The 141453-nt window shown below is 48.2% G+C and overlaps 4 protein-coding genes across 4 annotated transcripts; 1 reads left to right on the top strand and 3 right to left on the bottom strand.

Moving 5' to 3' along the window:
• Positions 1-2613: 2613 nt before the first annotated feature.
• GEM (GTP binding protein overexpressed in skeletal muscle) lies at positions 2614-13660 on the bottom strand. The gene is made up of 4 exons (XM_054385484.1): positions 13327-13660; positions 8650-8726; positions 7967-8171; positions 2614-2891 (listed from the first exon to the last, which is right to left on the bottom strand). The coding sequence occupies exons 1-4, from the start codon at positions 13658-13660 to the stop codon at positions 2614-2616; spliced, it is 894 nt and encodes a 297-aa protein (XP_054241459.1).
• A 42763-nt stretch (positions 13661-56423) lies between these two features.
• On the bottom strand, positions 56424-120504 carry RAD54B (RAD54 homolog B). The gene is made up of 14 exons (XM_054385268.1): positions 120367-120504; positions 118792-118966; positions 84567-84767; positions 79761-80048; positions 78302-78464; positions 75906-76131; positions 69754-69961; positions 68567-68706; positions 66929-67219; positions 63957-64132; positions 60349-60610; positions 58851-58917; positions 58073-58273; positions 56424-56644 (listed from the first exon to the last, which is right to left on the bottom strand). The coding sequence occupies exons 1-14, from the start codon at positions 120502-120504 to the stop codon at positions 56424-56426; spliced, it is 2757 nt and encodes a 918-aa protein (XP_054241243.1).
• FSBP (fibrinogen silencer binding protein) lies at positions 100610-105978 on the bottom strand. Its single transcript, XM_054385440.1, has 2 exons — positions 105608-105978; positions 100610-101135 (listed from the first exon to the last, which is right to left on the bottom strand). The coding sequence occupies exons 1-2, from the start codon at positions 105976-105978 to the stop codon at positions 100610-100612; spliced, it is 897 nt and encodes a 298-aa protein (XP_054241415.1).
• Positions 120505-124444: 3940 nt separating the features above from the next.
• LOC128970411 (RING finger protein 151-like) lies at positions 124445-139417 on the top strand. Its single transcript, XM_054385586.1, has 6 exons — positions 124445-124479; positions 127268-127493; positions 130005-130144; positions 131432-131594; positions 134289-134409; positions 139181-139417. Exons 2-6 carry the CDS (start codon positions 127288-127290, stop codon positions 139415-139417), a joined length of 867 nt encoding a protein of 288 aa, XP_054241561.1. The 5' UTR covers positions 124445-124479; positions 127268-127287.
• Positions 139418-141453: the final 2036 nt, after the last annotated feature.

The following is a 141453-nucleotide window of genomic DNA, read 5'->3' as shown; positions in this document are numbered from 1 at the left end:
TTTGGTCCAGAGCTTGACAGCTACAGAGCAGACTAAGGAAATGTGATTGCTGTGTTCAACTATACTTTCAGTTCTTGAAGCTAATCCTTAAAATTCATTTAATTTGCACCATTTTCTTTCCATTCTAGAGTGGGGGAAAGGTTCTGAGAGCTCAAAAGTTCTGATAGCTGATATTGGAGTGTGATATTCTAGACTGCTCTGCACCAGCCTTGAAATGCTGAAAACTGGAAGGCATTCATTCAACATCTTGCTTGTTCAAAACCTTGCTCTCTCTTCCTGCCAGCAGTTTGTTCTAGATCAGGAATTTCCTTCCAGGGAGATCTGATTACCACACACGTGGGGAGTCACCCTCCAACATGGTGTTTAACCCCTAAAGAACTGCTTAAAGCCACCCCCTCAGCAGAGGCTCAGCAAGCTCCCTCCTTTCCAGAGCATTTGGTGGATGGGAAGTGTGCAGCCTATGATGGGGAACCCAATTCTCCTTACTGCTGTGGCATTTTGTCGTCTTCACAATCAAGGAAGAGGAGCTGCCAGGCTGAAGACTTGGCTTTGCTGAGCCATCTATGGCCAAAATCCAGGGGCTGTAACTTCTACCTTGAGCTCTGCAGTGTGCCCACAAAAAAACAGCATAGCCAGGAGTCAAATAACACAGTTATGGTCAAGAGGAACTGAGGATTAGGACACACCATGCATTCTGTTTCTGAATGCAGCATTTCACTTCTCCAAAACTGGGGTCAGAGCACTCACAGACATTTCTAAAGTGTTTCCCAGCTGGTGGCCAAATACTCTTTTAAAGAATGGTTTCTTTTTATCTCTGCCACCACAGCTCCATTTTCACCCAGGAGATACCCTGCACATAGCTTTGAGGTCGTGGGTAATTGTGGCTTTGTGATCCTAGCTTGCCAAGTAGCTTGTGGTCAGGGATGTAAGGACATGGAACTGCTGGAGTGAGTCCAGAGGAGGGCCATAAAGGTGACCAGAGGGTGGAGACCCCCCTCTGTGGGCACAGGCTGAGAGAGTTGGGGCTGTTCAGCCTGGAGAAGAGAAGGCTCTAGGGAGACATTAGAGAAGCATTCCAGAGCCTGAAGGGGGCTACAAGAAAGCCTGGAAGGGACTTTTGGCAAGGATGAGAGGGAATGGATTGAAGCTTGAGGGGGGCAGATTTAGACTGGAGATTAGGAAGAAATTCTTTCCAGTGAGGGTGGGGAGACACTGGAACAGGTTGCCCAGGGTGGCTGTGGATGTCCCCTCCCTGGAGGTGTTCAAGGTCAGGTTGGATGAGGCCTTGAGCATCCTGGGCTGGTGGAAGGTGTCCCTGCCCATGGCAGGGAGATTGGAACTGGATGATCTTTAAGGTCGCTCCCAACCTACACCATCCTCTGACTCTATGAATTTATGTTATGTAGAAATCTTGCCCAGCATGCAAAATATTTTCTCAACTTCAAAAAACTTCTTAGGGATTTCCCAGTTAGGCGTAAAGGCAGTCATAGATTTTATTTATTTTATTACAATTCATGTAAGTAAAAACTTGCATATCTGAAAAACAACAACAACAACAACAAAAGATGTCAGATAGAAAACAGTAATAAAATTAACATTGTTCTGTTAAGAAACTTGGTAATAAATACATTTCCCCTCCACACTAAAATGCTTGTTAGTTATTTTGCACAACAATAAATACAGCAGAGCTCTGGCACAGAGAAAGGCCAAGGCTGGATACAAGGAGTCCATGTGGTTCCTTAAAAAAGCTCAGGTGATTTATAAAGGTTTGGCAGCCTGCACTTGATCGACTTCGATACAACTTGCACTTTAATTTTCATTTCACTGTGATTTTTCAGCAGTCCCACAAGAGGAAAATGAGTGGAAAACTTGCCTGATTATAGGATTTTTCCTCTGAATGCTTTCAGAGCTGTGTAAACTCGTGAAACCCAGTCCTTGACCTGAAAATAAAAGTGGTTTGGTGCCTACAAAATGCAGAGGTTTTTTTTTCCAGCTGTGGGTACTCAAGCCTGAGCAGCCAACTGGCAAAGGCCTAATCTCCACGTAGTTCAGCAATCCTTTACACAGGTTTGGGGGTTTTAAAATGAATTATAATAACAAGAAGAAAGAGGAAAGGTGGACTTCCCAAGTCATGACTGGTGTGAGGTTCTTGTGCTATGGTCTGATCATAACAAGAAGAGCAAAGGTGGACTTCCCAAGTCATGACTGGTGTGAGGTTCTTACACTATGTTCTGATCATAGCAAGAAGAAAGAGCAAAGGTGGACTCCCCAAGTCATGACTGGCTTGAGGTTCTTACACTGTGGTCTGAAGGTGACAGGAGAAACAAACAAAAAGCTATATTCCAGAACACTTCCCACCATAACTTTGGGTCATTCTGGCGTGGACTTTTAAAACTACCAACGAAACAAAACAAATTAATAAAATAAAAGAAACAAAGAGAGATATTTCCATGCACCGTGCTGTTCTTAATGCCAGCACTTCCCATCACAATCACAGCTGTGACCCTGAGTCACTTGGATAGCCCAATCTAATATAGATTGATTGATTGTCCCACCACACAGTTCGGCAATGTCCACGGAACGCCACCAGCCCCCACCGCAGTCCAGCGTCCCTCACAGCACAGATAAGTCATGACAAGACTTGGACTTGAGTTTGAAGGCCATGTTCTTGTTGTTCTTGGCCACGATCTTGCCCCAGAACCTCCTGGCTTTCTTGGGGATGCTCTCCCTCCGCTTCTGGTAGGCCAGGCGCTTCTCGTTCTTCTCCTTGCTGTCCCTGCGCAGCCGCAGCTGCCGCACGATGCCCTCGAAGAGCTCGCGGACGTTGTGCTGCACGGCCGCCGAGGTCTCGATCAGCTTGCAGTCGAACACCACGGCGCAGGCTCGGCCCTCTGCGGGGGCAACGGGGAGCTGTTAGCGGGAGGCACCGGCAGGGCTGCCGTGGGTTGGGCTCAGGTGGAGTTCACAGGCTCACAGGGTGTTAGGGCTTGGAAGGGACCCAAGGAGTTCATCGAGTCCAACCCCCCTGCCAGAGCAGGACCAGAGAATCCAGCACAGGTCACACAGGAACACATCCAGATGGGGCTGGAAAGGCTCCAGAGAAGGAGACTCCACAACCTCTCTGGGCAGCTTGTTCCAGTGCTCTGTGACCCTCACAGTGAAGAAGTTCCTCCTCACGTTGAGGTGGAACCTCCTGTGCTGGAGTTTCTATCCATTGCCCCTTGTCCTATCCCCGGGTGCAAGTGAGCAGAGCCTGTCCCTGTCCCCTCCCTCGTGACCCCCAGCCCGCAGACATTTAGAGACATTGATTAAATCCCCTCTCAGTCTTCTCCTCTCTAGACTAAACAGCCCCAGGTTTCTCAGCCTTTCCTCATAGGGCATGGTCCAGTCATAGAATCATAGAATCGTAGAATCAACAAGGTTGGAAAAGACCTCAAGGATCATCAAGTCCAATCTATCACCCAGCACCTCATGACTAATTAAACCATGGCTTCAAGTGCCACAGCCAAACTTGTTTTGAACATCTCCAGGGATGGTGACTCCACCACCTCCCTGGGCAGCACATTCCAATGGCCAATTACTCTTTCTGGGAAGAACTTTCTCCTCACCTCCAGCCTAAACTTTCCCTGGCACAGCTTGAGACTGTGTCCTCTTGTTCTGGTGCTGGCTGCCTGGGAGAAGAGACCAAACCCCACCTGGCTACAACCTCCCTTCAGGTAGTTGTAGACAGCAATGAGGTCTGCCCTGAGCCTCCTCTTCTCCAGGCTAAACACCCCCAGCTCCCTCAGCCTCTCCTCACAGGGCTGTGCTCCAGACCCCTCCCCAGCCTTGCTGCCCTTCTCTGGACACCTTCCAGTATCTCAATGTCCTTCTTGAATTGAGGAGCCCAGAACTGGACACAGCACTCAAGGTGTGGCCTGACCAGAGCTGAGCACAGGGCAGAATAACCTCCCTTGTCCTGCTGGCCACACTACTGCTGATCCAGGCCAGGATGCCATTGGTCTTCTTGGCCACCTGGGCACACTGCTGGCTCCTGTTCAGCTGCTGTCACCCAGCACCCCCAGGTCCCTTTCTGCCTGGCTTCTCTCCAGCCATTCTGACCCCAGCCTGTAGCTCTGCATGGGGTTGTTGTGGCCAAAGTGCAGCACCCAGCACTTGGACTTGTTGAATGCCATCCTGTTGGACTCTGCCCATCTGTCCAGTCTGTCAAGGCCTCTGCAGAGCCCTCCAACCCTCCAATCTGCTCCCAGTTGGTGTCATCTGCAGATTTACTGCTGATGGACTCAATCCCCTCATCCAGATCATCAATAAAGATATTGAACAGGATGGGGCCCAGCACTGATCCCTGGGGGACACCACTAGTGACTGGCTTCCAGCTGGCAGTGGCACCATTCAGCACCACTCTCTGGGTCCTGCCCTCCAGCCAGTTCCTAACCCAGCACAGAGTGCTGCTGTCCAAGCCACAGGCTGACAGCTTGGCCAGGAGTTTGCTGTGGGGGATGGTGTCAAAGGCGTTCAGCATCCTCATAGTCCTCTGCTGGACTCTCTCCAGCAGATCCCTGCCCATGGCAGGGGAGTTGGAACTAGATGATCCTTGTGGTCCCTTCCAACCCTGACTGATTCTATGGTTCTATGATCCCTGTCCCTCTTGAACTGGGGAGCCCAGAACTGGATGCAGTATTCCAGGTGAGATCTCAGCAGGACAGAGTAGAGGGGGAGGAGACCCTCCCTGGATCTGCTGGACACACTCCTCTGAATGCACCCCAGGATTAGTTCTCTTCAAAGCACCCTTCTAGTGCTGTGTTTTGCAGCAGAAGTTGATAACACAGCAGTGTTTTGGCTACTGTTGAATAAGTATCCAGGCTGTGTTCTTCCAACATTTCCCTGCCCCAAGAGTATGCTGAGGGGTGGGCAAGATCTTGGGATGGGACATGGCTGAGCCAGCTGACCCAGACTGACCAAAGGGTATTCTATGCCATATGACTTCAGCTCAGATATAAGAATGAATCAAAGAATCATAGAATTGTTAGGGTTGGAAGGAACCTAAAGGGTCAGCCAATTCCAACCCCCCTGCCATGGCCAGGGACACCTCACACTACAGCAGGTTGCTCACAGCCACATCCAGCCTGGCTGCAAAAACCTCCAGGGATGAGGCTTCCACCACCTCCCTGGGCAACCTGTGCCAGTGTCTCACCACCCTCCACTCTGAATCTACTCACTTCTAGTTTTGTTCCATTAAAGTGAAGGAAGTGAAAGAAGGAAGTGGGGGGATTGGTCCATGGCATCTGTCCTCCTAAGGAACCACCCAGCTCAGAGAGCCCTGAGACCAGCCTTGTCCTGCTGGGGGGCAGCAGACACTAACATCTCTCTCTCTGCTTTTGCTTCCATGCTGTCTATTGCCTTTGCCTATTATTGTTACTAAATTGCTTCTAGCCTTTTGGGATATTTTTCCCCTCTCCTCTGTCCATTTAAGAAGGGGAGTGATAGAGTGGCTTTGGTGGGCATCTGGCCCCTAGGCCAGGGCCAAACCACCACAAGGGGGTAGGCAGAGCAGCCAGGGCGCCGCCACGTGCAGCAGAGCTGGGGCCACCCAGGGAATTCCTCAAGCCTGATATAGACAGGGATAAGTCTTTAATCACCCAGGGCTGCCTGCTGAGCCCATGATTCATCTGCTCTGTGTCAGCAAGGGGGGGTGAATCCCCTCTTAGAAAAGCTCAGTCCTCACGTCAGCAGTGAGGGCTGCTGGGTGGGGCTGGCTGACTCGCACCAAGGCACCAAGAGCTGAGGTCAGCCATGACTCAAAACCCACTTGGTGGGGTGGGCAGACTCCCTCAAGTCAGGACTGATGGGTGATGATAGTGTGCCCCAGCAGATTCCCCCTCTGCTCTGCCCTGCTGAGACCTCACCTGGAATACTGCATCCAGTTCTGGGCTCCCCAGTTCAAGAGGGACAGGGATCTGCTGGAGAGAATCCAGCAGAGGACTATGAGGATGCTGAAGGGACTGGACTCTGCCCTATGAGGAGAGGCTGAGAGTCCTGGGGCTGTTTAGTCTGGAGAGGAGGGGACTGAGAGGGGATTTAATCAATATCTCTAAATATCTGAGGTCTGGGGGTCAAGAGGGGACAGGGACAGGCTCTGCTCACTTGCACCCTGGGACAAGGGGCAATGGATAGAAACTCCAGCACAGGAGGTTCCACCTCAACATGAGGAGGAATTTCTTCACTGTGAGGGTCACAGAGCACTGGAACAGGCTGCCCAGAGAGGTTGTGGAGTCTCCTTCTCTGGAGCCTTTCAAGCCCCATCTGGATGTGTTCCTGTGTGACCTGTGCTGGATTCTCTGGTCCTGCTCTGGCAGGGGGGTTGGACTCGATGATCTTTGGAGGTCCCTTCCAACCCCTAACATCCTATGACAGCACCCTCCACACACAGAGGCACAGCACAGGAGGCAGGGTCCAGTCATGAGTGTCCCAAGCAAGGTCTTGGGACAGAAGCATCTTTGATGTGAATAGGCACATGTACAAACCCTTAAATGAAGGCAAAACTATGCCTATGGCTTAAGAGGCACATCTGAAATCATAGTTCTTATCCTTAATTACAGGAGCCTAAACTAAACCTGACAGCAGTCTGAGTCAAGCCAGTATCTTCTGTCTCACTGTGAATTCATCAGGATGACTAAAGTGACCTGAATGAGCCTGCCATCTTTCTAAAAGGCTTTTCAAGTGGGGCAGAGAGGAATCTGAAGGCAAAGAGGCATCCCTGGTGATGCCATCCTGATGATCTGCTTTGATTCAAACTCTTCACTCGGGGCAGTTGTGACATGGGCCAGAGGAACCAAAGGGAAAAATAAATCAAATCTGGATTATTGGGAAATAGGAGAATGGAACAGCTACAGAGAGGAGAAAATGCTGAGCAGAGGAAGCTCTGTTTGTGATGAGATCATCTAATGCATTGTGGTGTGTTATGTTGTGGCACCTAAGCCTCAGGGAAGACTCTCCAAGAGAGATTTTACTGACTGCAGACCTTGAAAGCCAGCAGAAGCTTGCCCAGCAGATCTCTCTATCTGTTGGGACCATTTGTGTGCAGCAGAGGAAGGGCTGTTTCAGCATCCCAAAGCAGGGCTGCAAGGAGACCTCCCCTGAAAGGCTGCATGGTGCCTGCCCAGGCTAGCAAAACAAAGGGTGAGAGGGAATTTCCATCCATCAGGGAGGACAGAGAACTGGTTATAAACCAGAGAGAATCTTTTACAGCAGAATAAAAGGGGCTAAACTTGTTTGCATAAACATGTATTGGAAATCCAAAGGGTTTCCAGCAAGCGGAGAAATCACCTACTGCTGTAGTCTCACACTAGGAGCTAGAAGGGAAGAAATTCAAGCTGCTTTTATGATGGTACTTAATAAATCTAAGAAAAGAATTATCTGACACATAACACATAACACTATTACCAAGGGAGTGTTAAGGGTCTGGCAGACCCCTCCCAGTCCTCTGCCTTCTGTTTCAGTCCTCTCTTGTTCTGTTGCTCTTTCATTGCCCAGTCCTGCTCACAGCAAGCTCCCTCAGCCAGAGCTCTGCATTTCTTATACCTGGAGGGGACCTACAGGAAGCCTGGAGAGGGATTGTGTTTAGAGGGGCTTGGAGTGATAGGACAAGGGGCAATGGTTTGAAACTGGAGCAGGGCAGATGTAGGTTGGACATCAGGAGGAAGTTCTGCACAGTGAGAGTGGTGAAATACTGAACAGGCTGCCCAGGGAGGTGGTTGAGGCCCTGTCCCTTGAGACATTCAAGATCAGACTGGATGTGGCCCTGTGCAGCTTGATCTAGATGGAGGTAACCCTGCTGAGCGCAGGGGGTTGGACAAGATGCCCTTTGGGTGTCCCTTCCAACCCAATGCACTCTATGAATGTCTTTCACAAGCTGGTAGGTAGCTCTTCAGATTGACATGAGCTTGATCCTCATCATTTTCCTTACCTGCCACGGAAACTTCCCGGCACCTGACCAGGTCACTTTTGTTGCCAACCAGAACGATGGGGATGTCTTCCTTCTGGCGTGCCCTGCGGAGTTGTATTCTGAGCTCAGAGGCCTTCTCAAAGCTTGCTCTGTCTGTGATGGAGTAAACAATCAGGTATGCATCTCCCACTTGCATGCAGTGGTCTCGAATCCATTCTCCCTCACGCTGTTCAAAAGAAATGGTCAGACCTTGTTAAGCTCAGAGCAGGTTTTCCTTGGAAAGCATAACACTAGGGAAATCCAAATACATTCCTGCTGCAACTGTAATGGGGACAGCTTGAATCAGAGTGACACTGAAAGCAATTCCAATGCAGTGATGCTATGAATACTTCACCACAAAGGAGGGCAAAGCTTGCCCCAGATCATTCATTGCACAGGCTTTAGGCTGGAATGAAAGTGGTCTGGAAAGTGGCTTGAATGTTTTGGTTTATTGTTAAGAAAAATAAAAAAACAAAGAAGGCTTGAGCTTCTCAGGCTCACCCTGCAGAGCCCTGAGGCAGGCTTGGCTTGGCAGTAAATCTTTTCTCTGATGATGAAGTACGGAAAGCACCTACTTAGCTTTCCAAAATATATCTGAATTTTGATATTAATAATCACTCACATGCACTTTGCTTTTGGTGCTCAGCTAGAACAAGTGAAAGTACCTTGTTATCCCACATGTCGAGCAGTATAACGGTTGCACCTTCCCCATCCACCATCAGGGTCCTTTCATATGTGTCTTCTGGAAAGCAAAGAAGAAAGCTTGGTAAAATACTGCCCTGAGAAGCCTGATCTACTTGGAGGTGTCCCTGCTGACTGCAGGGGGCTTGGGCAAGATGACCTTTCAGGGTCCCTTCCAACCCTATGCAATCCATGACTATTATTTTGTGGCATCACGTACACTACAAAAGCCAAAGTAGTTGAATATGGATCATTTGTTCATAGTTTCTTGAGCCTAGTTTCATGCTGGCTCACATTCAGTTCTTTCCTCATGTCCATCAGCACTGAACCTGCCCTCTCTTCATTACTGCTTGTCTTACTTTCCATGGTAAATGAGGAGGCTGAAAGATCAGGAAACAAAACCTTCATTATTTTGGCTGATATTTACTTCATCTTTATGTGGAAGAGGGAAGGGAAGGGAAGGGAAGGGAAGGGAAGGGAAGGGAAGGGAAGGGAAGGGAAGGGAAGGGAAGGGAAGGGAAGGGAAGGGAAGGGAAGGGAAGGGAAGGGAAGGGAAGGGAAGGGAAGGGAAGGGAAGGGAAGGGAAGGGAAGGGAAGGGAAGGGAAGGGAAGGGAAGGGAAGGGAAGGGAAGGGAAGGGAAGGGAAGGGAAGGAAGGGAAGGGAAGGGAAGGGAAGGGAAGGGAAGGGAAGGAAGGGAAGGGAAGGGAAGGGAAGGGAAGGGAAGGGAAGGGAAGGGAAGGGAAGGGAAGGGAAGGGAAGGGAAGGGAAGGGAAGGGAAGGGAAGGGAAGGGAAGGAAGGGAAGGGAAGGGAAGGGAAGGGAAGGGAAGGAAGGGAAGGGAAGGGAAGGAAGGAAGGGAAGGGAAGGGAAGGGAAGGGAAGGAAGGAAGGGAAGGGAAGGGAAGAGAAGAGAAGAGAAGAGAAGAGAGAGAAGAGAAGAGAAGAGAAGAGAAGAGAAGAGAAGAGAAGAGAAGAGAAGAGAAGAGAAGAGAAGAGAGAAGAGAAGAGAAGAGAAGAGAAGAGAAGAGAAGAGAAGAGAAGAGAAGAGAAGAGAAGAGAAGAGAAGAGAAGAGAAGAGACGAGAGAAAAGAGAAAAGAGAAAAGAGAAAAGAGAAAAGAGAAAAGAGAAAAGAGAAAAGAGAAAAGAGAAAAGAGAAAAGAGAAAAGAGAAAAGAGAAAAGAGAAAAGAGAAAAGAGAAAAGAGAAAAGAGAAAAGAGAAAAGAGAAAAGAGAAAAGAGAAAAGAGAAAAGAGAAAAGAGAAAAGAGAAAAGAGAAAAGAGAAAAGAGAAAAGAGAAAAGAGAAAAGAGAAAAAAAACAAACTAGAAGCAGTGGAAGAAATAACCAAAGGCTGAACATTTGCCCCATGGGAGCAGCAGAGTCCAGCAAGGCTGAGTAATGGAAAATATTTGCTTTCGCTTTAGCAGGGACAGTTCACGGGTGAGCAGTCACTGCTGCTGAGAGCAACGCAGCCACCAGCCTGCTGAGCAACGAGGACAGACAAGAGCTGCTGACTTTTAGGCAGCCCGAGACTCTGCTGTGTCCTAGTTCTCCCCCATTGCATGGTTTCCCGTACTACCTTTGATGTCAAAAAGCAAAAGGAATCAATCAAACCGCAAGAGTTCGCTTATTTTGTGCTGAGGCCACTGAAAAAAAATCCATCATCATACCTAGGTCATAAAGAGCCTGTGACAAGGCTCTGCTCAGATCTGAGGTGGCTGTGCCCACTCATCTTTTCAGTCAACCCTTGCTGTGAATTCTCAGCCTGGATCTGGTTCAAATGCTTATCATCCTTTTTTTCCCCCTCAAACCTGGGGACATTTGGATCAGTGATAAAGGGTTTGGACCCATCCCCAGTCTTGCATGGCTGGTCAGAGAAAAAGGCCAGCCTTAGGGCTTCTGATTCATAGATTGGAAGGGACCTTGAAGATCATCTAGTCCCAATCCCTGGCCATGGGCAGAGACACCTTCCAATAGACCAGGTTGCCCAACACCTGGTCTACAATCCTACCTCCTCTCTCACTGCAATCTTCAGTGGGTCTGTCCCAGCCACCCTTTAAGGTAGGGCTGTGCCTTAACCATTGCACCATAAAACTTCTGCTAGGCATTGACAGAGTGAACTTTCCCCTAAATTGTAATTAGAGCCTTTCCTTGGAGCCAGGAATCTACATCCATGTGAAAGAATGAGCCCAAAATAGTACACATTTAAAATAAAATCAGAAGGAGCCCAGGCTTGAGGTAACCTCAAACGCTGAGATTTAAAAAAACAGATCTAATCCATAGGAGAGGTTTTCCTTGCAGACCCCATAGCATGACCTTTGTGTTCATGATCTTGAGCTTACAGGCAGTAGCAAAGCCTGTCCAAAGAAGCAGCTGTCTTCCCTCTGTGAGCTGGCTACCCTGAAACCATCCTGTCATATAATAAAACTGCATGTTGGCAAAGCTAAACTTTGGAGAAGAGTTTCTTCAACCAGCCAAGCATGTGTGGGAACAAGCTCCACAAACAGCAGAGGACAACATCCAGAGGACTCCTTCTCTGAAAAGGGACTTTACATAAGGGTGTCTAGAGACAGGAAAAAGGGGAAATGGTTTGAAGCTGAGGGAGAGTAGGGTTAGATTGGAGCTTAGGAAGAAGTTCTTGCATACAAGGGTGGTGAGATTCTGGAACAGGCTGCCCAGGGAGGTTGTGGAAGCCTCCTCCCTGGAGGTGTTCAAGGCCAGATTGGATAAGGCCTTGGGTAACCAAGTCTAGTTGAGAGGTGTCCCTGCCTGTGGCAGGGGGTTGGAGTATATGATCTCTGAGGTCCCTTCCAGCCTGAGCCATTCCATGATTCTCTACTCAGTTACAAATATGCCATCACACTCCTTGAGAATACCATGCCCAAATGCTCACGTTGAGCACTGATCTGCACCTTGGTCAACTTTAAGGAACTTCCATGGGCTATAGGTCACACTGAAAGTGAGCAATTAGTTAATCTCATGCTCATTTCAAAGCTGACACTAAAAAAAGAGGGATAATAACAGCAAGTTTTCCAATATCTCATCAGAACTGGCCCTGAAAAATCTGTTTCTGCTTTGCTCAAAGCAATATCCCAGCGAGAGCCAAGGAAAGAGGAAAGAAAAGCAGCAAACTGTCTGACAGGGGCTTGCAAAGCAAATCAGCTGCATTTTCTGACTGCTTGCCCAAGGATCCTCCTCTAGTTCCCTCATGTAGCACTAGGAAAACTTTCACCAGATATTCAGTCTGAGGAGCTGGTGGGATTATGGGGAAAGTCTGTGGTAGAAGCTGAAGGCAAAGGACACCTTTGCTTTGCTTGCTAGCTCAGAGTGACTTCAGCATGGGGAACTTTAGATCCCTCAAAGGCACAAGTGTCTGTGCTTCCAGTCTGTGACAGCAGGCAAGGAAAATATGGGTCCAAGCTTCTGGATGCTGGGCTATATTAAACCCTAGGGGAGACCTCTCCTAACCAGAGAGCTAGCGACATCAAAAGCAGTCTCCCCTGTGCTCCACTGAAAGCTGGAAGAGAAGCCCAGTAACAGTCTGTGCTGACACTGACACCATTGCACTGAGGGAGTAGAGGCAGGAGAGGGAAGGGATGTGTGGGGAGATGGGGGAATTCCTGCAGAGTGATGAGCAAAAGAGCCCAGCAAGGTGTGCATGCTCCAGAGGTGACAGCCGCTGTGTCCCTCGAGCCACGAAAGGTTTTTGGTGTAGTACAACCTGTAACCCTTCCACAGCAATATCTTGCAGCTCATGAACTGGTGCCACACCTTCACCTTCTGCCTGATCTGATCTTTGGGATTAAAGAACACTTTGCAATCCTAAAGAAAGCAGAGGACGATAGCAAAGGGGAAGCATCAAAGAAAATCCTGCACTTTGTGCCTGTTTTTACCCCTGTTTCAGCAACAGGAATTTTCCTGCACTGCTGAAGGACCTTGACCAGGTTTTCCCTTGGAAGAATCCATGCTATGCAAAGCAACATGAAATGAGGAGGAGATCTATTTTACTCAAACTCCCAAAGGTCTATGCTGAGACAACAGGACGGCTGAGATGACTTCTGATGGCAACTATTTTGGAGGTGACTGAAGGACTCAGTAGCACTTTTTCTATTTTTCTTTATATTTTATTTCAAAGCATTTCATTCTTGTATGAGGATCTTCAGTTGTTTTCTCTACCCTCCAGAATGATGGAGCCAGTCATGAGGACCTTCATTTGTTTTGTCTCCCCTCCAGAATGATGGAGCCAGCCTCTTGGAGCCACTGGTGTCTCCAGTGTGGGACTAGCCTGAAAGCTGAAGCAGCCTCTTGTGTAGCATCATGGCAGCCAGCAATGAGGCAGCTCCCATCAGGTATTTTGGGATTAAAAACATGGGAATCTGAAATTTTTCTCTTTCAGAGGCTTCCACTCATTGATGGCAAGTACCTTACTCATCTTTTTTTTGCTTTCTTGTTTTCCTAAGAGAGATCATAGAATGGCTTAGCTTGGAATGGACCTTGGAGATTACCTACTCCAACCGCCCCACCATGGGCAGCTGTGAAAACTGAACCAGTTTGGGCTGATCAGACCCAAAGGTTTCTTTCCGATCGAATATCCTCTCTGTTTCTCTGGCAGAGCTGATCTGCAAGCAGACACAGACACCCCACAGAGGACAGGAGGCCCTACCTCCTAACACCTCGCAGTCGCTGTCGATGCTGTCGTGCACCCCTGCAAAGATGTTGGCCAGCGAGGACTTGCCCACGCCCTGCTCCCCGATCAGCACCACCCGGTAGCAACTGCTGCCAGACTCTGAGGAGATGACGGAGTCAGAAGACTCAGAGGACCAGCTCTTCCTGTAGTAGTCATCAGGACTGATGGTGTATCTCTTCTGTGGGTTGTACTCGTTGGAGTCCTTCTGGACCAGCAGGTTCTTTCCGTCAGCAGGGATGCTCCAGCGCTGCTGCTGGTGCTGCTGCAGGCTGTTGTGGGTGCGGCGCATGGTGACGTTGTTGAGGGTCATTGTTCTTCACCCCTGCTCAGAAGGGAGCAAAGTGCAAAGTGGGTATCGTTAAGAAATGAGTGGACACTCTTACGGTAGTTTCACCATATGACCAAAAAAGTTTCCACAGATCGTGAACAGAAAGTGATAGAACGTAAATAAATCACCTTTGGGTGTGAAAAGGAAAAGAATAAGTTCTAAACAATCCCATGGAGCAGATAACAGACATAAAATTTAGAGTTGTAAGCTGATCCTGGGCTGCGGCCAGCAGGTCAAGGGAGGGGATTCTCCCCCTCTGCTCAGCTCTGGTGAGACCCCACCTGGAGTACTGCATCCAGTTCTGGAGCCTCTGTTACAAGAGGGATATGGACATGCTGGAAGGTGTCCAGAGAAGGGACACCAGGATGAGCAGAGGGCTGGAGCTGCTCTGCTATGAGGAGAGACTAAAAGAGTTGGGGCTGTTCAGTCTGGAGAAGAGAAGGCTCTGAGGTAACCTTCTTGTGGCCTTTCAATATCTGAAGGGGGGTCCAAGAAAGCTGGGGAGGGACTTTTTAGGTTATCAGATAGTGATAGGACTAGGGGGAATGGAATAAAGCTGGAAGTGGGGAGATTCAGGCTGGAAGTGAGGAAGAAGTTCTTCCCCATGAGAGTGGTGAGAGCCTGGAATGGGTTGTCCAGGGAGGTGGTTGAGGTCCCATCCCTGGAGGTGTTTAAGGCCAGGCTGAATGAGGCTCTGGCCAGCCTGCTGTAGTGTGAGGTGTCCCTGCCCATGGCAGGGGAGTTGGAACTGGATGATCCTTGTGGTCCCTTCCAACCCTGACTGATTCTATGATTCTATGACTTGCTCTTCAGCTCCCTCACCCTGGCTGGTGCTTCTGCTGGCTCTTTGCTGACCTTGATGCATTGCTTTGTTTGGGCTAAGTCTAACAAACAATTCTCTGCTCTTCCTCTTGTCCCTTTGTGTCCAGGGGCGTAGTGGGAAAGGGACAGGGAAGGGGAAGCTATTAACTCCCCAGGTTTTTGTCCAGGGGGGTTCTTGTACTGTTTAGCAACTGTAAATACCTGTAAATATTGTATATTTTGTACATATTCATTGCATTCCATTGTAGATTGTAGTTTTGCTTGTAAATAAATCTTCATTTGCTTCCAACTGAGCTGGTCTGGCAATTTGATGTTGGGGGGAAATTTTCAACCCACCACAACTCTTATTAGCTTCAAGACAGCATGTCCTGACCTTCTGTAGGTGTCTAGTACACGCCAAAAAGAAAAGTGATACTTTCTGCACTCTTTTGTAGCTGCTGATACACAAAGAAATACATCCAGTTGGTGAATCAGAGGGATGATGCCAGCCTCACATGCTAAACCCTGTCTCCAGAGAAGGGCCACGAGGATGAGCAGAGGGCTGGAGCTCCTCTCCTGTGAGGACAGAGAGCATTGGGGTTGTTCAGTCTGGAGAAAAGAAGGCTCTGAGTAGACCTTCTTGTGGCCTTCCAGTATCTGAAGGGGGCTACAAGAAAGGGGGGGGACTTTTGAGGGTGTCAGGGAGTGACAGGACTGGGGGGAATGGAGCAAATCTAGAAATGGGTAGATTCAGATTGGATGTTAGGAAGAAATTCTTCCCCATGAGGGTGGTGAGACACTGGCACGGGTTGCCCAGGGAGGTGGTGGAAGCCTCATGCCTGGAGGTTTTTGCATCCAGGCTGCATGTGACTGTGAGCAACCTGCTGTAGTGTGAGGTGTCCCTGGGTATGGCAGGGGGGTTGGAAGTGGATGATCCTTGAGGTCCCTTCCAACCCTAACAATTCCATAACTCTATGATTCTTTAACCTTTACACGGTCCTGGCTGTGCTAGGTGAAGCCCAATCACAAGGAGAGCTTTGCTGTGCCTCAGTAGAAGGAATGGGAAATGCTCACCAGAGCTGTTCTACACAGGAGCTGCATCGCTGCTGTACCTACTGGTACTGCTGCCCATCCTTTGTGCATAACTGATGTTGAACAGAGGCCCCAGTCCCAGTATCTCAGCTGGGACCTGAATCACAGAATCATAGAATTGTTTCAGTTGGAAAGATGTCTAAGCTCATCAAGTCCAACTGTCAGACTAAGATCACCATGGCCACTAAACCATGTCCCCAGGTGCCATGTCCACTCATTTCTCAAACACTTCCAGGGACAGCAACTCCACCACGTCCCTGGGCAACCTGTTCCAATTCCTGACCCCTCTTTCAGGAAATAAACTTTTCCTAATATCCAACCTAAACCTCCCCTGGGACGACTTCAGGCCATTTCTTCTCATTCTATCACCTAATACTAGAGAGGAGACTAACCCCCACCTCACTCCAAGCTCCTTTCAGGGAGTCGTAGAGAGCAAAGAGGTCTCCCCTCAGGCTCCTCTTCTCCAGACTTAACAATCCCAGTTCTCTCAGCTGCTCCTCACCAGGTTTCTCTAGACCCTTCCCCAGCTTTGTTGCCTTTCTCTGGACATGCTCCAGCATCTCAGTGTCTTCCTTGTAGTGAGGAGCAAAGATTCCATCATCCAATTTAGCCTATTAGAAATGTGTTCAAGCAGAACTCTGTGCTAAAGAAACCACAGTTTGAAAGGTGCAGTGCACTTTTGTGCATTACAAGTCTAGTTTTCTCAGTGAGAATAGCAGAAAATAATTGATAGTCAGCATTATCATTCTCCAGCCTCTGTGCAAAGAGCTTTGGACATATCTGGCAGAAAGAATTAGTGAAATGCGAAGGACTAAAGGCTCGTGCACCACGACAGAATTTGCAAGCAAAATGGATTCTTTCGGTTTGCTGCCCCTCATGCAAATGAAAATCTGGAAAACCTGTCAAGCCAGGAATTGAAACTCTTAGGCTGGAAGTTGTGACAGAGTGAGTGCCACAGAGGAGCTGACTGCTCGGAAATCAGAGGAAGAACATTTCCATGGGACTCATACGAGGTAGGCTTGTTTAGAAGCTTCAAGCCATTGTGCAAAGGGCTGGATTACAGAATCACAGAATCAACCAGGTTGGAAAAGACTTCCAAGATCATCAAGTCCAAATGATCACCCAACCCTATCTAATCAATTAGACCATGGCACTAAGTGCCTCATCCAGGCTCTTCTTAAACACCTCCAGGGACATCGACCCCACCCCCTCCCTGGGCAGCACATTCCAAAGGCCAATCTCTCTGTCTGGGAAGAACTTCTTTCTAAGATCAGCTTAAACTTCCCCTTGCACAGCTTGAGACTGTGTCTTCTTGCTCTGTTGCAGGTTGCCTGGGAGAAGAGACCAACCCCCACCTGGCTACAACCTCCCTTCAGGATTCATTTAGTCAAACAGATCCTAATGCTTTGAGCTATTTTAAACACTTCCAGGGATGGGAGTTCAACCTTGGTACGCCAGGTCTACTATCTGAAAACCCTTTCAGTGGCAAAGTTTCTTCTCACCTCCAACCCAAACCTCTCCTGGTGCACCTTGAGATCATTTCCTCTTCTGCTATCACTGTTACTAGGGAGAAGAGACCCAAACTTTTGGGAAGGCAGTAAGATACCACTCACTGCACCCTTAGACCACCCTGATATGACAAAAGAGCCATGCAAGCAAGTCTTGCTATGATGGGGTGGATTTGGGTCCTGTCTGCGGCTGGGTTATAGCAAAGAATGACTGCTTTACACAGTGCTAGAAGGGAGGACACAGCCAAGCCCAACAGCTTTTCTGAGGAGGTGCAGGTTCCAGCCTCTCCAGGAGGTAGCACTGGGAGAAACAGCTCAGAAATACATACAGCTATTAAATCAACAACTTCACTTTCTGCCCAATCAGCTAGAGAGGTTCACTCTTCTTATCCAAGCATGGTTCTTGATTCCATTTTCCTCAGCAAACTCTATTTTGCCTTGCTTGGAGGCAGGAGACAGTGATGGCATTCTCACGGACCAACAGCTACCATTTTTAGGAAAGTTACTTTGAAGCATTCCAGCTCCTAAGGTGACAGTTAGTTAGACATTTTGCTTTTTGCCCCATATCTGATATTTCTTAGCTCTCTTCTCTGTAGTCATAAACAGGATAATTGTCTGTAAACTGCACCCAGCCCCTTTCAAACCTGAACAAACAGAAAAATCCAGCAAAGCCTGGAAAGGTGTACAAATCACTGCTCCTCTTCACCAAACCGCCTGCAATCTCCTGTGAATAAATGCACAGCAGGTCCTAGGACAGACATACAGAGCAAGAACACTCCAGCTGAACTGATTGCAATGTTTTCTCTGTGATGCACAGTACTTGGAGGGACAGAATGAGATCATCTGCACAGCTCCAGCCACAGTAACTTTGCCAGCAAGAAAGGCACCGAAACTAGAAATCAAGCACCATGCAAGGCTGCTTCAGAAGCAAGAGGAAACATTCACCTGCCAGAAACAAGATGAAATATTTACTGCAGGTGAATTTGAAACTTCTTTCCTTGCAGTTTAAAAGGCTGGATGAGACAAGCCAGCTCAGATTCAGTCCCACAAGAGAGCCTAACTCACAAGCTGCAATAAACAGTCACTCACCAAACCATCACAAAGATGAACACTTTAAGCTTTCCCCCATAACGAGATTCCATCCTTCATCAAACCAAGCCAAACAAGTCTCAAACACACACCACGATCCAAGTTCAGCCTGGTTTTGATACCCCACAACTGCATTTAGCACCAACAGTAAAAGTCTGTGTGAGAACCAGGGCTGCCTTACTTCTGCCAGGCTCCTGCAGGCAGTCAGGTCCTCTGCTGGTGCTGCCCTGGGCTCTCTGCGGAGCTGCTCTGCCGAAGTAAATCCTCCTCCTGCTTTGGGGCTGCCTCTTTAATTCTCTCAGCAAAACCTGGTTTATATTAAGCCCATCTGATCAGAGACAGGGCTTTTCCGTGACGTGGTTGGCCTTTCCATACAACAGCCAGCCCCCAGCTGGGAGGAAGCAGACATGCAGAAGAGAAAAGAGAGAAAAAAAAAACACAGAAAAAAAAAAAAAACCAACCCAAAACCCAACAAACCCAACTTGCAAACAGTCCTAAAAGACTTACTCAAAATCATATGATTGTCTTAATATTGCCAGTAAGATAAACACAGTTGGTTCTTGCATGATGAAAACAGGAAAGTGGGGAAAAAAGAAAGAGTGCTACAGGCCCCTTTGCCTCCCTACAATGTTATCAAAATTAATGGTGTTTAAAAAAAAAAAAAAAACACCTAAGTTTCATCAAGGCATCAGATGCTGTACAGGGATTTATGTTCCTTGCAAAAAAAAAAAAAAAAAAAAGAATGCACTTAGCCTCCTGCTAGACAAAACTGTTCTTTGGAAGGAAATAGCTGAGTGTTATTTTGTTATTGTCTTGCCAGTAGGAATGTTATTTTGGGGGGCTGTTTGTATACAATCCTGGTTTTCCCTGCCAGCCTCCAAGTGACTGCACCCAGTTTCCTGAAGGACATGATCAGCTCTCACTGAGCAAACCTTTGCCACCCCATCCAACTACAAATTCAGTGTTAGTCCAGCTGGATGGTGACAAAGATGCATCTGAAAGCACTAAGTCTGCACAAAGTCAGAGCAGCCCTGCACTGATGCTGTCCGCACAACGGGTGAAAAAATAACTCACAGGGTGAATCAGGTTGGAAGGGACCCCCAAAGGAAATCTTGGCCAACCCCCCTGCACTCAGCAGGGACACCTCCAACTACAGCAGGCTGCACAGGGCCACATCCAGTCTGAGCTTGAATGTCTGCAGGGCTAGGGCCTCAACCACCTCCCTGGGCAGCCTGTTCAGTATTTCACCACTCTCACTGTGCAGAACTTCCTCCTGATGTCCAACCTAAATCTCCCCTGCTCATTCCAAACCCTTGCCCCTCATCCTATCACTCCAAGCCCTTCTGAACAGTCCCTCCCCAGCCTTCCTGTAGGTCCCCTTCAGATACTGAAATGCAGCTCTAAGGTCTCCCCAGAGCCTTCTCCTCTCCAAGCTGAACAGCCTCAGTTCTCTCAGCCTGTCTTCATAGCAGAGGTGCTGCAGCCCTCTGCTCATCATTGTACATGCCACAAACCTAGGGTCTGCACCTTACAATGTTATAAATTCAAAGCTCCTGGCAGGAGAAATTTTGCCAGAAAGAGAAAAAAAATATCCCAGTGTGCTGCGAGGGGACAACCTCTAACAATGCATGCAAAATACTTCCTGAGTAACAAATGAGGAGTAACAAACTCTCACAGAATTGCTCTGTAGGGGTATCACAACTTGGAGCTCAGCAGGCCACAGGCTGCTTGGTGAGCAAGTGCAGCACCAAAAGCAAAAGGATCCCTGTGGTGAAGCAGCATTAGGCCCATAGCAAGGGCTCCTTGAGGTTATTTACACCAGCTCACAGCCACAGCTTTCCTGCTTCACATCCAGGGACCAGCAAAGAGCTTTAATGCTGAGTGAGGGATAAAATCCTCTGAAACTGAGTGATGAGGTAGGAAAATGAAGGACAACGTGCCTGAGAAGAATACAGAAAATATTAAGGGGGGCAGGGCAGAGAAGAGCACTCAGAAATTAAGGAACAATAACGACTTAACAGCATGCCACTGCTCACTTCAGACGACTTGATCTGGTAGGTTCTGTGCCCAGCAATTCCTTGCAGAGAACACTGAATTTGTTCCACCATCTTTTTTTCTTCCTCCCACGTCCCAGCAGCATTTTTGGAATTCTTTGTCTGAGCACGAAAAGCAGAAGATGACCCTTTGGTGATGGAGCACAAGGACAGGCAAGAAGCACTGAGCTGTACTCCTGGTGCACAAGACAGCAGTGAAGGCCAGTCTTACAGCTCACCAGGAATAGGATTGTCTTTAATTAGCTACCTCATTAGGGAACTCCCCTCATCAGTCTATTACTCGCAGCTAAGCTGGATCCTGCTGTACCCAAAAGAGGATGTGCTCCATATCTGTGCACTGCAGAGCCTCAGTGACCCTGGGGGGTATCCAACAGGTATTTTCCACATTAATGCCTTAAGGAGGCACAGTTGAATACTCAGCAAGCAGCCAGAGGAAGTAATGCAGATCAGTTCATAACCAAATACAAAGTCACCTTTTGCTCTAGCTACCTGAAAAGAAAACCAAAACAACTATCAGCTGAGAGGGGTGGGGGAAGAAAGGATAGAAAGCAAATGCCCCCCCAAAAACCATGGATTGTTTCAGTTAGGTTGACTCAGGAGAAGGACTGCTTCAACCCCACCCTTGCTCTGAATGACGTTAACAAATTCTGCTGATAATTGCCCAGGGAACAGGATTAAGTCTTGGATGACATAAATCTGCTTTGCAAGTGGAATCAGTGTATAGCTTTAAAAAAAAAAAAAATTAAATCATAATATCCTAATAATAGTAGGATGGGAGCTAGCCTTAACTGTTCTTCAAATGCTGAGCTGAAAAAAAACAACCCTTCAGACAAATGGCACCAGCACAGAGCAGCAGTTGCAGCTGGGATCACAAACCTCAGTGCAATCAGGTTTGGGAGCCAGGGGTCTCCTTTGCAGCTGCAGCATTCACAGACTTCACTGACTCCAATTTCTACCATTGAGTCGTGCTGGTAATGTAATGAGAGGAGGCTTCTGCCTCAGCAAACCACAGGCTGAAAACGTCAGCAGAATAACCTGGGCTTCTGATCTTCAGAACCATGGAGGGGAGATCCATAAAAGGCTCTTTTGCTCCAGATTAGAGACGAGCAGATTTAGATTGGATGTTAGGAAAAAGTTCTTCACAATGAGGGTGGCTGAGCAGAGGCTGCCCAGGGAGGTAGTTGAGACCCCATCCCTGGACATATTCAAGGTGAGGCTTGGCAGGGCTCTGGGTGACCTGATCTACTTGAGGATGTCCCTGCTGGCTGCAGGGGTTTGGACTAAATGACCTCTGGGGTCCCTTGCAACCCAGGTGATTCTGTGATTCCATGAAAGGAGATTTCTTCTTCACCTCTTCTATCAACTACAACCAACAATAGTCACAAATACTCAGCTGTACCAACACAAAAATACAAAGGAAGCCTTCAAAAACCTGCCAATAAAAGCAAATTTACTTTAAAAATATTCTACATGGTGGCCAGAGCAGGAACAGGTTGCCCAGGGAGGTTGTGGATGCCCCCTTGCTGGAGATGTTCAAGGCCAGGTTGGATGACGTCTTGAGCAACCTGGGCTAGTAGAAATTGTCCCTGCCAGTTCCAGGTGGGTTGGATCTAGATGATCTTTAAGGTTCCTTCCAACCCAAACCATTCTATGAATCTATGAACCACTGAGGTCTCCAACCCACCTTGGCTTGCAAAACTCTTCCTGCTTTCATACCATTAAAAGTTATTTTGGGCTCAGTGTCTGGGTGGAGAAATCTCATCACTGTGGCAGGACTGACATGGAGTCCTGGGCAGGGTGAGGGAGCTCTGGAAGGGTGGGCAAGGCTGTGTGTGCCCTCAGGTCCCCAACACTGCTTGGCACACTCCTAGAGGAAAGGTAGTGGCACACAGTTGAGGTCTGGCCAAGGCAGAGCTGAGTCTGGCTGAGCCAGTTCCAGTCTGTGACCTCTGCAGCAGGAGCAAGGTAATGTGCAAAACCACACAGCACAGTGCCTGAACCAGTGCTGCTCCTCCTAAAGAGGCTCCAGCTGGAGCATGGCATCTGGGCATCCTATCCCTCCCCAGCTCTCTGCACAAAGACCCAGCAGCAACAAACCCACAGCTAAATATGGTCTGCTTGAAGGGAGCCAGTGGCTCTTGCCTTCCCCCATGGACAGCATGGGGACCCTCCAGCACCCGTGGGCTGCCCTCTCACTGCTCCAGCACCCAGTAACATGGTGCTTCGTGAGCCTGCCTGCTGATTCATCATCTTGTTTGGATTGTCTGGCTCCCAGGCTTGTGTTTATCAGCAAGAGGCACACTCTCTGCAGCCTCAGGCTGTGAGCAGGTTGGAGCCATAGGAAATGCCTCTGAGAGAGATGCTCCATGCAGGCAGGACTAATTAATGGCTATTTCATTGAACAGTGGCACTTCACTTTGATTTACACAGCTTCACTCCTCTGTCTTTCCAATTTTCCAAAGTGGTAGGGATGAAAAGGGACATATCAAGTGAAGATATGGTGGTGGTTCTCTTTTTGAAGAGCTGCTGCTTCATCTCTGTTGTGCTGTGTTCATGACAGGACAACTGAGCACCATGCCCTGCAGGTAGGATTCACTTCACCTCATTTAAGCTGTGTGTCTTGGCTCCCAGGGGGAAGCAGAGAGGGTTAACCTGGCAGCTCCAGGGTGAGTCATCTAACACAGGGTGCATGAGTCACAGACTCACAGATTGCCCTAGGTGGAAAGGGTCACTCAAAGGGCATCTTGTCCAACCCCCCTGCACTCAGCAGGGACACCTCCAACTAGATCAGGCTGCACAGGGACACATCCAGTCTGAGCTTGTATGTCTCCAGGGATGGAGCCTCAACCACCTCCCTGGGCAGCCTGTTCAGTATTTCACCACTCTCACTGTGCAGAACTTCCTCCTGATGTCCAACCTACATCTGTGCTGCTCCAGTTTCAAACCATTGCCCCTCATCCTATCACCACAGGCCCTTCTGTAGCTGTGCTTCTGTAGTGCAGGTTGTGAATAAAACCAGAAGCAACCTGACTTCAAACCTGGTGAAACCTGGTTGCAGGGATGGCAACAGCAGTCTTTACCCAGTGGTTGCTGGGTAGGAGTTACTTCTACTGGCCAAGCACCAGCTGCTGTTTCTTCCCAGCATCTGACATATGGTGGCCTGGCTTGTGGAGCTTTCTGCCCTGCTTTTGCAAGCCAGTGTGTGCCATCACTGTGCATCACCACAGACATGCCCTGCTCCGTCCACACAGCCCTCTGAAGAGAAGATCACAGCCAGCACATATTTCAGAGAGCATAGTCAGTAAAATGCCAGAAGTCACAATGCTGTCAGCTTCAATCTCACTCCACAAAGCCAGCTCCTCAGCACTAGTGGCTCTTGCACTCCTGTTAGAGCCAAAAAGGGTTGGCACAGCTCCATCAGGCTCTTCTCAAGCCCTCTGGCAGGGACACACATGTGTGCACCTCTGTCCATGCTCAAGCTGCTGGGTGAGCTCCTACAACCACCACTTGTGTGTCTTTCGCTTTCTCTCTCTTGTTTTAATAAAATGTATTCATTTTGAAGGCAGGCAGCACACACAGGTGCTGGGCACGATGGAAAAAAAGCCATCATAAAAACATCAAATCAACAATTTTGACGTCTAGGAGAACTTGTGAACCTTTCACTGCATTGTGCTCCAGTGAAACTGAGGCAGCTGGGGGATGTCCATCTGTGGCAGTGTGTGGGACAACACTGTCTTGTCCAGAAGCACTGGGCTGCAAGGTAATTTACGGCAATTAGCTGATCATTTAATGTTTTCTGAGAATCTTCTACACTGAAAGCTACTGAAGTTTCACACTAAGAAGGGAGGGCTTGCTCTCATGGAGCTAAGGACACTGAGCATGCTACTCATTCAGGGACAGGGCCACAGAAGGGAATGGCCACCAGTTGCTCAGGTACATTTCTCACAGAATCACACAATGTTAGGGGTTGGAAGGGACCTCATCCTGTCCAGCCCCCCTGCCAAAGCAGGATCACCCAGGGCAGGCCACACAGGGGGTTTGAATGTCACCAGAGGAAACTCCACAATATCTCTGGGCAGCCTGCTCCAGGGCTCTGGAACCCTCATTGGGAAAAAGTTTTCCCTTCTGTTCCTGTGGAACATCCTCTGCTCCAGCTTGCCCCCAGTGCCCCTTGTGCTGTCCTTGGACATCCCTGAGCAGAGCCTGGCTCCATCCTCCCCACACTGCCCTGCACATCTTTATCCCCAGCAATGAGGGCAGCCCTCAGGCTCCTCTGCTCCAAGCTCCAAGCCCCAGCTCCCTCAGGCTCTCCTCATAAGGAAGGTCTTCCACTCCCCTAATCATCTTTGTGGCTCTGTGCTGGACTCTTTCAAGCAGTTCCCTGAGGTCCTTCTTGAACTGAGGAGCCCAGAACTGGACACAATATTCCAGATGTGGCCTCACCAAGGCAGAGTAGAGGGGCAGGAGAACCTCTCTGGACCAACTAACCACAGCCCTTCTAATATCCTTCGGGGACCCATTGCAATGCCTTCTTGGCCACACAGGCCCATTGCTGGCTCAGGAGCATCCTTCTACCCTGCAGGACTCCCAGCTCCTTTTCCCCAGAGCTGCTCTTCAACAGATGAGCCCCCAGTCTCTATTTCCCAGATGCAAGACTCTGCACTTGTCCTTGTTGGATTTCATCCCACTTCTCCTCACCCAACTCTCCAGCCTTCCAGGTGAGCCTCTCCAAAGCTGGGTACCTGACATGCAGTTTTCCTTTGGAGCACAAAACGAGAGAGGCTGGTAGGGAAAAGTTTTGATCTCTTGGGCTGTGGGAGCAGCTATAGCCTTGGCTTTCACAAATCCTCTGTCTCACTGGAGGTTTAATCAAAGGCCAGGCTGGCAGATTCAGAAGCCAAAAAGAAAAGCAGTTAATTCAAAGTCACAGGCTCAAGGGACATCATTCTAATGTGATAACTCACCCTAATAAACAAATTCTGCTTGCTGATGCTCCTCAAGTCTGAGTGCTGTGCAGCTGGGAAGTTGGAGCAGAGCAAGCAAGCCACTGCCACGCTCTCCCCCCACCACAGCTCACCTCACCCCCTCTGCAGCCCTCCTCTGAGGGATTTTAAACAAGCCTGTCAAACTGCAAAGTAACACTGAATGTACCACACACCCCAGCTGAGATGATAAAACATGTCATGGTGAAGAGAGAGAGACACGAGGGGGAACAATATGGACACATCCCATTGCAAAAGACAGAGAAAATATTTTGATCTCCTAGTTACAAGCCCACTCCTGTTTGACTTCTGACCCAAGACTGTGCTGCCAGAAATTACATCACCACTGCTGGGCAGTACAACACTGCCTCCAGAAGCTCTTTGCCTTGTTAGCAGGGCATTCACAAGGGCAGCTTTGGCCCAGAGAATCAGTGGAGAGAAAGAGGCTCCTTCAGAAGGGAAGGCAGAACAGCCAAGGTAGGCTTCAGTGCTGCATTCCCTCCCTGCACCCTCCAGGGTGAAGCTGGAGACATTCACAACCAGACTCAGTGTGGCCCTGGTTTGAAACTGGAAACTTATAAAGGTGTTGCTCCATTTTCACCAGATTACCACCCAATGCCAGGAAAAACTCTGCTGCTGGGCCCTGGCTTGGTCTAGAAGCAGCAGACGTAGAAATAAGATATGCTTATCTTTAAAAAAAAACAAAACAAAACAAACAAAAAACACAAAACAAAACCAGCAACAACAAAACCAAAGCAAGCAAACAACAAAACCAAAGCAAGCAAACAACAAAACCAAACCAAACCAGTGACAAACATAGCCCTGACTAAAGCCTGGCAGCCACACCAGCTCTCTACTTCTTTGTGGCAAAGCAAAAGAGAGGATAACCCCAAGCTCAGAGGTAAGAAGGGGAGGCAGGGTGCCTTGCAGAGCCAAATGCAATGCAGTGGCTCCAATATTAATTACCAACTTCATTAGAGGTAGACAAATCACCTGGTAGTAACCTTTTTGTTTAGCTAAAGTCTGCGTCACTACCTCGGTTACTGTCTTTCCATGATGCACTTGCAGAGTCCACACTTCCCTGCAAATGGAGCAGCAAGTTCCCAAAGCCACCTATCAAAATGCACAAACTGTGCTTACTGCATCTGGGGGGGGGAAACAGAGATGGAGAAATTCCTGAGCAGGCTGCCCAGACCCTCCTGCTTGCTGTCTCCTGGCCAGCTGCAGCACAGGGAAGAAGCTGCCAAGTTCAAAACCGCATCAAAACACTCACAGATGCCACAGGAGCTGCTCCTGTGTGGCTCAGGCAAGTTGGGGATTTCAGCTGCCACCCTAGATCACAGAATCACAGAATCAGCCAGGTTGGGAAAGACCTCAGAGATCATCAAGTCCAACCTATCACCCAGCACCTCATGACTAACTAAACCACAGCTTCAAGTGCCACAGCCAAGCTTGTTTTGAACACCTCAAGGGACAGTGACTCCACCACCTCCCTGGGCAGCACATTCCAATGGCCAATTACTCTTTCTGGGAAGAACTTTCTTCTCAACTCCAGCCTAAACTTCCCCTGGCACAGCTTGAGACTGTGTCCTCTTGTTCTGGTGCTGGTTGCCTGGGAGAAGAGACCAACCCCCACCTGTGTAGATGGGGAACATGTAGGAGATCATAGAATCATAAGACTATCATGCCATAGAATTACAGAACCATTGAATCACAGAATCAGTCACAGAATGTTAGGGGCTGGAAAGGATCTCCAGAGATCATCCAGTCCCACCCCCCTGCCAGAGCAGCATCACGCAGGGCAGGTCATACAGGAACACATCCAACCTGGCTTTGAAAGTCTCCAGAGAAGGAGACTCCACGACCTCTCTGGGCATCCTGTTCCAGGGCTTTGTCACACTCATAGAAAGAAATTTCTCCTCATGTTGGGGTGGAACTTCCTGTGTTCTAGCTTATATCCATTACTCCTTGTCCTATTACCAGGTGCCACTGAAAAAAAGCCTGTCCCCTTCCTCTTGCCACCCACCCCTCAGCTATTGATAGACATTGGTCAGATCCCCTCTCAGCCTTCTCTTCTCCAGACTAAACAGCCCCAGGGCTCTCAGTCTTTTCTTCATAGGAAAGGAACCAGCCCAGAAAATCTGGGGAGTCACCCTCACATTTTCACATATCAAAGCCCATGTGGTTGTAAGTGACAGCCAGCATCAAAAAGCTTAGCCCCAGCTTGCACCTACCACAACCAGTCTGAAAGATCAGTAACAACAGGCACCACTAATGCTCACTGTTACCCAATGGCTGAACTGGGTTATGTTATTTTGCAGCTTACTTGGGGATAGCCCAATGTATAAATAGGTTGTGGCTATGTATAGCTGGGTACAAGGATTAGAGACCAGCTTAAGACAGAAGTAGATCCCCAACAGACCACTCAGGAAATAGAAAGAGATTAACTTGTGCATAAGAATAGAGCCCAGACACGATGAGGAGGCAGTGCCCAGCAGGGCTCCCTAATTAGGGAGGTGGATCAAGAGCAGGGGTTGGATGCTTCTGACATGTAAGTCACTTCCTGTGCTAAGACAAGGGAATCCCTTAAGTCATAGGAGACAGCTAAATACTCCAAGGGAAGAACACCCAAAGCACCCTGGCCAGCAGACCCAGGGAGGAGACTCTGCCACTCTGCTCTACTCTGTCAATACCTCACCTGGAGTACCACGGCCAGCTCTGGTGCCCTCAGCACAAGGTGTGGTGGGTTGAAAATTCACCTCAGAATTAAATTTGCCAGACCAGCCCAGCTGGAAGCAAATGAAGCTGCATTTACAAGCAAAACTACAATCTACAATGAAATGCAATGAATATTGTCTGGAAAGCAGCCCTGAGGAGAGGGACTTGGGGGTGCTGGTGGATGAGAAGCTCAACATGAGCTGTAAGTGTGCACTTGCAGCCCAGAGAACCAAGCAGAGCCTGGGCTGCAGCAAGAGAAGTGTGGCCAGCAGGGCCAGGGAGGGGATTCTCCCCCTCTGCTCCACTCTGGGGAGACCACACCTGGAGCTCTGTGTCCAGTTCTGGAGCCCCTGGTACAGGAAAGATCTGGAGGTGCTGGAAGGTGTCCAGAGAAGGGCCAGGAGGATGAGCAGAGGGCTGGAGCTGCTCTGCTATGAGGAGAGACTGAGAGAGTTGGGGCTGTTCAGTCTGGAGAAGAGAAGGCTCCGAGGTGACCTTCTTGTGGCCTTCCAGTATCTGAAGGGGGCTCCAAGAAAGCTGGGGAGGGACTTTTTAGGATCTCAGGTAGTGACAGGACTAGAAGGAATGGAATAAAGCTGGAAGTGGGGAGATTCAGGCTGGATGTTAGGAAGAATTTCTTCCCCATGAGAGTGGTGAGAGCCTGGAATGGGTTGTCCAGGGAGGTGGTTGAGGCTCCATCCCTGGAGGTGTTTAAGGCCAGGCTGGATGAGGCTCTGGCCAGCCTGCTGTAGTGTGAGGTGTCCCTGCCCATGGCAGGGGAGTTGGAACTGGATGATCCTTGTGGTCCCTTCCAACCCTGGCTGATTCTAGGATTCTATGATTCTAATATGGACAAAATATACAATATTTACAGGTATTTACCATTTATTAACAGCACAAGAGCCCCCCTGGCCAAAAAACAGAGGGACTAATAGCTTCTCTCTCCCTACCCCCCTCCTCACCTCCCTGTACACAAAAGGACAAGTGAAAGAGCAGAGAGCCATTAGAACTTAGCCAAAACAATGCAGCCAGGGTCAAGCAGAAGCCAGCACAGCACAAAGTTAATATCTCCCAGAGCAAAGAAGCCAAAAGGGAGAAAGATTTTTTACCAAACTAATTCTTATGGTAGACATCTCACCAATGGATTGTTTAGAACTTATCATTATTTTCCTTTTTTGCACCCAGTGGTGATTTATTTACATTCTACCACCTTCTGTTCAAGATCTGTGGGAAATTGTAAAGGCACAGCCTAAAACTAGCACACAAGGACATGGACCTGATGGAGCAGGTCCAGAGGAGGACCATGAACATGATCAGGGGATTGGAGCAGCTCTCCTATGAGGACAGGCTGAGGGAGCTGGGGGTGTTCAGCCTGGAGAAGAGGAGGCTCCAGGGACACCGAATAGCAGCCTGCCAGTACCTGAAGGGGCTACAAGAAGGATATAGAGGGACCTGTAGTGGTAGGATGAGGGGCAATGGTTTGAAATCAGAGAAGAGCAGATTTAGATTGGACCTTAGGAATAAGTTCTTTACCAGGAGGGTGCTGGAACACTGCAACAGGTTGCCCAGGGAGATAGTTGAGACCCCATCCCTGGAGATATTCAAGGTCAGACTTGACAGGGCTCTGAGCAACCTGATCTAGTTGGGGATGTCCCTGCTGACTGCAGGGGGCTTGGACCGGATGAGCTTTGGAGGTCCCTTCCAACCCAAACCATTCTCTGATTCTCTGATTCTAAGATCCAACCCTCACTGAGTCTGAGGGCCTACGGCAGGCGTCAGAAGGCACAGGTTGCGCTCCTGGTCCTGCCTGCCATCAGCAAGGTGCTCTCCTCAGAGCTGCAGTGCCTGGCTTTCAGTGCTCCTGCTGTGCAGGTCTATCCAGACATCTGGAGCAGATCTCCATACCATTAATCTTGGGCTTTAAACCAGTAAAACGAAACAGGCAGAACACTCTGCTTGTGAGGCATATTGGAAAAAAGCACTTAGATTATTAAAAGAAATCATCCCTGATGTGGAAAATATTACTACAATAATCATCTGCTCCTAACTATTTACAGGGGGACTTGTGAGAGAGTTACAGAGCTGGAGACTGAAAGAATTGGAAACAACATCCTTATGGTTTGACACACACAGAGGCAGAGAACGAGTTCCACTCTGCCAAGCACTACACAAACATATATCAAAAATACAGCCCTGGCCCCAGCCAGCTGCCAGCCTCCTTCTTCAACCAGAGGCATGGAAAACAGAAGCCTACAAGAAAGCCTGGGAGGGACTTTTGAGGGTGTCAGGTAATGATAGGACTGAGGGGAATGGGAAAAAAATAGAGATTCAGACTGGATGTTAGGAAGAAATTCTTCCCCATGAGGGTGGTGAGACACTGGAACAGGTTGCCCAGGGAGGTGGTGGAAGCCTCATCCCTGGAGGTTTTTGCAGCCAGGCTGGATGTGGCTGTGAGCAACCTGCTGCAGTGTGAGGTGTTCCTGCCCATGGCAGGGGGGTTGGAACTGGATGATTCCTGAGGTCCCTTTCACCCCTGACAGTTCTGTGTATGATTCTATGATTCTAACTGAAGGGAGAGCATCAGGCAGCAGGAAAGGCAGTGGCCAGAGCTAATCAGCACCACAAGAGACATCAAAAGTCTGCAGAATGATCGAAGATTACTTTATTGTAGACTTTCACAGAGAATGAAGTAGCTCTGTGGTCTGCAGAAATGTTCTAGACGCAAAGGACAGCACAGGAAAAAGTATGGAGGAGTGGAAACCATAGATAAATTCTTCTTCATTCCTGTGCAACCTGCTCTAGGCATACCTGTGTGAGCAGGGGGGTTGGACTAGATGATCTCCAGAGGTCCCTTCCAACCCCTACCATTCTATGATTCATTGCTGTGGAACAATATATTTTCTTTGGAGCCCAGTTTAGGACATTTCCTGAAAGAGTTCTAAATAGCTCTGGGGCTTTCAGCATTCCTTTGCATTGCCTACAGCATTTATCACAGTCCCACAGTACATTAGAGGTTGGAAGGCACCTCCAGAGATCATCCAGTCCAACTCCCCTGCCAGAGCAGTGTCACCCAGGGCAGGTCAAACTCATCCAGGTGGGTTTTGAAACTCTCCAGAGACTCCACAACCTCTCTGGGCAGCCTGCTCCAGGGCTCTGTCACCCTCACTGGAAAGAAGTTTCTCCTCATGTTGAGGTGAAAACTTCTATGTTCTAGTTTGAACACATTGTTCCTTGGCTTATTGTGCACCACCCAAAAGAGCCTGGCCCCCTCCCCTTGACCCCCACCCCTCAGCTATTGATAGACATTGATCAGATCCCTCTCAGCCTTCTCTTCTCCACACTAAACAGCCCCAGGGCTCTCAGTCTCTCTTCCCAGGGGAGATGCTCAACTCCCCTAAGCATCCTCCTGGCTCTCCCTTGGACTCTCTCCAGCAGGTCTCTGTCTCTCTTGAACTGCGCAGCCCCAAACTGGACACAGGATTGCAGCTGTGGTCTCAGCAGGGCAGAGCAGAGGGGCAGCAGAACCTCCTCAGCCCTGCTGGCCACACTTTTCTTGCTGCACCCCAGGATCCCATTGGCTCTCTTGGCCACCAGGGCACATTGCTGTCCAATGCAGAACTTGCTGCCCACCAGCACTCCAAGGTCTTTCTCCATGGAGCTGCTCTCCAGCAGGGCAGCCTCTAACCTGTCCTGGTGCCTGCTGTTATTCCTCCCCAGCTGCAGGACCCTGCACTTGTCCTTACTGAACTTCCTGAGGTTTGCCTGCCCCCAGCTCTCAGCCTGTGCAGATCTGGTTGGATGGCAGCACAGCCTGAGGGGTGTCAGCTGCCTCCTACCCCCTCAAATTTGTATAACCCAGCTTCAGGCTACATTCATAATCTATGACATAACCACAATGTTTAGCCTTAGACAGTCTGTCAGCCTGAGTCCTGCTTGGTTTTCTCCTACCCAGAAATCAGAAAAAAATTATTAACTTGCCCATACTTATGTTTTCTCTTTATTTTAATAATAATAATAATAATAATAATAATAATAATAATAATAATAATAATAATAATAATAATAATAATAATAATAATAATAGCCATTAAATTATTATTACTAACTTTCTTATTATTTTAATAATAATAATATTAATATTATTGTTGTTATTTAATTATTTTCTACTATAATATTTACAATATTATAACATTATAAATAATAATAACTGTTAATATTTTTCTAATATTCTAATATTCACAATATTCTAACACTATAAATAATAGTAATAGTTAACAAATGTTGTTCTAATATTATGGTATTTACAATATTATAATGTTGTTGTTGTTATATTGTTATTATTATTATTATTATTATTATTATTATTATTATTATTATTATTATTAAAATTTTGAGAACACCTCAATCTGCATTTCCAGAAGCTACCAATAATTTCTTGATGCCTTGGTGCCTTGACCCTTTCTTCATCTCCTTTGTTTTCCACTCTCACACCACACCAGGAAGGGTATCTGCAAACCAGGGTCATTGCCAAGCCTGTTGGGCAGAGCACAAAAACCTGTGCCTGGAAAACACAAATCCTTTCTATTAGAAGACCAAAGGCTTGCCTATGGAAGAACATAAGGAAATATGCAAACAACCTCAGTGGGAAGAGTGGGCTGGCTGCAGAGCTTTCCAATAGCAGAGATGGTAGAGAAGTTTGTTTCCAGCAAGCAGAGGGTGGTTTTGTCCCCCGGTGCAGGATGCATTCACTGTGGGTATGAAACTCCTGGCTTTGTAAGCTGAAGGCAATTTTTATTGATAGCACATGGGATCCCCACCCCAGGAGATTCCTCTGCCAGATTCATTTGCTCCTTAATCAGGAAGGCTTGGCATCACCCCTGGCTGAGCAAGAACTGCTTGGCAAGGGGAGTTCCCCAGTGCTGGTGGGGTCCCTGCTGCCAGTGCCACCGTGCTGCTGTCCTGCAGGCGTGATGGGCACAGTGGTCAAGTCCTCAGGACAAGGCATCAGTGTGGATCCTCTTCCCTCTGGAGGGACATTCCACACACACAGAGGCTCAAGTCATGATGGGTCCTGTGTCTAAACACCTAGGGGATGAGGTTCCTAGGCTGCATCAAAAGCAGCAAATTAAGAAAGGTGATTCTGCCACTTTGCTCTGGTAAGATTTCACCTGGAGTACTGCATCCAGCTCTGGTGTCTTCAACACAAGAAAGACATGGACCTGATGGAGCAGGCCTAGAGAAGGACCACAAAAATTGTCAGGAAGCTGTGACACCTCTCCTATGAGGACAGGCTGAGGGAGCCAAGGTTGTTCAGCCTGGAGAAGAGAAGGCTCTGGGGAGACCTAAGAGCAACCTGCCAGTACCTGAAGGGGGCTAAAGGAGGCTGCAGAGGGACAGTGTGCAGTGATAGGAGGAGGGGCAATGGTTTGAAATGAGAGAAGAGGAGATTGAGATTGGATGTTAGGAACAAGTTCTACACCATGAGGGTGGTGGGACACTGGAACAGGTTGCCCAGGGAGGTAGCTGAGGCCCCATCCCTGGAGATCAGGCTCACCAGGGCTCTGGGCAACTTGATCTAATGGAAGGATGTTCCTACTCTCTGCAGAGGGATTGGACTGGATGACCTTTGGAGAGCCATTCCAACCCAAACCATTCTATGATTCTATGATTCTATGATCTCAGGATGCTGAAGAGTACAGAAGAGACATTGGGAGGGGGAGCGAACACAATGCTCTGAGGAGCACATGGGAGGAAAGCCTTCTTGTTGGCCACCACCAGTAACCGGCAGCTTTTTCTAATCCACCCTGATCACTCCAAGAACTCAATGCTGGCATAGCAGGAGTGACATGTTCACTCTGATCTCTTTAGTTACTGTGTATGGATTTGATTTATCTCAGACTCTTCATGGAAATAGTTGATGTGAGCCAGGGAAGAAGAGAAAATAGACATCTCCCATCTTCCTGCTTGATCGTGAGCCAGCAATGTGCTCTGGTGGCCAAGAAGGCCAAGGGCATCCTGGGGGGGATTAGAAGGGCTGTGGTCAGTAGGTCCAGAGAGGTTTTCCTCCCTCTCTACTGTGCCCTGCTGAGACTTCATCTGGAATATTGTGTCCAGTTCTGGGAACCTCAGTTCAAGAAGGACCTCAGGGAACTGCTTGAGAGAGTCCAGCACAGAGCCACAAAGATGATGAAGGCAGTGGAACATCTTCCTTATGAGGACAGCCTGAGGGAGCTGAGGGCTCTGGAGCTTGGAGAGGATGAGCCTGAGGGTGACCTCATTGCTGTTGATAAAGATGTGCAGGGGGAGTGCCCAGAGGCTGGAGCCAGGCTCTGCTGGGTGATGCCCAATGCCAGCACAAGGGGCAGTGGTGGAAGCTGAGACATAGGAACTTCCATGGAAACAGGAGGAAAGATTTTTTTCCCTGTGAGGGTGACAGAACACTGGAACAGGCTGTCCAGAGGGGTTGTGGAGTCTCCCTCTCTGGAGATATTCAAAACCCACCTGGATGTGTTCCTGTGTGACCTCTTCTAGGTTCTCCTGCTCTGGCAGGGGGTTGGACTGGGTGAGCTTTCAAGGTCCCTTCCAGCCCCTACCATTCTGTGATTCTGTGATTCCTGAGAAGATAAATAGCTGTCAGACAAGCTCTCTGTCCAGTACAGCTTGGTATCTCAGTAAAGGTGTAATCAAAATAAATGTCCCAGAATCCACCTTATCAGAAGCCCCAGGAGATGCTGTGGTTTTCAGATTTGCAGATCCTCAGCCTGCCTTTGGAGAAAGCTGCCTTCTACCATCTGACTACCAAAACAGGATGACCATAGCTTGGAAAATGCAGCAGACAGTGAAGGATATTCAGACCTGCACACAGCAGCCCAGCCCTGCAAGAAAGGAGGGGATTTAATCAATGTTTATAAATATCTGAGGGCTGGGGGGCAGAAAGGAAAGGACAGGGACAGGCTCTGCTCACTTGTGCCCTGGGATGGGACAAGGGGCAATGGATGGAAACTCCAGCACAGGAGGTTCCACCTCAACATGAGGAGGAACTTCTTTACTATAAGGGTCCCAGAGCACTGGAACAGGCTGCCCAGAGTCTCCTTCTCTGGAGACATTCAAGACCCATCTGGGTGTGTTCCTGTGTGACCTGTGCTGGTCCTGCTCTGGCTTGAAGATCCCCAGAGGTCCCTTCCAACCCCTAACATCCTGTGAGCCTATGATGCTGTGAATGGGATTTCATTCAAGACCCCTGAGGTTAAACAGTAATCATAAGTCCTAGAGCCACCCAAAAATCCTGAGTTAAATCTTTAGAAAGGCAAGGAAGAGCAAAGGAGCCAGGAGGAGGTTTTAGGAAGAGCATCATGCAACAGCAGAGCAGTGATGAAAGAGAGCCCAGAGATGCAATGCCATGCCTGTTCTCTGCAAGAACTTAAGCAATGCCCAGAACAGGTCTGAATGCTCTACTAAATGCTTTTCTTTTCCCTTCCTTTTTATAAATTTGATTCTTGAGTGATTTCTGGCCATTAAAAAATTAAAAAGAATTCCAAGCCCTCCTGAAGCTAAAAGAGCAAAAGCCCTGATTACCAGTGGAGTCTCTGAAACAAGCTACAGAAAGCCTAAGACTAACAAATGATAATTTCCAGCTGCTGCTGCTCCTAGGATGCTGAGCAGAGCTGTCACAAGCTATGATGGCTGTTGGGAAAGTGGAGAGAGATGCCAGGATTGGAGAACTCCTTTATATTAATCACTCTCTATAAAGTTTCCAGTGGAAACATTTTGGCACATCTGCACTTGGGGAAAAAAAAACAACAAAAAAAAGTCTATAAAAACCTAATATGAAATACATCTCTGCTTTTCAAACTTCCCTTTCTTTGTGTCTTCCCCAAACAGCTGAATATTGGCCAAGGAGTTACCCCCAGGGCAGTTCTGCCACTTCATAAACCAGCAAGGAGTGGAAGTGTGAGAGCTGTGACATCAACCCACAGCCACGGCCAGCCTGGGTGCTGCCCCACCAGTTCCCTTCCACGATGACTACCTGGCCATGCACTTTGTCTTGCAGTGAGCACTTGCAGCCCAGAGAGCCAAGCAGAGCCTGGGCTGCAGCAAGAGAAGTGTGGCCAGCAGGGCCAGGGAGGGGATTCTCCCCCTCTGCTCCACTCTGGGGAAACCACACCTGGAGCTCTGTGTCCAGTTCTGGAGCCCCTGGTACAGGAAAGATCTGGAGGTGCTGGAAGGTGTCCAGAGAAGGGCCAGGAGGATGAGCAGAGGGCTGGAGCTGTTCTGCTCTGGAGACAGACTGAGAGAGTTGGGGTTGTTCAGTCTGGAGAAGAGAAGGCATCAAGGAGACCTTCTTGTGGCCTTCCAGTATCTGAAGGGGGCTCCAAGAAAGCTGGGGAGGGACTTTGGAGGGTGTCAGGGAGTGATAGGACTGGGGGGAATGGAGCAAGACTAGAAATGGGGAGATTCAGATTGGATGTTAGGAAGAAATTCTTCCCCATGAGGGTGGTGAGACTCTGGCAGAGGTTGCCCAGGGGGGTAGTGGAAGCCTCATGCCTGGAGGTGTTTAAGGCCAGGCTGGATGTGGCTGTGAGCAACCTGCTGTAGTGTGAGGTGTCCCTGGGCATGGCAGGGGGGTTGGAACTGGATGATCCTTGAGGTAGCTTCCAGCCCTGAAATTCTGTGATTCTATGATTCTGAGTTTTGCAACCTCACAAACATTGACCTGGTGCTCTTATCACAGTGATGGGAGAGAATTCAAGAGCCTTTCCATTAATATCATCAGCAGTTTGTCAGTTTTGAGCAGCAGCTTCTCCCTGTCACCTGCAATTTGTCTGCAAACCAGAGGTCCAGCCATGCTCCTGAGATGAGGAAGCTGCAGGGCTGAATTTCTCCAGGATAAGCTCTCCTGTGGATGGAGAGTGCAAGAGGTGCTTCACCTTCTGGGCCACCCCTCTTTTCAAGGTTAAAAGAGACAAAGGTAACAGAAACAGCTCTTGGGTGCACACAGGGATTAGATGTGATTTTGTGGCTTGTTCTGTAAGCTTAGCCCTCCAGGCTCCCCCACTATGCTGCACCAGAAGAGCTCAGTCTTTGTGTTTGGATCTTTGTGTTCTCCCTTCCTGACACCTGCTCCAAGAGCAGGACATGCTGCTGAGGTTGCACTCACTGAACTGTTCAGGGCCCCAGACAACACTGGTGGGGGGCTCTGAATCCCAGCCTCACACAGCACTTAACAGGGATTGATCCTGAGGAGCATTAGCCCCAAGGGATGCAGAATTAGGGCACCCATCCCTGGGTCAGGGTGTATCACATAGAGGGCTTCCAACCCAAACACTTCCATAATTCTGTGATTCTATGCAAACATGACCCCTGGGGCCAGCTGGCTTGAAGTTTGTCACCAAGCAGTGGGGAATCAAACACCTTGCCTGCCTTCCACCTACAAAAGAGCTGAGGAATTACCTGGCTTCAGCTGAGAGGAAACCAAACCTCTTTGTTTGGATACTAACTCCCAGGGAATGGATACTCAGAGCCAGCTAGCAGCAAGCTAAAAGCATTTAAAGGCTGCACTGAGTCAAACCTCTCTGTGTGAGCTTAGTCAAGACTGCCTTGGGCTTCTTCTCCTTGGTGTCAAGCAACAGGACTAGAAGGAATGGTTCCAAGCTGCACCAGGGGAGGTTCAGGATGGATGCTAGGAAATATTTCTTCACAGAGAGGGTTCCCAAGCATTGGAATGGTCTGCCCAGGGCAGTGCTGGAGTCACCACCCTGTGGGTGTTCAAGCAGCCTGTGGACCTGGTGCTTAGGGACATTGACCCTGAACTGAGTGGTGGAAGGTTGGACTGGATGATCTTTGAGGTCTCTTCCAACCAGATGTTTTCTGTGATTGTGCGATACTGTAGTGTGGGGCTTGGGCATAGACCATCATCAGCTAACAGAAGAGACTGCTCCAAGCCCTATTAGGTTACCATTCTCCTCATGGCTTTCTGTTTTGCCTGGTGACTTACTGTTACCCCATTTACTTCCCCATCTATCAAGCCTAGGACATACTGATGGGAGTACGTCAGAAAGTGATCATGAGCAGCTCACCCCACCGTAATAAAGAAGCTTCAGCTCCTGGTAGCATCCTTTCCTCTTGCAAGGCACAAGTCAAATCTCTTACCTGAGCATTCAGGATGTTTAGCACACAGCTTCCAAACCAGACTAAAAATCTTGGAGCTAATTGGCTCAATGTCCAGATGGAGAGGAGTGACAAGTGGTGTCCCTCAAGGGGCTGTAGTGGGACCTGTGCTCTTCAATATCTTCATCAATAATGAAGTGATAGGATGAGGGGCAATGGTTTGAAACTGGAGCAGGGCAGATTTAGGTTGGACATCAGGAGGAAGTTCTGCACAGTGAGAGTGGTGAAATACTGAACAGGCTGCCCAGGGAGGTGGTTCAGGCTCCATCCCTGGAGACATTCAAGCTCAGACTGGATGTGGTCCTGTGCAGCCTGCTGTAGTCGGAGGTGTCCCTGCTGAGTGCAGGGGGGAAGGACAAGATGCTCTTTGAGGTTCCCTTCCAACGAAATGCAAGCTGTGTAAATCAGTTTGTAGGTCCCAACCTCTTTTCCCCATCCAGTGGAAAAAGCTCTTTTGTACTCACAGAGCCTTGGCTGTTTCTGTGCTGCTGCTGTCCACACCAGCGTGGCCAGGGGAGCAGCATAGAGCAGATCAAGCCACTTGTGTGCTCCAGAGTTTAGATTTTCCTTTCTGTGCAGTATTTTGTAATGACTAATGTTTGCCACAGCTGTCTTGGTGTGTGTTTTCTGTGTGTAAAGCTCTCAGCCCAGCAAGAGACCATCACAACTTTCAGCTTTGGGAATCTCTCTTCTCTATCAGCCATGACAGCAAACAGGAGGCTCAACCATCCTGATTAATTAATCCCCACGCAGCAACTCCTAGCAACCAAGGGGTGTTTTGCTAACACTTCTAGCTGGGACTTGCAAGAGTGTAACTTAACCACATGGGAATGCACTATCTCATTCTCATGAGCTCAGAAGTCTTTAAAGGCAACATTACCTACCTCAGAGCTTTCTCTGAGACACCACCAGTGGCTGGACAGACAGCAGGACCAACAGACAGGCTAGCCACAGGCAGAGAAGGAGGTCTGATGCTAAAAGATGTGATTACAACTAGCAAATCTCCTCTTCTCCTGAAAGGCTGATGAAGCCACCCAGCCAGAGCTGGGCTCCAAATGTGTCCACTGCACCCAATAACACAGAATGGCAGTGACAAAATCAGTGCCTTTCTGCAAGGTACCTGAAACACTGAACTTGTGTCATGAGCCTGTAGGGTGCCAAGAGCTGCTCAGAGGGCTGGAGCTGCTCTCTTCCGAGGACAGACTGAGAGAGTTCGGGCCATTCACTCTGGAGAAGAGAAGGCTTCTGGGAGACCTTCTTGTGACCTTCCAGTATCTGCAGGGGGCTCCAAGAAAGCTGTGGAGGGACTTTTTAGGGTGTCAGGGAGTGATAGGACTGGGGGGAGTGGAGCAAAACTAGAAGTGGGGAGATTCAGATTGGATGTTAGGAAGAAATTCTTCCCCATGAGGGTGGTGAGACACTGGCATAGGTTGTCCAGGGAGGTGGTGGAAGCCTCATCCCTGGAGGTTTTTGCAGCCAGGCTGGATGTGGCTGTGAGCAACCTGCTGTAGTGTGAGGTGTCCCTGGCCATGGCAGAGGGGTTGGAACTGGATGATCCTTGAGGTCCCTTCCAACCCTGACAGTTCTATGATTCTATGCCCATCCAGGCTGCAGGGACATTCACAGCTTGCCTGGCTTTTTGACACTCTGCCACAAACCATCTGTGCACAGTCCCCACATTACAATCACTGGAGCCTGCAGCACTGAACTGTCACAGATCTACTGGTGGGTGAGATGTGGTGCCCCACCCTGACACTGCTTTCAGCAGTACCACACCACATCGCTCAGCACTGACAGGTTCCACAGTCTCACAGTCCCACAGTACTTTGGAGGTTGGAAGGGACCTCCAGAGATCATCCAGTCCAACCCCTCTGCCAGAGCAGCATCACCCAGGGGAGTCTGCACAGGAATGCAGCCAGGTGGGGTTGGAAAGGCTCCAGAGAAGGAGACTCCACAACTCCCCTGGGCAGCCTGCTCCAGGGCTCTGCCACCCTCACTGTAAAGAAATTTCTCCTCCTGTTGAAGTGGAACCTTCTCTGTCAAGCTTGTACCTGTTGTTCCTCATGGCTCTCCCTTGGACTCTCTCCAGCAGGTCTCTGTCTCTCTTGAACTGGGGAGCCCCAAACTGGACACAGGATTGCAGCTGTGGTCTCAGCAGGGCAGAGCAGAGGGGCAGCAGAACCTCCCTAGCCCTGCTGGCCACACTTTTCTTGCTGCACCCCAGGATCCCATTGGCTCTCTTGGCCACAAGGGCACATTGCTGTCCCATGCAGAACTTGCTACCTACCAGCACTCCAAGGTCTTTCTCCATGGAGCTGCTTTCCAGCAGGGTTTTTAAGGTTTTCCTTCAGCATGTCTGGAACTTTCTGGTTTTGAGGTGCACCTCTTGCTAGGAAATCTCTGCAAGCAGAGAGTCATCTCAGCCACCCTGAGGTTTGAGGAGAAGAGAAGCTGGCTCTAACCTTTACACTTGAGACAACCCAGGAGACTCTGCAGTCAATGCACTTGATGTCAGAACCATAGAATGCTAGGAGCTGGAAGGTATCTCTGGAGATCATTCAGTCCAGCTCTCTGCAACAGGTGACACAGGAACAGGTGACACTAGCTACTTAGAACAGGTGACACAGGAACACATCCAGGTGGGTTTTGAAGATCTCTAGGGAAGAAGACTCCACAACCTCTCTGGGCAGCTTGTTCCAGAGCTCACAGTAAAGAGTTTTTTTTTCTCATGCTGATTTGGAATTTCCTGTGGTTGAGTTTCCATCCATTGCCCCTCATCCTGTCACTGGGTATCACTGAAAAGAGCCTGGCCCCATCCTCCTGACAGCCGCCCCTCAGGTATTTGTAGATATTGACAAGGTCCCCTCTTAACCTTCTTTTCTCCAGACTGAACTTCAGGTCTTCAGGCTCTCCTCGTAAGAGAGATGCTCCAGTCCCTTAACCATCCTCACAGCTCTCTGCTGAACTCTGTCCAGCAGTTCCTCACTCTCTTGAAGAGGCGACCCCAGAACTGGACACAATATTCCAGATGTGGTCTAACCAGGGCAGAGTAGAGGGGGAGGAGAACCTCCCTCAACCTGCTGGCCACACTCTCCTTAATGCACCCCAGGAAGCCATTGGCCATCTTGGCCACCAGAGCACATTGCTGTCCCATGCAGAACTTCAAGGTCCTTCTCTGAGGAGCTACTCTCCAGCAGGTCAATCCCTAACCTGCACTGGTGCACAGTATTGATCCTCCCTGGGTGCAGGACACTTCACTTATCCTTGCTGAACTCCCAGCTCCTGTTTTTTTTCCTTCCTGGCCTATTTCCCTGCACATGCTCCATGACCACAGTGCAGTTATGTGGTGTGCATCTTCTCTTAGAGGTGCAGATGACCATGTGGAGAGAAAGGGCTCCCACTGCAGACATCCTGCAGGTCTCAGTGAAAGGCTGTGACGGCTCCAGACCTTCACAGCTTCTGCCAGGACATAGCAGGTGGAGCTGGCATGCCCTGGCACAGAGCACAGCAGCACCTCATGTCTGGGAGCTACCTCTGCTGAGCATTCCACACAGGTTGTTTAATGAGCAGCCAAACCTCCTACTGAGTTAAAAAATGCAGCAAAGACTATGGCCCAGCAGCCATCACCTTCCACAGGGGAGGGAAGTGGTGAAGCCAGGGTGTGCCTGCAGCCAAGCCACCAGCTGGGTGGTTCACAGGACAGCAGGTCTCAGCAGGTGACTGCACTGTGACTTGGAGCATCACCTGTGATTGCCACCACCCCCCCCACCTCATATCACCCACAGGAGCAATCTGCTGAGAGGACATCCAGGGAGCAACCAGGTCCCAACTTGTAGGCTCCTTGCAGGGAGTTTCCAGGCCAGCTTCAGAGCTCAGATGTAGAAAGGCTTAGTTCATTCCATCTGGCAGCACAACCACTCTCAGCCACCCCAAAACAGGACCTGCTGCTGACAACTTCTGGTAGCAGCCAGGAGCTGGACATTGCATAACTAATTTTCAACTTGTCATTAAACTTGTCTGTGCAGCAGCCCCACTGGCAGAGGGTGTTTAGAAGCTGAACTCATTCCACACAACCTCTCCTCAGTCCCATCTCCAGGCAGCTCAGTAGGCTCTCAAAGCAGAGCAGCAGATAGCTTTGGTTAATGATGACCAATCTCTAACAGGGGGTTTCTGATCACCAGAAGTTATCTGCAGAAGGAAATGGCAGCAGCAGCCCCACTGACAGGTGACTGTCAGTGGCACAAACCTTTGTTTCCTCACATTTTGCCAGATCTTTCCCTGTGGCCTCTCTCAGATGGCACTGTCTTGGTCCTTGGAAATGCACTCCACCACTCGGGAACCAACCCAGGCAGGGCTGGCTTGGATGCTGTAACACATATGTCAGTGGGATGCATCCTGTTCCCATGGTGAGCATCTGGAGAGAGAGTGGAAGTTGAAGAGAGAAAAGAAAGCAAGACAGAGTACTTTCAGATACCTTCTTTAGCAGGTCCTCCCTCCAGATCTTCAGCTGTGTTCTCTCTGCAGTTGAGTGCTCCTAAGCTATGATGGCTCTCAGGCATCAGGGAAAAGCAGCTGGAGAATGCCAGGCTTGCTTGAACTGGCTCTGAGCATGTTCATGCCTTGGAAAAACAAAGGTCCAAACTCAAAGCATTGTTCCTCTCTTAGTCAGCTCTTACCCAGGGATTTCAGGAGAAGTGTAGCCTGAGAGAAATTTTGTGTGTGGTCTCAAGATTTTATTGCCTATTTGTAATGCAGGAAGAATTAGTTCTCTCCCATGAGACTCTGGCCCTCCCAGATGAAGCACCAAGATCCTGGATCCTGATAGAATGATGCCAAAGTAGCCAAATTTGGTAGTGGATAGAGCTGGGACCTTCCATGGTCTTAACCACCATTGAAGGCATGCATGGAGGTTATAATAGGTGGTGATGGAGCAACCTCTTCGAACTGTTACCAGGCACTGTAATTTAGAGAAGCCCTCAGGCTGCCTGAAATCACTTAGAAGATCCTTCTCTCTTCTGCTGGCCCTGGAATGAACAGAGCAGTTCTGTGCAGCCATTTCTGCTTTCCCTTCTTGGCTCACAAGCAAGCCTTGGAGAAGGACGCCAGCATCAGCCAGATTTGCAGGCACAGAGGTGCTCTGAAAGCCAGCACTCTGGCAGCAAGCCTTTCAGTGCCACCTCTTCAGAGACCATAGCCCAGCCTGCAGCTGCAGAGGGGTCTTAGGACTGGTCAACAGCAGCTGAACAGGAGCCAAGAGTGTGCCCAGGTGGCCAAGAAGGCCAGTGGCATCCTGGCCTGCATCAGCAATAGTGTGGCCAGCAGGAGCAGGGAAGTCATTCTGCCCTGTGTTCAGCTCTGGTTAGGCCACACCTTGAGTGATGGGTCCAGTTCTGGGCTCCTCAATTCAAGAGAAATGTTGAGGTACTGGAAGGTGTCCAGAGAAGGGCAATGAGGCTGGGGAGGGGTCTGGAGCAGAGCCCTGTGAGGAGAGGCTGAGGGAGCTGGGGGTGTTTAGCCTGGAGAAGAGGAGGCTCAGGGCAGACCTCATTGCTGTCTACAACTACCTGAAGGGAGGCTGTAGCCAGGTGGGGGTTGGTCTCTTCTCCCAGGCAAGCAGCACCAGAACAAGAGGACACAGTCTCAAGCTGTGCCAGGGGAAGTTTAGGCTGTGCCAGGGGAAGTTTAGGCTGGAGGTGAGGAGAAAGTTCTTCCCAGAAAGAGTAATTGGCCATTGGAATGAGCTGCCCAGGGAGGTGGTGGAGTCACCATCCCTGGAGGTGTTCAAAAAAGGATTGGACGTGGCACTTAGAAGCCATGGTTTAATTAGTCATGAGGTGCTGGGTGATAGGTTGGACTTGATGATCCTTGAGGTATTTTCCAACCTTGTTGATTCTGTGATTCTATGACTGTGGAGTTTTAGGTGCCTATAACAGCACTAGGACATCACTTAGGTCCTCAGAGCCCTTTGCTGCCACAAGCCATAGAGCCTGCACTCGGTTCCTTGTGCTGCAGACACCCACAGCCTGGTTCTGGGTGCACTTTGAGTAATAAATTGTGATCTTTCACATCATCTACAAACCTGTATGGCTTCCCCTTCCTTTGCTGGAAGGTACCTCACTGACCAGACCCTAACCAGTCAGTGATCAGAACCTAACTGACCAATTCCTCACTGATCAGTGATCAGAACCTCTCTGACCAGGCCCTCATCAGTCACTGATCAGAACCTCTCTGACCAGTCCCTCTCTAGTCAGTGATCAGAAGCTCACTGCTCAGTCCCTCATCAATCGGTGATCAGAGCCTTACTGACCAGTCCCTCACAAATCAGTGATCAGAACCTCTCTGACCAGTCCCTCTCTAGTCAATGATCAGAACCTCACTGACCAGTCCCTCACCGATCAGTGATCAGAACCTCTCTGACCAGTCCCTCACCAGTCAGCCATCAGAACCTCTCTGACCAGTCCCTCACTGATCAGTGATCAGAAACTCACTGATCAGTCCCTCTCTAGTCAATGATCAGAACCTCACTGACCAGTCCCTCACCGATCAGTGATCAGAACCTCACTGATCAGTCCCTCACTGATCAGTGATCAGAAACTCACTGATCAGTCCCTCTCTACTCAGTGATCAGAGCCTCACTGACCAGTCCCTCACCCATCAGTATCAGAACTTCCCTGACCAGTACCTCACTTCCTTCCCCACACAACTAGAGTGGTGGTGGTAGCTTGCCTCAGTCTGGAAGCTGCACACAGGTTCACGTAAGCTCTCTTGTAGCAAGGTCACCTCCCAGGCCACAGGCACTCCCGGTGCATGACAGCGATGATCCCTGGGGGCTCCTCTGGCCACCCGCCCGTAACTCGTCGCTTCCCCGGGAAGGGCTCTGCTGCCTCCAGCACCCCAAGCGGAGGCGCTGCAGCAGCGAGCCCGAGGCGGCCGTCCTGCGAGCAGCTGCTGCCACCCGCAGGTCATAGAATCACAGAATTGTCAGGGTTGGAAGGGACCTCAAGGATCAGCCAGTTCCAACCCCCCTGCCATGGCCAGGGACACCTCACACTACAGCAGGTTGCTCACAGCCACATCCAGCCTGGCTGCAAAAACCTCCAGGGATGAGGCTTCCACCACCTCCCTGGGCAACCTGTGCCAGTCTCTCACCACCCTCATGGGGAAGAATTTCTTCCTAACATCCAATCTGAATCTACCCACTTTTACTTTTGTTCCATTCCCCCCAGTCCTATCACTCCCTGACACCCTCAAAAGTCCCTCCCCAGCTTTCTTGGAGCCCCCTTCAGATGCTGGAAGGCCACAAGAAGGTCTCCTCAGAGCCTTCTCTTCTCCAGACTGAACAACCCCAACTCTCTCAGGCTGTCTCCAGAGCAGAGCAACTCCAGCCCTCTGCTCATCCTCATGGCCCTTCTCTGGACACCTTCCAGCACCTCCACATCCTTCTTGTTCTAGGGGCTCCAGAACTGGACGCAGTGCTCCAGGTGGGGTCTCACCATAGAGGGAGAGTCACCTCCCTCGTTGGCTATGCTGCAGGTCACCCTGCAGGCAGCCTCCTGCTGCCTCTGCTGGCTGCCGGCTGAGCGAGAAGCGGCGAAGAGCAAAGCGCAGCAGAGCCGAGGGGTGGGGAGGGAGGGCGCGGCCGCAGCGCTGGCCGAGGGCGAGCCCGGGGCTGGAACCGCAAACGCTGGAGGCACAACCGCAGGCGGAGCGGCAGGGCCGGTCCCGTCACACCTTGTCACAGCAACGGCATCCGGGCGGCAACAAAGGCGGCGCGGCCAGGAGGCGGAAAGAGCTGGTTCTTGTTCTGCTCTGGGGAGACCTCACCTGCAGTGCTGTGTCCAGCTCTGGGGCCCCCAACACAAGAGAGAGGTGGACCTGCTGGACTGGGTCCAGAAGAGGCCACCAAGATGTTCAGAGGCCTGGAGAACCTCTGCTATGAAAACAGGCTGAGATAATTGGAACTGCTCAGCATGGAGAGAAGGAGGCTCTGGGGAGACCTTAGAGCTATATTGCAGTATCTGAAGGAGACCTACAGGAAGGCCAGGGAGGGAACGTTTAAAAGGGCTTGTGGTGATAGGATGAGGGGCAATGGTTTGAAACTGGAGCAGGGCAGATTTAGGTTGAACATCAGGAGGAAGTTCTGCACAGTGAGAGTGGTGAAATACTGGAACAGGCTGCCCAGGGATGTGGTTGAGGCCCCGGCCCTGGAGACATTCAAGCTCAGACTGCATGTGGTCCTGTGCAGCCTGCTCTAGTTGGAGGTGTCCCTGCTGAGTGCAGGGGGTTGGACAAGATGCCCTTTGAAGGTCCCTTCCAACCTGATGCAATTTGTGAAGCTGTGAATCACAAACCTGAGCTTCAGGTGCAGGACAGAGGCTGTGGTGCAGACCCACAGCCATGGAGCAGCAAATGCTTCATCTCTGCTGCGTGGTGCCCCAGCCCTCTGCTGCCTGAAACCCACTGAATATGGCACACCTGGGCCACCAGCCAGGCAGCTGCAGCAGGCCTGCAGGAACATGTAGCTCAAAACAGGCTGCACCCATCCTGGGAATGTCTTTACCTGCAAGGACTGGAACTGCAAGAGAGAAACTGGAAACAGCTGAAGGAGGTGGCCTGCAGTCACCTTAATTCCCCACTTCCAACCCCCAGGTAAATCCCCAGCTGGATTTGGACACTCACCTCCTCTCCCACCTCCTCCCCAGCAGTCACAGCAGGCTGGCAGCTTAGACCCATAGCTGTGCCCAAGGCTGGAGAAGCATTGTGGCAACTGAGCTTCTGTGCTTTAGCATCTGCTCTGCTTGCATTTGTACCACTGTGCACAACCTGCAGCAGCTTGCACCAGCTGAGGGCCATCATTCTTGACACAGCTGAGATAGCAACAGGGTGTAAAAAGCAGCAGTGCTGCAGGGCAGGGGTCTTTAGGGCAAGGAGCTGTGGGGTAAGGGGCTTCAGGACAAGGGGTTGTGGGGCAGGGGGCTTCAGGACAAGGGGTTGTGGGATAAGGGGCTTCAGGACAAGGGGCTGTGGGGAGGTCACTTCAGGACAAGGGGCTGTGGGGCAAGGAGCTTCAGGACAAGGGGCTGTGGGGCAGGGGGCTTCAGGACAAGGGGCTGTGGGGCAGGACACTTCAGGACAAGGGGCTGTGGGGCAAGGAGCTTCAGGACAAGGGGCTGTGGGGCAGGACACTTCAGGACAAGGGGCTGTGGGGCAGGAGGCTTCAGGACAAGGGGCTGTGGGGCAGGACACTTCAGGACAAGGGGCTGTGGGGCAGGGGGCTTCAGGACAAGGGGCTGTGGGGCAGGACACTTCAGGACAAGGGGGTGTGAGGCAGGGGGCTTCAGGACAAGGGGCTGTGGGGCAGGACACTTCAGGACAAGGGGCTGTGGGGCAGGACACTTCAGGACAAGGGGCTGTGGGGCAGGGGGCTTCAGGACAAGGGGCTGTGGGGCAGGACACTTCAGGACAAGGGGCTGTGGGGCAGGGGCTTCAGGACAAGGGGCTGTGGGGCAGGGAGCTTCAGGACAAGGGGCTGTGGGGCAAGGAGCTTCAGGACAAGGGGCTGTGGGGCAGGACACTTCAGGACAAGGGGCTGTGGGGCAAGGAGCTTCAGGACAAGGGGCTGTGGGGCAGGGGGCTTCAGGACAAGGGGCTGTGGGGCAGGACACTTCAGGACAAGGGGCTGTGGGGCAGGACACTTCAGGACAAGGGGCTGTGGGGCAGGAGGCTTCAGGACAAGGGGCTGTGGGGCAGGGCACTTCAGGACAAGGGGCTGTGAGGCAGGACACTTCAGGACAAGGGGCTGTGGGGCAGGACACTTCAGGACAAGGGGCTGTGGGGCAGGAGGCTTCAGGACAAGGGGCTGTGGGGCAGGGCACTTCAGGACAAGGGGCTGTGGGGCAAGGAGCTTCAGGACAAGGGGCTGTGGGGCAGGAGGCTTCAGGACAAGGGGCTGTGGGGCAGGAGGCTTCAGGACAAGGGGGTGTGAGGCAGGACACTTCAGGACAAGGGGCTGTGGGGCAGGGGGCTTCAGGACAAGGGGCTGTGGGGCAGGAGGCTTCAGGACAAGGGGCTGTGAGGCAGGACACTTCAGGACAAGGGGCTGTGGGGCAGGGGGCTTCAGGACAAGGGGCTGTGGGGAGGTCACTTCAGGACAAGGGGCTGCAGGGTAAGGGGCTTCAGGACAAGGGGCTGTGGGGCAGGGGGCAGTGTTGAAGGCAGGCAGTGGCCCTCCTCCCTTCCGGGGCTGCTGGAGGAGGGATGAGCTCGACAGAGCAAACTTCACTTCTCCCAGCCCTTTGTAGCCAGGGAGTTGCTTTTACTGCCTCAGCAGTTAAAAACCGATTTGAAGGTGGGCAAAGTCTTTGTTCTCATTGCTCTCCTGCTATACCTGTGATCTTTAGACTTCTGAGATGCTTCAGGAATTCTGTTAGGGAGAAGAAAATAAATTAATTGTCTGGAGATTGCTTTTATTGGCAGATGTAAGTGGGAAACTCAATAAACTGCGTCCTGGGGGAAATGTTATGTCCTCTCAACCATGTGGACTATTGCTGGTGATAAGGGTTTTTCTTGGAAGCTTCTTTCAGAGGTGGTTTGCATGCTGAAGTAGGGAGCAAGCAGCAACTATTTTCCAGACAACTGTTGTTCATAAGAATGTTAGGATCAGCAACATTTTCATCTCCAGCATGTTCTTCCCTCCTACTGTTTTATTTGTTGGATTCTAAGGACCATCATAGCTGCAGGGGAAGAAAAGCTCCAGCAAGGTAATTCTTGGGCTGTGTTTAACTTTCAAAGTTAAGGTTTCAGAACATGCAAAGCCTTAGCAGCTCCTTAAAGAGCCTTTCAGGCCATTAAAGCTTGCAACATCTTTGGGAGGGGAGTTAGCAGATTACCACTGCTGTGGAGTTGTAGAGCTATGCACAATAACATACAGAGGCTCGGTGACTAGACAAAGAGTAGAGTCATTGCTAAAGGCAGCTTGAGGAAAGCCAGTGCTACAATGCCAAGTGGTTCTCAGGCTTAGGCAACCCTCTCCAGCTCATCTGCATGCCACAGGCTCCTTAGGTAATGCTGGTTTCTGGGAGCTGCCAACACACAGTTAGTAAAAGTCCTGGTGGCAGGAAGCTTCTCTCCACAAACCAAGAATTCTCAGTTCTTCAGTCAAATTGGATTTTAGCATCTCACTGTTCGTGAGCAGATTCTGTTGTTCTACACCCATCACAAGTTTTAGATACCAAGGAGCTTTTGAAGATACTCAATTATTGTTAGTCAGTCAGGGATCTTGTAGATCTGTATTTTCTCCATGCTCCTGTCATGTTTTTTTTTGTTTGTTTGTTTTTCACTTCTCTTTATAGCCAGTCAGAATTTTTCCTTCTGCAGTTCACATCTGTCCCCACTCATCCTTTTGTTGTGCATCTCTGACTAGAGTTCATCTTCTCTCTAAACCCCAAATCAGGTGTCTGACCTCCCCTTTATACAGCAAAGTGTTCCATGCAGTTTAGTTTTTCACACCACTGCTAGCAGGTGAGGAGAGTTATCAACTGCTCTGGTGAGGTAGAGCAGAGAGACCAAGGACAGGAACTGAAAGTTGTGAATGAAGGAATGGGTGGATGAATGAAGAAATGGATGGATAAAGAAATGGATGGAGGAAGGAAGAAATGAATGAAGGAATGGATGGATGGATAAAGATATAAAGTGAAGAAATGAATGAATAAAGAAATTAATAAATAAAATAATAAAGAATGAAGAAATGAATGAAGAAAAGAATGAATAAAGCAATGAATGAAGAAATGAACAAATAAAGAAATTAATAAAGAAATGAACAGAGGAATGAAATGTGATATCCCTTAATTTGTGATGCCCCATTAGGCTAAATGGCAGCAGATTTTCATTTGTGTAGAAAGCACAAATTCTGTTCCCATCAGGGCAGCTCAACTCCTTGCCAGACCATTGTCCACCCTCTTAGCTGGGGGAAGCAAGGAAACACAAAATGTGTTGATGAAAGCCTCCGTTGTGATGCAGGTCTACAGGGCCTTTAAATGCCCACAAGGCATCGTTCACCCCCAAATGGGCTCTGTAGCACAGAACCACAGAATCAGGTTGGAAAAGAACTCAGACATCATCAAGTCCATGCTGTCTCTCATGTCCATGCTGGCTCCCCAGTTTAGGAGGGACAGGGACCTGCTGGAGAGGGTCAAGCAGAGGGCTCCGAGGATGATTAGGGGACTGGAGCACTGCCTGGGGAGCAGAGGCTGAGGGACCTGGGGCTTTTTAGTCTGGAAAAGAGAAGACTGAGAGGGGATCTGATCAATGTTTATAAATATCTGAGGGCTAGGGGACAGGCTCTGCTCAGTTGCTCCCTGGGATAGGACAAGGAGCAATGGATGTAAGCTGCAGCACAGGAGGCTCCACCTCAACACAAGGAGGAACTTCTTCACTGTGAGGGTCCCAGAGCCCTGGAACAGGCTGCCCAGAGAGGTTGTGGAGTCTCCTTCTCTGGAGACTTTCAAGATCCATCTGGATGTGTTCCTGTGTGACCTGTGCTGGATTCTCTGGTCTTGCTCTGGCAGGAGGGTTGGACTTGATGGTCTCTTTGGGTCCTTTCCAACCCCTGACATCCTGTGATCCTGTGAGCCTGTGCTGCAGGTTCTCAAACAGTTCCACATTTCCAGTGATTCACAAGCAGACTCTCAAAGCTTGCAGATGCCAGCTGAGGGGAAGCAATCCCTTCACCAGGGACTTCATGGATGTTTGCCAGGAAATAAAAGGGTGAGACTTGGGAGCCACAGGGTCCATTACAGGGTCTGCAGGAGAACACCCTCCTTCCTTACACCAAACTTGAGGGTTCTTTCTTTTAAGTAGCTGTATCTGGTTCCAGCCTTGATTTCTGCACCTTCTAATCTCCATCTACCTCACTCACTCATTCAGCAGGCCCTGGTGTTCTTTGGCTTCTCCACCTGACTGTATATCCCATCTTAGCCTTTGCCTGCCCACTCCCAGCCCTCCCTCCTACCTGTCTGTCTCCTTGCTCCCCTAGATCCCCTCCTTTCTCTCTCTCTGTGCCAGTCCTGATCTCACTGGCTTCCTGTAACACCCTGGGGTTAGTTTTTCTGCCCTGACCTAGTTCTTTTTCCTCCTTGAGGCAGGTGGGATGTTGGGAGGCTGATTTAGCACACAGATGAGACAGCTCCTTGGTGTCAGCTGCTGCATTTCTGGTCTGCAACTGGAAGCAAGACTTACAGGGAGATCCCCTTGAAACAACCCAAGGCAGAGTGCATTTAGTGGGGCCTGACCACAGGTAAAAGCTGTGAAGGAATGCAGCTTGTTCAGAGGGCTAAAACCTAGCAGTTCAGAGACTTGCACAAGCCTGGTGTGGGAGAAACCAGGAGGCATTTTAGCTGCTCAGAAGCAAGCAGTGGTTACCACACATATTCCTGGTGCCTTTTCTGCCAAATATTTATAAACTGGTGCAGATCCTAACAGGAAGAGCCAAATCCAAGCTAATACTGAAGTCATGCATTTCCCTCCCATCTCTTCTCACCTCTATTTTAAGTCCTAATCCAAAACATGAAGGCAAGCAGGCAGCTCAGCAGAAGGGTTTCCAGTTCTGTAATAAGGACACAACAGATTTCTCCTACACACAGTCTTAGGAAGGGATCATCCATTTCTGCTGGGGCTTTTCACCCATCACATACAGAAATCAACCTGGCAGAGAACTGATGACAGAGAAATTTAACCCAAACAGGGAAAGTTTCACAATGGGAAAAAAAAAAAAAAAAAAAGAAGAATGAGGAAAGAGCTGTATAGGGGAAATTCTGGCCAGCTTTGGTGTTAGGAAGCACTGCCAACACCTTCCACATCTGTACAGCAGGCTGAAAGAGTTGTGGCTGTTCAGTCTGGAGAAGAGAAGGCTCCCAGGAGACCTTCTTGTGGCCTTCCAGTATCTGAAGGGGGCTCCAAGAAAGCTGGGGAGGGACTTTGGAGGGTGTCAGGGAGTGATAGGACTGGGGGGAATGGAGCAAAACTAGAAGTGGGGAGATTCAGATTGGATGTTAGAAACAAGTTCTTCCCCATGAGGGTGGTGAGAGACTGGCAGAGGTTGCCCAGGGAGGTGGTGGAAGCCTCATCCCTGGAGGTTTTTGCAGCCAGGCTGGATGTGGCTGTGAGCAACCTGCTGTAGTGTGAGGTGTCCCTGTCCATGGCAGGGGAGTTGGAACTGGCTGATCCTTGAGGTCCCTTCCAACCCTGACAGTTCTGTGATTCTAACTCACATATATCAAACGTGCCACCAGCATGAGCAACTCGCTGAAGTTCATCTACTTAGTGATTTGGGCACCTAATCCAGATGCCAAGTCTGCAAGGTTTTGGCTAAGCCTTGACTCCTGCACAGAGCTGTGTTGGGTAAGTGAGGCAGGGGAGACCCATGTGTGTCCAAAGCAGCTACAGGACAGAAAGAGCACTCCACCAAAGACAGCAGCTTCCAAGTGGAGGGAGGAAATTTCAAGCTGTACTTCTATTGCTGAGCAAATTTCACACCACCTTGAAAAGTTCTCACTGTTACACAATTCACACTCCAGAAAACTGAAGCCAAGGCAGTCCTAATGAAGACAGAAAACACCCCAAAACCCCTAGCTTGCAGGGGCACAGGCTTTTGTCACACTGCCTGACATCTTGCCTGTTTGGAAGGAAATTAATCGGTGGAGAATGAAGAGCATCTGTTGTCAAGTGGGTGTAAAGCAAACACAGGAGCACAGGGAGAAATCAGGCTGACATCAAGGCTGAGAAGAGGCTGAAAGCAGCACCAGATACAGATGCTTCTAGACAGACAAATTTCAACTTAACTGAGATTTCCACGTGTTCTTCCCTTTGACTCTGCTCTGCTGAGACCTCACCTCCAATCCTGCCTCCAGTTCTGGTGTCCCCAGCAGAAGGACACAGAGCTGCTGGAGTGAGTCCAGAGGAGGCTACAAAGATGATGCAAGGGCTGGAGGAGCTCTGCTGTGAGGACAGGCTGAGGGAGCTGGGGGTGTTCAGCCTGGGGAAGAGAAGGCTCCAGGGGGACCTTAGAGTTGCCTTCCAATAGCTGAAGGGATCCTCCAGGAAGGCTGCAGAGGGACTTTTCCTAAGGGTGTCTAGAGACAGGACTAGGAGGGAATGGTTTGAAGCTGAGGGAGAGCAGGGTTAGACTGAAGCTGAGGAAGAAGTTCTTCAGTATGAGGATGGTGATACTCTGGAACAGGCTGTCCAGAGAGGCTGTGGATGCCTCCTCCCTGGAACTGGTCAAGGCCAGGTTGGATGAGCCCTCATGCAGCCAAGTCTAGTTGGGAGGCATCCCTGCCCACGATCTCTGAGGTCCCTTCCATCCTAAGCTGATGAAAAGCCAGCTGAAAGGTAGCAGCAAGCAACATACCCAGCCAGGACATTTCTAGCAGAATTCCTGCAAGCTGTTGTGATTTCAGTATTAATTCCCTAGGTCCTGACTTGCAGTGCTTGTGCAAACAGGTGCTGCCCCTCACCAGTGGAACACTGTGGCAGGCAAGCCCTGCAAGTACCTGAAGCCCATAAAAGCAGCCTTGCTTTTGTACTGAGTCCCAGCACACAGGGCCTTGTTAAAAACAGGTCTTCAACCCAGCTGATCCTTCAGCTACCCTATAAAGCCAAAAGTGGTTTTCCTCATTGTTCTTTATAGCCTTCCCAGATCTTCTAGCCACAAACACATCATTTCTTTAAGCCACACACACATCATTTATTTAAGCCACACATAAACAACCATGATTTACATCAATGGAAGGCAGATGAAAGAACTGCTTTCCTTCTGTGTGTCACTCGCCTGCAAGCACTGGAGACTCTCACTGCAAATTCCTGGTGGTAACCCCAAGCAGTTGTCAAAGCTTGTTCCATGTCTGGCATTTGAAGAAAGCCCTGTGAGCTTATTCCATTACAGAATCACTCAGTCACCATTTGGCACCTTTTCTGAACCAGATGATGAGGGAAAGAACTTCACTGGAGCTGAGAAGGACAGGCACCAAACTGGACTTGATGTCAACCTCTTCTCAGAATGCAAGATGTTATCAGCAGCCATACAAACCTGTCTGCCACCCAAAGCCATCTGACAGGAGTGAAGAGAGTTCCAATTCAGATTGCATTGGGTTGGAAGGGACCCCCAAAGGGCATCTTGTCCAACCCCCCTGCACTCAGCAGGGACACCTCCAACTAGAGCAGGCTGCACAGGGACACATCCAGTCTGAGCTTGAATGTCTCCAGGGATGGAGCCTCAACCACCTCCCTGGGCAGCCTGTTCCAGTATTTCACCACTCTCACTGTGCAGAACTTCCTCCTGATGTCCAACCTAAACCTCCCCTGCTCCAGTTTCAAACCATTGCCCCTCAGCCTATCCCCACAGACCCTTCTGAACAGTCCCTCCCCAGCCTTCCTGTAGGTCCCCTTCAGATAATAAAAGTAGCTCTAAGGTCTCCCTGGAGCCTTCCATTCTCCAGGCTGAACAGCCCCAATTATCTCAGCCTGTTTTCATAGCAGAGGTTCTCCAGCCCTCAGATCATCTTGGTGGTCCTCCTGTTGGACCCAGTCCAGCAGGTCCATGTCTCTCTTGTGTTGGGAGCCCTAGAGCTGGACACAACACTGCAGGTGTCAGCAGGGCAGAGCAGAGCAGAGGAGCACAATCACCTCTCTGGCTCTGCTGGCCATGCAGCTTTTGATGCAGCCCAGGGTATGATTTGCCTTCTGGGCTGCAAGTGCCCATTCCTGGATCATGTCCAGTAGAAAAATGATACAGGGTCACCATTCCAACCACAAACCCCCCCCATGAGCCAGGATGGATAAAAGCTGAATCAACAAAAGCAGTCATATGAAAGCAGTTACAACCCTCCTTGCTGCAACAATCAAAAACTAATCCCCTGCCACCCCTTCTGCTTTTTCAGATCAGGGCTGGCCTCAGCTGAGAACATGCAGAATGCTCCTGTCTTTGGCAGGATGCCAGGCACCAGAAGTAACAGAATTTCTCCCAGACCTCTTCCTCTCAGCTAAGAGCTGGCAAGCAATGCAACACTGATTGCTGGATCTGAGAGCTGGTTGACAACCCTCCCTGCCCACTGTGACTCTGAGCCTTGCAGCAGCCATTCCCTAACAGCACCCTCAGCAAGTTTGTGGATGACACCAAGATGTGTGGTCCTGTGGAGGGAAGGGATCCATCCAGAGGGACTTGGATAGGCTGGAGAGCTGTGCCCAAGTCAACCTCATGAAGTTCAACAAGGCCAAGTGCAAGGTCCTACACCTGGGTCAGGGCAATCCAAGCACAAATCCAGGCTGGGCAAGGAATGGCTGGAGAGCAGTCTGGAGGAGAAGGCCTTGGGGGTGTCACTTGGTGACAAACTCCCCAGGAGCCAGCAATGGTCACTGGCAGCCCAGCAGGCAGCTGTGTGCTGAGCTGCATCCAGAGCAGGGAGAGCAGCAGCACAGGGAGGGGATTCTGCCCCTCTGCTCTGCTCTGCTGAGACCCCACCTGCAGCACTGCCTCCAGTTCTGGTGCCCCCAGCATAAGAGGGACATGGAGCTGCTGGAGTGGATCCAGAGGAGGCCACCAAGATGATCAGAGGGCTGGAGAACCTCCCCTGCCCTCAAAGAAGAAGAAAAATATCGGTCCAAAAAACATGCACCATGACGAATATGCAACACGTGGCCAAAAAGGGATTAGCTAAATAAGGTGAATTTGTATGTCTGAGAAATAAAGGTTTTTATTTTCCCAAGTAAAAGCATTAAGCAGAATTTCAGAACATTCTGACACTGTATCAGGCTGTGGTCTCAGAATCTGAGACCTCAATGGCTATTTCTCTGTGTTCATTAAATTGTCCACTCCAGGGAACAGACTCCTACCTGGTTGTACAGCCTCAGTTAGACAGATGTCATTTTGCATTGTCCAACCAAAATACCAACCAGAGGCTTGCTCACAGCACAGACAAGTCCACAGCATGGCTTCAGGTGGCTGAGGAGCTGCCAGCACTGCAAGCAATCAATCATTCTGTTCAAAGGCACAACTAGTAACCAAAGTAGACACAGGTAGGAGTGGGCACCAAAACCATCTTGCTGCTGCTGATTCCAAAGGAACAGAAGACTGGAAAGCAAAGTTGGTTTGTACAATCTGTGCTATAATTAGAGCAGGTGTGACCAACTTACTAACAACTGTCACTTTGGATGATCACTTGGTAGAAATGCCCCCAAATCTCATCAGAAATACACAACAAGCTTGGCAAGAAGGACAAAAGGCAGCTGCACATCAGTTGTTTACTACCCCTAACAGGAGGAGGATGCAAGACACTGAAGTTTAACAGGAGAGAGAAGGTGAATTGGTTACATTCTGGAAAATGAAAGAAACATTCTCCTTTATCCTTTCAAGGAAAGGGTCATCAAGAGTCTGATGCTGCCCAGAGAAATGTTTCCATTGCATCAGCTGTGACATGGAGAGTGGTTTCTTGGAGTTAGGCTTCATATGGTTTTGGCCAAGCTGGCAACTTCTAGATATGGAAGGCTCTTCTGAGGAAGAACCTGGAAAAAAAAATATGCAGTAGATTAATCAGAGAGAAATAAGGCAGAAAATTTCAGTCTGAATCAATAAACTTAGTGGTGAAAGCTGAGACTCCATGTGGCAGCCTGCTCTAGTTGGAGGTGTCCCTGCTGACTGCAGGGGTGTTGCACAAGATGCCCTTTGAGGGTCCCTTCCAAGGCAATGCAATCTGTGAAGCTGTGAATGTCTGCAGCTTGGCTTTCCAGCTCTCAGGGGGTATCCCAGCATTTCCCCAATCATTATCTAATCACCCTACATCAGCTTTAGTTGATAACTGCCAAATGAAGAGTTATATTCAGAGATCTAGAACAGAACTTCATCTGGAATCACAGAACCACAGAATGTTAGGGGCTGGAAGGGACCTCCAGAGATCATCCACTCCAACCCCCCTGCCAGAGGAGGAGCATCTAGAGCAGATCACACAGGAACACATCCAGATGGGTTTGGAATATCTCCAGAGAGGGAGACTCCACAACCTGCTCCAGGGCTGTGTCACCCTCACAGGGAGTAATTCTTCCTCCTGTTTCCATGGAACTTCCTATGCCTCAGCTTCCACCACTGCCCCTTGTGCTGTCATTGGGCATCACCCAGCAGAGCCTCCAGCCTCTGGGCACTCCCCCTGCACATCTTTATCAACAGCAATGAGGTCACCCTCAGGCTGCTCCTCTCCAAGCTCCAGAGCCCTCAGCTCCCTCAGGCTCTCCTCATAAGGAAGATCTTCCACTGCCTTCATCATCTTTGTGGCTCTGGGCTGGACACTCTCAAGCAGTTCCCTGAGGTCCTTCCTGAACTGAGGAGCCCAGAACTGGACACAATATTCCAGATGTGGCCTTAGCAGGGCAGAGTAGAGAGAGAGGAGAACCTCTCTGGACCTACTGACCACAGCCCTTCTAATCCCCCCCAGGATGCCCTTGGCCTTCTTGGCCACCAGAGCACATTGCTGGCTCATGGTCACCCTCCCACCCACCAGGACCCCCAGGGCCTTTCCCCCTTCACTGCTCTCCAGCAGCTCAGTCCCCAACCTCTACTGGTACATGGGGTTGCTCTTTCCCTGCTGTTCTCAGATAAACAGCTTTGTTACTAGACCTTGCTCACAACTGTCTTTGAATATCTGGAAAGAAACCACCACACAGCACCATGGGGTTGTAACAAATCATTACCTGAGCTGGCCAAAGCTAGCTCAAAGAATTAAGAGGCAGGATACATGAATTATTGGTTACTGCAAAGTAACAACCCTTTTCTCCTCTCATCTTTGTGAAGTGCTCCTATGGATTAGCAAAAGCAGCCAATATTTGGAAGATCTCATACTGAACCTCATTACTTCAATCCAATTTACCTGAGCAACAGAGTTTTTTCCAGTAACAGCCTAATCAGAATGGAAGGCCAGAGATAATGAAAAAGAAACTCACTTTGAAACTCACTCCTTCCCATGCAGTCACACTCAAGCAAGTCATGGGTAACACAGCTGGAATCTTCATGAAGAGTAAAGAGATTCCTAAGCTCCTCAGGAGAAAAATGGATGTGTTCAGATGTCTTGGAAAGGTCCACAACTGCCCCAGAAAGATCTTGTTTGCTTATCTGTCTTTGATAAATCTTTTCTTCTATTGAGCCTGTATTGAAAAATAAAATAAAATAGGTACACTGGGATAGCTTTTCATCACTGCTGGGCAAGAAGAAATATCAAATCAGTATCTTGATCACAACATTAATAGGAAATGCTGAACTGTTATTTCCACTTATTCAAGCAAAAGCAAAGCAGGTTTGAAAGGAAAGAGGAGCAGATCTAGACTGATTACAAGACCTGCACCATGAGGGTATTGGTACACTGGAACAGGTTGCCCTGGGAGGTGGTTGAGGTCCCATCCCTGAAGATATTCAAGGTGAGGCTCAACAGGGCTCTGGGCAGCCTGATCTAGTTGATCTAGTTGATTCTTTGACCCCTGCTGACTGTAGAGGGGGTTGGACTGGATGACCTTTGGAGGTCCCTTCCAACCCAGACCATTCTGTGATTCTATGATTCTAAACTAATCAATGTGTTGCCTCTGTTTTACCTGAATTCAGAACAAGTAACACACAGATTATTGAAGAACTAATGGTTTTTAAGAATTTCCCCCAAATTCCCTTTCTTTTGCAGAGAAAATGTCAATACTTGTCTCCTCTAAGATAGATTTGAGAAGCATCTCTCACCTGTGGTTAGCAGCCTGTAGATGTGCACAGTATGTTTCTGGCCATCTCTCCACACTCTGGCCATTGCCTGGAGAAAGCAAACAGATGAAGAGCAAGAACAGCCTACAACACAATGGGATTTCAGCTACAACTTGGAGCCTCCACTCCTCATTGCCAGTTCTGCTACCTCATTCAAAAAGGTCATCATCATAGAGTCACAGAATGGCTCAGGTTGGAAGGGAGCTCACAGATCATCTACTCCAGCCTCCCTGCTATGGGCAGGGACACCTCAGCTGCTCAAAGTCTCATCCAACCTGGCCTTGAACACCCTCAGGGAGGAGGTAGCCACAACCTTCCTGGGCAGCCTGTTTCAGCAGCTTAGGATGGAAGGGACCTCAGAGATCGTGGGCAGGGATGCCTCCCAACTAGACTTGGCTGCATGAGGGCTCATCCAACCTGGCCTTGACTAGTTCCAGGGAGGAGGCATCCACAGCCTCTCTGGACAGCCTGTTCCAGAGTCTCACCACCCTCATACTGAAGAACTTCTTCCTAAGATCCAGTCTGACCCTACTCTCCCTCAGCCTCAATCCATTCCCCTTTGTCCTGTCTCTAGACACCCTGATGGAAAGTCCTTCAGTAGCCTTCCTGTAGGATCCCTTCAGCTATTGGAAGGCAGCTCTCAGGGCCCTCTGGATCCTCCAGGAAGGCTGCAGAGGGACTTTTCTTGAGGGTGTCTAGAGACAGGACAAGGGGGAATGGTTTGAAGCTGAGGGACAGCAGGGTTAGAGTGGATCTGAGGAAGAAGTTCTTCAGTAGGAGGGTGGTGAGACTCTGCAATAGGCTTCCCAGGGAGGCTGTGGCTGCCTCCTGCCTTGGGGATGTTCAAGGCCAGGATAGATGAGGCCCTGAGCAGCTGAGTTTAGTTGAGAGGTGTCCCTACCCAATGCAGGGGTTTGGAGTAGATAGAAGATCTCTGAGGTCCCTCCTAATCTGAGCCATTCTGTGATTCTTTGACACAGCACTGGCTTTGTTTTTTGGTTTGTTTTTGGTTTGGGGTTTGTTTGTTTGTAGGTTTTTTTGCATCATTGCCACATGATTTTCTCATTTTCTTCATTCTGATCAGAACCTCCTTCTGCTCCTCAGCTACTGCAAACTGACAGCAACATTTGCTATGTAGTGTAATGATAGTTTTTCTTTTCTTTTTAGAAACACAGCCACTTTCCAGGTAAAAAAGAGGTCAGGAGACAAAAGAGATACATGACTCACTGCTCCAATGACACCTGAATTTAATCTTCTCTTTTTTATACTGCAAGAGGGCTTCTAATGATTCCAGTATAACAGGGAAATATTTCTTCTTTTCTCCTCAGGAGTTTTCCTCCAGTATTGTACTTGTCCAAATACAAGTACCAACAACAATAGGATAGCAATAAGTTATTTAAAGCCAAGCATCTCACAACCAGTCAAAAAAATCATTGGATGCCCAATCCCAATCCACACAACCCCAGTTGTGGTATCAGACCTGAATGTCCGTAGCTGGATTCCAGTCGATGTCATACAGGATCAAATGAGATGCTCCAACCAGATTCAGCCCTACTCCCCCAGCCTTTGAACTCAGCAAAAAGACAAAAGCTGGACTGAATTTACCATTGAAAGTGTCAACAATCTGTTGTCTCTGGGAGACAGGAGTATGTCCATCAAGCCTAGTAGAAGAGTATCCATAACGTTTGCATGTCTCTTGTAGTATGTTTAATGTCTGAGTGTAATTGGATACCAGGACAACCCTGTCAAAGAGGGAAACAAAGCTATTTTAGCATCTTGGCAAAATTAAAGTCCATTAACTTTAGTTAGTGTGTTAGTTAGTGAAGGTATCTAAGGAGATTAAATTACAAGTCAAGCAAAAAACTGCACATCAACCCGAGGTTGCTGTTACAGTGTGAGAGCTGGAACCCCCCTCCCACACTGACAGTAGCCAGGCTAGCTCAGTCTGGAAGCAAGTGGAGCTGTATGGACAGGCCAAGCTATCACCTGTGATGAAAGGCAATGGATGTGCACAAACAGACACGACTCACAACATTTACAAACATGCACAGTCAACAGAAAAACACACAGGCACAGAAGCACAGAATCAATAAGGTTGGAAAGACCTCAAGGATCATCAAAGTCCAACCTGTCACCCAGCACCTCATGACCACTAAACCATGGCACCAAGTGCCACGTCCAGTCCCCTCTTGAACACCTCCAGGGATGGTGACTCCACCACCTCCCTGGGCAGCACATTCCAACAGCTAACAACTCTCTCCCTGAAGAACTTTCTCCTCACCTCCAGCTTAAACCTTCCCTGGAGATTAGGAAGAAATTCTTTCCAGTGAGGGTGGTGAGACTCTGGAACAGGTTGCTCAGGGAGGTTGGCAGATGTCCTGTTCCTGGAGGTGTTCAAAGCCAGGTTGGATGAGGCCTTGAGCAACCTGGGCTGGTGGGATGTGTCCCTGTGACCTCTTGTTCTGGTGCTGGTTGCCTGGGAGAAGAGACCAACCCCCTCCTTGCTACAACCTCCCTTCAGGTAGTTGTAGACAGCAATGAGGTCTGCCCTGAGCCTCCTCTTCTCCAGGCTAAACACCCCCAGCTCCCTCAGCCTCTCCTTGTAGGGTTTGTACTCGACACCTCTCCCCAACCTTGTTGCCCTTCTCTGGACACAACAAAGCCCCTTGGGCCCTCCAAAAGAGAGGGGCTGTGCTTCCTTCCCCCCCCGCCCCCAGCCAGAAGGCCTCCCCACAGACCCCCTGGCAGAAGGCAGAGAGCCAAGAAGCAGAGAGGCTGTCAGACTTAGCTTGTCAAGGTCAGCACACAGGGGTGAGTGCTATCTTCCAAAGGCAGAAGAAGAGAGAAGCAGAGCAAGCTGAGATTGAGTGACTCTATTTTGAGTATGACTCTTAAACACTTCTCTCTCTCCAGTGGAAGTGTTTAGAATAATCATTATTTTGTTTTCTCACACCCAATAGTGATTTATTTACATTCTTTCACTTTCTCTGCTCAAACTTTGTGAGAAGAAAAACTAAAGCCAGTCTTAAACCCATCACAGTTGCAAATACTTCCCCTAAGATATAAAACATTCCTTCTTTCTTATTCATTTGAATTAGATTTGGATGCATTATACCTCCTGTCAAGCATTCAGGTGTTAAACAATGAATGTTTTCCACTGCAATAGAATCTGGCTTGATGCAGATTGCAGGGATCCAGAAGAGCAAAGATTTTCTTTGAACCCCTCTATTTATACACAAGAGCTGTTGTTAAGGCAGCATTTGCAGAGTGTGTTGTAGCAGCTAATGAATAATATATATACAACTCTGCTTCACACAATCACTGAGTGCTAAAACATCATCCAGTCCAACCCTCCTGCCAGAGCAGGATCACCCAGGGCAGGTCACACAGGAACACATCCAGCTGGGGTTTGAATGTTTCCAGAGAAGGAGACTCCACAACCTCTCTGGGCAGCCTGCTCCAGGGCTCTGTCACCCTCACAGGGAAAAAGTTTTCCCCTTGTGCTGTCATTGGACATCCCTGAGCAGAGCCTGGCTCCATCCTCCCCACACTGCCCTGCACATCTTTATTACCAGCAATGAGGTCACCCCCCAGGCTCCTCTGCTCCAAACTCCAAGCCCCAGCTCCCTCAGCCTGTCCTCAGCAGGGAGATGTTTCACTGCCTGCAGAGCTTTGTGGCTCTGTGCTGGACTCTAAAGCAGTTCCTTGAGGTCCTTCTTGAACTAAGGTGCCCAGAACTGGACACAATATTCCAGATGCAGCCTCACCAGGGTAGAGTAGAGGGGGAGGAGAACCTCTCTGGACCTACTGACCACAGCCCTTCTAATCCAGCCAAGGATGCTGCCCCTGGCCAGCTGACATAATCAGCATGGAAGAGTTAAACCCAAGTCTAGCACAGCAATTGAGCTTGAGCTGTTGGCACAGTCCTTCCTATGCTGCAAGAAAGGAGAGGTGTTCTGCTCCAGGGAGGAATAAAATCACCCTGGGAGTCGGTGCTTCTGATTTGACTGAAGTGTCTTAGCAACTCCCAAGTGAGGGCAACACAGGACATGCAGAGCTTCACCTCAGCCAAAGGGAAGAGGACAAACACTGCTCCTCATGGCCTCAGCTCCTGACCATGTAAGCACTGGCATCAGTACTGGGCCCAGCTCTATTCAACATCTTTATTGATGACTTGGATGAGGGGATGGAGTCTACCATTAGCAAATTCACAGATGACACAAGTTGGGGGCAGTGTGGAAGGCAGAAAGCTGTCAGAGAGACCTGGCCAGGCTCCTGCACTTTGGCCACACTAAGCCCATGCAGTGCTGCAGACTGGGGGTGAGTGGCTGGAGAGCACCTGGCAGAGAGGGACCTGGCAGTGCTGGGTGACAGCAGCTGGGCAGGAGCCAGCAGTGTGCCCAGGGGGCAGGGAAGGCCAATGGCATCCTGGCCTGGGTCAGGAAGAGTGTGGCCAGCAGGAGCAGGGATGGAATTCTGCCCTATCCTGGGCACTGGGGAGGCCTCACCTGGAGCACTGTGTGCAGCTCTGGGCACTCACTGCAGGAAGGATCTTGAGGTGCTGGAGCAGGTCCAGAGGAGAGCAACCAGAGTGGGGAGGGGGCTGGAGGGAAAGGCTGATGAGGAGAGGCTGAGGGAGCTGGGGGGGTTCAGCCTGGAGAAGAGGAGACTCAGGGGGGACCTTAGCACTCTACAACTACCTGAAGGGAAGCTGTAGGCAGGTGGGGGTCAGGCTCTGCTCCCAGGCACCTTGTGACAGGATGAGAGGGCATGGCCTGAAGCTGTGCCAGGGGAGGTTTAGGTTGGATGTTAGGAAGCACTTCCTGATGGAAAGGGGAATCAGACACTGGGATGGACTGCCCAGGGAGGTGGTGGAGTCACCATCCCTGGAGGTGTTTAAGGAGAGATTGGATGTGGCACTCAGTGCCATGGTCTGGTTGGTGTGGTGGTGTCAGGTCATAGGCTGGACTGGATGATCTCAGAGGTCTATCCCAGCCTCAATGATTCCATGATTCTGTGACTCTGCAATCAGAACAATATCCAGAAGGTCACTCCCATTACTCCCCTTTACCTTTCCTTCACACTTGCCTTTCAGAAGAGCTCAGCTCACGGATTGCTGCTAGCAACTTCACCAGCACCTGCAGTTTTCCTGAATCAGTTTCAGAGAAAGTGTCTGAAGTATAGCCTTGTGGAAAGACATCTATCACACCTTCATAGAGGCTGGACTCATCCTGTTCATCAGACACAGGATCATAGCTTTTTTCCTGTTGAATACAAAAAGACTCAGGTTCCACATCCCCTCTAACATCTCCTGAGGTTTTATTAAACTTTGCTATATTTTTATTACAAAGAAAAAAGTAGGCATCTTATTTCCACCTGCAGCACTGCCTCCAGTTCTGGTGCCCCCAGCATAAGAGGGTCATGGAGCTGCTGGAGAAGGTCCAGAGGAGGCCATGAAGATGATCAGAAGGCTGGAGAACCTCCCTTATGGGTACAGGCTGAGAGAGTTGAGGCTGTTCAGTCTGGAGAAGAGAAGGCTCCAGGGACACTTTAGAGCAGCCTTCCAGTACAGGAAAGGGCTTACAAGAAAGCTGGGAAGGGACTTTTGACAAGGGCTGGTAGTGAAAGGATGAGAGGGAATGGATTGAAGCTTGAGGAGGGCAGATTGAGACTGGAGATTAGGAAGAAATTCTTTGCAGTGAGGGTGGTGAGACTCTGGAGCAGGTTGCTCAGGGAGGTTGGCAGATGCCCTGTTCCTGGAGGTGTCCAAGGCCAGGCTGGATGAGGCCTTGAGCAACCTGGGCTGGTGGGAGGTGTCCCTGCCCATGGCAGGGGGCTGGAACTGGATGACCTTTAAAGTCCCTTCTAACCTTAATCATTCTATGAATCTGTGACCTGATCTTTTTTAGGAAGCTGTTGTCACTAAGATTTAGTTCTGCACCTGGAAATAAAGCAAATCTAGCAAGGGAAACCAAGAAAATAGAAGGAATACAGCTAATAATTTGCTGTAATTTGGAAATCACTGTTTCACAGGGAGGAAAAAGCCAAACTACTCAAGCACCAAAGCCCACAATGGCAATAGATGATTTGCAGAATCACAGAACGTCAGGGGCTGGAAGGGACCTTGAAAGCTCACCCAGTCCAACCCCCTGCCAGAGCAGGAGCACCCAGAGCAGATCACACAGGAACACATCCAGATGGGTTTTGAATATCTCCAGAGAGGGAGACTCCACAACCCCCCTGGGCAGCCTGCTCCAGGGCTGTCACCCTCACAGGGAAATAATTCTTCCTCATGTTTCCATGGAACTTCCTATGCCTCAGCTTCCACCACTGCCCCTTGTCCTTGAAGAAGTCCTTTTCATACCCATAGTTCCTAAAGCCTTCCCAAAAATGTGGATAAAGGGAAGGCAATTAACTTTACCTGGCAGTGTTGAAAGTTACAGGGAGATCCGTGCTGTGGACATTCCTGCAAAGCCAAGCAGTATGTTTTTTAGGAAAGATTTAGATTTCCACCCACCTTACTTGGGCTATGACTGCCGACCACAGAAGTTCCTAAGTCCTATAACATTATTTCCCTTAGAGGAATGAGAGCATTTCTACAGAAATAATGATACGGTGTGATAGGATCTCAGGAGAAATAGAAATGGAGACATCTAGAGCACCACTGACATCTTGAGCCTGCAGCTCTCAGTGTCACTGAGCCTGAGACGGTAAAATTATCTAGGCAAAGAGTTGTCAGAGGAACCAGCAGGCAGAGTACAGAAAATAACCTCCAGCTAAGAATGTTCTTTGTAAAATTCACCTTTAGATGTGTTTTTACAAATATTCAGAGCCAAGATTAAGAGGGAAAATATATGAAGAACAAGAGGCTGCAGACCTCTGCTATGAGGCGAGGATAGGCTGAGGGAGCTGGGGGTGTTCAGCCTGGAGAAGAGAAGACTCCAGGGGGACCTTAGAGCTGCCTTCCAGTAGATGAAGGGATCCTACAGGAAGGCTGCAGAGGGACTGTTCAAAAGGGTGTCTAGAGACAGGACAAGGGGGAATGGTTTGAAGCTGAGGGAGAGCAGGGTGAGACTGGAGCTGAGGAAGAACCACTCCTTGAGTCCTGTGTCCAGTTCTGGGCTCCTCAATTTACGAAGGACATTGAGATGCTGGAATGTGTCCAGAGAAGGGCAAGGAGGCTGGGGAGGGGTCTGGAGCACAGCCCTTTGAGGAGAGGCTGAGGGAGCTGGGGCTGTTTAGCCTGGAGAAGAGAAGGCTCAGGGCAGACCTCATTGCTGTCTACAACTACCTGAAGGGAGGTTGTAGCCAGGTGGGGGTTGGTCTCTTCTCCCAGGCAGCCAGCACCAGACCAAGAGGACACAGTCTCAAGCTGTGCGAGGGGAAGTTTAGGCTCAAGGTGAGGAGAAAGTTCCTCACAGAAAGAGTAATTGGCCATGGAATGATCTGCCCAGGGAGGTGGTAGAGTCACTGACCCTGGAGGTGTTCAAAAAAAGCTTGGCTGTGGCACTTGGAGCCATGGTTGAGTTGTCAGGAGGTGTTAGGTATTAGGTGATAGGTTGGAATTGATGATCTCTGAGGACTTTTCCAAGCTGGTTGATTCTGTGATTCTTTGAAGAAGTTCTTCAGTACCAGGGTAGTGAGACTGTGGAACAGGCTGCCTAGGGAGATTGCGGATGCCTCCTCCCTGGAGGTGTTCAAGGCCAGGCTGGATGAGGCCTTGAGCAGCCAAATCTAGCTGAGAGGTGTCCCTGCCTATAGCAGAGGGCTTGGAGTAGATGATCTGTGAGGTCCCTTCCAACCTAACCCTTTCTGTGAGTCTCTGAAAATGCTCTAAGCCACCAGGAAACTGGGGAGACACCCTCCCTGAGCACATGCAGCTCCTCTAGCACGTCTGTCTTTGAAAGCAGATCTCCCAAAGCAAGTTGTATGTGAGAAGAGACCTTGAAACCCCCTCCCCCCGCCCCTTAAGCAACACACACCCTGACCATAACACAGCCCTAGTGATTTGCCTGCTGGAATGGCTAATTACAGGCGCCCACCCCCAGGCCAACACTTACCTTTAGAGCTTTAAACAGAAGACATGGATGATTGCAGAGCTTTTTCAGAGCTCCTATACAGACCAGGTGAGGGCTGTTTTCCAGCCTGCCTTGCAGACAGGACCTAATAACTCGAGAGCTAAGCAGTTTTCGGTACAATTCCAGCTGCAGTGCTGTTGGTAGGCAGAAGATGATGCTCTCCTTTTTGGGGGGCAGAAACTGGTTTATAACCTCCTGTGTTCTCCTCAGAATAAAGAGTCCAGTGAGGCGTGTGAGTTCTGCTGCTCTTTTTTCTCCTAGCTCCCTTTCCTCCTAAAAGAACAAGCACACACACAAAAAATAGTACAATCTTGTGTTTCAATCAGTAATTTTCTGTATGATTTTAATTAGAAGTTAAAGGATACTGCTTTCTGGAGGGCCCTTCCAACCCAAAACTTTCTATGAGTCTATGATTCTGTGATTGTATGATTCTGTGACTCTGTGACTTTTACTCTTTGACTCTGTGATTCTGTGATTTTGTGATTCTGTGATTCTGTGACTGTGATTCTGTGATTCTGTGACTGTGATTCTGTGATTCTGTGACTCTGGAAGGACAATTTTTGCATGGTAATTAATAGGCAGCTGAGGAGATCAGTGACAAGAGGAGTTCCTCCTGGGTCAAGTGCTCTTCAACGTCTTTGTCAGCAACATGGGCAGTGGCATTGAGTGCACCTAATGGCACCAACCTGTGTGGTGTGCTGAAGTAAAGGGATGGCATCCAGAAAGATCTTGGCAGGCTTGAGAAGTGCAATCTGCATAAGGTTCAATAAGTGCATGTGAGTCTGGCCAACTCCAGGCACAAATCCAGGCTGGGCACAGAGTGGGCTGAGAGTAGCCCTGAAGAAAGAGACTTGGGGGTGTTGACTGAATAAGAAGCTCCCCAAGAGCCAGCAGTGCCCTCCTGCAGCCCAGCAGGCAGCTGTGTGCTGGGCTGCAGCCAGAGGAGTGTGGGCAGCAGGGCAAGAGAGGGGAGTCTGCCCCTTGGCTCTGCTCTGCTGAGACCTCACCTCCAATCCTGCCTCCAGCTCTGGTGTCCCCAGCAGAAGAAGGACACAGAGCTGCTGGAGTGAGTCCAGAGGAGGCCACAAAGATGATCCAAGGGCTGGAGCAGCTCTGCTGTGAGGACAGGCTGGAGAAGAGAAGACTGCAGGGGGACCTTAGAGCTGCCTTCCAATAGCTGAAGGGATCCTTCAGGAAGGCTGCAGAGGGATTTGTCATAAGGGTGTCCAGAGACACCAGGACAAGGGGGAATGGTTTGAAGATGAGGGATCTTAGGAAGAAATTTTTAAGTATGAGGGTGGTGAGACTCTGGAGTAGGTTGCCCAGGGAGGTTGTGGATGTTCCCTCCCTGGAGGTGTTTAAGGCCATATTGGATGAGGCCTTGAGCAACCAAGTCTAGTTGAGAGGCATCCCTGCCCATGGCTGGGTGTTGAGGTAGATGATCTCTGAGGTCCCTTCCAGCCTAGGTCATTCTATGATTCTGATAAATGCTCTGATGTCAGCATGCTTGTATTCCTCCAGCTCCAATTGGAGCTGTATTTCATTGTCAGAATTCAAGCTTCACAGAGCTCTCTCTGAATTCTCTCCCATAACTAACTGTGTATTTAAAAACTAACCTACCATTGTTGCTGAAGGTTCCCTGGACTTGACAATTGGCTCCTCGTATATCTTTCTATATGTGGATAGAGAACCAAGTATTCCTGGATTCACAAATTCTATTAATGCATAAAATTCTTGCAAGTCATTTTGGATTGGAGTACCTGGAAAGAGAAAATTTTAAAAAATTATAGATGTACAAGTTTTGTTTCAATATGAATTCACAGAATCAATCACAGAATCACAGAATGTTAGGGGCTGGAAAAGACCTCAAAAGCTCATCCAGTCCAACCCCCTGCCAGAGCAGGGTCACCCAGGGCAGGTCACATAGGAACACATCCAGATGGGGTTTGAATATCTCCAGAGAGGGAGACTCCACAACCCCCCTGGGCAGCCTGTTCCAGGGCTCTGGCACCCTCATAGGCAAAAACTCTCTCCTCCTGTTTCCATGGAATTTCCTATGCCTCAACTTCCATCACTGCCCCTTGTGCTGGCATTGGGCATCACCCAGCAGAGCCTGGCTCCAGCCTCTGGGCACTCCCCCTGCACATCTTTATCAACAGCAATGAGGTCACCCTCAGGCTCCTCCTCTCCAAGCTCCAGAGCCCTCAGCTCCCTCAGGCTCTCCTCATAAGGAAGATCTTCCACTCCATCATCTTTGTGGCTCTGTGCTGGACTCTTTCAAGCATTTCCTTGAGGCCCTTCCTGAACTAAGGAGCCCAGAACTGGACACAATATTCCAGATGTGGCCTCAGCAGGGCAGAGCAGAGAGGGAGGAGAACCTCTCTGGACCTACTGACCACAGCCCTTCTACTCCCCCCCAGGATGCCCCTGGCCTTCTTGGCCACCAGAGCACATTGCTGGCTCATGGTCACCCTCCCATCCCCAGGGCCTTTCCCCCTTCACTGCTCTGCACAGGTCAGTGCCCAACCTATCCTGCTCCATGAGGTTGTTCTTTCCCAGGTGCAAGACCCTACACTTGAGTGACTAGAGAACAAGACTTCAGCTGAAATGTTTCCTTCCTCCTGCCTGTCCCTGAAGGTAGACAAATTTTGCATTCATTAAAAATACCAACTCTTTTTCCAAGACCCTAGATCTGTGCATTTAGTGCCCACTGCCACCTCTACCCTGTGCTCCTGCCATATTCACAGTCGCTTTCTCCTTTAGCCCAAGCTAGCAGGTAAATATTCCCAGTAGCTCCCAGTACTAACCAGTCAGGATAATTCTCCTCTCACAGGACAGAGCAGTGAGGGCTGTGGTTGTCTTAATGGAGCTGTTTTTCAGACGATGTCCTTCGTCACAGATGAGGAGGTTGAACTCTACAGCCCGAATCTGGTCCAAACATCTCAGCAGCATCTCGTAACTGATTATCAAAACTGAGTAGAGTGGGGAACTGATGAATTCTTCTACTTTATGGTCCTGCAAGTGTAAAGGAAAATACATCAGACAGCTGCTTCTTTTGAGATTCAGAGATTCAGGAAGTGCTTTAGGTTGGAAGGGGCCTTGAAGATCACCTAGCTCCAACCCCCCTGCCATGGGCAGGGACACTAATTCCCTGCATGCTGCTTCCTATTTCTTAATGCTGTTCCCTGACTAAGCAGGCTGTGGGCCTGGCTGACAAGCTGAAAGAGCTCTTTAAGTGTGAAAGCAAATCAAGCTAGAGCCTCAGAAGGTATTTTTATTTCCAAACAAGGTCAGTTACCAAACCCAGACAACTGAGTGTGGAGCCAGATGGTGTAATACACTGTAAAAGCAGCACCACTTAATTATCACACCCTTTAGAGCCTCCTAGCAGGTGACTCCAATGAATCTATGGACAGAAGCTGGTACATTAATCTCACAAAGTACCTTGTGGCAGATCAGTCCCCACATGCTGCTCATGAAGAAGAGGCTCAGCACAGGTCAGGGGAAGCGAGGAGTCATGAGGAGCACGTAAGAAGGGCATGCACCATTTCCCCCAGGTGCTTGGACAGGACCCAAGCATTTTGGTGTTTCCAGGAGTGTGGCTATCTGCCCATGTTCTGGGCAGTATTTTTACTGCCATTTTCATAAGAGAGGCAGAAAACTTCCCTGTTCAGGAAGAGTCACAGAGAGCAGCCCTGTAGGCAACACTTGAGAGCTGTCCCTGCCCAGCACTCAGGCTCCACGTTGCAGCCCTGAAGACAGAGGCATTACCTCCCTGACCTTCTCTGGGGATGGTCCAACCATCAGAAGATGCCCAGAGTTTAGAAATCATTTTCTGTTCCTACACTTTCTGGGTATGAGGTGAAACTACAAGGAAACTGGTGGGAGGCACTGGGGGACTGCATCCACCATCCCTCCCCTGCTAAATCAGCAACTCCCTGGGACTGCTTGAAGCCTTTAAAACACAAAACAGGAGAGTTCTGGCGTACTGCAAGCTCCTTGCAGCCAGGCATAATGTATGCCCTGCTGTGTATAATGGCAGAGGAGGACAATGAACCAAAAACTAAAATACACTTAGAAGCTAATTTCAAGTAAATATTTTATCCTCTTAACTGGCTGCAAGTTGTGTGTGCATTACTGACTCCATTTTCACAATTAGCCAAAGTGACCTGACAGATGTAAGTGACTTGCCCAGAGCCACATATGGAGCAGTTGCCAATCAGCATTAGAGCTCCACAATGTTCCAGACTGCTGGAGCAGACCTTTCTCTGCACTCATCCAAACCCAGTGTAGATGATGAAGTGTCAATTAAAAACATGCTGAATCAGGAAGCAATACTCAGCAGGATGAGGGAGGGCATTCTGCACACCTCCTCTGCTCTCGTGAGACCCCAACAGCACTGCCTCCAGTTCTGGTGCCCCCAGCACAAGAGGGACATGGAGCTGCTGGGGAAGGTCCAGAGGAGGCCATGAAGATGATCAGAGGGCTGGAGAAACTCCCCTATGGGGACAGGTTGAGAGAGTTGGGGCTGTCCAGCCTGGAGAAGAGAAAGCTCTGGGGAGAAGTTAGAGCAGCTTTCCAGTACCTGCAGAGCGCTACAGGAGAGCTGGGGAGGGACTTTTGACAAGGGCTTGTAGTGATAGGATGAGAGGGAATGGATTGAAGCTTGAGGAGGGCAGATTCAGACTGGAGATTAGGAAGATTAGGTTGCCCAGGGGGGTCATGGATGATGCCTCCCTGAAGGTGTTCAAGGTCAGGTTGGATGAAGCCTTGAGGAACCTGGGCTGGTGGGAAGTGTCGCTGCCCATGGCAAGGGGGTCGGAACTGGATGATCATTAAGGTCCCTTCCAACCTAACCCATTCTATAAATCTATGAATTAATTAATCTTCCAGATATTTTGATATTAACCCCAGTAGACATCACATTTTGCAAACAGATAAAGGAAAGATTCTCTCAAACACATCTCAGATGTTGGTAACATGACTTAACCAGACCTAAATGCAACATCTTCATTTTACAAGCCATGTCCTCTACATGACAATTGCATTTTAACAGAAATAAACTGTGAAAACACAAGAGAGACAGGGACCTGCTGGACTGAGTCCAGAGGAGGCCACCAAGATGATCAGAGGGCTGGAGAACTTCACCTATGGGGACAGGCTGAAAGAATTGAGGCTGTGAGCCTGGAGAGGAGAAGACTCTGGGCAGACCTTAGAGCTGCATTTCAATATCTGACGGGGACCTACAGGAAGGCTGGGGAGGGACTGTTTAGCAGGGCTTGGAGTGTTAGGCTGAGGGGCAATGGTTTGAAACTGGAGCAGGGGAGGTTTAGGTTGGACATCAGGAGGAAGTTCTGCACAGTGAGAGTGGTGAAATACTGAACAGGCTGCCCAGGGAGGTGGTTGAGGCCCTGTCCCCGGAGACATTCAAGATCAGACTGGATGTGGCCTTGGACAGCCTGCTCTGGTTGGAGCTGAGTGCAGAGGTTGCACAAGATGCCCTTGGAGGGTCCCTTCCAAGCCAGAGCAATCTGTGAATCCATTTTAAAAGCAGATCCTGTCCTGTTTTTTTTTTTGAGGAGTGTGTTACTGACAGGTTAGGATCAGTTGGTGATGCCTCAGCATGAAAGTGAGGAAAACATGCCTCACACATTTTCAGAAGTCTGTCAGTTCTTTGAGCGTATTCCTCATAGGCAAGGAGAGAAAAAAAAAAACCTCTGAGACAAGCTCTTCCTTTTAAGTTCTACTGCAGAAATAGCAGTATGGTAATTGGTGTTTTTCTGGAGGAGATAGGCTGTAAATTATTTTGAACTCCCTCATTATACCCCAGGCAAGTCCTACTGTGTCTTCCTTTTGCATGACAATGTATTCCTTGCTAGCTGGGAACATCATCTTAAAAGCTGCTGAGTGTCCTCGATCCAAATGGCTCTAAGGAAATGAGGAAGAATCTTTAAATTCTTTAAATGAAAAGGAAAGGAAAGCTACTGTCAGTTTGGGTCAGAGGAGCTGTCAGCAAGTTCAGGTTTTCTCCTCCCTACATTATTCATAAAACCTGCCAGTAAACCTTCAGTTATTTCCAGCTACCTCTTCAGGTGTAAATGTTGCCAGGTTCTATTTTGCCATGCTCTGTTCTGCCTTGTGTTCAATTCTGTTACAAATTCTCAGCAAGCTGGTGATGATACCAAACTGGGAGGGGTGGCTGACACCCCTCAGGCTGTGCTGCCATCCAGTGAGATCTGGACAGGCTGAGAGCTGGGCAAAGGGGAACCTCATGAAGTTCAGCAAAGACAAATGCAGAGTCCTGCCTCTGGGGAGGAACACCACCAGGCATTAGTACAGACTAGGGGTTGTCCTGCTGGAAAACAGCCCCATGGAGAAAGACCTTGGAGTCCTAGTGCACAGCAAGTTCTGCATGGGACAGCAAAGTGTCCTTGTGGCCAAGAGGGCCAAGGGCATCCTGGGGTGCAGCAAGAAAAGTGTGGCCAGCAGGGCTAGGGAGGTTCTCCTGCCCCTCTGCTCTGGGGAGAACACACCTGGAATATTGTGTCCAGTTCTGGGCTCCCCAGTACAAGAGAGACAGAGACCTGCTGGAGAGAGTCCGACAGAGAGCTATGAGGATGACTGAGGGACTTGAACATCTCTTGCCATGAGGAAAGACTGAGAGACCTGGGGCTGTCCAGTCTGGAGCAGAGAAAGCTGAGAGAGGATCTGATCAATGTCTATCAATAGCTGAGGGGTGGCTGTCAGGATGAAGGTGATGGTCTCCTTTCTGTGCTGCCCAGTGACAGGACAAGGAACAACAGGTACAAGCTGGAACAGAGGAGGTTCCACTTCAACATGAGGAGAAACTTCTGTATGTGAGGGTGCCAGAGCCCTGGAGCAGGCTGCCCAGAGAGGTTGTGGAGTCTCCTTCTCTGGAGACTTATAAGGCCCACTTGGATGAGTTTCTGTGTGACCTGCCCTGGGTGATCCTGCTTTGGCAGTGGGGTTGGAGTGGATGATCTCTGGAGGTTCCTTCCAACCCCTAACACTCTGTGATTCTGTGTGATTCCATGTTTCTTATTCTAACCTACATTTCATTACAGTTCCTGCCAGGTCAGTCTGCTTCATTTCCACATCTTGAAACAAGTCAGTAAGAAAAGCAAACAATGCAAAGAGCACCTCTTACTCAAGCACATATGTGGATTGTCCTCAGTGGAGGATGAGTAGGTTTTTCAAAGTAATTTCAAGGGTTTGACAAGAAAAAGTGGAATTCAAAGAATTGTCATTGCAATGTTTTGTGCACTCTGCAAAAGAAGTTTACAAGCAGTTTGGAAACTTCCACCTCAACTGAAATATTCATCCAGACAATAAGGGGAACACCAAAAACTAAAAGAAGATTTGGTTGATGTAAGAATCGAGTCATCTTTAGCATGAAGTGCTGTTTGTTTCTTCCCTTGACTTGTATGGAACTATTAGATTAAAGACTAGCTTTGGAAAATAAATATCCGTATCTTTGTTGTAACACCAATGCAGGCACTGTAAGGTCTCCACTTCCTCCCACTGGTACAATTCAAATAGAGAGGAGCAAGAAAAAAGTACAGGTTTGGCAGATTGCTGAGAGAAACCAGTTTGCTAAACAACTTCTCTTTCCTTTCTGCTATGCATGGCCACTCCATGTAGACATGGGGAGCAGAACTCTTAGGAAGAGCAATACTGGATAGTAAATGATCAGACCCAGAGCTTGAATCTACAAGTTTCCCAAGTGTTACTGAAAGCAAGTCTCCTGTTCACAGCTTCAGGAATGCCTGTTCCAAGGGGACCTAACCCTCTGACAGATATTGAGCCATGCTTAATGGGAAACATTCACATGGCAGGAAAGCCTCACTGGGTAACCAGAGAAAGATGTGGTTCTCATCCAGAGAAAGCCCTCAGTCAGTGATGCTACAGCCTCACTCCTTGAACTCCCTCACCTTTCATTTTGCCAGGTGCTTTCCTGCCTGACATGGTCAATAAAGGCCACTGAAGCACAGAGTCTGTGCTTGAATTTTCAGTCTTTGCCGTAAAGGAGGAAGAGAGTTTTGTGTTTCAAAGATAAAGGCAAGACTCTGAAGTCATACCAAAGAGATTAAAAGATGTGATAGGTCCTGAGCACATGGGAATCATCTGGGCCCTGCAGGACCTTGGGAGTGGCATTATCAAAGGAACAGCTCCACTATCAGAGGGGTAGGGATCAGCATCAACTCTCTTCTTTATTATGTTTTATTATCACAAGAATAATAATTAGTACTTATCTGCTTTCTTCTAGAGACAAGAGATGATAGTCACATTTTCTAACAAGACAGGACACAGTCACATTTTCTAACAAGACAGGAGACAGTCCCATTTTCTAACAGGACAAGAGAGAGTCACATTGTCTAACATTGAGACTCTAGGCTTGGCAACTCACAAGACTTTAAACCATCCCTACAGAAACTTAATTGCTGACAGTTACAGTAAAGGGAATCATCTTCTGAAGTAACCTAAACCAGATGAAACAGAGGGAAAAGATTGCAGTTGAGAACAAAAGCGACTACCACAGAAATGGAGCACAAGTCAGTCAAGGGAGATGCTCTGGCTCCTAAAGGAGGGAGGGTGTGCACTTTGACAGACAACAGAAAGCTCTTCCTTAAACCGAAGAGGCACACAGAGGAGCACGCCAACTTGTACAGCTTCAAAGATGAAGCCTCAGGAAAAGTAAGACAGACACATGCTACACAGACAGGTGAGCTGACCTGGTTACTGACAGCTCAATGCCCATATGAACAATTACTTGAAGGAAAAATAAAGGCTTACAAAGAAACGTTAAGAGAGAATTACAAGATTTTGTCTCTGGCTGAAAGAGATGAAAAAGAAAATCACAAGTCCTATATTCTGAGCCAAAAAAAAAAAAAACAAACCCAAAAAAATGACTTAATCCCCTTTTGGAAATAAATCTTACCTGATCAACTGTAAAGACTTTGATCCTTTCAATTCCCAACCATTTCTGAAATTCCTTCTTCCAGTTTTTCACCAGGCTCCCAGGGGTGACAATTAGAGCTCTCTTTAGCACAGGTTTGCATCCATAGACCCCCTGGCGCAGAAGGGTCCAGACCAGAGCGATGCATTGCAAGGTTTTACCTAAGCCCATTTCATCAGCAAGAATGGCTCCAAATCTGCCACTGACTCTGGAAGACAGAATTAGGTGGTGGCAAGAACTTAAAAGACTACTTAGAAGTCGTGGCTGGCTTAGGGAATTGCTTTCTGTGGTTGTTTTCTGAAGTATAAAGAACCTTATTTATGCTCTACTCACTCGGTTAGAGCCAGAAGACCTTAGAGGAAAATTTGACTTCTAGTCCTCTAAAAACTAAGAGTTTAAATCTTCTTAGAGAATTAAAAACATTATCTAATATATTTTTATTAATTTGCCCACACCTTAAGAAATCTCTTGGGAAAGCACTTTTGACAAGGGTGCTGTATATTTTTCCTTTATTATAAATGTTTGAACTTTAAATTACATGAATGCCTGGCTTATAAATTCTATTAATAATTATGAACAATATGAATTATAAATTCCAGAAAGCAGAGTGGTTTATCATGGATTAGACTGCAGAATCACAGAATCATTGAGGCTGGAATAGACCTCTGAGATCATCCAGTCCAGCCTATGACCTGACACCACCACACCAACCAGACCATGGCACTGAGTGCCACATCCAATCTCTCCTTAAACACCTCCAGGGACAGTGACTCCACCACCTCCCTGGGCAGTCCATCCCAGTGTCTGATTCCCCTTTCCATCAGGAAGTGCTTCCTAACATCCAACCTAAACCTCCCCTGGCACAACTTCAGGCCATGCCCTCTCATCCTGTCACAAGGTGCCTGGGAGCAGAGCCTGACCCCCACCTGCCTACAGCTTCCCTTCAGGTAGTTGTAGAGTGCTAAGGTCCCCCCTGAGTCTCATCTCCTCCAGGCTGAACCCCCCCAGCTCCCTCAGCCTCTCCTCATCAGCCTTTCCCTCCAGCCCCCTCCCCACTCTGGTTGCTCTCCTCTGGACCTGCTCCAGCACCTCAAGATCCTTCCTGCAGTGAGTGCCCAGAGCTGCACACAGTGCTCCAGGTGAGGCCACCCAGTGCCCAGGACAGGGCAGAATTCCATCCCTGCTCCTGCTGGCCACACTCTTCCTGACCCAGGCCAGGATGCCATTGGCCTTCCATGCCCCTGGGCACACTGCTGGCTCCTGCCCAGCTGCTGTCACCCAGCACTGCCAGGTCCCTCTCTGCCAGGTGCTCTCCAGCCACTCACCCCCAGTCTGCAGCACTGCATGGGGTGATTGTGGCCGAAGTGTAGGAGCCTGCACTTGGCCTTCTTGAATCTCATTCCATTGGCCTCAGCCCATGGTGCAGCCTGTCCAGGTCTCTCTGACAGCCTTCTACCTTGCAGCAGATCCACACTGCCCCCAACTTGTGTCATCTGTGAATTTACTAATGGTAGACTCCATCCCCTCATCCAAGTCATCAACAAAGATGTTGAATAGAGCTGGGCCCAGTACTGATCCCTGGGGGGCACCACTGGTCACTGGACAGCAAGTGGATGCCACACCATTCACAACCAGGTCATCCAGCCAGTTTTAACCCAGCATAGGGTGCACCTGTCCAGCTTTTCCAGGAGGATGCTGTGGGAGATGTGTCAAAGGCTTTGCTGAAGTCTAGGCAGACCATATCCACAGACTGTATCTGGGTTTACAAGACCTGGTGTTTGCAGCAGAACTGAGAGGCCTTGTGGTGCACTGGCTTCTCACCACACTTGGCAAGGTGCCAGGAAGCATGGTGCTGCATCCAGGGCACAAAACACTTGTGCAGCCTTTCCTCTTGGAAAATTACTAACTAATGGAACAGTTCCTCAAATCTTCCCATTCATTGTCTCATTTTGAACAGAAAACATGGCAGGCATTGGAAGTCTGGAGAAGAGAAGTCTGAGAGGGGATTTAATCAATGTTTATGAATATCTGATGGCTGGGGGGTCAAGGGGGAGGGGACAGGCTCTGCTCAGTTGCACCCTGGGATAGGACAGGGGGCAGTGGATAGAAACTCCAGCACAGGAGGTTCCACCTCAACATGAGGAGGAACTTCTTCACTGTGAGGGTCACAGAGCACTGGAACAGGCTGCCCAGAGAGGTTGTGGAGTCTCCTTCTCTGGAGCCTTTCAAGCCCCATCTGGATGTGTTCCTGTGTGACCTGTGCTGGATTCTCTGGTCCTGCTCTGGCAGGGGAGTTGGACTCGATGATCTTTGGAAGTCCCTTCCAACCCCTAACATCCTGTGATCCTAAGACAACAGGATAATGATGATGCTCTTACCTCATCCCCATCACACATTCATATAGAAAAAGAATTCCTTCTCTCTGGTGTGGTCGGAGATTGTTTGCAATGTAAGGATCCACAACTACATCCACCACAGGCAGCCCAGCCTGGTTGAACATCCTCTGATGACTGGCACTTGGTTTGGGCATAACAAGGGAATCTGGAAGTTCAAAACATAGACAAGTATTGTACAAAAGCACTACTTGTGCTCTGTTATCCAAGGGTGTTATTTCTCCAACTCAGCTACAGACAAAAAGTCCAAGAAGTGTGGCCAGCAGGTTGAGAGAGGTGACTCTGCCACTGTGCTCTGCTCTGCTGAGACCTCGCTTGCAGTGCTGTGTCCAGCTCTGGGGCCCCCAATGCAAGAGAGAAATGGACCTGCCAGAGTGGGTCCAGAAGAGGCCACCAAGATCACAAGAGGCCTGGAGAACCTCTGCTATGGACACAGGCTGAAAGAATTCTCAGCATGGAGAGGAGAAGGCTCTGGGGAGACCTTAGAGCTACATTTCAGTATCTGAAGGGGACCTATAGGAAGCTGGGGAGGGACTGTTCAGAAGGGCCTGTGGTGATAGGATGAGGGGCAAGGGTTTGAAACTGGAGCAGGGCAGATTTAGCCTGGACATCAGCGTGGTGAAACACTGGAACAGGCTGCCCAGGGATGTGGTTGAGGCCCCATCCCTGGAGACATTCAAGCTCAGACTGGATGTGGCCCTGAGCAGCCTGCTGTAGATGGAGGTGTCCCTGCTGGCTGCAGGGGGGTTGGACTAGATGCCCTTTCAGGGTCCCTTCCAACCCAGCCCAATAAATCTGTGAATCTGTGAATCTAGTGACTGCTAAAAATGCTGTTTAATATCTTGACCATTCTCAGACACAAAATGCATTTACCAACAGCATATCAGGTTGGCCAGGCGGGTACTGGAGGCCTCATTCAAGGCTCAACAAGGCTTTGGGCAACCTGATCTAGTGGTGGATGTCCCTGCTCAGTGCAGAGGGGTTGGAATGGATGACCTTTGGAGGTCCCTTCCAACCCAGACCATTCTACGATTCTATGAATCAAGCTTAACCTCTCTATTACTGATCCTCCACTGTAATTACTGTGCTGCTATATGATGCTAGTGCTTCCTTGCCCCCAGTGGGAAGCTGGAACTCATCTAGAACTTACAGAATGTGTCAAACTGTTTCTCTGATTAGCAAACTCACTCTTCTTGGCAGAGCTCTCAGAAACCACTCTAACTTGTTTCTACAGCCTTTTGTAGCTATGCCAAACTTAATGCACTGCAGAGTATTTCACTTGTCAGAAACAGAGCTGATAAAAACCCTCACTAGAAACACCAGCAGTGTGTGTCAGAAGCTCTTCAGTAATATACTGGGGAATATGAATATTTTGGTTGCAAACTCAGTGGTTTTTTTTCAGAGCCAGAGGGTGCTTAAAGGAACTTAAAAGTCTGACTCTTACTTGAAGCGTTTGGATCGTGGCGAGGTTTGCAGCTTTGAGGATCTTTGAGGATATTCTCTTTAGTGCTTGGTTGGCAGACAGTTTTGAATGGTTTACAGAATGATTTCCTATTGGTTTGAGAGAAAGCAACTGGCACTGTGTCACAAATCCCTATTCCAGCTTGGAAACATCTGCCACTGCTGAAGTCATCTGCTGAAATGACACCCATCACTTCAATTTCTTTTCCTCCAACCATCAGTGTTTGACCTTCTTCAAGACTCTCTAGCTCCTTAGATTTATATCCAGTACCTAAAATAAGATAAAAAATTGATCAGTTAGGACAACACAGCAAAGACTACTTCCTTAACACCCAAGATTCATCTGAAGGAAGGAAAACCAAAACTGTGAGCAGGTATTTGCTGATCTTTTGAGGTCTTTGATGATGTTTCCAGGTCCCTTCCAATCCCTAACATTCTGTGTGATTCTGGTGTGAGGAAGAATTATTTCACTGTGAGGATGACAGAACACTGGAGCAGGCTGCCCAGGGGGATTGTGGAGTCTCCCTCTCTGGAGATATTCAAAACCCACTTGGATGTGTTCCTGTGTGACCTGCTCTAGGTGCTCCTGCTCTGGCAGGGGGCTTGGACTGGATGAGCTTTTGAGGTCCCTTCCAACCCCTAATATTTACAGTCCCACAGTACATCGGAGGTTGGACGTAACCTCCAGAGATCATCCAGTCCAACCCCTCTGCCAGAGCAGCATCACCCAGGGGAGTCTGCACAGGAATGCATCCAGGTGGGGTTGGAAAGTCTCCAGAGAAGGAGACTCCACAACCTCTCTGGGCAGCCTGCTCCAGGGATCTGTCACCCTCACTGGAAAGAAGTTTCTTCTCATGTTGAGGTGAAACCTTCTCTGTTCAAGCTTGTACCTGTTGTTCCTTGTCATTACTGTGCACCACCAAAAAGAGCTTGGCCCCCTCAGCTATTGATAGACATTGATCAGATCCCCTCTCAGCCTTCTCTCTTCCAAACTAAATAGCCCCAGGGCTCTCAGTCTCTCTTCACAGGGGAGATGCTCAAGTCCCCTAAGCATCCTCATGGCTCTCCCCCGGATTCTCTCACAGATTCTGTGATTCTGTAAAATCACTCTGTAAAACCATTCTAAATTAGCCTTTTACAATTAAGGATCCCTATGCATCTGAGATCTTGACTTCTACCCATGCTCTGATGATTGCCAGGATGTATCAATCAGCTGAAGAGTTTGCTCATTCAAAAACCTACCAGGGAGGTGTTGCATTCTTTTTTAATATCCCCTTAGGGATTCAGCCTGAGCAGCTACCATTAGTCTCACTATGAAATACAGCTACAGCTGCTGCTTTCTGTTAAGCTACAGATGTAGGAAAGAATGGGAGCTCCTTCTTCTGAACAGCATTCTAGTACTTGAATCTGTCACAGAAGAAACAGCAGACATATATTATTTATTTTCTGAACCCAGCAAGGTCAAAGCCACATCTTCACTTCAGATTTAGACTCAGGCATGTGTTGAATTTGTGGCACTTTGAATTAACTGACTTGGATCTTTAGCTGGGTGAAAAAAAACAGTCTGAAAAAGTGTGAACTGAACAGGTGAAAAAGCTGTCTGTAGAGCAGCAATTAAAGCACTCACCCATGAAAGAGGCAAAGTTTTACACCTATTTTCTCTCACAAACACAACCTATAAAGACTGCTGCAAAGCTCAGGTCTCCTACTTCTAGAAATGTGAAAGGTTGGGACATGGGGAGGGACTTTTTAGGATATCAGATAGTGACAGAACCAGGGGGAATGGAATACAGCTGGAAGTGGGGAGATTCAGACTGGACATGAGGAAGAAGTTCTTCCCCATGAGAGTGGTGAGAGCCTGGAATGGGTTGTCCAGGGAGGTGGTTGAGGCCCCATCCCTGGAGGTGTTTAAGGCCAGGCTGGATGAGGCTCTGGCCAGCCTGCTGTAGTGTGAGGTGTCCCTGCCCATGGCAGGGGGGTTGGAACTGGATGATCCTTGTGGTCCCTTCCAACCCTGACTGATTCTATGATTCTATGAATATCTTGGATTTGAATTCCTTTAAGAGAAAAAAATTTGTTGAGGTGTTTCACAGACTAAGCAAATGCTGAAAAATAGCCTGGCCAAAAGCAAAAGGGAGGTATTTTTCTCCTCCCTCCTCTAAATGTCCTCAAAAAGCACACAGTGAACCTTGCTTGGTTCTTGAAAGAGCACTACTTGCATTCAGGAACGAACTGGAGATGCCAGAACACAAGAAATGCACATGGCCTTCCTAAGGGAGGTGCCTGGAGAGGGCATTTAAGACCTTTCCTTTGCTCTGCATTTTTGTTTTCTTTCATTACCTCTGCACAGCTTCAGGCTGAGCATACTGAACACAGCTGTATCCTTCTGCAGGACCTTTTGCATTCCAGTCTGCAGAGCCCAGTTCTAAGACAGGGCAAGCTTTAGGAACAGACAGGAACTTAAGAAAGGCAAACCAACAAAGTTCAGACATTTATGCAGCTGCCAGAAATAACTGCTGCTGTAACACAGAGCAGATTACAAGAGAGCACTTCCTAAATTCTTTGTAATATACTATTTAGGAATTAGGAGATTTGCAGAAGCACAGAATGGCTTAGGCTGGAAGGGACCTCAGAGATCATCTACTGCAACCTCCCCACCACAGGCAGGGATGACTCTTGACTACACTCAGCTGCTCAAGGCCTCATCCAGCTTGGCCTTAAACACCTCCAGGAAGGAGGCAGCCACAATCTCCCTGGGCAGCCTGTTCCAGAGTCTCACCACCCTCATACTGAAGAACTTCTTAAGATCCAGTCTGACCCTACTCTCCCTCAGCTTCAAACCATTCCCCCTTGCCTCTCTAGACATCCTCATGAACAGTCCCTCTGCAGCCTTCCTGCAGGATCCCTTCAGCTATTGGAAGGCAGCTCTAACGTCACCCCAGAGTCTTCTCTTCTCCAGGATGAACACCCCCAGCTCCCTCAGCCTGTCCTCACAGCAGAGCTGCTCCAGCCCTTGGATCATCTTTGTGGCCTCCTCTAGCCTCACTCCACAGCTCTGTGTCCTTCTTCTGCTGGGGACACCAGAACTGGAGGCAGGATTGGAGGTGTGGTCTCAGCAGAGCAGAGTGAAACGGCGGAACCCCCTCTCTTGCCCTGCTGCCCACAAAGCAGAATGTTCTTCTGCATCAAAAAGAAGCAACAGCCTGTGCTGCTTTTAGGTACCCCTGCTCCTTCTTAGATCCAGCCCTGGTGTGCCTACAGAAAACACAATAAAGTCATCCTTTGCCCTTTTCTTCCCATTTAAAACTAACAATGCTGGTTGCTCCTTCACCCTCCCTGTAAGCTTCCTAGCATTCAATACAGTTCTGGAGGTAAGCACCACCACTGGGTCTTTCCTTCTCTCTCAAAGGGCTTGTAGAGTAATTGCAGAAGTTTAAAACTCACATCACAAAAATTGGCACTGAGAGTAACTCAGGTTGGGCAAGCCAGCACCAATGGCATTGGTAGCATCACTCTCCCTGACACCACCAAGCACAGCAAAAAGGCTTTTCCCACTGAAAATCAGAATAATCATTTTTCTGTTGTGTTTTCTGCTAATTCAAGAAGACAGGACATGAAAAAATGAAACCACAAGAACAAGAGAGTGGTGGCTGGTGCATTCCAGGCATGACTCCCTTCCCCTCTGCTTTTTTCAGACCCAAGCCAGCCTGCACATATATTGCTTTGCTATAAATAAATTCAAATGAACTTCTAAGTCACAGGCTTGATTTGCAAATCATAATTGCCTGGTCCTAATAAGGCTCACAATATCCTGGTTAGAACAATACAGTAGACAAATCATCTCATCAGCCCCAAATTTAATCAAATTATATTTTGTGGCAACATTTTGTCCAACCCTCCTGCTTTACAAAATATCTTTGGCTCAGTTAGCAAAGTTAATTCTTGTTTTGCTTTCAGGAAAAAATGAATGCTTCGAGCTGACTGCAGCCTGTAGTTTGCAAATCTTATTTTTAACTCTGATAACGACCCAAACTGTGTCTTACAGCAGCAGCTGCTGCTAAAGCTACAAGACTAAAAATTGCCTCCACAGCTGACTTTGCCTGGGCTGGAAAATGTTGCTGTTTGCTTGTCTCTCCAACAAAGACAAGAGTTTTAGCTGTTTGCCTGGCTGAAAACTCCAGATCCAGCCTCTGGGGTTGCCTTACTGCTGGCTGGAAGCTTACCTCTATATTTTCTCCTAATTCTAACTCCTTTTCCAATGCAATCAAAAGCCACTAGCATTTGGTGGTGTTGTGAATAATGGTATTAAGCCTGTCCCAGCCTCCCCCAAGCATCTGCCTTAGATGTAAGAGACACAAAGCTTGCTGTCTGTCTCCTTCTTCCCCACAAGCCCTGCTGGGTTCTTTTTCATCCTTCAGTCTGCCATTGGTATGGAAAACTCTGAATGCCCTGAAGAGCTGTGTCTCTGGGATTCAACACACAAATTTCAAGCTATTTGCTCACAGAAGCATTCACTTAGAGAAGTAACTAAATTAGAGAAGAGGAGAATTAGATTGGATGTTAGGAACAAGTTCTTTACCATGAGGGTGCTGGGACACTAGAACAGGTTGCCCAAGGAGGTAGTTGAGGCCCCGTCCCTGGAGATATTCAAGGTCAGGCTCAGCAAGGCTCTGAGCAACCTGATCTAGTTGAGGATGTTCCTGCTGACTGCAGGGGGGTTGGATTGGATGACCTTTGGAGGTCCCTTCCAATCCAAACCACTCTATGATCCCATAAAAATCTACAGTACCTCTTCCAATGTCTTTGCCTTCCATGTCTTTCAGTATTACTGACTTCCCTTTTGCAATAAGAACAGCATCACCTTCCCACTTCTTGTGCTTCTTCTTTGATGCCTTACACCACACAACGCTGAAATATTTCACAAGGCAGTCAGGTTCTCCCTGAGCTGCTTCTTCTTTTGCTGTCCCTGATGTTGGCAAGCACAGTGCCTCTAGAAGAGAAATAAAATAACAAAGAAGATCCCAGGTTATCTTGATGAAGCACACAGCCATTTGCATTGCAAACAATCAAAGACAATCTCCGCATTCATCTTACACAAAGTGCTGGATTTCCTGTCCTAGGCTGCTCATGGTAAGTTTGGACTGAGACAAAACAGCCCAGAAGGACTCATCATGAAATAGGAACCACTTAACTGATGTCAGGAAGCGTGCACTTCACATTTACTAGGCACACTAGTGACAGAGCTCCGGATCTGACATACCAGACAAAGAGAATGGAAAAAGAATAAAAGGAAAGACTGGGAAGAAAGGGAAAAAAAAAATAAATGAGCTTAGGAATCAGAGATCACAGAATCAGTTTGGTTGGAAGAGACCTTCAAGGTCACCCAGTCCGACCTTTGACCCAGCACTGAAGGGTCAGCACTAAACCATGTCCCTAAGCACCAGGTCCACAGGCTACTTGAACACTCCCAGGGATGGTGACTCCAGCACTGCTCTGGGCAGACCATTCCAATGTTTGAGAACCCTTCCAGTGAAGAAATACTTCCTAACATCCATCCTGAACCTTCCCTGGTGCAGCTCGGAACCATTTCCTCTGGTCCTGTCCCTTGCCACCAAGGAGAAGAGGCTGCCCCCTCCTCACTCCAACCTCCCTTCAGGGAGCTGTGAGTGATAAGGAGAAAATGAAATCCATCCTGGTGAGAGGGTGGTGGCGATGTTCTGCAAGCAAGGACAGGAACACACAACTTGGGAAACGGAGCAAAGGATCTGGAGCAACCAGATCTGGAGCTGAAGTGATTCGTACTAAGTGGCAGTATAACCATAATTCAAATAACACCAAAGATTATTTCAGCCCTTGCTGCTCACTGACCACAGACAGAGAATGCTAGGGTTGGAAGGGACCTCTAAAGCTCATCCAGTCCAACATCCCTGCCAGAGCAGGCTCACCCAGGGCAGGTCACACAGGAACACATCCAGCTGGCGTTTGAATGTCTCCAGAGGAGACTCCACAGCCTCTCTGGGCAGCCTGCTCCAGGGCTCTGCCACCCTCACAGGGAAAACGTTTTCCCTCATGTTCCCACAGAACCTCCTCTGTTCCAGCTTGCCCCCACAGCCCCTTGTCCTGTCCTTGGACATCTCTGAGCAGAGCCTGGCTCCATCCTCCTCACACTGCACATCTTTATCCCCAGCAATGAGGGCAGCCCTCAGGCTCCTCTGCTCCAAGCTCCAGCTCCCTCAGCCTGTCCTCACAGGGAGATGTTCCACTGCCTGCAGCAGCTTTGTGGCTCTGTGCTGGACTCTTTCAAGTAGTTCCCTGAGGTCCTTCTTGAACTGAGTGGCCCAGAACTGGACACAATATTCCAGATTCAGGGTTTGCTGAGAGTCTGGAAGATCAATGGCAACTATTCTGAGCTCTGCTGTTAATCAGTTGGGACTGAAAACAATAAGTAACAGGAACTGTGTGTACACCACAGTGTGAGCAAGATCAGGAAATCATGGCCACTCATGTCCCTCCCAAACAGCAAATCACCCAGCCTGGGTTTTCTTAACCATGAATGAACTCTAACAAGTGGCACGTCCTTCCTCCCAGAATGAAGGGCTTGGCAGCTTTAAGGCATGCTTAATAAGGCTTGGAAAAGCTGCAACAAATAGTCATCAGAAAAAAAAAAAAAAAGCTTTCTCTCTTTGGTTGAGAAAGCAAGGGCTTAAGTTTCAAGATATAAACCACAGCCTAGCTGATAGGAGGAAAAGTTTCAGCAGCCTGAGGAAGGTGATGATTTACAGAATGTGGGACGGGATCCAAGAGAGGGGATGGGAGCATTCCAATGGCAAACTAGTTTAACCAGTTTCTGCCAGAGCAGGATTTAGAGCAAACACATTGATGAAGTGTGCTGGGGTACTCCCAGTGCAGCAGCAAAGCAGCTGCCTTACGAAAGGCTCCCAAAGGTAACTCAAAGGGGCACTTTCCGTAGGCTGCCCGCCGCAGTTTGCAGCACTGCGAAGACCTCTTAGCAGAAGCAGTGTGGCATGCTCCAGCAAGCAGGGCAGCAGGCACCTTGGCCTGAGGTGTGGTTTAATGGATGGCTTAACCCCATCCAAGGGAAGGCTGCTGACAAAGCCCACAAGCTCCCCTCTCCTTCCCTCTCCCCCTCTGCTTCTCACCTTGTGGTGGGTTGAAAATTCCCCCCCAACATTAACTTTGCTGGAGCAGCTCAGCTGGAAGCAAATGAAAGCTGTAGTTACAAACAAATCTGCAATCTACAATGGTATGCAATGGATATGTACAAAATGTACAATATTTACAGATATTTACAATTAATTAACAGTACAAGGGTGCTCCTGGCTGCAACAGCTTCTCCCTTCCCTGCCTCCTCCCCCAGCCCCCTGTACACAAGGGACAGGAGACAGAAGCAGAGAAGTTAATATCAGGCAAAACAATGCAGCCAAGGTCAAGCAGAAGCCAGCAGAAGCACAAAGTTAGTATCTCCCAGCCTGAGGAAGAGGAGAGAGAAGGGAAGGGAAGGGAAGGGAAGGGAAGGGAAGGGAAGGGAAGGGAAGGGAAGGGAAGGGAAGGGAAGGGAAGGGAAGGGAAGGGAAGGGAAGGGAAGGGAAGGGAAGGGGAAGGGAAGGGAAGGGAAGGGAAGGGAAGGGAAGGGGAAGGGAAGGGAAGGGAAGGGAAGGGAAGGGAAGGGAAGGGAAGGGAAGGGAAGGGAAGGGAAGGGAAGGGAAGGGAAGGGAAGGGAAGGGAAGGGAAGGGAAGGGAAGGGAAGGGAAGGGGCCTCACTGCCACTGTCCATGTCACCAACAAAGATGTTGAACAAGACTGGTCCCAGTGCTGATCCCTGAGGGACTCCACTTGTCCCTGGCCTCCACTTGGCCGTGGATCCACTGACAGCCACTCTCTGGGTACAGCCATCAAGCCAGTTCCTTATCCACTGAGTTGTCCATCCATCAAACCCAGACTGCACCAGCTTGGAGTCCAGGATGTGGTGGGGGACAGTGCCAAAGGCTTTGCTCTGGTCCAGGTGAATGACATCAGTTGCTCAGCCTTCATCTATTAATGCTGTGACCTTGTCATAGAAGGCCACCAGAAGTCACAATGTAAAAGACAACTCTGATTCAAGTTGCACTAAGGCATAAGGGTGGCAAGGGCAAAAAAAATCTGGGCTGAGATAAAAAAAAAAAAGAAAAATATTTGGGCTTTGAATGAATCACAGCTGAAACTCAGTGGCTGTGCTGTGCTGCAGCCTCTGAAGCCACTCTGCACATGTGTCATCCATCTGCTCCACGGAGCCAGCATCACCGTTGTGCTCTCAGCAGAGGAAGTAATCAAAACGTCCCTTAATCAAATCAATTCACAGCATTCAGAGAACAGATGTTCACACAGTAGTTAAATGTCCTGTTCCATATGAAAGAGCTGTATGTTAACCACTCCTAAGATATCCCAGGAATATTTAAAGCAGCATGAGACAGGGATGGCATCATCCTCCATTTGCAAAGCAATTTCAGGCTAACGATAAACTTCATTCTAGGTCAACATGTAAATGTGGATTAGTGTGCCTGGAAGGTGAAAAAAATGCACTTCCTTGACACTGTCCAGCTCTGGGGCACCACACACATGAGACCTGCTGGAGTGAGTCCAGAGGGGGCCACCAAGATCATCACCTGGAGCACCTCTCTCATGAAGACAGGCTGAAAGAATTGGGACTGTTCAGCATGGAGAGGAGAAGGCTCTGAGGAGACTTTAGAGGTACATTTCAACATCTGAAGGGGACCTACAGGAAGGCTGGGGAGGGACTGTTCAGAAGGGCCTGGGGGGGGCAATGGTTTGAAACTGGAGCAGGGCAGATTCAGGTTGGACATCAGGAGGAAGTTCTGCACAGTGAGAGTGGTGAAATACTGAACAGGCTGCCCAGGGAGGTGGTTGAGGCTCCATCCCTGGAGACATTCAAGATCAGACTGGATGTGTCCCTGTGCAGCCTGATCTAGTTGGAGGTGTCCCTGCTGAGTGCAGGGGGGTTGGACAAGATGCCCTCTGAGGGTCCCTTCCAACCTGATGGCATTTGTGAGTGCAACCAGCAAGAACTGAGCCAACTTGCCTCAAAAGCAGAGGAACCAATGGCAGCTGGGCTTACATCTCAGTCAGTAGGTTGCAATACTCTTTCAAACACAAAAGGTGTAACACATCTCACACAGGTCAGCATCCTTACCAAACTCACCCCAACTCATGTTCCAAGCAGGCATGTTTGACAAACACAGCCTTGTTTTACATCCAAAGTTATTTTTAAACACAGATGCAGATGACCTCCACTCCTTATTGGATGCAGAGGGGAATACAGTAACAAAAGATGAGGAAAAGGCAGAGGTGCTTAACACCTTCTTTGCCTCAATCTTCAATAGTGGGACAGGCTGTCTTCAGGACAACTGGCCTCCTGAACTGGCAGATGGGTGTTAGGAGGAAGTGCTTCACAGAATGTGCTGCCCACGTGAGTCACCATCCCTGGAGATGTTCAAGAGAAGCCTGGATGAGGCACTTAGTGCCATGGTCTGGTTGATTGGATAGGGCTGGGTGATAGGTTGGACTGGATGAGCTTGGAGGTCTCTTCCAACCTGCTTGATTCTATGATTCTATGACCAAACATGTTTCAGTCTTTGCAAACATCTGTGTCACTTTGCAAAGCTTTCAGCTGAAACTCCAACCAAACTGGCTTCTAGACTGGGAGGTGCAGGACTCTAGGGATCCCCAGCAGCAGATCTTCCTTTACATGGCTGATAACTTCACCAGGCCTTCATCAGCCCATACAGTATGTTCCACACCAGCTGACTCATTTTAAGTCTATATATTCACACACAGCCCCCAGGCCGTAAAAGCCTTCAGTGAAAGCAAAACCACTGCTTTAGAGAACCAAAAATCACAGAGTAACACAGTTCCAGTTGCAATAAACTACTACTCCTAGTAGAAGCTCTAATAACTCAGTACAATGGAGAAGAATCTGGGGAGAAGATAGGGCTTCTTCTGTCCTTTGGCTGGGGTAAAACTTTTCCAGTCCTGAAAGCTAAAAGCTTTTGGAAAGAAATTGCAGCTTGCACATTCTCTGCAGCTTAATTTCCTGAGGATTAGGCAGTGGACATGCTCTAACTGAGGCTGAGAATAGCTTTCTCTGTAGTCACAGCTTTTACTGCTTGGACCAAAGCTGGGGCTCTTCCAAGCACACCAGCAAGGAATTCCTCCTGGTCCCTCTCCTTTGGAGACATCATCTCCTTTCCTGACACCAGCCAAGGAAAGATCGCAGAGGGGACGAGGACCAGCTACAAGAAAGAGCAGTTTAGGAGAAGCCTGAAAAGAAAGGGAGGCTGATGTTAAACTGGTAGAAAACTGACAAGTGGGAGAAAGACTCCAAGTCAGAGCACAGCAGGAAAAGGCTGAAAACCAAGCAGGGAGAAAAAAGAGTAGGAAGACAAGAGATTATTTTAGGAGAAGAGGTGGAGAAAATAACCTGGGCAGACTAGGACTGGAGTCCAGTATGAGTCAAGAAGCTGAAAGTTGGGAAGAACATTGACTGCCTCTCATCTTTGTCCCTCAAAATTCAAGGTTCACTAAAAACCATATGACTGGGAGCCATCAAAGAAAGATTTGGGTGGAAGAAATGAGAAGGAGCTGATTAGACAGTGACATAGAAAATAAAGTGAAAAGAGGGAAAGAAACCACCTAGGGACAACAGGTGGTGAGCCCAGGAGGACACTCAAAGCAACCCAACCTCCTGGCAAGCAGGGCCCACTCCTTTAGTTTAATCCTTTCCCTAATTCAAATGTTAAGACTGCCAAGGTAGTCTTAAAGACAGCCAGCATAAAACTGCTCTGATTGTTACACTGATCCACAGAACTGTACAGAAGGAAATTCTGCAGCTGCTCTCCATGTGGGTAGGGCTGGGGGAGGAGAGTCAGGGGAGATTTAGGTGCCACATAAAAGCCAGAGGCAATTAAGCTTTGGAACTGGATCCATTTGACTTATCATACCCTGTGAGAAAAACCCAAATCAATTCTGAGGTTAGGAATGGTGGAGGACCAAGAGCTGGGCAAGTAATTTCTAGTGGACAGTTTGAATTGCAAATTTCCATGGAGGCAAAGCAGGAGCTAAAGCATGGATCATCATACCAGGTTTTCCCCACAAGTCCCTTTGGTATTTTCTCCTCTTCAACCCCTCAAAATGTTCAGTCTTTCAGTTTCTTTGCTGTCAGCAAAGATGCAAACCCTGCCTGCCACTATATCAACAGTCTGCTCTGAATTCAGTGACCTCCTAAAGCAGTTGTTCACTTTGTTATCCCAAAGGGCAAAAAGTTTCAACCCTGCCTGTCTTACATAGATGAAAACATCAAATTATATGGAATAATCTCTTTAGAAATGATAATTTGCTTTAAAAGCCAAAAGATTAACATCTACAACTCTGTGATACAAAACTATGTCACAGCTGGACAGGCTGGAGGGGTGGGCTGAGGAGAATCTCATGAGGTTCAATAAGGCAAAGTGCAAGGTCCTGCACCTAGGTTGGGGCAATCATAGGTATCAGTCCAGGATGGGGGATGATGAAATGGAGAGCAGCCCTGCAGAAAAGGACTTGGGAGTGCTGGTGAATGAGAAGCTGGACAGGAGCCAGCAATGTGCACTTGCAGCCCAGAAGGCCAATGACATCCTGGGCTGCATCTGGGCTGCATCAGAAGCAGTGTGGCCAAGAGGTCAAGAGAGGTGACTCTGCCATTGCTCTTCTCTGCTCTGCTCTGGTGAGATCTCACCTCCAGTGCTGTGTCCAGCTCTGGGGCCCCCAACACAAGACAGACATGGACCTGCTGAAGCAAATCCAGATGAGGGCCACCAAGATGATCAGAGGGCTGGAGAACTTCTGCTATGAAGACAGGCTGAAAGAATTGGAACTCTTCAGCCTGAAAAAAGACGACTGAGGAGACCTTAGAGCTACATTTCAACATCTGAAGGGGACCTACAGAAAGGCTGGGGAGGGACTATTTGGAAGGGTCTGTGGGGATAGGATGAGGGGCAATGGTTTGAAACTAGAGCAGGGCAGATTTAGGTTGGACATCAGGAGGAAGTTCTGCACAATGAGAGTGGTGAAATACTGGAACAGGCTGCCCAGGCATGGAACAGGCTGCCCAGGCATGTGGCTGAGGCTCCATCCCTGGTTCTGAAGTCAAGCAAAGTTTGGAGACGTCAGAAATAAGCCTGTTCCAGTGACCTGATGTGCCCCATTGTGTGCAGGCATTCATGATAAAGCCTTCACAGAAAACTTGTTGCACTGCATTGCTACAGGACCTGTTGCTCATTGAATTAGTCTGGTGCTCATTCAGTGCAGAGCTGAACTGCTTGGAAGTGGCAGGTAAAAGAAGCTGTTAGCAGCTGCAAAAAGTCAAGACTGCAAGGGCAGAAATCAACTCCTGTGATAAGCTGAATAATGTCTTAGAGACCTGGATTTGCTTGCATGTCTTCTAGAGTTCCTCTGTGATGCAAAGAATGTCATTTAACCCCAACTTTTCATAGATTCATAGGGTTATAGAATGGTTTGGGTTGGAAGAGAATTTCTGCACAATGAGATTGGTGAAACACTGGAACAAGCTGCCCAGGGATGTGGTTGAGGCCTTGTCCCTGGAGATCTTCGAGATCAGAATGGATGTGGCCCTGGGCAGCTTGATCTAGCTGGAAGTGTCCCTGATGACCACAGTGGGGTTGGACATGATGACCTTTGAGGGTCCCTTCCCACTCAATGCAACCTGTGAATCTGTGAACAACAGAGGTGGTAGAGGTACTTAATTTGAATTAGTGGGAAGAATCCTCTCACCACCATTTCATGAACCATTTACCTCTTAAGGATATCAGCTGTAGAGAAGGAAAGATGTAGAGCACATAGCTCCATGCTAGAAACCCATTCTTCCTAAACCTCTCAACTGTCTCAGAATCCAACAAACTCCAGCTCCCACTGTAAAAATTTAATGAACTAAGCTGAAAGGTTCTGTCAAGTCCACAGCCAGAGATGTGCAAGTCATATTATCAAAGGAAAGAGCAGCATCAGTGAGAATTCTGAAATGCTGCAGGTATTGCTGGGTGCAGTGAGCCAGATCAGCTCTATAAAACACTGGAACCAGTCAAATGCCATCCAAGTTGACTGCTTAACACACTTCTTAATGTTGCCATCCACACCAAAAGCTGCTTTGATTAATTTGTCAAATAAATGCTCTTTTACTTTGAACAAGTACAAAATCCAGTGCAGTGTGCGTTGAGAGCAGCCCTGAAGAAAGAGCCTTGAGGGTGCTGGTGGCTGAGCAGCTCCCCAGGAGCCAGCAGTGCCCTCCTGCAGCCCAGCAGGCAGCTGTGTGCTGGGCTGCAGCCAGAGGAGTGTGGGCAGCAGGGCAGGAGAGGGGATTCTGCCCCTTGACTCTGCTCTGCTGAGACCTCACCTCCAATCCTGCCTCCAGTTCTGGTGTCCCCAGCAGAAGAAGGACACAGAGCTGCTGGAGAGAGTCCAGAGGAGGTCACAAAGATGATCCAAGGGCTGGAGGAGCTCTGCTGTGAGGAGAGGCTGAGGGAGCTGGGGGTGTTCAGCCTGGAGAAGAGAAGAATCCAGGGGGTCCTTAGAGTTGCCTTCCAATAGCTGAAGGGATCCTCCAGGAAGGCTGCAGAGGGACTTTTCCTGAGGGTGTCTAGAGACAGGACAAGGCGGAATGGTTTGAAGCTGAGGGAGAGCAGGGTGAGACTGGAGCTGAGGAAGAAGTTCTGCAGTAGGAGGGTGGTGAGACTCTGGAACAGGCTGCCCATGGAGATTGTGGCTGCCTCCTCCCTGGAGGCCAGACTGGAAGAGGCCTTGGGCAATTAAGCCCAAGAGGTGTTCCTGTCTATGGCAGGGGCGTTGGAGTAGATGACCTCTGAGGTCCCTTCCAACCTAAGCCATTCTATGATTCTATGACTGAAAAAATAAATGCAGAAGTCATGCCAGAATGCAACATCTATACTTGTGATCTGTAAATACTGCATGTTACTGCAATGAATTCTAGTCTAAAGGGGATATAAGCAGAAAAATTCCCAATATTTATATTTTAAAAGTGAAATTACTAAGAAACAGTTCTTTAACTATTACAGAATCACAGGGTAACTGCAGCCATCTCCCAAAGTAGACATTTTTAAAGCAGCTTTTGTTTAATTGTTAATGGAAGGCAGACAGCTAAATCCCCATGTGGAACTGAGGAGGCTGAGGGAGCCAGGGTTGTTCAGCCTGGAGAAGAGAAGGCTGTGGGGAGACCTAATAGCAGCCTGCCAGGACCTGAAGGGGGCTACAGCAAGGCTGAGGAGGAACTGTTTGCAAAGGCCTGCAGGGACAATGGACAATGGTTTCAAACTAGAGAAGAGCAGCTTTAGATTGGATGTCAGGAACAAGTTCTTCACCATGAGGGTGGTGGAACACTGGAACAGGTTGCCCAGGGAGGTAGTTGAGACCCCATCCCTGAGGATATTCAAGGTCAGGCTTGACAGGGCTCTGGGCAACCTGATCTAGTGGAGGATGTCCCTGCTGACTGCAGAGGGGCTTGCAGTGGATGATCTCTGGAGGTCCCTTCCAGACCAGACCATTCTGTGATTCTATGAAATCATGGAACATTAAAAATATATAATATTATAATATGTAATATAATCATAAAAATATAAAATATAATCATGGAACATTAAAAATCTATAGTTTGGCACTCTCTTAAGCACTTGCTATTATTTCTACTACTTTTTATTAAAAATGAAACTATATCCTCATGTTGTACAAAAGCTCCGTTCCTAAAATGCAAAGATCTGCCCCCAAGAACAAAAAAAAAAGCAAAGCCAGCAGGCACAAAGGGATTTATTAAGATGACATATCCTTTGTATTAACATCTGCTTTGGTACATCTTGGAAAGGAAAAACATTTTGAACGTTCTCTTTGTGTTTGTTAATGGCCAGCTTTGATTTCCCTGGTTTATAATAACCAGTCCTTCAAAGAAAAATAATCAATAAAACCTATGCCCACTGCCATAAGCACGAAATGCAATATATTGCTCTGCTAAATTATTTATACAGGGCTGTTTAAAATTGATGGCATTACCCTGAGAAGAGCCACACAAAGGATGAGTCATATTTTTGAGACTTCTCCTGTGTTACCCAGCAGTGATTAGTTGCAGAGTAGCTGAAGAAATATTTGGGAGGAGTAATCTTTCCAAATCAAGTTACATAACTTTGATGTACATAAATGTAATCCACTCAGTAGTCCAAGCAGGGAAGTAATACTTATGGCCCAGGCACAGAAACCTAGAGCTCTAGTTCTAACTCTTACTAGGAAACCAGAAATGCAACAAGGAAGATGAAGAAGGAAGGAAGAGGAGAAATTCATTGTTGTGGAGGTAAGTGATGCTTAACTGTGCTGCCTTTGCTGGTTCTGAGTACAGGAAAACTGAGAGTAGGTTTAGACTGGATTTTAGGAGAAAGTTCTTCAGTTGGAGGGTGGTGGGACTCTAGAAGAGCTTGCTCAGATTGGTTGTGGCTGCCTCCTCCCTGGGGATGTTCAAGGCCAGGCTGGATGAAACCTTGAGCAGCCAAATCTAATTGAGAGGTGGCCTTGCTCATGGCAGGGAGGTTGGAGCAGATGATCTCTGAGGTCCCTTCCAACCTGAGCCTTCTAGAATTCTATGAATTTGCACAGAAATTCCAAGGAGTCAAAAATTCAAGATGCCTTTAAGAGAGTCTACTTTGTGTCAACCCTCCTCCCTCAGCCTAACCTTACAGCAGAGGTGCTCCAGCCCTCTTTTTACTCTAATCCTGAACATAAATCCATTAGATATTGGGAATTAAATTGCTCCTGGACCCTGCTTATTCCAGTTACCTTAGTAGAAGGACATGAACACATGGTAGAAATTTGTCCTTGCCTGAAATGACTCTGCTTGTACCACGTGCATTATGAATGTGCAGAGAGAGAATGGCACTGCCAGATGTATTGAAGGGAGTAAGAATGGGGGTGAAGGAGGGAAGAGCTTCATGCCATCCCTTTCACACACACTAATGAAATCTCATTCGCTGGGACAGGAGAAATTCAGAGCACATCAAGGGCCAGAAGGATTAGCCACAGCTGTGGGGCATGTCCCCACATTAGGACGAAGAGGGGAGAAAAAACCTGGACCAGGCACTGAGAAGTCTGACTCCAAGAGACAACCTGATACCATAAAGCAGATGTGAAGTGAGAAAGAAAGGCAGAGCATGGAGAGCTGTAATATACAGCCAGCACCATACTGCCCTGACTGAGCAACAGAACATCACTGAAGGAAGACACATTTCAGTAGTGAAAGGAAGCTAAGTATCATGTCACTGGCCAAGAAACAAGCATAGAGACTCAAGAGATGTCTCCCTGTCTCACCCCAGGCTTCCCAAAAACCAAAAGAAACACAGCCAAGAACAAAGCAAATGAGAAGCATGAGAGAGCTCTGAACTAGAGGTGCTGCCTGCAGATCAGAATCACAGAAACATTCAGGTTGGAAAAAACCCTCAGGATCACCAAGTCCATCCATGAACCCTACTCTACAAGCTTCACCCCTAAACCATGTCCCCAAGCACCACATCCAAACCACCTTTAAACACATCCAGGCTTGGGGACTCCACCACCTCCCTGGGCAGCTCATTCCAGTGCCTGACCACTCTTGCTGGGAAAAACTTCTTCCTACTGTCCAGTCTAAACCTACACAGTGGTAGCTTGAGGCCATTCCCTCTTTTCTATCACCAATCACCTGTGAGAAGAGACCAGCATCAGTTTTTCTACAATGTCCTTTCAGGTAACTCTAGAGAGCAATGAGGTCTCCCCTCAGCCTCCTCTTTTTCAAACTAAACAGCCTCAGCACCTTCAGTCGTTCTCCATATGATTTAGATAGGAATGAAAGGCCACATGAATGAAAAAGAAGAATGAAACACAGAAGAACCAAACAGGGAAGAACACCAATTGTAAGCAGAGAGTTCTGACCAGGCTGGTGTATTTCATTTCTTACCTCATTTACATCCTTCCCCTTCCAATATTGAAAACACAAGGGAAACTTTGCTCTACCCAGAGTCCTGGTTTGGCATCTCCTTTGGAAAGGATTGCAACCTTTCAAAGACTAGAAATTCCCCTGGTTCTAGTCTTCAACATAAAAAAACCACATGCCAGTAGAAACCCTTGGGTCACCCCTTCATCAATGGAGAATTCAACAGAAAATATTCTTAAGTCTCTAGAGCATTTTAGTTGCCAGCAGAAAACTATCTCCAGCTCAAACCCTCTGCAAAACAATTGAGCCATATGGGAATTGTTTTCTGAGCCATTAAAAACTTGTGCATTTGCAAAATCTGTAAGGACAGAGACAACAAATAGAAATTAATTCCTTACCACTGGAAAGAAGAATTCTGATTTTCAACTGAAAGGATAAGATCAGGCATTTCCAAATTACAAGACAAGTGCAGAGAACTCGGTGCTGTTTCCCTCTTCTGAGAAGCAGAACTAATAAAATCCTTATTTATCTATTTATTAAAGCAAATATTTTGACTTCTAAACTCAGGGAAGTTGAGTTTCTCACTGAAGTGCTTCCAGCTACATACAAAAACAGACAAATGTCCTTGAAATGAAAAATACAGCAGAAAGCCAAGGAGTGTACAGAAACAGAGGACATTTACTCAGGCATCATCACTTTCAGCACACACAAAAAATTCCCAATGGAGCAAACACAGGGCTGCCTCCTCTAGAAAACAACTGGAAGAGAAGTATCATGGAACTCCACCTTGATCACAGGACCACAGGATGTTAGGGGTTGGAAAGGACCTTCAAAGATCATCAAATCCAACCCCCTGCCAGAGCAGGACCATAGAATTCAACACAGGTCACACAGGAACACATCCAGACAGGGCTTGAATGTCTCCAGAAGAGACTCCACAACCTCTCTGGGCAGCCTGTTCCAGGGCTCTGTGACCCTTACAGTGAAGAAGTTCCTTCTCATGTTGAGGTGGAACCTCCTGTGCTGGAGTTTCCATCCATTGCTCCTTGTCCTATCGCAGGGTGCAACTGAGCAGAGCCTGTCCCCTCCCTCTTGACCCCCAGCCCTTAGATATTTATAAACATTTACCAAATCCCCTCTCAGTCTTCTCTTTTCCAGTCTAAACAACCCCAAGGCTCTCAGCCTTTCCTCCTCAGGCAGTGCTCCAGTCCCTTCAGCATCCTTGTAGCTCTCCCTTGGATTCTCTCAAGTAGATCCCTGTCCCTCTTGAACTGGGGAGCCCAGAACTGGATGCAATATTCCAGGTGAGGTCTCACCAGGACAGAGTAGAGGAGGAGGAGAACCTCTTTATAATGCACCCCAGGATCCCATTGGCCTTCTTGGCCACTAGGGCACATTGCTGTCCCAAGGATAACTTGTTGTCCATCAGGACTCCTAGGTCCTTCTCCAGGTGAGGACACCTGCTTTCACTGTTTGTATTCTTTCTCAGATTGCAGACAAAAACCTTGCTTCCTCTACTCTTCCCACTTCCCACTGTAAGTTATCCAACAGGCAACTAGCATAAAATTTTAACCACTATTCTCTAAGCTCCACCAGCCACTCAAACTTCCACGCTTCCAGCCTTCAGTTTGCAGTAAGCATTTATCCCTGTGGCTACAAACATGACCTGATTCACTTAGAGGGTTCTGGGCAATCTGATCTAGTGGAGGATACCCCTGATCACTGCATGGGGTTGCACTAAATGACCTTTGGAAGTCCCTTCCAACCCAAACCATTCTCTGATTCATTCTGCTGATGCAGACTAGTGACCCACACTCACACGCTGAGGTTCTGTGGGAATGGAGAAAGAGGAAATCTGGGAAAACTGTGATGACAGAAGTGACAGTTACAAGGAGCCCCAGGGAGAAATAGTCTCCTTCCCATTGCTTTTGCTCCTTCTGTTGTTGGGGCCCTCTGAGATGGGAGGCACTGGAGGAATTAATCTCCTTTGTTCTCTCTTTTTTCCTTGATGCTGTGCATCGTTTCCTTTTTTGTGCTAAAGCTTAGAGGAAGGAGAAAGTATTCTTGCAGGGAACCAGGAGACAGAGGTCCAAGGCAGTTGTGGATCCATTCATAACAGGCAGGAGACTAAAAATCGTAAAAAAAAAAATTAATCACAGAATGTATTTGGTTGGAAGAGACCTCAAAGATTATCCAGCCCAACCTTCACAGCCCAACCAGCACAGAAGGGTCAACACTAAACCATGTCCCTAAGCTCCAGCCCTACTCACTGCTTGAACACCTCCAGGGATGGTAACCCCAGCACTGCCCTGGGCAGACCGTTCCTAGACTTGAGAAGAAGTATTTCCTAATACCCAGCCTAAACCTCCACTGAAGCAGCTTAAAACCATTTCCTCTGATCCTGCCACTTGTCACCAAGAAGAGGGTGCCCCCTCCTTCCTCCAACCTCCCTTCGGGGAGTTGTAGAGAGCAATGAGGTCTCCTCTCAGCTTCCTCTTCTCCAGAATGACAAACCAACCCCAGGTCCCTCATGTGCTCCTCGTAGGCCATGTGCTCCAGGTCCTTCACCAGCCTCATGGCCCTTCTGTGGACGTGCTCCACAGAATATCCCTCAATGATCCTGCTTTGGCAAGGGGGTTGGACCCAGTGATCTCTTGAGGTCCCTTCCAACCTCTAATATACTGTGATATCCTTCCTATAATGAGAGGCCCAGAACTGAATACAATATTTGAGGTGTGGCCTCACCTGGGACTTTTCCCTCCCAGATATTTTTCTTCTGCTTATGAACGATGATTGTAACTGCAGAGGAACCAGCTGCTACCAGGACAGACCAAAGAATCCATTTCTGTTTCATTTGGGGCTTTTTATTTGAAACTAATTGAAAGACCAGAACAACAGCATTTATAAAAGGTACCCAGAATTAACAAAGAATCTTCTGTTGATTTCAAGTCACGTGTTACTTACAGACAGAAACTATCTCATTTTCAGTAGCTTATCGCGATATTGATCAAAGGCACCTGCAACAGTCTTGGTTGCACATGCACTGCAGTAATGAGGCATGCAGATGAGGAGATGGGGCACTGCTGTGGTTGGTCACCAGTGTCATTACCCTAACTGGGTGTTATGATCATGGCCACTGTACACACAAATGACACAGGCATGCAGCCGTAGAAACCAAGCGTCGCATTCATCGTCTCTATTTTGACAACATCCTATGGAAACACTCCTCCACTGGAAACAATCCAAAGTATTAACTTTTTTAAAAAGATCTACATTTATCCAACTCTCTACTGAACATTAAAAAAATAGAACAATCCAGTTTTTGTTTTCCAAGCAGCAAAAAAAAAAAAAAAAAAAAATTTCACCATCTTAAAGTTGAGCAACTTGTAAAGAATAAGACATTTAAAGGTAGCCTCTTGCTCCTCTTTTTCATATTTACTAAGCTTAGCTTCATTAAGACACTAAGGAACAGGTGATTATTTGAAAAAAATAATGCATATGATCAAAATTTTTAAGAAGAGCTAAATTTCCATTAGCTCGTCACAAATATTTTAAAAGTTTGGATTTTTAGCAACCTGAAGACTTAACTATACAGGATTTGATTAGAGCTCAGGCCAGAAGAGTTGGTGCACTCACACCCATACGATGTTATTTGTCTAAGGTACTTAAACAACAAACATGGAAAATAGGCTTTCATCTCTCAAGCCCAGATTTTTGATCCATCCCTATTAACATAAGGAACAATTTTGCTAGGGCAAGAGCATTTATTATTAAGTGTTTCACAGAATATGACAGAAGTCATAAAATATTTAGATATTGCTGTATTCTGGCAGATCCCGGCGTAGTCGTACTGCCTTCAGCTTCTCTACTTTAATTTTTGTTCTCAACAGTTCTTCTTCCAGTTGCTGCTTTCTTTTCAAACCATCCCTTTTCTCTTGGACGTAAAGACCAATTTTTCTTTGATTTTCTAATATTATCTGATGCTCCTCTTTCAGCATTTGTAGCATCTGTGGGTCATAACCGCACATTGGTCTAAAGCGTTCTCCGACCTCAAGCCTAAAGAACTCATCTCTTCTTGGGACAGGAGAGGGAGACATCATTACTCTCATATCAACTGAAGACACTGATGTTGAAGGAGACCTCTCCATAATATGCACCAATTGGTGTTCCTCCTCTTGTTCCAAGTTCTCATTTTGCTGGGAGTCTATAATCAAAGAAGCAGGAGGTTTGACATCCTCTTCTGACTGCAGCTCCATCATGACTGTGGCAGGGTGGTGATCCAGCATTGCCTGTGGTGAACTGGTGCCAGCAATTGTTTCTTTATCGATATTAGCACTAGAACACACAAAACCAGATTTAAATAATCCATTCAAAGCTATTCTTTAAAGGTGTAGCAGAGCTTCATTTGAAATACTACTCTGCTATCTCTGCCTAGGACTCTGCTTCGTTACATGGACATCACCTCTACCCCTCCTTCCTCATACCACATGCACACAGCCTTGTCTGGTGCAAATCATACTACTAGAAAGGCTGTATGATTATACAAAAAGAACCACCCTGGTAAGCTCTTCTGCTGATCCTGGAGGAGCAAGAATGGCTACTAGTGACAAAGAGAATAAAAACAAAGCAGTTGCAAGCCATGCAAGTGGCAAAGGATTTACATAATATCTGACGTGATTTTTTAGAGGGCCTTCGTTTAGATCAAATGGAGTGTGGCAGAAACACTTCCATCTCCCAAACTTATTCACCTCCTCCTGTTCTAATGTTCCCTGTTTCTGAGTCATGCACCCCAGTATCTGCTTTGGGTTTTTTATGTAAAACAATCACTCCACAAAATCACATTAAAAGCTTTGGGAGAAGAAACCAGAGCCCAAATGCTGACCCTGCCGCCAGCAGATTAGGGCATCGAGCTAATCTTTTCTCCTTCTCTTTGAATTGGTGATCTCATTTTTCTGAAGCTTGAAGCCACAGAAATGTTTCCATGAAGGACACAGCCCTATAGCTCTGTGCATTTCCAAAGTACAACGCCCACTTGATTCATCTGCCTTTGTGTAAAGCCCTGAGTCAGCAGCACCTCCAATCATGATTTGACACTACATTGCCTTTGATGATAATACTGGCTCCAGCTTTTCCTGGCACTTCTCTACCATCAGTCATGTTTGAAACCCTACACATCTGCACATCACTCCTTTATTCAAGTAATGCTTTTTTTTAAAGCCAGATCAGCTTCTGTGTCTATTTCACAGTATAGATCTGCAAAGAATCATTTCAGCATGACTGGGAAGGCAGTATAGTGTAACATGGGAATAGGAATGTATTGACTTGGTACTGATACCAATGACACTGCATCAACCTAAACCATTCTATGAATCTATGAATTGTGCCACAACTGTCTAAAACAGAGACTGTAACCGGTGGTTGCAGATATGAGACATTCCCCAACCCCTGAAGAACTGAGCTGCTGCTAGCAGCTAAAGGCAGCAAGTGGATCCATACCCATGTTTAAGAAAACCTTCACATGGGGTGTAACCCTGGAAGACCTGAGTTGCTGTCCATTAAATTAGGGGAGGTAGTGGGAAGGGTAAACTACATTTTTTAAACTCCTTGTGAGTGCTACAATTGACAAATTGAGAAGCACTATCTAGGTATTGAAACACTGTCCTGGTTAGCAAGAGATGTGGGTTAGCTAGAGATGTGGGTTCGGATTCCCAGAAGCAAAGGAGAAATTTAATTTGTACCTCTCATGTAAATGCACTAACTCCCTGATTAAAAAGGTGGCATCTCACATGAGCTTCAAAACTCTTGGTTGAAGAGAAATAAGCAGTCATGATTGCAGTTTTCAAAGGACCCTGGTTAGCCTGACATCCATTAGCATGGAAGTTCATTTTCTAGAATAAAAGCATGAAAGCTTCTCAATACTCAATTATAAAAAGTTCAGGAGGGCCAGAGCAATGTATTTTCCAAAAGTTAATCCTGTCAGCAATCCAAACTACTTTAACTGAAGATTTTAAATCAAATTTTTAAAAGTTCACCTGAAGCAGGTATTAAAAATAGGCCTTTCCTTCATTCCCTGAAGAAAATGCCAGGATAATCTTAATTCTATTTGCTGTTACCTGAGCTGCCTATAGAGTATCAATTATATCACCTTACTCCCTCCTCCTTGTGATACAAAGCTTCACCTCTTCCTCTATACCTCTTTCTCACATTCCTTTTACTCCTCTCACTGACCACTGGAAGTATTATCCTGTGCACAAATTTTCACTTGTTTTCCCCAGTGCTGACTGTAATTCTGGGTTTCCCTCTCTTCACAACCGCAGCTTCTAATACAGCTTCCCTCCTCCTCATTTGCTGGCTGCTGGCCAGCTTCTAGCCTGAGAAAAGTGGAAACAACCAGCAGGAGAAGCAGGTCATTCTGACAAAAGGAAACAGAGAGAGACCAGAAAAAGAAAGTGACAGAGGTCAAAGAGAAGAAAGGTAAGATTTAATCTAACATAGACTAGAGCCTCCAGACAGTGAAAAATCCACTCTTGAAGCATAATCTAGACAGAACTAGCAAATGACCAAATCTTCAGGTAACCCTGATGAGACTTTTCATTTTTACTCTTTTTTTTTTTCCCCCTTAAGAGTCATTCTCTTAAGAGGAAAACAATTAGGAGGCAAAGAGAGAAAGAAGCAATTGAGAAACAAAAGAGCCGCCTGTATGGTGGTTACTAATGTTGTTTCTGACAACTTCACTGAAAGAAAGACAAACAACAGTTACCACAACTGGGGGATGGTGTTTATAACCCTGCAGGCACCCATGATTCACCAGGTTTTGTTTAATCACAGCAAGCTAGAAATTGCTTAAAGGTGCGATTAAGAATTTGAATTCATTAGAAACTGTAGATCCCTCCTAAAAAACCTAAACCAGATTCTGGTGAGTTAAAAACCAAGACATGGGTTTGGAAAATCAGGGTAAAATGCAACTCAGTTAAAATTAGAACCATCAAATAATGATCTGTTTGGGCAGGGGGAAAAAAATAATTCATCTTTTACATTATATTATTTTCCTTCAGTGCACAATTATTGACTGTTATTGACATATTTGTTGGCTGTTCCCAGGTACAACCATTTTGGATAAGCAATAATCAAAGTCAATGTTCCCAGACTCATAAGGGACTGAAAAAAAAAAAAAAGGCTTAAATTACAGGAGACAAAACTATGAACATCATTAGCTCTTAATCATTCACAAAAAGGGTCAGTGCTTTTTCTAAGCCGACCTACAAACCGAAGTTCTGTTGGGGTGGTTTTGTTGGTTTTTGGGGTTTGTGTTTTTTTGTTTGTTTGTTTGTGTTTTTTGGTGTGTTTTTGTGTTTTTTTTTTTTTTTACTCCTTACAAAAGTTGGTAGTCAAGACATTGCAACCTTTATTAGAGCAATTAAAAGCTTCATTTTGTTCCAGAGAATTCTTTGGAACGGTTCCTCCAGGGGCATTCACCATGAGCAGCAGCAGCACAGCCCCAGTTGCTTCAGACTTCTTTAAGCAAAGGACCCACAACAGCATATTTTTAGAGCATCTGGCACGTTGGGATTTAGACAATTGTTACCATTCAGTTCAACCAGTGGCACCATGAATCCAGTTCGGCGTGTGTGCGCATGCCAGCTTTCCTGACAGCCTTACACTGCTGCACCAACTAGCAGCACATCTCATTAAAATACCCAAAGTTTCCTTCCCATTAATCGGCTGGAGAAAATAAGAAAAATCAGAGCTTTCTTAAGGTTGCTAGGGAGTTACTTGACTTTTTTTTTTTTTTTTTTGTTACCCCTCCTCCCTAGCCTACTTTTTGTATCTGGAGGAACCAAAACCTGACCCTGGCATTTTTTGATCCCTCAAGGACCAATACAGAACCAGCAGAGTGTTGCAAGTCAGATATGAGGGGCATTAGCCAGCTGTGGGAGAAAGCCTGCACGCTGCCTGCCTGTATTATGTCTGGCTCAAATCTAGACAGTGTGTCTCACTTTAGTGAGCAGTGAAGAAAAAAAAAAGACCTACAAAAAAAGAAAAACTTCTGGTGCTGTACCTCTCAGTTTCTCCCTGTATTTAAACTCCCTACCGTACAAATCAGAACTACTTGGGAGTTCAGACTGCAATTAGCTTTGCTCCAGTTTCAGGGAACCACCATCCATGCAAGAAAAGTATCATTTAAAAACCAAACACTTACACTCACAAAGGCACTGTGGTGTGAAGTTGTTTGGGTTTTGTTTGTTTTTTTAAAGGATTTGGATCAGTTCAAACACCACAGGAAAACATCAGAGCAAAGCAGAGAAAAAAAGGTGTGTGGGTAAGGTTTCTCAGCTCTGTCAGCTAACTTTATTAAAAAATCCTCTCTAAACTAGTACTAGTTCCATATGTTGCAAAATGACTGCAGTATTACCTTAAATGGAGGAGAATAGCCATCACTTTGCCAGTGTTTGAATAATCTGCCTATTAAAAGGTAGGGGAGGGGTATAGGTTGGAGCTACTATTTCTCACTGATTCCCTCTTAACCCTCACTTTCCAGAGTATGACAAAGACTCTGAGGCAGGCTTTGAAAAGAGAGCTGAGGGAAAAAAAAAAAAAAAAAAAAAAAAAGAGAATGACTGCAGTGCTAAGTCACCATAAAGCTTCCTGTAAAACAAAAGCAGCATTATTTTGTCACTGTTCCCCACTTGGTGATTCTTCCCTGACAAACGTTTCCTGGAGGAGGCTGAACGCAAGCAAAGCATTACGGGGTAGGTAGGAGGCGCCATCATTCGCAGTCAGTAACAGAATAAAAAGAATTGTCTCACCTTGGAACACCGCTCCTGTCCCTTAAACACACATTGGAAATCTGTGGAATCATCTCCACAACTTTCTTGGTTGGCTCGGAAATGCTGCTTTTACAATCTGAGTGAGTCTCCTTTTGCTGCAACAGCTCCTGCTTGGCATATTCTTTGAGCCTCTTGTACAGCGTGCGCAGGCCCTGTGCGGTGCGAGGAGGGCGATCTACTCCGATGGCATTGTAGTTATCAGCTATGATATCCCAGCATTTGTTTTTTTCCACTATTACGGAATGCTTATTGGTATGTTCCTCCAGAATTTTAACGTAGGGCTTCACCAGTTTTAGCAAATCGAGCTTTTCAGATAAGGTAAAATTAGAAGATCTGGCCTTCCCAACCATTGTTAGCTTTGAATTAAGGAAGCAGCCGTTTCTGAAGCCACCATGCAGTCCCTAGCTCTGCTCAGCTCTTTTTCACAAACAGAAAAAGATCAGGCTTAACTAGGCTAGTCTCATTTAGGCCCACGCCTACAAGGGAGGGTTTATTAAAATTCCTTCAGCTTAAGCTGACGCAGGTTCAGGAAATCTGCTTAAGCCAAGCCTGACCTACATAAGGCTTCAGACTGAAGAAGACGAGAAGAAACAAGCAAAAATACACTTTTGTATGAAGAGACCAGACACACGCAGGATTTAAAGGCATAAAGGTTTAAAGATTAGCACGTTACCCAGCTAAAAATTACCTAATTTAGCCTGAGTAACAAGCTCTGACACATCTCCCTCGCTCTCTCGCACGGCTCTCGAACTGAAACCGCGCTGGGGATGATTTTACACCGTAACGACGTCCCCGAAAAAAGCAACAACTGCTTTGTGCAAGGCGCCGAGCGTTTCGGGGAGCGGGAGGCGAGCGGCGGGCGGCGCGGGCGGCGTGTGTAGAGAGCTCCCCGAGAGAGCCCCCGGCCGCCGCCGCGCTCCCGCCGCCATTTGCATAATGCTGGTCCTGCTGTCAATCAGGGCCGGCGGCTCCTCCAGCCGGGTAGGTTACACTCAGGCGCGGGCTTCGCGGCAAAGCTCAGCTTCTCCCGCACTTGGCCGCCCGCTCCCGACACGGGGGCTTCTTAAAGAGGCCGCTTCACTCGGTGGCCCAGCCTGCCGGGCGAGCTGGACAGGCGGCAAGGAGCCGCCGCGTCCGCCGTGCACCGGAGTTTCCTGGTGCCTTCGGGCCGCGGCTGTGCCCTGCGGAAACATCCAGGCCCTTTGCCGGCCCTTGGGCCCGCCGGGACCGGGACGCGGCAAGAGCGAACAGCAGTGAAGGCTACAGGCAGTCGTGACAGATTTACCGAGCGCGTCGCAGCGCCTGGATGCAGGGATTTTCATTGTACCCACCAGCAAACAACCTACTTTGATAATCATGCTGCCAGGCATTCTTTCAGGCTAAAAATCTGTGTTGGTTTTGTTGTTTGTTTTTTTTTTTTTTTCTTTTTTACTAACAAGATGTGTATGCTCTATGTGTGCATTTCTACTGTTTGCTCAAAAGCAGCACCTTAAGCCAAGACTTCACGTAGAAAGGCTTTTATATTTCTGTGGTCTAAACAAAACCCAACAAATCGGGAGAAAGTAAAACCTGCAGCTGTAAGGAAAGGGGATCTGGAAGACGAAAAGCAAACCCTAACTTTCACTCCTAAGGAGTGAAAGAGTCCGGAGGGAGGGGAAACAAACAGCACTGGAGATAGTAGTGGCAGCAGCTTCGCAAGCTTAACGTGTTCAGCCTTGAAACCGAACAGCCTAGAAGGGGGGTGAAGGAAAGAGAAATCTAATTATAGTTTGAGATATCTTCAGGCTATAAAGATCTAGGTATAAACTTGTTTGCTCTGAGGGAAAGGGAAAAGAAAGAAAACAACCAACCTCAAAGCAGACACAAGCTGTATTCAAAACAAGAATTCAAACTAAACAAAGGGAGACTTTTAACTGCTAAAAATCAATTAGCGTTTAGAATAACAAGCACGTTTGGAAGCCTTTCTGAGACTTGGCTGGGCCCCGCCACCTAACAAAATTGCAAAACAGTCCACTTTGCCGGAATTGCTTTCGAGCCAAGATTAAATAAAGCATTTTATAGTCTGAAGTCCATTACAGCAGAATTTGAGAAACAAAATACTCATGTGGTTAGAAAGCCCTGTGTGAAAACCATCGCTTTTAAATACCTAATCCGCGTTTCCCTACACTTTGCACTTTACAAATGTTAAGAGTATAAAGCTGCGGGTTATCTTCTGGGTTTGGGTCTTTTTTTCCCCCTTTTTTTTTTTAAATAATTTCTGCACTTGATTATTTTTCAGTAACTGGAAAAAATAAGAACTGAATATGCCTCAGTTTGGACTCTAGCAGAATCACACTTAAGGAGTCACAGGTGAACCTAAGCTGTGCCCTCTGCCGTTGAAGCTCTTCCAGAGCCCCTAGTCTCTTAGTGACAAAAAGAAAGAAGTCAGTGTTAGATTGTGGGATTAAAGACTCCTCCCCACACACCAACAGCGTCAGGCAGAGGAACTCCAATAGCCCAAATGAAGGAAACTGAGCCCTCAGTCCAGCTGCTCCCAAGGCTATCTGAAATAACAGCAGCCCAGCAGTGAGATCCAGATGGAATGAGGTTCTCTCTACATCACCTTACAGACTGAAGGAGGGGGTTACGGCCCACTGGGTATGGGACTCATGCCAGGATGAGTATTTTGGGATTGCTGAAGGCATAGTACTGGATATTTAGAGGAAGAACCATAGACAAGAAAAGGGAGAAATGAAAGTGGGTTGGGACAGAACACACATAGGAAAATACTGGGGGGGGGAAGGATAAAGGGGGCCAGGTGCATGTAAACAGATGCTGCTCAGTATGGTTGTCCAGCTGTGCCCTGCACCTAATCACTGCAGTTCATCCTATCTTCTTGTTAAACTACATTCATAACTCACTCCCTGGGTGCAGGGATTCTCTGCTCTGTGTGCATGACTCTCTGTGGAAGTATAAGTGCCAGCAACTGAAGTTGTACCGCAGGTCACTGTCACCTGCAAACACAAACTGGACTCCATCCCTGTGTCAATGTGTGCTGGCTGGCAAATGTCAAATCAGACTAGCCAGCAAGTAGGCTTGGGAGCCAAGAATTGAAGCAACCGTGAGTCTGGACCAGATAGCAAAGAAAACCAAAAGCTCTGAAGTTTGGCTACTGGATAAACCTGGGGCACTGGCCGCTGGGTAAGGTCATAAATCCACACCAGCTGCCAGAGAGCCCCAGTGCAGCCTTGTGAGGCAACTGGGAGTCCAGGGGACCCAGGGAGCAGCTACTGAGCAGAGTAAGAGCTTAGCAAGAGTCTAAGCCCTGCTGGAGGGATCCCTGTTGTAACGTGTATTTCCCACAACAGGCTTTCATCCCAGTCAGCCAGTGCATGGAAAGGAGGAGGCCACTGACACTGCTTGTGTTTGCATGAGTGCTGCATGTTCTGCATGGCTGGCCCTGTATCTATGAATAGTGTCCACACCTGCTTGTGTGCCTCTTGGGAATACATCCTGGGGACCTGGCCACAAGAAGCAGCAGCAGTCTCCTCTACACTGGGCTACCAGACATAGCACCTCCTGCTACAGACCCATCTGAACTTGTGTTATTCTATCACCTCATTGCTTAATGTTGCTAGAGAGACCAAGTTTCCACACTCACGTAATTACAGCAGAATACCACTACAAAGAGTTCTTTTGAGCAAGTGCCTAAAGGAATCAGTCTGAATTACATATTGTTCTGCAGGAGCATAAAATAACCCTTGTAAAAACAAAGCTGGCTGCCAGCAAAGATTTTTTTTTCCTTCCTCCCTCCCCCCACCATTTTAAAATAGCTCTGCTCATCAGCCTAAGGTCATGTAAGTGCTTGGATGAGAAATCACAGAAGGTGAGAAGCATGGGTATGGATATTAATGCTAGATGCAGTTTCTCTGAGTTAAACAATACACGTAATTCCAAGACAATTACAAAGAAGTGTTGCCACAGTCCACCTTTCATCCTCCACCTTCTACCAACACTAACATTAATGCAACACAGTGCACAGCCAGTTCAAGGAGATGATCCCAGCTATGGACTAATCCATTTTTTTCTTTTGTTGATTTTTGGTTTGGGCTTTTTTTTTTTTTTTTTTTTGTGGCAAGCATAGAGTTTATAATCATAGAGTGCCAGGCTGGAAGGGACCCCAAGGATCATCTGGTCCAACCTTTCTAGGTGATAATAGAGTTGAAATGTGATGGCCCAGCACTCTCTCAAGCTGAGTCTTAAAACTCTTTTTAATTGCTTTAAGTCAACATAAATGAAGGACATGGCCAAAACAGGAATAGCTGCCTCCCCCCAACCCTGTCACATTCCTGCCCCTTCACTGTACTGATATGAGCACTCACAAACATTCTGAGCAAGTCAACTGATTTGTCTGCAAATTAATCATTTTTTCTTAGCTGGGTTAGTTTTGGTCACCTGATCCAGTATGCCATGGATAAATGACTTGCACAGCAGAAGTAGACTGAAAAAGCTTCTGCAGATTCCATCTAGAACATTTCAGGAATATGGTTTGCCATACCCTACAAAACCTTTTATTAGCATAACTGAGGGGAGAGCAAACCACAGGAAGAAAATTCTGGTCACTGCTGAAGAAAATAGCCAGACATGCACCCCTCACATCATTACCGTCTATGCCTCCTGTTTTAATCCCATATGCAAGATACAGCTCATTTTCCCTTCATATTTTCAAGGTGGAATTCACTAATCTACTCAGAACCATGGAAAGAAAAGTCTCAGTTTCATTTTTTTGTTATTGTTAACTGTCTTGATTATTCCCTTAAAAAAACAAAACACCAGATGTTTCCCAATTTGAATGTTAATATTTAAAACCTCAGTTTCCAAATCTTTGTATTTGGACATCCATACAAAATGGGAGCTCTGAAAGTAGATGAGAGTATTTCTCTAAGGAAAGGAAAATCAGCATGGTTATTCAAATACCAAGCAACAGCCCTCTGCTAAGGTTGCAAAGCCTCAACAGTTGGGAAGTCAGACTGAAAACTACCTGTAACAGATTCAGGGTTTTGCTGTGGAAAAGTCTAGAAATAAAACCTTTAAAATACCAACTTGTGCATCCTGGAGAGCTATGAATCATAGACTCAGAATGGCTTAGGCTGGAAAGGACCTTAGAGATCATCTACTCCATGGGCAGGGACACCTCTCTACTACACTTGGCTGCTCAAGACCTCATCTAGCCTGAACTTGAACACCCCCAGGGAGGAGGCATCCACAACCACTCCAGGCAACTTATTCCAGAGTATCAGCACCCTCCCACTGAAGATCTTCTTCCTAAGATCCAGCCTAAACCTACTCTCCCTCAGCTTCAAACCATTTCTACTTGTCCTGTCTCTAGACACCCTTATGAAAAGTCCCTCTGCAGCCTTCCTGTAGGATCCCTTCAGCTATTGGGAGGCAGCTCTAAGGTTCCCCTGATATCTTCTCCAGGCTGAACACCCCCAGCTCCCTCAGCCTATCCTCACAGCAGAGCTGCTCCAGCCCTTGGATCATCTTTGTGGCCTCCTCTGGACTCTCTCCAACAGCTCTGTGTCCTTCTTATGCTGAGGACACCAGAACTGGATGTAGTATTCAAGGTGGGGTCTCAGCAGAGCAGAGTAAAGGGGAAGAATCCCCTCTCTTGCCCTGCTTGCCACACTCCTCCTGATGAATCACAGCTATTACATAGTCAGGGATTAAAGTAGCCAAATGTCTGAAAACACTCACTGGGCCCATATTTTGCAAGTGACAGATTTGTATCATGGCCAGTAACTGTGTCAAGTGACCCATGTAAATGTTGGCACATTATGAGACAGAGCACCCTATAAAGGAGAATGTCTTAAATTGGGGGAAGCACCTTGGATTGAGGGAGAGGAAGGATCCTTTGTCACATAGACCTGAGGAAGAATCTCTCCATGAGAGACATTTAAAAATAATTTGGGGGGGAGGCAGGGGGGGTAATCACTGTAAGGTACATGATTCAAAGACAAAAAACATCTGAGAGAATTAAGCATGTTTTAAGAATATATCTTGAAAGATGTATTTTGGTTCAGACAGCAATGAGTGTTGAAAGGAACGACACCAGCTTAAGTGATATAGCCTGTTGACCTTCTAATGCAAAAAACACCAAATCAACAGATAAAGGATTTCTAACTTCTGTGAAGTGGGCTCCAGAATAAATCTGAAGGAAATCTGTTCATATTTAATAACGCACAAGCAAGCCAGCTCTGCAGAGACCAGAATTTAGCATTTATAATCACCTAGGAGCTTGAAAAGAACAAGAGGGTGATTGCAAGATTTGAATGAAAGCTGCAGTGAAACTGAGAAGATCCAGCAGCTTGGATGGGCTGTGTTACACATCACAGAATATACTGGGCTATACTGACAGCAGAAACATTTGGCAAGTATTGAGGCAGTTGCTCACTCTTGCAAATGAATTCGGCAGCTGTGCAAGTTGACTTGAGCATCTATAGGTGGTAAGGGCTGCAAAAGTTCCATTAGGTCATCATATAGTCCTCTGGACTGCCACAACAGCAAGACAGTGCCAGGTCATTTGATCTGCCTGTCTTAAGAGCCTGCTGCAGCAAAGGGTGGGTGAGAAAGTTTTCAATTCCAAAGGCTTCTCACAGGGACAGCTGTTTCATGGGTTACTGCCAAAACTAAGGGTTGCAGGCATTAAGTAGAGGACTTACAGATTCATAGAATGGTTTGGGTTGGAAGAGACCTTAAAGATCATCCAGTTCCAAGGACACCTTCCACTTGACCAGGTTGCTCAAGGCCTCATCCAACCTGGCCTTGAACACCTGCAGGGATGGGGTAGGGTTGAGGATGACAAAGTTTTGTGAGCCAGAAGTTGCAATCAGTGATCCATCAGGAATCATAGAATTGGTAGGGTTGGAAGGGACCTCAAGGATCATCCAGTTCCAACCCCCCTGCCATGGCCAGGGACACCTCACACTACAGCAGCTTGCTCACAGCCACATCCAACCTGGCCTTAAACACCTCCAGGGATGAGGCTTCCACCACCTCCCTGGGCAACCTGTGCCAGTGTCTCACTACCCTCATGGGGAAGAATTTCTTCCTAACATCCAATCTGAATCTCCCCATTTCTAGTTTTGTTCCATGCCCCCCAGTCCTGTCACCCCCTGACACCCAAAAAAGTCCCTCCCCAGCTTTCTTGTAGTCCTCTTCAGATACTGGAAGGCCACAAGAAGGTCTCCTCAGAGCCTTCTCTTCTGTCCAGACTGAACAGCCACAACTCTCTCACAGTCTGTCCTCATAGCAGAGGAGCTCCAGCCCTCTGATCATCCTTGTGGCCCTTCTCTGGACACATTCCAGAGATATAATACACGCTTAAATACATTCCCAGCAGACTTCTTGGAAATACTTTTAAGTCATGTAAGTAGTGTTTCAAATAGCTTTCTCATATCACATGCTTTCTTTTCTTGTCTTCAACAACACTTTCACCATCAATTCTGCACTTCCTTGCTCTTAACCTTGCTGGACCTGGACCTCTCAGCCCACTTCTTTCCTTTCTCCTGCACAATTATTTCTAAGCATTTCTAAACCACTGTCTTGCACCGAGTGTGGGCAGAACAAGGGGAAGCTTTACCTCTTTTTTTCCCTGCATCTATTTCTGTGAACATTCTCCAGCACATATTAACTGCTAACATCTAACCGTTCTTGCAGCTGCTGGAAGCAGAAGGGTGTGTGTATCTCATGACAAGCAGAAAAACCAGAGACATTAACAAGGTAATCATTACTTTTACACCACTCTCCTGAACCTAGCCTGAATTACACATGGCCTGTTCCAGAGCTCTTAGCTAAAATTCCAAGCATAAAAACTAGCTACTCTTCCATGCCCTCTGCTGATGCAGGCATTCTATCAATGTTTAGCCCACCAAAATAAGAATTACTCAAATTAGACAAAGAAAATATCCCCCCCATGCCAAATAATTTATCTTCATCTCAGTCTGACAGTCCTGGGCACACACACTCAGATCCGTAACCATCCTTCAAACTAAATTTGGCTTAAAGGACTCTAAGTTATAATACTGCGGGACTTTTTACAACAGCAGGAATTAGCTCTTCAATTTATAAGTCATGTCCTTAAAAAAAAAAAAAAAAGCTAAAAACACCATTCTTTGCAAAATCAGAAGTGCATCCAGTTGTATCTTCTCTGATCATCTCTTCCAACAAGCTTTTTCATGCCTGATCAGAAGCAGCTGAGCAATACAGAAAGACTTGAAAGTGTGATTTCTTCTCAGGATGTTTTGCTTAAATTCTTACATCCCCATTAACAAGATTGCCTCTAGAAAAAAAAAAAAAACAACAGTAAGAGAAGCCAAGTCTCTGCACTTCTCCCATCTTTTCTTGGAGATTATGCTTTTAAATACTAACCTCAAAATACTTGCCCACCACTATTCCCTGCAGTTGACATTAAAGCAGCTCGCTCTCCATTTGTCTAATTTTGCTCACAGTGGATATTTTTAGGACAGTGAGATAACCATCTTATCACTATCTTGTTGATTTTTGGAAAAGTCATATTGTGACACAGCTTCTGTGCCATGGGAAAACTTAAGGCCCAAAGCCAAAAGCTGGGACTGAACTCAGTTATGCTGGCATGGCAACAAAGTGGATCCAAACAATAAGCACAGCCACAGAAAGGTTTGGCAACTATCTGTGAAGGGATCCAGGCCAAGTCTGTAATAATACTTATGACAGCTGAAAAAAAAAAATCTTCTGGTTCCCTTCAATAAGACATTTCTTGTCCCTCTACCTGAGAGCTACATTCTCTCCACTTTTATATCTACTGGAGAGAGTAGAGCTGGGAGAAGGAAAAAGAAAAAACACAGCACAGCCCTCCCCACCACACACTGAATGAAGACTTTCCAAAGGGTGGAAGAGTGGAAAAGAAAAACATCCAAGACATTTCCATGGCCATGTATTTCTCTTTTGCCCATCTTCATCCCTTACACACACAAGCTGATAATAAATGTTGAGAATCAAGAAAAAAAGCGTGTGTACAACTTCCCTCTGAATGAATGAGGAGACTGAAAGAATTATTATTGCCAAAAGTGAGTCCTTGAAAGTAGTCTCTGACTTTCAAAGTCCCTAACTTTTAAAGTTCCAGTATTAGATTTCCAGTACAACCAAAGCAATGTGCAAATAATACATGAAAAACACTCAGAAACATCTGTTGAGAGACAGAGTGAACAAAGTAACCCTTTTGTGATAGACACGACCTCTCTTCACCATTAGCTCAAAGATAGCACTTGAGAATGGCTTCTGACAAGTTCCTTTTGGAAAACACCTTAACAGATGTTAGTGATGGATGAAAGAAAAAGAGCTCCTGAACTAAAAACCAAACAGGGGGTGAGCTGTAGCAGAATCAAACTGCATACCCAGCATGAGGTTCAGACAGTGAAATCACAGAGCAAGAAGAATGTTGCATCTAAGTATACAGGTGAAACAGCTAAACATTTCCACACATAGAACCGTAGAATGTCTCAGGGTGGAAGGGACCTTAGAGATCATCTACTCCAACCTCCCTGCCATGGCAAGGAACACCTCTCAGCTACACTTGGTGGCCCAAGGCCTCATCCAGTCTGGTCTTAAACACTTCCAAGGAGGAGGCATCCACAACCACTCTGGGCAACCAATTCTAGAGTCTCACCACCCTCATACCGAAAAGCTTCTTCCTAAGATCCAGTCTAACCTTACTTTCCCTCAGCTTCAAACCATACCTCCTTGTCCTACTGCTGGACACCCTTAGGAAAAGTCCCTGTAGGATCCCTTCAGTTATTGGAAGGCACCTCTAAGGTCCCCCTGGAGTCTTCTCCAGACTGAACAACCCCAGCTCCCTCATAGCAGAGGTGCTCCAGCATTTTGGTGGTCCTCCTCTGGATTTGCTCCAACAGCTCTGTGTCCTTCTTATGATGGGGACACCATGCTATAGTAAGCTCAAAGTATACATCAAAGTATATATAGTAAAACCAGCACACCAAAGGAAAAAAACAGAGCAGCATTCTCCTAGATTAAAAAATTACCATCAGAAAGTAAGTGGCAGATAATAAACATGAATTAAATCCATTATGGATATCTGTCATAGAAATAAAGACTAAAAACGCTAAGCTGAAGAAGGCAATGTTTTAGGTAAAACCCTCAGAGTTCTGGCCAGTCCTACTTACTAGCAACACTGAGGAGATAAATAAGTACAGTTCAGAGATTTGCCTGTCCAATCTTTCTGCAAATTCAGTTTGTTTTGTTTTCATTTTCTTTTGTTATTGCTTGTAGGTCCTCAAAATTCAATGAAGCCAAGCAGAAACCAAGCAATTCTAACAGCTGCCATAATATCCTTCCAAAGATATTTATTATTTTGTTTTCAATTACTGTTAAGTAGTTTAAGCAATGTTAGAAGTCACTTCCATTTTTAAAGAGCATGCAGCCTTATCTGACAGAATTCTTTGGAGGCATGTGAAAAAAAAAAAAAGCACTAATGACAATATCAGATCAATTACCTCCCCTCCACACATCCTTTGGCAGTGTCAGCAAATGCTACATTCTGAATACAAAAGAAAGGTACCAAAGAGACTGCCCCACGCTCTTTGCTCTTAAAAAGAAGCAAACACTGATTCATAAAGCAGGAGTAAAGTTCATTTTCCTACAAAGAGATGTATTTACAGAAAAAACAACCTTTTCCGCTATTTACAGCTCATGATTAGTAAGCTGCCTTTTGAACAGCCTGTTGAGTATCATACAAACTGTCTTAAAATTACAACACACAGATAGGTTTCACTACACAACAGTTCATAGAATTGTAGAATGCTCAGGGGTTGGATGGGGCCTCGAAAGATTCCAGCCACCCTGCAAAGCAGGACCACTTAGGGCAGGTCACACAAGATTGTGTCCTAGTGGGTTTTGAAGATCTCTAGAGAAGGAGACTCCACAACTTCTCTGAGAACAACCCTGTTCCAGGGCTTCAGCACCCTCACAGTAATGAAGTTTTTCCTCATGTTGAGATGGAGTTTCCTGTGGTTGAGTTCATGACCATTGCCCCTCATCCTGTCACTGGGTATCACTGAAAAGAACCTGGCCCCATCCTCCTGACAGCCACCCTTCAGATATTTGTAGACATTGATGAGGTCCCCTCTCAGCCTTCACTTCTCCAGACTAAACAGCCCCAGGGCTCTCAGCCTTTCTTCATAAGAGAGATGTTCCAGTCCCTTAACCATCCTTCCTCATAGCTCTCTGCTGAATTCTCTCCAGAAGTTCCCTGTCCCTCTTAAACTGGGGAGCCCAGAACTGGACACAATATTCTAGATGTGGTCTAACTAGGGCTGAGCAGAGCGGGAGGAGAATCTCCCTTGACCTGCCGGACACACTCTTCTTAAGGCACACAGGCATACTATTGGCCTTCTTAGCCACCAGGGCACCATAGCCACAATCTTATTAAAACAGCTTTAGAACTATCTCCTCTCATAAAATTACTGAGTCCCTTACATTTTACTTTTTTAAGTGAGATCTTATAGAGAGAAAAAAAAAAGTTTATTTTTAAAAGAAGCATAGAAAAGTAAGTATTTTTTAAGCCAGATCTGCTCTTAACTTTTAGATTGATGTTATCTGATCAAATCCTTGCTTGTCACCTCCAGGAAATGGGCACCATGTGTCAGGGAAGTTCTTTTGAAAGAATGCACAGCCTTTTCAGGGCTGGGTTTCAGAAAGATTAGCTCTGTGAACAGTGCAGTTGTCCAGTGGGCCACAGGTGTTCCACAAGAATCTCAATGGAAACTGGGGTATTTATTTACATGTTACACTGTGGGACTGGAAACTCAAACACAGCAGCTTTGAGCACCACATAAAGCTAACAGTTATAATCTACATTAAACATGTTAGTTTGGTTTATTGCTGCATAGCAGACACAGACTTTTTCAATCTTTCAATTATTTTTGTGCTCTTTTAACAGAAAAGTATTTGTTGGTTGCAGAAACTGGCAGTCAGACCTAATTCCATTACAATCTTAATCATATAATGGTTCAGGTTGGAAGGGACCTCAGAGATTATCTACTCCAACCCCCTGCCATGGGCAGAGACACCTCTCAGCTAGACTCAGCTGCTCAAGGCCTCATCCAATCTGGCTTTGAACACTTCCAGGGAGGGGCCATCCACAACTTCCCTGGGCAGCCTGCTCCAGTGTCTCACCACCCTTGTACTGCAGAACTTCTTCCTAAACTCCAGTCTAACCCTGCTCTCCCTCAGTTTCAAACCATTCCCCATTTTCCTGTCTCTAGACACCCTTATGAGAAGTCCCTCTGCAGCCTTCCTGGAGGATCCCTTCAGGTGTTGGAAGGCAGCTCTGAAGTCCCCCTGGAGTCTTCTCTTCTCCAGGCTGAACACCCCCAGCTCCCTCAGCCTACCCTCACAGCAGAGCTGCTCCAGCCCTTGGATCATCTTTGTGGCCTCCTCTGGACTCACTCCAACAGTTGTGTCCTTCTTCTGCTGGGGACACCAGAACTGGGTGCAGTATGCAAGGTGGGGTCTCACAAGAACAGAGTAAAGGGGCAGAATCACCCCTCTTGTCCTGCTGATGCTGGTTTTCACAACTGGTTTCCATTACTTCTGAATTTCACACCAAAACCAGCATTGACAAAATCATTTCACACTACAAAGGAAGTTCTGGTTTACATCATTTACATAATTGCTACATAGCAGACAAAAGTGAAGTGAAGGATAGACACTATCATGGAAAACCTAAGTTCTTAAGAAATTACTTCAGTTTAAGGTGGCCTTCATTCAGGATAATATTCACAGTACAATGGTTGCATCACCACTGAACCTGATGACACCCCCAGGGAGGAGGCATCCACAGTCTCCTTGGGCAACCTATTCCTATTATTCTGGATTGAATTAACTACAATACTCTTATGGAAGACACAATGAACTGGCTTCTAAACCATCAACTCCTTTCTTTTTCTATTAAAAAAAAAATCCTTTCATTTTTGTTTCTTCCACTCTTAACCCAGCAGAACACCAAATAATGCCAACACTGCATGACTCATATTAATGTTTCACCAAAGTTTAGTATGTAGCATGTAATTCATAAGCATTAAAATTCTTCTATGAAACATGGCAGTAAATAGGAAAGAGCATCTTACCAGCTTTGGGTGTGTTTAATGTTTTCATTTCCACCTTGCTGTACTTATTAATGCTGAAACACGCTTTTGTAGTTCTTACTTTTTCAGCTGACTCCACAGATTCTGTAAAATTTGCATTTTGTTTCTGGCCACATATTTTAGAAAGCAATGAAGCACTTCCCTTTGTCTCATCTATCTGCAAAAGAGAAGTACATTCACAATAGTGTTTCCTTCATGCAACTGAAAAGAAATGGAGAGAAGAGCAACAAGAAGGGACTTTAGAGACTAATCCTCATTCTCAAACTACCTGCATGAATATATACAGCCTACAGAAACATGCATCCCAGTGTTCACAACAGAAAGCACAAGCATACAATACCAAACACCACTTGTGCAAGTGGTTTGTGAATTTACTGGAAGCCTCCTGCAGATAAAGATCAGTACAAATTGTGATGTGGGTTTTTTTTCTGGTTGGTATTAAAGGTTTCAGCGAAATTCCATGCAGCAAGGCTGTAACTCGATGTACTGACATTTCATTACTAAGTGTCTTGGTTTTTCAACTGCTTTTGCCAAAACATTTCCAACATTTGAATCCAACAAAGCCCATGCCAAGATGCAATCCATACCTCAGCTACACTGAGTTGGGCTCAATACTGATTACTTTTATTTATTTGAAAAATATTTTTTTCTGCACCCACTTCAAAGAGTGAGAGAAACCTACCTCAGAAGTAAGATCAAATGTAATAAGAGCAAGAGTATCAAAATCTATTCTGAATAGATTAGCTAAGCATATCACAGAATCACAGAATGTTAGGGGTTGGAAGGGACATCCTGAGATCATCCAGGCCAAGCCCCCTGCCAGAGCAGGATCACCTAAAGCAGGTCACACAGGAACACATCCAGGTGTGTTTTGAATGTCTCCAGAGACAGACACTCCATAACACCTCTGGGTAGCCTGTTCCAGGGCTCACAGTGAAAAAGTTTTCCCTTCCATTCCCATGGAACCTCCTCTGCTCCAGCTTGCATTCATTGCCCCTTGTCCTATCATTGGGCATCCCTGAGCAGAGCCTGGATCCATCCTCCTGCCACTGCCCTGCACATCTTTATCAACTTGAATGAGGTCACCCCTCAGGCTCCTTGGCTCCAAGCTCAAGAGCCCCAGCTCCTTCAGCCTGGCCTCAGCAGGGAGTCCCCCTGGAGTCTGCTTCGCCTGCAGCAGCCTTGTGGCTCTGTGCTGGACTCTTTCAAGCAGTTGTATTCCAGATGTGGCCTCACCAGGGCAGAGTAGAGGGGGAAGAGAACCTCTCTGGACCTATTCACCACAGCCTTTCTAATACACCCCAGGATGCTATTGGCCTTCTTGGCTACAAGGGCACATTGCTGGCTCATGGCTCCTTCTTCTCCACCACAACCCCCAGGTCCCCTTCCCCTATGCTGTTCTCCAGCAGGTTAATCCCCAACCTATAATGGTCCATGGGGTTATTCTTTCCCAGATGCAAGAGACTAAACTTGTCCATGTTGTATGAGCTCAGATGCTATGTCATAGTTACAATACTGTAGGAACCAATATACTTTTTAGTGCACTGTCCAGTTTACCTCTTTTAGTTTCATTTCTTGGTCTGTCTCCTTAGTTTCATCCTTGAGATGAACTGTGGTAGCTTTTCCTGGTGGAACAAACCTTGGCTTTTTGGCTACATTTCCTACCACTTGACTTGGAGCTGCTGATCGTCTCATATTTTGTTGAGCTGCTCTGGAGGGTGGAGAGGAAAGAAGGAAGGAAGCAGATAAAGACAACTGCAGTCAGAAGGGGCTTTAAATATAGAAATATATCTGTAGATAACAATATAAAAACTATCTTAAAATACAGCATAAAACATTTTCAATTAGCAGCCTTAATTCACAAGCATAACACAATTTAAAAGCAGCATCATTGCAGTATCTTGTTTAACTACCAAGGAGGAGACACTACAGCAAATTCTGCAGTTGAGCACCTCCTTTTTCATTTGAAGAGCCAATAGCGAGGGAGAGTAGGTTTAGCTCTTCAGTATGAGGGTGGTGAGACTCTGGAACAGGTTGCCCAGAGGGCTGTGGATGCTCCCTGCCTGGAAGTGTTTTAAAGCAGGTTGGATGAGGCCTTGGGCAACCAAGTCTAGTTGAGAGGAGACCGTGCCCATGGCAGGGTGGTTGGAGCAGATGATCTCTGAGGTCCCTTCCAACCTGAGCCATTCTATGACTCTGATGAGAACACATGCTTGTAGCCACTAGAGTAACAAGTTGTAATTTCAATACTTCAAAGCAGGAGAAACACAGCAAGGAAAAAAAGAGTTCAAATAGAATAATCCAGCATCTGGAATGATGAAGACGAGCATGGTACAGCAAATTATGGAAGATGCTTTAGTTTAATTCTCCATATGTACATGGACCATTTATTTTAATTACCAAATATTAGGTAAAAATAAACCATAAACAGATGCAGACTCTAGCTTCTCTACCTCCCTACCATCTTGAAAGCATGTTTGCATCCTGTGTTTCTGCACTTTTTGACACTACCCTGCACTCCAGTGGCTTACAAGGGCACAACAACCTTTCTTCCCAAGCTTTGCACAGAGGTCGTAAGGGAGCACTGTCAAAGTACTTTGAAACCACACAGACACTAAGGTGAAGAGTGCTGTCCCCTTCATATCTGAACAGTTAGTACATATATGGTGCTGTTACTAGATGTAAACTTCAATGGCCAAGCAACCTGAAGTGTTCTCACTTCCACTGTGGCTGTTACTAAGAGTACAAGGAAACAAGTCTAAGTCTCTGCCTATGCCAAGAGTTGGCCTAAGTTAGGCCTGCTTGACAACAGTGTTAGCACATGAACTTTAGTTCACCCTGTGCAATAAGGGAGTAGCTTGCTCATTACAACAGGAGTACCTAGGGTGCAAACAATTGGTAGTCACTCTGAAAGCTGCAAAGGTGTCAAGAAGCCTCTAGAAAAGTGGCCTGCAATAGGCAGTGCTGACCACAACCAGCTTTAGGTGCTGAACAGGTTTTCTGCTCGGTCCTCTAATGTACAGTGGCACAAGGGAAGCCAACTTTGAACACAACCACGACTCTACCTGTGGACTATACATAGCTGTATACACGACTGAAGTGCTGCACTAACACCACCTACTGCACCTCCAGAGCTTGTCACATCTCCTGTGGGACAGGGCACATATCTGATTGAAGTGTTTTGGTTTCCAAATCCACTTGGACTTTGTACTGTCATTTGGTCTTAAACCACACGAAGAGACTCATTAAGGGATTTGCAAATGAATATGAAGTGTAATGATATGACACTTGATAAACTCAGTAGCTTCCTTCCCTACCTGCAACTATGAAAACCATCAGGAGGCTGTGTTTTTTAAAATCCAATATTGCTGCCAGCAATACCGCCTTCTCCCTCTGCCTTCAAAATACAAGATTTCTAACACAGAATGCAAATACAAAATATTTCTTTTTAAAAAGTAAAATTTTTACATTTTGTAGCTTTACAGTACTATACAGGAAAAAAACAGGCATTAAGGACATGCAAAATGATGGCATTGGGTTGGAAGGGAGCCTCAAAGGACATCTTGCCCAACCCCCCTGCACTCAGCAGGAACACCTCCAACCAGAGCAGGCTGCACAGGGCCATATCCAGTCTGAGCTTGAATATCTCCAGGGATGGAGCCTCAACCACCTCCCTGGGCAGCCTGTTCCAGTATTTCACCACTCTCACTGTGCAGAACTTCCTCCTGATGTCCAACCTAAACCTCCCCTGCTCCAGTTTCAAACCCTTGCCCCTCAGCCTATCACTCCAAGCCCTTCTGAACAGTCCCTCCCCAGCCTTCCTGTAGGTCCCCTTCAGATACTGAAATGCAGCTCTAAGGTCTCCCCAGAGCCTTCTCCTCTCCAGGCTGAACAGTTCCACTTCTTTCAGCCTGCCTCCATAACAGAGGTTCTCCAGCCCTCCTTTGGACCCAGTTCAGCAGGTCCCTGTCTCTCTTGTGTTGGGTGCCCAAATCTGGACACAGCAATGCAGGCGAGATCTCACCAGAGCAGCAGAATCACCTCTCTTGACCTCCTGACCACACTGCTTTCGATGCCATTGGCCTTCTGAGCTGCAAGTGCCCATTGCTGGCTCACATCCAGCTTCTCATCCATCAGCACCCCTAAGTCCTTTTCTGCAAGGCTGCTCTCCATTTCACCATCCCCCAGCCTGGATCAATATCAAGGGTTGCACCAACCTAGTTGCAGGACCTTGCACTTTGCCTTATTGAACCTCATGAGATGCTCCTCATCCCACCTCTCCAGCTTGTCCAGGTCCCTCTGGATGGCACACATCCCATCCTTCAGACTTACCAGCTGCACCACTTAGCTTGATATCAGCTGCACTCTGGCTAAGGGTGCCTCAATCTCATTAGGACCAATGTTAGATGTTGTGGATGGGATCTGAGCAGGTGTAGCAAGGGGAAGGAACAGCTCCACATGACAACTAAATCACCTAACAACCAAATGAACCCTTTGCTGTGCAACAGGCACCATTCAGAATCCCCCTGGACATGCAATGGTGCCATCAGGTACAGCTGAGGGAAGAAGAAGCTGGAGGAAATGAGCAAAAGACAGCTCCTGCCTGTTGTTAGCAACCTAGTTTGGGCAAATGCAGTGTACCATGAAACCACATGAGATGCAGTGTACCATGAAATGCCTCATGTGAGCACTTGGGTTTGCAAGCGTTGAATTCAGGAGCATTTTTCTCCTTTAAAGGCACCTTGGAATGAAGTAGATATACAGAAAATATTCCAAATGTTTACACTTTCTACTCAAGACCCTAGACAGGAGGTCGTCACAGGCTGTTGCATTACTCTTAGCACAAACTTAGGTTGCTGTCTTGAACATTTGAAAAGACATTCCCGGCGCAGATGACAAGGCTCAGGATCTTTTGTAGACAAAGATGAAACGCAGGCGCAAAAAGCGGCGCTAGCCACATTGCTCCTACCTGGCCCACCTCGCCTCAGCCGTCCGGTAAGGGCAGCGGAGAGATGGGGTACAAGGGCTGTCTCCCTGAGCCCAAATACAGGAGCTGGGAGCACCCAGCCGGTTTCGCCGCCCCTGCAAAGAGAGGCCAGCGACCCCTCCCCACGGTGCCCTGCCACCAGCGCCGCCCGCCCCCTGGCCGTACCTCAGCCACCAGCCCCGCCGTCGCCTCGGCACTCAATTGTCCCGCCGCCCGCTCCCGGCAGCCCGCTGGCCGCGCTGCGCATGCGCTGCCCTCGGAGGGCAGTGGTGCCGCCAAGCGCATGCGCAGATCTCGGGACCGCGCAGGGGTTCTTCGTACGGCGCACGCCTGCTTCTATTCCGCTGCGGAAACGCAGGGCGGTGCTCAGCGCGGGCGGCCACACACAACATGGCGGAGGCGCAGCGTTCCCTGCGGCATGCCGCGCCGCCGTCAAGCGAGAGCGGCCGCAAAAGTCGCCTCGGTATTGCGACAGCGGGCGGGGTGAGCGGGGTCTGCGGCCGCTGTGGGGGGTGCCCGGCGGCCGGGGCGGGCGGGCGGTGCGCGGAGCTGGGCCGTGCTGCGGGAAGCGGTGCGCGGGGACTTGGGCGTTTGGCAAGGGTCGTCCGGCGTCGGCAGGCCTGGCGCTTGCACCTCCAGCCCCTGTGCCGGGCTGCGGGTGGCTTCGCCGTCCGGTCGAGAAGGTAACGGTAGGCGGCCTTGTGTGTCTGCTTTAGATGCGGTTGCTCGGCGTTACATCTCCAGGTGTTTTTTCCAGGCCGGTTTTCTTTTTTTTTTCCAACCGAGTGCTCGTTGGCCATTCCTAAAAAACCCTACCCGGGCATGGCCCAGAGGCCTTCCTGGTAGCTGTGCAAAGTTCCTTCCCTGCAGAGGTTCTGAGGAGAGCTTCTCAGTCCTCCGTCTTCCTTCCGTGCAGCAGATTCCAGCCCTCCTAAGCCCCAGAGGCGGTCTGTGAGATGCACATCTCGTACCACCGTGTCCCGAGGGGGTGTTGGGGTGCAGCAGGACAGCAAAGAGAAGCGTTAGCTTAAAATAGTAATTTTCAAAGTAGTTCTGATTTTTTTGGTAGATCCCGGCAGGGGCATAGCCCTTTAATTAATTCTGCATCTCATACTGCTGGTTCTAGAAGGTTCAGTTAGAAACTAATCTTTTTAAGGGATATCATTGCAGCAGATTTCAGTTGCTACTTTTCAGTAATACTGAATTCTCTTGTCGTCAGTCTTACAGACACAACTGTAAGGCTTAAAAAAACCTCCAAGACGGAGAGCCCTGGGGCTGTTTAGTCTGGAGAGGAGAAGGCTGAGAGGGGATCTTACCGCTGTCTGCAAATATCTGAGGGGTGGGGGTCAGGATGAAGGTGATGGATCTTTTCTGTGGTGCCCTGTGACAGGGCAAGGAACAAGAAGTACAAGCTGGAGCACAGGAGGTTCCACCTCAGCACGAGGAGACACTTCTGTGTGGTGAGGGTGGCAGAGCCCTGGAGCAGGCTGCCCAGAGAGGTTGTGGAGTCTCCTTCTCTGGAGACTTTCAAAATCTGTCTGAATGTCCTGTTCCTGTGTGACCTACCCTGGGTGATCCTGCAGAGGGGGATGGACTGGATGTCCTTTCCTCCTCTGGAGGTCCCTTCCAACACCTGGCATTCTGTGATTCTGGGAAAATTAAATGGCAGCAGAGGATTCAGTTTTGTGATGAAGACAGACAGATGATTTCTGCACCCCAGACTAATCAGCTCTCATGTTGAATCTAGATTTTCAAGTGGCTTGCTATGGAAAACTCCGTTCTCATGGGCTGTTTGGACAGCATCCATTCAGCTGCTGGCTGCTTAGACATAGAGCTTGGTAACTTAGGAAACACTGCTGAGCCTTTTTCTTTCTGATTTTTCTCACAGGCATAATAAAACACTGAAAAGAAACTGAGGGAAGGAAGTATTACGATTTTTACTGATCAGAAAACTGTATTCTGAAGTATTTGGACAAACTATATACATATGTAGTAAAATCTCCATAGATAGGTTATCTTTAGTTTCTGTTTCTTTTGGAAAACCTCATCACTAATGACAACTGCTACAAGTCTTAGTGGAGTTACAGAAGTAGTTTTGTATGTTAGGAGGGAATGTGAAGCCAAACATTCTTCTAAGTGAGTCTTACCAAATTCTACTGAGCTTTTCATGACAGGATTTAGAGGAAAGCATGTTGCCTGTTAATTGTTTTTCACAAAGCTTTCAAATCCATTTAAGGACTACTCAGTTTTATCAGCTACACCACAGAAAAGACAGTAGCTCCTCATGATTTCAGGGTTAGCTGCAGTTTCAGCTTTTTTCTTCCCAAATACCAAGTATTTCTCTAGGCATATGGAGACTTCATGCTGTTCCTTCTGCAATGGAAGTCTACAATGAGTAGGGAATCTTAGCCTTTTTTTTTTCTCTCTTTTTTCTTTCTCCAGTAGGAAAGCAACATATTAAGTGGTGTGCTGTTCAGGAATCCAAAATCTGCAAGCTCAAAATGCCACAGCTGTGGCCTGCAAGGGCACTGTTTGAAGGTTTGTAAGGCATGGCATAAAAGGCATTAGAATGGAAAACAAATATTTGCATGTAAATTTCTACAGTGTTTGTGCTTCAGGTAGACTTCAAGTAAAGGGAAACTGTTATGTTTCACGGTGCCTGCTAGGGCTGTTCAGTAACCATAGCTCAGAATCACAGAATGTTAGGGGTTGGAAGGGACCTCCAGAGATCATCCAGTCCAACCCTCCTGCCAGAGCAGGTTACACAGGAACACATTCAGGTGGGTTTTGAAAAGCCTCCAAAGGAGGAGACTCCACAACCTGTCTGGGCAGCCTGTTCCAGGGCCCCAGCACCCTCACCATAGAGAAGTGTCTCTGGATGTTGAAGTGGAACCTCCTGTGTTCCAGCTGGTACCTGTTATTCCTTGTCCTATCACAGGGCACCCCTGAAAAGAGACCATCACCTTCATCTTGACCCCCACCCCTCAGCTATTGATAGACATTGATCAGATCCCTCTCAGCCTTCTCTTCTGCAGACTAAACAGCCCCAGGGCTCTCAGTCTCTCTTCACAGGGGAGATGCTCAAGTCCCCTAAGCATCCTCCTGGCTCTCCCTTGGACTCTCTCCAGCAGGTCCCACTCTCTTTTGAACTGGGGAGCCCAAAACTGAACACAGTATTCCAGATGTGGTCTCAGTAGAGCTGAGTATAGAGGGAGGAGAACCTTCTCAGGCCTGCTCAAATCTGCTTTCAAAGCTCAGAGAGTCTTGATACAAAATGAAGATCCTGACATCCTCAAATTCTCAATTCAATCTTAAACTGCCCAAGGAACGGAAGGGCTTGCAGCCTCACCTCTCAAGTTCTTCATTCACCTGAAGTTCTCCATATTTCTAGAACTGCTTCCAGGCCTTTTTGTGAGTCTAGCCATAGAGATCCAGGACAAGGACTGCCTTATTTCTCTGTTGTTCCCACAGGCTGAAGGTGTGTGGAGAGCATGGGTTATGACATTGACCGCTTTGTCGGCTACGTTAACGAAGGGCTGCTGTGTTCCATCTGCCGTGACGTCTTAGAGGACCCCTTGCAGGCTCCTTGTGAACATGCTTTCTGTACTGCTTGCATCCATGGGTGGCTTGTTCATCACAGTAACTGCCCTGAAGACAGGCAGATGATTGATGTGTCTCTGCTGCGACCTCTCTACAGGTACATGGCAATCTTGCTCTATGTGGGAATTACATGAATTGAGAATTCCTTAGCCTTGCTTGCACAGCTTCATCCCCTGGCATTTACTGACAGATTGTCTTCACCCACTAGGCCTGGGGCAGAAACCCATCAACTGTCACTTTCAACTTGACAGTTGCTGTCACTAACTTTAAAGGTACTAAGATTTCAAAGTGGAAAGAGTTTGTTCTCTACCTTTTTAGACCTTGAATGCTGATCCTGGATACCTCTCTGGATATTCTTCTGCATGTCTTCTTCAGCACCAAAACTTTCCTTTATTTTTTTTTAAGAGAAAGTGGGCAAAGCAGCTCTTAGCAGCAGTCACTCAACACTTTGTATGTTTTCGGTTTCTTTTCAGTCTTACCTAGATAATGCAGTGGAATTTGTCATAAATAACTGGGTCAGGCCAGTCTCAGACACAAATGCAGGCTGGGTGCAGAGTGGGTTGAGAGCAGCCCTGAAGAAAGAGACTTGGGGGTGTTGACTGATGAGAAGCTCCCCAGGAGCCAGCAGTGCCCTCCTGCAGCCCAGCAGGCAGCTGTGTGCTGGGCTGCAGCCAGAGGAGTGTGGGCAGCAGGGCAGGAGAGGGGATTCTGCCCCTTGACTCTGCTCTGCTGAGACCTCACCTACAATCCTGCCTCCAGTTCTGGTGTCCCCAGCAGAAGAAGAACACAGAGCTGCTGGAGAGAGTCCAGAGGAGGCCACAAAGATGATCCAAGGGCTGGAGCAGCTCTGCTGTGAGGACAGGCTGAGAGAGCTGGGGGTGTTCAGCATGGAGAAGAGAAGACTCCAGGGGGACCTTAGAGCTGCCTTCCAATAGCTGAAGGGATCCTCCAGGAAGGCTGCAGAGGGACTTTTCCTGAGGGTGTCTAGAGACAGGACAAGGGGAATGGTTTGAAGCTGAGGGAGAGCAGGGTTAGACTGGATCTTAGGAAGAATCTCTTCAGTAGGAGGGTGGTGAGACTTTGGAACAGGCTGCCCAGGGAAGTTGTGGCTGCTTCTTCCCTGGGGATGTTCAAGGCCAGATTGGATGAGGCCCTGAGCAGCTGAGTCTGGTTGTGAGGTGTCCCTGCCCATGGCCGGGAGATTGGAGTAGATGATTTCTGAGGTCCCTTCCAACCTGAGCCATTCTATGGTAATTCCTGTAGTGATGATCTCAACTTCTCACCTTCAAATTGTTGTCAAAAAAGGTCTTTAGCCATGAGAATATCTGTCCTGAGCCACCCTGTCCTGTAAAGCAAGCTGTTTCCCACAACTGGTCAGGCAGTTGGACTGCATGATGTGTAGTCTTGTGCAAAGGATCCTGTAGATCCTTCCCAGCTGAACTATTCTGTTCCATTCCATTCTGTTCCTGCTGTGGGCAGCACACAGTCTCATCAATGGATGCTGCTTGCTGTTCAACCCCTGCCTTGTCTAATCTTGCTCAGATTAACAGTTAACCTTGTGTTTAAAACCTTCAGCTGCAGTATTTTTGTCTCTAATGGGATTTAACTGTCTGGAAAGTTGAAGTTTAGAGTAGCCAGAAGCTTATTAGAATTTAATTTCTGGACTGTTTCGTTTGTACTCAGCTGTAGTCAGTTTGGTTTGGCATGTTTAGCCTCACAAAAGTGAGGTGATGAATGAGTAGCCCTAGTGTGTGTTACTGGTAATGTGAAAGGACATGGTTAAAAATGTGTTCCAAAGTGAAGATTTCATTTGTGCAGTTAATTTGGGAGACTCAGTTTGCCATTAATATTGTTTCTTTTTAAGTCTGTTATTTTCAGATGTGGTCAGTTGAATTCTAAAAATCACACACTTGAACTGATTATTCACAAGTTGGTTCTTACTGTTTTAATAACAACAATGAAATGGTGGTGGTTGTTGATTATTATTAATAATCATTAATTTTATTAATAATAATGAATTGTGTTATTTTAATATAATAAACCGATTCTTCACAATTTTTCCTAAGAGAGGTTAGAATTTTGCTTTCTTTTCCCAAAAAGCTGCTGAAGGCAGTGGAACATCTCCCTACTGAGGACAGGTTGAGGGAGCCGGGGCTCTTGAGCTTAGAGCAGAGGAGCCTGAGGGGTGCCCTCATTCCTGTTGATAAAGATGTGCAGATCAAGAGGATGGAGCCAGGCTCTACTCAGGGATGTCCAAGGACAGGACAAGGGGAAATGGAGGCAAGCTGGAGCAGAGGAGGCTCCAGGGGAATGTGAGGAAAAACTTTTTTACTGTGAGGGTGGCAGAGCCCTGGAACAGGCTGCCCAGAGAGGTTGTGGAGTCGTCTTTTAGGGAGACATTCAAACCTCAGCTGGATGTGTTCCTCTGTGACCTGCCCTGGGTGATCCTGCTCTGGCAGAGGGGTTGGACTGGATGATCTTTGGAGGTCCCTTCCAACCCCTAACATTCTGTGATTCTGTAAAAAGTTGACATTAGAAATTCTTCAGTGAAGTTCCCAGATTTAAACGTGTATTCATTAATTAATTTATTGGGTTTTTTTGCACATAGATACATGAAAAATGACTTGAACCGTCTGCAGCTGCATTGCAAAAACAGAGAGTATGGCTGTGAAATGGTTTGTTCTCTGGAGTCTATAGACAGGCATGAAAGGGAGTGTGAGTACAGTCAGATACCTTGCTCCAATGCTGGTGAGTAGCATGCAAGGAAGTTGAATCCTTGATGTTCAGAAAACTCCTGTTTGTCATCTTTCTGTCAGCAGAATGGCAATGATGGCTGTTGTTTTCTAACAAGAATCCCTGTCTGCAGCACTGGTTTTGAAACAAAATGTATTGCTGATTGATGGCAATTTCCTACCCAAGAGCTAACCAAAATAAATGAACATGATGGATTTCAAATTTATGAAAACACAGCAGTATATTTGCTTTCTTTTCTGTCAGCTTACGAGTTTGTCTTTCAGTTTTAACTGCTCATTTTGATGTTTCACTCAATGCAGTAGCACCTCCAAAATGCTTATGGGGCCCAATTTATTTATAAAGCAGATGGTTGCCTGCTGAGCATAGAATCAGAGAATGGGTTGGGTTGGAAGGCACCTCCAAAGGTCGTCCAGTCCAACCCCCCTGCAGTCAGCATGGGATAGCCTCTACTAGATCAGGTCACTCAGAGCCCTGTCGAGCCTGGAGCTCACCTATGGGCAAGGTTTGGGTAGATCTCTCCCAGCTGGCAGACCCAGAAGCCTGAAGTCTTCTCATGGCAAAGCCCATGTTTCTTACCATCATCAGGTACTGGGGTAACAGATGCACTGCTGGTATGGCTGGAGGTCACCTACTGCTCCCAAAAGACAGCAGGCAGCACTGAGTCCTTGCACAGCAGTTCCAAATGTCATCTTTCACCCACAGATGGTAGAAAACAAGGCAGGACTGCTCTCGGCATGTCTGGGGCAAACTGAGATACGTTTGTGAAGCAGAGCCATAGAATCAGAGAATGGGTTGAGTTGGAAGGGACCTCCAGAGGTCACCTAGCCCAACCCCCCTGCAGTCAGCAGGGACATCTTCATCTAGATTAGGTTGTTCAGAGCCCTGTTGACCCTCACCTTGAATACCTCCAGGGACGGGGCCTCAATTGCCTCCCTGGGCAACCTGTTCCAGTGTCCCACCACATTCATGGTACAGAATTTGTTCCTAACATCCAGTCTAAATCTATTCTTCTCTCATTTTGAACCCATTGGCCCTTGTCCTATCACTGCAGGCCTTTGCAAACAGTCCCTCTGCAGCCTTCTTGGTACTGGAAGGCCCTTCGGGCACTGGAAGGCCACTCTTTGGTCTATTGTAATGAAATAATTTTTCTCACTGCTTCTACAGGTTGACAGTTGCTTCACTTGGGATATTGCAGCTTGTTTGAAGCGTTTCTGTTTGGAATTAATGCAAGCACTTTAGTTAGCTGCACAGACCTGGCTTCCCTTGCTGTTCCCTCTTCAGGCTGTACGGTGCAGATCGAGCGGCGTAACCTGGACGGGCACCTGGCAGTGTGCGAGTACCGGAGCCGCGAGTGCCCCAACGGCTGTGGTTACACCATCCTCAGTGCAGAGGACACGCAGCACAACTGTGTGGCGGAGCTGAGGACCGAGCTGGAGCTGCTTCGGTACACACCTTCTCTTTCTTTGGTCTTTGTTGTGGTCCTGGCCTCAAGTGGCACGCTGAAAGCATTCCAGATGCTAGCACTGGGTTCTGGTATGTGTGAAGTAGTCTGTTAATGGCTTGATGCCCATGGGCCAGAGTATTATGTGCCAGAAGAGACTTTACATTCTTACTGGTTTGATTCATGGGCTGCTAATCCTCTGCCCCAGGGATCTTCCTTCCTTGTGCCCTGTTGTAGTGTGGTGGGCTGAAATTTCCCTCCCACATTAACACCACCAGACTAGCTCAGATCTGAAGCACATGAAGCTGTATTTACAAGCAAAAACTATAGTCTACAGTGGGATGCAATGAATATATACAAAATGCACAGGATTTACAGATTGGTACAACTAACAGAAACAGCACAGAACCCTCCTGGCCAAAGCTAGAAAAGCTGTCCCTCTGCCTTCCCCTTCCCTGCCTTCTCCAGCCCCCCCTGGCAGAAGGAAGAAAAACAAGAAGCAGAGAGGTTGTTAGAACTTAGTTTTCAAGGTCAGTATGCCAGTGTGTTCTCTCCAAAGCAAAGCCAGAAGAGAAACACAGAAGCACCCTGCTGGACTGCCCAGCAGAAAAACACCAAACAGATTGAACAGACAGACTGAGCTTTGTTTTGAGTACTGACTCTTAGATGTTTCTGTCTCTCCAATGGAAGTGTTTAGAATTATTTTGCCTTCTTGCACCCAGTTATGATTTATTTACATTCTTTTAATTTTCTGCTTGAACTCTGTGAAAAGAAATTAAAGGCATAGCCTTAAAACCACCACATGCCCCAGGGGTCTTCCCGGCTTGCGCCCCAGGGGTCTTTCTTCTGCCCCACAGATACTCTATGAGGAATTTATCCTTTTTCTCTAATCTATAAGGAAGCAGCCTTTTACAAGTCTGTTGATCTTGGATTCAGAGGGGGGAAATCCTCCATATTCAAGATCTTTCTTGGGTAACGTTAGAAGTGAAGCTCTAAAGCCTATACCTCTGTCTATAGTCAAAAAGAGAGGGTAGTGCAGTTATGTCTCGGAGTATTTCTGTTCAGTCTAGCACTCCCTGGCTGTTATCTTTTAGACAGCTAATGTAAAACCTCTTGTGACTGCTCCCTGAACTGCATTCCTTTCTTCTATAAACAATGTATTTTAGAAATAAGTTCCTCTTTTCAGGCACAAAGAACAAGGTAATGAGCTTTGCAAGCCAGCCTCTTCCCTATAATGCACAGATGTTCACAGAGAAGTAAGGTCCAAGCATTAAGAGTAACCTGAATGGAGATGCCTGAGGAATAACAGGAATAGTCATGCTTGGAAGCATTAAACATCCAGTCTGCCACTTCAGATTATTTCTGATTAGTTTTTGTCCAAGTTATTGTAAATCCTCAGATGCCATTGTTTGCAGTTGAACAAATGTGGTAGTTTGAGCTCTGAGTTTAGGAGCTCAAATGATAATAGATATAAATTCCTCCCCCAGCCCTTCTCCCTTTTTCTCGGCAGGGTGGAGAGAGAGAGAAGAAGAAAAAAAAAAACAACTCGTGAAAGAAATATTCTGAAGTTGGTTTGGAAGTAGGAGGAGTAAATTTTTTTCTTTTTTCACAAAAGGGAAAGGAAAAAAAATATTTTTTTTACATATATGTATATATATATCAGTAACAGGGGGGGGGGTTCACAGAAGTGAGGGATGAGGGTAAGTGGGAAGGAAAAATATACAAAACCAAGCCTGGATGGCCTTGTGTTCCCCTGGATGTCGGTGGATTCAGTTGAGAGAGAGAAAGGGCCCCAGCCACGTGGTCCGGTGCAGGAGACAGCAACAGCAGCAGGAAGTCCTCTGGAGCAGACGAGGCAGGAAAAAAGGGGAGAGCAGCAAGATGTCCACCCTTTTTATAGGCTTGCTGGACAGGAAGGGGAAGTGGAATAGACCACCTCTGAGTCAGGGGACCACCTTCTCCCAGCAGGGGAGGGGCCAAGCCCTCCCCAGATTAAATTTCTTTTGTCCACCTGGGGCTGGATTCTTCTCAGCCCCATCCAGGATGGGTGTGCCCCAGCACAATAAAGCTGTGAGCTGACTTAGATAAAATGGCAAAATACCTAACTAAGAAAACTGGACTGAAGCTGGCAATTTCCTTTTTAACACTGGCATCTTATAAACCCAAAGTCAAACTGTATAATAATTGTATGTAATTTACATATTTGCAGATCCAGAAGATAAAATCCTCTAATTATTTTGGCAGGCACAGACTGAAAGATTCAACCTCTGAGCATCTAATTTTCAATTTCTGCTAAAATCCGGGCAAATTAGTAACAGGTGGTGAATCTTACCAACAGTCTCATGTTTCTGGAGTTTTCCCTTTCCATGATATTCCAGATATACTCTTTATTATTACTATTTTTTCCCATGCTCCTTCCCATTTCTGCTTTTCAACTCAATGTCTAAGTCTTGTGCTTCTGAGCAATTCTGTGAAGTCAGGCTCAAATCTGGTTTAAGTGCATCAAGAGAGAAAGGATTCTCTCTTGGTTTCTGAACTCAGGAGGCACATGTAGAGTGGTGTGCTGTAGGGAATGATGGGAAGCAGATCAGGTTGTTTGGCCTGCAAAAGGGCTTTCTGGAATTTGAAAATCTCCTTTTTTTTTTTTTTCTTTATCCTGTGCCTACAAGACTTAACAAGGATAAATAAACTTTCTAGGTCAGAAATGATCTGCAGAGTGGAAGAGGCAAAACACGAGATGGAGTCAAGGTTAGATTCACAGAGAAGACACATGGTCCAAAAAGAGAGTATTTTGCAAAATGAAATTGAAGAACTAAAGGTAAGTTTGATCATTGTATTTTCTTTTTTCCCACTCCTAGAGGTCCAGCTTCTGACTTTTCCAGCAGAAGTTTCTTATTTTGCAGGTGTAGTCTCATAGAGATGAGAATTACCTTAAGCATAGGAAGTGAAACAGGTTTTTAGCACCTGGTTTTGACAGGCCAAGCAGCTCTGCTGAGAAGCAGGCTGGGTGCTGTACTCGTGTGGTTTGCCTACTTCAGATTCATTTGGAGCTGGGCACCCCCTGTAGAAGGGCTGCACTGCTTGCTGCATGCATGATGTGTCAGCAAGTCACAGGATCCCAGGATGGAAGGGCTGGAAAGGACCTCTGGAGATCTTCCAGTCCAAAGCCCCTGCCAGAGCAGGACCATAGAATCCAGCACAGGTCACACAGGAACACATCCAGGTGGGGCTGGAAAGTCTCCAGAGAAGGAGACTCCATGACCTCTGGGCAGCCTGTTCCAGTGCTCTGTGACCCGTACAGTAAAGAAATTCTTCCTCATGTTGAGATAGAGCTTCCTGTGCTGCAGTGTCCATCCATTGCTCCTTGTCCTACCCCAGGGCACAACTGAGCAGAGCCTGTCCCTGTCCCTTCCTTCCTGACCCCCAGCCCTCAGATATTTGTAGACATTGATTAGATCCCCCTCTCAATCTTGTCTCCAGACTAAAAAGCCCCAGGTCTCAGTATCTAAACACAGGGCACACATCACAACTCAGATGTAACTGAATATCCAGCTCCTCTTGTAGTGCTATCCACAGGGACTCAGTCCAGTGCTGGCACAGAGCCCTGCTGCAGGCAGTGGTATTTGCACTGTGCTTCTGCTCTGCTCAGAGGGTTGGAAGGTGGTGCTGTAAACTTCAGCAAGTAACAAGCAAGGCTTTTATCTTTTCAGTCAGCCAGTTTACATCACAGAACAAAGTTCTTTAAACACCCAAGTTATGAATGTGTTTTATAGCATAAATGGTCTTCAGGGCTGCTGCACCCAACCTGTGTGCCTGGGATTGGCCCAACCCTTGCATTAATGGCCTGCATTAAGACATTGAGGGCCTGGAGCATGTCCAGAGAGGAGCAGCAAGGTTGGTGAGGGGTTTGGAGGGCATCATATGAGGAGCAGCTGAGGGAGCAGAGGTTGTTTAGTCTGAAGAAGAGAAGGCTGAGGGGAGACCTTATTGCTGTCTACAACTGCCTAAAAGGAGGATGGAGTGAGGCTGGTATTGGTCTCTTCTCCCAAGTAACCACAGCTAGGACAAGAGGAAATGGGTTTAAATTGTGCAAGGGCAGGTTTAGGTTGGGCATGAGGAAAAGCTTTTTGACTGAGAGAGTGATGAGAGGTTGGAACAGGCTGCCCAGGGAGTTGGTGGAGTCACCATCCCTGGAGGTGTTCAAGAAGATGCAGATGTGGCACTTCAGGATATAGTCTAGTAGTCACAGGAGTTGGGTTGGTTGGACTCGAGGGTGTTGGTTGGGTGCATGGTAATAAGCCGAGGAACAATGGATACAAACTTGAACATAGAAGGTTTCACCTCAGCGTGAGGAGAAACTTCTCTACAGTGAGGGTGACAGAGCCCTGGAGCAGGCTGCCCAGAGAGGTTGTGGAGTCTCCTTCTCTGGAGGCTTTCCAAGCCCACCTGGATGCATTCCTGTGCAGACTCCCCTGGGTGATGCTGCTCTGGCAGAGGGGTTGGACCTGATGATCTCTGGAGGTCCATTCCAATCTCTCATGTACTGTGATGCTGTGACTTGGTGGGGTCGGTTGGACTGGAGGGGGTCGGTTGGACTGGAGGGGGTCGGTTGGACTGGAGGGGGTCGGTTGGACTGGAGGGGGTCAGTTGGACTGGAGGGGGTCAGTTGGACTGGAGGGGGTCAGTTGGGCTCGGTTGGACTGGAGGGGGTCGGTTGGACTGGAGGGGTCAGCTGGGCTCGGTGGGGTCGGTTGGACTGGAGGGGTCAGTTGGGGTCGGTTGGACTGGAGGGGTCAGCTGGGCTCGGTGGGGTCGGTTGGACTGGAGGGGTCAGTTGGGCTCGGTTGGACTGGAGGAGGTCAGCTGGGCTCGGTGGGGTCGGTTGGACTGGAGGGGGTCAGCTGGGCTCGGTTGGACTGGAGGAGGTCAGCTGGGCTCAGTGGGGTCGGTTGGACTGGAGGGGGTCAGCTGGGCTCGGTTGGGCTCGGTTGGACTGGAGGGGGTCAGCTGGGCTCGGTGGGGTCGGTTGGACTGGAGGGGTCAGCTGGGCTCGGTGGGGTCGGTTGGACTGGAGGGGGTCGTTGGACTGGAGGGGTCAGCTGGGCTCGGTGGGGTCGTTGGACTGGAGGGGTCAGCTGGCTCGTGGGGTCGGTTGGACTGGAGGGGGTCAGCTGGGCTCGGTGGGGTCGGTTGGACTGGAGGGGTCAGCTGGGCTCGTGGGGTCGGTTGGACTGGAGGGGGTCAGCTGGGCTCGTTGGGGTCGGTTGGACTGGAGGGGGTCAGCTGGGCTCGGTGGGGTCGGTTGGACTGGAGGGGTCAGCTGGGCTCGGTGGGGTCGGTTGGACTGGAGGGGGTCAGCTGGGCTCGGTGGGGTCGGTTGGACTGGAGGGGGTCAGCTGGGCTCGTGGGGTCGGTTGGACTGGAGGGGGTCAGCTGGGCTCGGTGGGGTCGGTTGGACTGGAGGGGGTCAGCTGGGCTCAGTGGGGTCGGTTGGACTGGAGGGGGTCAGCTGGGCTCGTGGGGTCGTTGGACTGGAGGGGTCAGCTGGGCTCGTGGGGTCGGTTGGACTGGAGGGGGTCAGCTGGGCTCGGTGGGGTCGGTTGGACTGGAGGGGGTCAGCTGGGCTCGGTGGGGTCGGTTGGACTGGAGGGGGTCAGCTGGGCTCGTGGGGTCGGTTGGACTGGAGGGGGTCAGCTGGGCTCGGTGGGGTCGGTTGGACTGGAGGGGGTCAGCTGGGCTCGGTGGGGTCGGTTGGACTGGAGGGGGTCAGCTGGGCTCGGTGGGGTCGGTTGGACTGGAGGGGGTCAGCTGGGCTCGTGGGGTCGGTTGGACTGGAGGGGTCAGCTGGGCTCAGTGGGGTCGGTTGGACTGGAGGGGTCAGCTGGGCTCGGTGGGGTCGGTTGGACTGGAGGGGGTCAGCTGGGCTCGGTTGGACTGGAGGGGGTCAGCTGGGCTCGGTGGGGTCGGTTGGACTGGAGGGGGTCAGCTGGGCTCGTGGGGTCGGTTGGACTGGAGGGGTCAGCTGGGCTCGGTGGGGTCGGTTGGACTGGAGGGGTCAGCTGGGCTCGGTGGGGTCGGTTGGACTGGAGGGGGTCAGCTGGGCTCGGTGGGGTCGGTTGGACTGGAGGGGGTCAGCTGGGCTCAGTTGGGGTCGGTTGGACTGGAGGGGGTCAGCTGGGCTCGGTGGGGTCGGTTGGACTGGAGGGGTCAGTGGGTCGGTTGGACTGGGGGGTCAGCTGGCTCGTGGGGTCGGTTGGACTGGAGGGGTCAGCTGGGCTCAGTTGGGGTCGGTTGGACTGGAGGGGGTCAGCTGGGCTCAGTTGGGGTCGGTTGGACTGGAGGGGGTCAGCTGGGCTCAGTTGGGGTCGGTTGGACTGGAGGGGGTCAGCTGGGCTCGGTGGGGTCGGTTGGACTGGAGGGGTCAGTGGCTCGTGGGGTCATTGGACTGGAGGGGGTCAGCTGGGCTCGGTGGGGTCGGTTGGACTGGAGGGGGTCAGCTGGGCTCGGTTGGGGTCGGTTGGACTGGAGGGGGTCAGCTGGGCTCGGTGGGGTCGGTTGGACTGGAGGGGGTCAGCTGGGCTCAGTGGGGGCGGTTGGACTGGAGGGGTCAGCTGGGCTCGGTGGGGTCGGTTGGACTGGAGGGGGTCAGCTGGGCTCAGTGGGGTCGTTGGACTGGAGGGGTCAGCTGGGCTCGTGGGTCGTTGGATTGGAGGGGTCAGCTGGGTCAGTGGGTCTTGGACTGGAGGGGTCAGCTGGGCTCAGTGGGGTCGGTTGGACTGGAGGGGGTCAGCTGGGCTCAGTGGGGTCAGTTGGATTGGAGGGGTCAGCTGGGCTCAGTGGGGTCATTTGGACTGGAGGGGGTCAGCTGGGCTCGGTTGGGGTCGGTTGGACTGGAGGGGTCAGCTGGGCTCGGTGGGGTCGGTTGGACTGGAGGGGTCAGTGGGCTCGGTGGGGTCGGTTGGACTGGAGGGGTCAGTGGGCTCGGTGGGTCGGTTGGACTGGAGGGGGTCAGCTGGGCTTGGTTGGGGTCGGTTGGACTGGAGGGGTCAGTTGGGCTCGGTGGGGTCATTTGGACTGGAGGGGGTCAGCTGGGCTCAGTTGGGGTTGGTTGGACTGGAGGGGGTCAGCTGGGCTCGGTGGGGTTGGTTGGACTGGAGGGGGTCAGCTGGGCTCAGTTGGGGTCGTTTGGACTGGAGGGGGTCAGCTGGGCTCAGTTGGGGTCGTTTGGACTGGAGGGGGTCAGCTGGGCTCAGTTGGGGTCAGTTGGACTGGAGGGGTCAGCTGGGCTCGGTGGGGTCAGTTGGACTGGAGGGGTCAGCTGGGCTCGGTGGACTGGAGGGGTCACTGGCTCGGTTGGACTGGAGGGGGTCAGCTGGGCTCGGTTGGACTGGAGGGGGTCAGCTGGGCTCGGTTGGACTGGAGGGGGTCAGCTGGGCTCAGTTGGGGTCGGTTGGACTGGAGGGGGTCAGCTGGGCTCGGTGGGGTCGGTTGGACTGGAGGGGTCAGCTGGGCTCAGTTGGGGTCGGTTGGACTGGAGGGTGTTGAAGGCCTCTCCAGCCCCAGTGCCTGAGGCTGTGTCTGCCCTGCAGAGCCAGATGTCACGAATGATGTCGGACGTTCGCTCTCTGATGGCTGCAGAGAGGCAGCACCGCCAGGAGCTGGAGCAGGCTGAGCTGGAGAAACGGGAGCTGATGGAGCTGCTGAGGGGGCTGCAGAAGGACTGTCGAGGAGCTACCCCAGAGGGAAGCAGGAAGCTAACAAATTTCCGCCCTCTGACACGGCTGGAGAGCGTGAAACGGAAGCCTAGGGAAGTGACAGTCATCTAAAGAGAAGTAAGCTCAGAGAGCATTTTGTTCCCATTTCTGTCACCACCTGGCAAACTTCTCTACTTGGTAACCTTTGCAGCATTCCTGATTTACTTCCTCGGTTGGGTTTGGGGCTTTTTTTTTTAATCTAGGTTTCCACCTTATTTCCTTTCATGGCATGAAAACAAACAGGAGAATTTTCTCCTGGGGGACACAGGGCATTGAAACCAGTAACTGGCAAATAACATTTTGAGCTATTTTTGTTATAAAAAGGGGGAAGAAGGATTTGTTAGCTCTGCAGGGAATCATTTGCAGGAGTCTTTGGAGCTAGAGCCTTTTGAAGGCAAAGATACTTCAAGGGTGTTTCCCTCCTGGTCCATTTTAGTCTAAGTCTGGTTCATGCTTGTAACTGAAGTGGAAAGAAAATGTGAGCATCAGTAATAATAATTAAGTAATAATTTCAGGAAGTCAGTGATAGAATTAGTAAGTCAGTAATAGAAATGAATAGATTGTGTTTGTGTAGAGTCTGTTTCAAAGGTGGAAAGAAAGCACTTTAAATTGTACAGCTACAGCTGTGTAACAGTTTCAGGTGAGGCTGACTTCAGAGCTTCTCTAATTTCCTAGGCTGATACACACTTTAGAGACTAACAGCAAAGCCCAAGGCAACAGAGTCACCTAAAAAAGCCTTTTAAATGGATGTGGGAGCTTGTGGGAGGGTATCCACATTTCATTTAAAGCTGTTGAGCTTTTATCTGTGAAGGAGCAACTCTTTCTGCAGGCTCCTTTAAGCCTAAGACCAGCCCATTTGGCATTCAGTAGCTTTAAAGCATATCTCAATTCCTAGAGTGTCCTTCCTTTTCTTTTGGCAGGTTGAAGGCTGCTTGATCATCAATACCCACAGCTAGACAGAAGTTTGCACAGTCACTTGGACTTTCTAGAATGGTAGAATGGGTTGGGCTGGAAGGGACTTCCAAAGGTCATCTAGTCCAACCCCCCTGCAGTGGGCAGGGACATCAGACATCTTTGTTAGTGTTCAAGTGTGCAGCTGTATCAGAGCTGGGCATTTTTTAACAAACCCACAAATACTGGATGAAGGGAACTTTATCCCTCAGGACTGCGGGAGAAATCTGTGCAGCTGAAAGCCTTTCTGCTAAACCTCAGTGGCATCCCTAAGCCATATTCTGTCCATTGGAGCTCTTCAGTGGAGTAACCAGGCAAGAACCTTGGCCTCCTCTTTGCTGAACATGCTAAATCAGTTCTGAACTTCGAGGTGCAGCGATCTGAACAAGCTTAATTTTGTAGTTTAGAAAGCAAAGACATTCCTCATGACATAGCTCTTGAGCAGCCATATTTAGCAATCTGAAACAGTCACACACAGCCCTTAGCAGCAGCTGGCAGAAGCAAGGGGTTTTTTTCCTTCTTTCAAGTAGTCTGTTACTCCTTTTTATAAAGACTAAGGATCCAGATGTAGTAGACTCGGTGTAAGTGAAGGCATTCACTTGGAAGTGCTGCTTGCCCAGAAGCAAGGTCTTCCTAGGCTTTGAGATCATCAGGTCCAACCTCTCACCCAGCACCATCTAATCAACCAGACCATGGCACTGAGTGCCTCATCCAGCCTTATTTTGAACACCTCCAGGGATGGTGACTCCACCACCTCCCTGGGCAGCTCATTCCAATGGCCAATCTCCCTTTCTGGGAAGAATCTCTTCCAAACATCCAGCCCAAACCTCCCCTGGCACAGCTTGAGACTGTGTCCTCTTGTTCTGCTGCTGGCTGCCTGGGAGAAGAGACCAACCCCCACCTGGCTACAACCTCCCTTCAGGTAGTTGTAGACAGCAATGAGGTCTGCCCTGAGCCTCCTCTTCTCCAGGCTAAACACCCCCAGCTCCCTCAGCCTCTCCTCACAGGGCTGTGCCCCAGACCCCTCCCCAGCTTTGTTGCCCTTCTCTGGACACCTTCCAGTACCTCAACATCTTTCTTGAACTGAGGAGCCCAGAACTGGACCCAGCACTCAAGGTGTGGCCTGACCAGAGCTGAGCACAGGGCAGGATGACTTC

Source organism: Indicator indicator, chromosome 12 (genome assembly GCF_027791375.1).
Source record: "Indicator indicator isolate 239-I01 chromosome 12, UM_Iind_1.1, whole genome shotgun sequence".
NCBI lineage: Eukaryota > Metazoa > Chordata > Aves > Piciformes > Indicatoridae > Indicator > Indicator indicator.
This window is presented reverse-complemented; position numbering and strand designations above follow the sequence as displayed.

What these genes read in the sequence shown, in the direction of transcription:
- RAD54B (XM_054385268.1), bottom strand. Translation starts at nt 120,504, where the DNA reads ATGAGACGATCAGCAGCTCCAAGTCAAGTGGTAGGAAATGTAGCCAAA. An exon ending in GGGAACCTTCAGCAACAATG is followed by an intron (nt 67,220 to 68,566) that starts GTAGGTTAGTTT and finishes TTGTTCTTTTAG; the next exon opens with GAGGAAAGGGAGCTAGGAGA. An exon ending in ATCCAGCTACGGACATTCAG is followed by an intron (nt 58,918 to 60,348) that starts GTCTGATACCAC and finishes TGCTTTCTCCAG; the next exon opens with GCAATGGCCAGAGTGTGGAG.
- LOC128970411 (XM_054385586.1), top strand. Translation starts at nt 127,288, where the DNA reads ATGGGTTATGACATTGACCGCTTTGTCGGCTACGTTAACGAAGGGCTG. An exon ending in CTGCTGCGACCTCTCTACAG is followed by an intron (nt 127,494 to 130,004) that starts GTACATGGCAAT and finishes TTTTGCACATAG; the next exon opens with ATACATGAAAAATGACTTGA. An exon ending in ATGAAATTGAAGAACTAAAG is followed by an intron (nt 134,410 to 139,180) that starts GTAAGTTTGATC and finishes TCTGCCCTGCAG; the next exon opens with AGCCAGATGTCACGAATGAT.
- FSBP (XM_054385440.1), bottom strand. Translation starts at nt 105,978, where the DNA reads ATGGTTGGGAAGGCCAGATCTTCTAATTTTACCTTATCTGAAAAGCTC. An exon ending in GACAGGAGCGGTGTTCCAAG is followed by an intron (nt 101,136 to 105,607) that starts GTGAGACAATTC and finishes TGTGTGTTCTAG; the next exon opens with TGCTAATATCGATAAAGAAA.
- GEM (XM_054385484.1), bottom strand. Translation starts at nt 13,660, where the DNA reads ATGACCCTCAACAACGTCACCATGCGCCGCACCCACAACAGCCTGCAG. An exon ending in CGACTGCGAGGTGTTAGGAG is followed by an intron (nt 8,727 to 13,326) that starts GTAGGGCCTCCT and finishes TTTGCTTTCCAG; the next exon opens with AAGACACATATGAAAGGACC. An exon ending in CCGGGAAGTTTCCGTGGCAG is followed by an intron (nt 2,892 to 7,966) that starts GTAAGGAAAATG and finishes TTGCCCCCGCAG; the next exon opens with AGGGCCGAGCCTGCGCCGTG.